Below are 117,137 nucleotides of genomic sequence, written 5' to 3' on the forward strand. Positions count from 1 at the left end.
AATTACTTTTTTTTTTAAATGTAACTTTACAGTTAAATAGCTTAGATATCCTAAAAAAATCAAGGCTGTAATTTATTACGGAATTCAGGGTTGCTACTATACGATCGAGGCGGAACACTGACCAGTTGCATTGCGGTTGTCACTTGACAAATCCTATATAGTTACATAATGTCTGTTTTTTTTTATAACACTGTTATAAAAAAACAGACATCTCACTGATTATTTCACTCTGGACCAAATTCAGTTACACCTCGGGCGAAGTCGCTAGCGAAAACTAGTATATTCATATTCGATGTTAACAACTTAAAATTTTGTTATATACTCAATTAAATTATACATTTATTTTCGTATAAAACCCTCTCACGTTATGAGTAATTTTTTTTTAATTTCTCACTTGTACACAAATGTCATCAGGTGAGTTTCGTTCAGGAAAGTTAACAGGTGAAGCAATCATTTAAATACTTTAGATATATGGATTAAATAATGAACTATAAAAAATGAATAAGTCTTAAACATTCATAATCTATAAATGTATAATATAATCTATATATATTATATAGATTATAAAATCTATTGGAACAAAAATTAAATAAATTGCTACTTAAATTAATTGACTGTAATAAATAAATCTTATTATATTGCTGTAGGTCGCGTTTATCATAAGAAGATCATTTACATTCAGTCATTCAATTGTGTTTTGAGCAACATTTGTGTTATGTACAGTGAAAAAAAGAGTAAATTTGGTAATATTTTTTGTTATTCAATAAAGAAAAAGATGATTTTATATCATATGCATGCTCACCAATAGTTTACATTGACAAACTGTACAGGAATATCCACGTTTTTCATCCACAGGGCTACGTTAATTGTGCTTATGAATGGAAACATAAACACTCTCCGTGTTTAGTATAAACCTACTCGTTACGAACTCTTACTAAGGTTACTGATAGTTCTTGTCATATAAAATTATTAAAGTTCACTCAGAACACTTACTCATTATACTAAAAAATAATCAAAGGGAGATAAATAGTCAAAGAAAAATCTTACGAGATTAAGGTCTCTGCAATGTCTAGTCCACCGGAGTGTAACTTCGTAATAGCTTAATAACCATCAGTATTTTATTAAAATTCTTATTCTACTGTAACAGATATTTGATAAAAAAACTATATTTGACCTAATTAATAATATTTTTCTTAAAAAACTCAAGGTTCTTGAGATGACGACATTCTCTATCCGTCTTAGCGCCTAAAAGGAAATTTCCATCTCAATAATTTGCGATTTAATTTACACATAGACAAGAATCGTCATTACCAAGCCGTTTAACTGGGACGCCATTCTTATTTAAATACAAATAATCATTATAGAATTTATATTTTTAAATTGAAACCTTAATTTGTTTGTTTCATTGAGATCAATTATAAATTTTCACAGCGGTGGCTAAACAATAATTTAATTATGCAACATTGTACTATATATATATTTAAAAGTAATCTTTCCCAGTTACACGTACTAATACTATGTAGTTATGTTTTATAACAACGTTCTTAACGTTCAGACTCCAATCAAATGTCACTAACTAACTGATTGTTGACATCCTCATTATTAAAAATTATCATTTTCCCCCACAATTATTCTATTACCGAATCAATTTCAGCTCACTTGTTCTTTTCGAGGGGCGTTGTTTAAGAGCGGTTGTTAATGGACCTGTCATTTTTCAATATAGAATAATAATTAATTTGTGGTTACAATACCTACAACGGAAAATATCTCGCTTCACGCCTCTGTCTCTTAACCGTTGCCCCTGTTGTCGCATTTTTTATTTTATTTTAGATCTGTATATACTATAAGTAATTTTAATAGACGTAAATGATAATTTTTTTTTATTTCAAAATTATCACGATAAAATAAAAATTATTTCCGGGTTAGGATTACATCTCCATGTTGCCATATAAAAATCGCTGAAACGAAAGTCGTTACAAACAAAATGATTGCAATCTGTTATAGGGATTTCAATTCAATTCCAATTATTATTATAATATTAATGAATGAGAGACGGGAAACTCTTCGTATGCAGTGTGACGACGGAAACTTGTGTTAAGCATACAGATACAATAATATGATCAAAAAAGTATGAATAAAATAAATATAAAAATACTTGTTTGATTGACGTATTGTTTCCGTGGCAAACTTCACAGCAACGGCTTGTCAGAACCGTAACCATAGCGACCACATAATATAGTGAATCGTTTAATTTTTCGAGTGTTATTTTTCTGATTATATTCTATTATACTAAGTGATCAAACATGGATGACGAGGAGGAATTCGGGGCAGCCATCACCATCGGCTCCGAGACCACGGAGGCTGAAAAGGAGTTCGAGAAAGTATGATGGATCATCATATATATATTATAAAGATAATAATGTGACCAAGTTTCACGGATACGGATACTACGCGTCTATTATTATTCTATATCAATATGTTCCCGACGTTTCTGTTAATTTAAATAACGGGCGGACGAGATTGAAAGTGTCAGCCAATACACAGGATCCTGTGATCCTGTCTATTGCGTACATTTAAATGCGTACACGCGGAAATCTTAGATAGCATTACACAAGTTTTTTATAATAGGAATTAATTTAACATGAACATTATATTTAACATTCAATTTAAATCTCCGGGGACGAATAAATGTTACATTTAAATAACAATGTTAACTTAATTAATTGTTATTGAAATTCCTTTATAGTTGTTCATTTGCTTCAGCCTGAAATATGCATCGAAATGTATTCTTTGAACAACTAGCTACATAGAAATAACATTAACTCGTACAAATATTTAATATATCATAAATAACATAAAATTCTAACAAATATATTTATAAAATTATATTGATAATTAATATTAATTAAAAAAATATATTCTTAAAAAATATAAGCCAAAATTTTATGAGATCTGAAAGCATTAAACACATACTGTTTTGAAAAAATATATGTTTTCATGGAAATATATTATGTACTATATATATTTCATATTTTTGCTGAGGTGTTTTTTTTTCTTATTCCGTTTAAAACACAACTAGCTGTTGCCCGCAGCCTCGCCATCATATAGACTCCCTTCGAGATTCGCGTCATCATTCTTTGAGATTGTATTTGATTTTCCTAGTACCCCTCATCAGAGATCCTAGCCTGACATGAGACTATTTAAATGAAACTAGTATTATTCGGATTTACTGCGCGGATTTTATTATTTAAAAACTACATAATCCCGACGTTCGGTTACTTTGCAACAACCGTGATCACGGGCAGACGAGGTTTTTAAATAATAAAATCCACGTAGTAAATCCGAATAATACTAGTTTTATTTAAATGAATACTCGCGAAAATCTTAGATCTCATTATGACATGAGACTATCTCAGGACAAAAACATATGTAAATCGGACGTTCATTGAAAGAGTCATAACGTAACAAACATAATTGAGTAGCGTATGTCTTCCCGTTGGAAGTCGGCTAAAAAGTAACTTTAGTTTTCGTTATAACATTACCTAGCTGCGAGTGAAAGTCTCGTCGAAATCGGTCCAGCCGGTTTAGGATGTAGAAGATCAAACAGACAAAAATTTTAATGTAAACATTGTCTAAGTTAAAAGCTGTTAATTTGAAATTACACAGACATTTTAATTCATCTGTGAATATATTGACTTCGGCGCAGGGCAAAGGGTTGAAGAGTTGAAGAGTTGAAGTACATACACAAATTTAACTGTTTTAATCTAAGAGAACCTTTTTCACTCTCAACAAAAACCTTTTTTTTCTAATATGCCAGGTGATAGTCTCAACTTCGTCTGTTTTGATAAATATTAACAAACAATTGCTACTTGCAAAAAATACTGAATATTTATTTTTTAGATAATTCATTGTTTCTTAAAAAGACGATTGAGTTGGGACAAATTTTTCCAAATATGAACCAGGACTGTGTAAGAAAATACTTCAGTCTTTTTTTGCTATATCCAGTGATGAAGCCGGAATTCTAACGGTTTATTCAAATAAATATAGAAAACAAACAAACCCGTGTGGAATATTCAATGGAATTAGGTTATTTTGAATATAATTCAATAATAGTTTTGATATATATAATATTATATTAATATAGTAGATTTTACGGTAACATTGCTTCTACTTACAATTTGGATCATCACAAGTTTTAATGTTGGTCATCCTTACGTTTCAAGGTCCTGGAGCAGATGCGGGAATCTGAGGGCTTAAAATTATATACAGATGTGTACACCAAGCTCTACGACTCGTATTACAAGATGAAAGAAGAAAACTTTAAGCACCAGGAAAGAATCTCCTATCTTCAGGTTGAGTTTCTAAGCTCTGTGACTTTCATACAATAAATCAAATCGGGATATAGTTTAAAATATGTACTTAAAAAAATTAAAAGACCTTGCCCGCGTGTTGGACCATTATTCGCATTTCTTTGTCTACGAATCTCTCAAGAAGTATCGCTCAGATTGAAATGAGTTTTTTCTTATTTTATAAAGTAAAGATAGATATTGAATTTTGAGTATGAAGCAACTAGTATTTACAATCATTGAAATGTGACAACGTAGTCATGTTACGTTTCTGTTCCTGAATACGCTGTTTTTACATGTAAATATATATATATATTGTTTCATTTATATGTTAATATTCTGCTTTATATTGGCAAATAAATTTTTGAATGACCAGGGGAAATTAGGACGTTATGACACTGTGGTCTCGGAGTACTTGACTGAGATATCAGATTCAGCTAAAACTATAGAACAACTGAGAGCTGAAATAGGTAAGGAACTAATGTATTATGAAATATGATTATTTTCTTTCTACCTTTAAACTAATGTTAGTAATGAAATATTAGTCTCAATATAATCAAAATATTGTTACAATAGTTAAAAGAATAGGAAATCTCTAAAGAAAATACTAGATACTTATACCGGTGCCAAATAATTAATATATTTACATCAAGAGTAAAGAATTTCATCAGTGACAGATTGGTAAGGTTCTTAACAATGTATAAACCATCTCCAGATGAGGCTAGATCATTGGCAGACGCGATGCACTCCAGAGAACTGGCCGGTGTGGAGAGTCTTGAAACTATGAAGAAAACTGTGGCAAGGCTTGAGAAGGAGCTGGACGCCAGGAAGAAGGCTGGCGACGACGACGCGTGAGTACACCATCAGGGTTCAGAAATATTACTACAAACACATACAGCATACATATGTTACAAACTCTACTATTTCCGTCGCATCCACGATTTAAATTTTAAAAGATACTGACAGTAAGAAAAATTAGAGTAATTAACTTAAGTAACATTGAAGGACTAAATGTGATTTGATTCATTTGGATAAAACAAGGTCTTATTGTAATAAGATTTTGTGTATTGCTATTTTAATGCCAGTGGTGCGACGTCAGCTGTGAAGGAAAAGGAGAAGTTTGAAAAGGAGAAAGCTCGCCTGCAAGGGGAGTTAGACGGAGCGACTCATAGACTGACGAACGCGCTCAGCTACATAGAGGAGTTGGAACAGAGGAACACTCACGCTGAAGAGAGTATAGCCAAGTTGGAGGAACAGCTGGAGGTGAGGGTGGAACAAGTTATATCGACAACAATAAGTATTTTATACTTTTCGTCCGTATCAAAACAAAAAAATATTCACTCAATACCAAAGATAAGACTATACAGATATGACAAATGCTTTATTCAATTCTCGTATCGTCAACTCCTTTCTTACTGTTGTAACAGTACATATCGATGTTTGGGTTCGTTATGTGTGTGTACATTACGGATATAGTAATATATATATCATATTTTGTCAGCGACTTCACCTAATGAACCTCGGAATTGTAATCAGAGGAATGTATAGAGTGACAACAATACGTTTCTCAATCATCCGGCAGCGACATCTACAGTGTGTCATGTGACTTCAGATGCAATACAACGGTTAAGCCTTTATCCCGAGAGAAGGAATGAAGTATAGTCTGCGTCTTATTCGTGTATCTAAGCAACATTACTGTAAGGTTTTAAGTAAAAGGCCAACGAACGTTCATAAATCTTCACAAACTTTCTTATTTATAATATTAGTTGGACTTCCATTTATGCTTATACATATGCGTGTAATTTTTGGGCTATGGTGATCCTATGACAAGCAATAGCATAGGTAAAATAGGTTATAAAAATTAAAAAGGCGAGAGCGCAAGCGCAAGCCCTATAACCTTTTTTTGCTACTCATCAGCTCACTTGAAAGTTCAGGTTCATTCCAGGAAGCGGACAATAACTCCGTCCGTCAGAACAGGCTCGTGGAGCACCTGAAGAGTGAAAATAACCTGATGAAGAGCGAAGTGGAACGTCGAGGAGCTACGATAGGAAGTCTTAACGATAAGGTCCTTATAACAATGACTTAGAAAAAAGTTCGTAAAGATATCGATTAATGAGTAAGTTAAATTATAAAAAAGTTTTATAGACATTTTGTTTAATATATAAATGAGAACAAAGTCAAAGAAGCTAAGAAAATGTGAGTATATTTATCAATTTAATTACCTCGTACGTACTGCTTAGCTTAAAATCATTACAACTGTAGCTCAGTAGAACGGAGAAGTTTCTGGAAAGGCGCGACAAACAGCTCAAAGACATGGGGATGAAGTTGGAACAGGCGCAACTTGAACAGGAAGCGGCCTCCACCAAGGCAGCGCAGCTCAGAGACCAGCTCGACAACACCAACGCCGAGTTCGATAAGACAAAACAGACGCTGATCAACACAAGCAAGGAATTAAAGGTGTTCTAATGTTGAAGGCTGCTTAAATTAATATTACATTAGCGTTACTTTAACTCCGAGCACTGAAATGTGACTTCCAATACAGTTATATATATATATCTCAATATACATTTGAGTGTCGGATACATCGTACATGTTGGTGTTAATGCTAAGCATCTCGCCTGGATTCATTCCCTTTTTGTCCCAAATTGGTCGTGAATAATAGATCTGGCTTAAATAAAATTAAAGACTTCCGTAGTAATTAGTGATGCTGTTCAGTTATAATGAATCCCTATGAAACAAGTCACAGACAAACTTTTTAAATAGTTTCCGCCAACGGCATGGACGATGTTCCTCATAATCAATTCTTCCAGAACACAATAGATGATGGCAACAGACTTCGTAACGAGGTGTCCAAGTTAACGAAGACGGGGCTCCAGCACATGAAGAAGTTCCAGCTATTGGAACAGGCTAAAGCTGGCGTGGAGACTGACAGGTGGAAACACATTGAATATTTTATATAGTGTAGAAATAATTCACCAAGTAACAACATTGTCATGCCATCAGCATTAATCGAAGTAAGTTAAGATGTATTAAAAATCAATATAAAACAAACTATTTCTATTACTAAAAACTTACAAATTCATATTAATATTTGTTACATCTTCCGTAAAACTTAATCTCACTAATTTTTTAAGACTCCGTTTTGATGTTTCTAAGACAGAGTAACAAAATTGAACCAACCTATACACTTAGGAACCTCTCATTAATTTCCGCGAATTCCAATATATGCTCTCGAATAATGTCGAAAATTATATATAGGTTCACTGCTCACTCATAAAATAAGTTACAACAAAAACCTAGCGAAGACTTACTAAAAATATATAACAGAGAGAACCTGCGTCAACAAGTGACTGTCATGGAGCGGGAGATCATGCTGAGCAACAAACAGTCGGAAGCAGACAAGAGAGAGATAGAGAATCTGAACAGAGAAAAGGACATCATGAACAAGAACATGCAGAAAATACAGAGTAAGAAGACCCTTGAAAAAGATATTGAAGTTAGTAGAGCCGTGCTGTGGTCAGTTACTACTGCTGAAACTTGGGCTGACGGACCTCACGGAAGATCGGCGTGAAGTAGTCTTTGATGGCTGCGTTTCGTCTGATGAGTGAGAGAGCTGGTTGCCCTTTCCCTGTTCCCACCCTTTCCTGCCATTTCCTTATTCCCACCCCTCCTCTTCCTCAACAACCAAGGTTGGCACCGCATCCGTAACATATCTTATGTTGCGTATGTCCATGCGTGACGGTGACTACTGCCCGTCAAGTAGGCCGTCTGCTCGTTTGCCACCTTTCGCATATAAAAATTAATGTTTTCGGATTTAACAGTGATTTTCATAATCCTCATCATACTGGACGTTTCGGTTAGTTTGCAGCAACCGTTACAGTCAATGACAACCGCCGAAAGTCTTAGATCTCATTATAGGAACCTCCTTATATACGACAGGTAGAGAATTAAGACAGTACTAGAGAGCAAGAGTTTCAATTCAAACCCACACATTTAAGAGGCGCTATTACTCTGCTATGAATTTATGACAATCAGTTTATGGTTTATACTCTATATTTATTTATAAACTTCGTTTGTGCTTCGGAGTTTGGTGAAAAGAGTCGTTAATAGTATTTGATTGAGTAAAATAGACGTGGTAACCAATTGGCAGCGCCATCTGTAGTCTTTCAGGTCAACTATACGCTGCACAGAACTTTTGAACAAATTCTAACCTCAATGTCTAAGCTGTATCATTGGATAATTTCATCAACATGCATTTAGTAGTTTTTTCGTATGAACCAACAGACACACTAACGTCCTCTCAAACTTTCCCGTGTATATTAACAGGATTTATCATTATGAGATCTAAGACTTTCGCGAGTATTCATTTAAATGAAACTAATATTTTTCGGATTACTACGCGTATTTTTTTTTTTAATTAGATACTCCCGACATTTCGATTACTATGCAGCAACCGTGATCACGAGATCACATCTCGTCTGCCGTTTCGCAAAACATTAGTTTCATTTAGGATGTACCATTGTTATTGTAACAGATGAGGCGATGGAGAACCTTCAAATAATAAACCGTCTGGAACAGCGTCGCAAACAGCTGGAAACAGAGCTGGATGTGAGCGCGGTGCAGCTCAACAAACAGAGGCTGGTCGTCAGACAGCTGGAGAAAGATAAAGACAGGTGGTATAACCTGGAATATCATGATAACACCTGGATATCACTTTGTCATGCTGGTCGCTTTTCTTTGAAGTTTACTCATTAATGGACACCGGTTTAATATAACTAATGTACAATAAAGCGTTAACCAAATGTTCAAAGAACGGCATTTATGTAAGTTTATTCTTACAATAAACTTCGAAATGAAAAAGAACAAAATAAATCGAAGTATATTAGAATCGATTTTGAAAACCGGTAATGATCATTGTGTCACTATCAATACACTTTCATAATACTAATTAATCGATTTTCAAACTGATCGTAACTCGTTTGAATTCATCCGAAACTGTAGTAGACTTAGACGGAACGAGAGAAAAGTCTAAAGCGTTCTTAATGACGTGAAGCAATATTTTTCAATGAGTTGACTTCCGTCCGCTTGCTCTCAATGGAGTCGGAAATGTTATTCGTAGTTTGTTTAAATATTCACATCGCACAATTTTCATTCAGCCCGTGTTACGATGAAGTTCCGTTTTACACACAGTCGTTTTTGTTTTCAGAATGCTGGAAGAAACTATAGCTTTGAACGAAAAAATAGACGAAGTCTCTGGTAAATAAAATTAAAATGATGTTTTAATATCACTATGCCAAAAAAATTATAGGTATTGTTATGAAGTACGACCTAACAAAAGATAAACAGAACTAATTCTTAAATCACACCCCATTTTTGGATTTGAATTAATATATAATAATTTTATAACTAGGTCATGTATAATCTGTGGTAATACTCAAAATTTTAATAGAGGAGGTGCGTTTGCGCACCGCGGACATCCTGGACCTTAAGAAGGCTCTGCGCGAGGAGTTGATCAAGAGTCGCAAGCTATCAGTGGCCTTGGACACCACACGCGCCGAAAGAAATATGCTGCATAAAAACTATACCGAAGCGCTGGACGAGATACAGGACTTGAAACAGAAGTTGAAGGTATGTCGATATTTATGCAAAATATCCCTTATCGAGTACAAAACAAATAATGTGGTAAGCTTGTAACGAGTCGCAGGATTCCGGATACAGGTGAATGAAACGAATTGTATAGCGAATACTTTCATACTTTCTATATGGTTATTTCCATATAATGTCCGCGGAGGTCGAAAGTATAAGTTTTTTCAATAGGATATACTTAATTCCTTATCTTACTTTTTCTTATTTTCCGTTTAGAAATGCTCTATAAATTACTAAACTATAAAGCAGACTAATTAATTACAATATTTACAAAGCCTCAGGGACACATGAGATACGTAGGTAATAAATAAAATAAAAAAGTTGTCTAGCTTCACGCAACGATAAGGCTTTATTACTCATACCGTTCTAGTTTCCGTATTTTTATTTCTCCCGGCTCTTATTAAGATCAAATACAAATTTGACATTTAGTAATACTTTCAAATTCGTGCTTTTTTTAACCGACGGTCAGAGATAAAAAATTCACAAAAATCTATGAAGCGATTACATTGTATTATTGTTGTATTGTATAAGGAAAATTATTATTGTGAACTATATTTATTGATCAAAGTGTAGCGAGCTTGTCGCTCACGAATATATAAAAACATAATATTATAACAACCAAATACTATATATTTTTTGCTTAACAAAATACGATTAAATATTTTCATATCTTTATTCATTTATATCATTTAAATTTTAGATGCTGGCCTATCAGATAGAACAGCTTAAGGAGGATATAAGCGGGAAGGAGACCGGCCTCAAGTCCTGTGAGGGTGCTCTCCTGAAGTGCAACAAGAAGACGGAACAGCTCAAGTCCGAAGTGCAGGCTGGACTGACCAAGCTGTCGGAGGCGAAGGCCGACATCACAGCTCTAAGACAGGAAGAGGCCAGGCTCAATAGGATCGTCCAGGTGAAGTGACGGCCAGCACACATACGATGAGGAATACGAAACTCACCTTACGATGCAGTTTGTGTGAGGAGGCGGAGATGTCAGGAGTAGTGTGGGAGTATCAGCACATGCTGAGGTTATACAGTATAGAGATATGAGAGATATGAGATTATGTACTATATTATATTATGTATACGTATTGTATAGACGGAAGTCTTTGTGCTGAGGAAAGAAAAATACCAGCGTGAGCGTTTTAGTTCAGACTTTTCTAATGATTATTTTTTTGTATCCGATGCTTCATTAATTATTACCCGAAGCTCCGTGACATCCACACAATCAGCTTGTTGAGGGATGTCACTGGTTCAACTCTGACTGCCCTTTGAAAGTATTGGAATTTTTATAATCACGTTCAAACGATCCTTTCCTATCACGAGTACAGCGACTTGTTAGTTTGTATTTATGCGTCCTGTCATCAAACACAGAATGATAATTGCCGTTTAATAACCATTCACTCTTGAAATCTTTTCCTGTGACGTTTCCTTGAAATTATTTATTTTTTCTTCATGTGACGTCTTTTAAGTCGATTAGATTTGTCCGATAAGGAAAACACAATAAATATGATTTTCTTATAAGGTGATCATATGTAGATTAAAAGTTATTTATGTCACGATGTCGAAAGGAAATGTTATACTTATGGGCTGATAGAAAGTTTTTGTACCTTTTTTATTAGTTGCCTGGCAAATGAGTGCGCTAGAGGAAAATGTAGGCTTATTTTAAGTTCTCAACGTCACTCTACACACGAAGCGTCTCTCGTATCTCATCCAATAACTTACGTTAATGCTATAATGGTGAAGTAAATGGTGAAGGAAAATATCGTGAGGAAACCTGGTCTTATAATTTCTAATTATAAGATTGAAATCACCAACCCGTCTTCAGCAAGCGTGGCGATTAATGCTCTAGTCTTCTCCATGTGAGAAGAGGCCTTTGCTCAGCAGTGGCCTTCGATAGGCTGATGATGATGATGATGAATGCTATAATGTGTTAAGATTGATGAGTGAAATACTTTAAACGCTCCGTATGTAGTGTGACGCCGACTCGGACTAAGCACAGTGATCGGAACGATCAGCACAGACACATTTCTGTTAAGACCTGACTAACTATTGAAGTATTGAAATCTTAATATGTATTCAGCGCCGCTCACGATACACTGTGCGTTACACGGCTACCGTCCAGAGGAAATTATCGAGACGACTTAAGTGGATTACATACAACACCTAGACCACAGCTTTACTTGAATTCGATGTAGTTCGTGCTCTAAAATAATAGTATGAGATATCAAGATGTAATTATGTACATACAGACACTGTCACCCTCACCTTATGTAGTGATTAAAATACATTACATAATAAGCAAATATATCTGGTCTTAAGTTAGACGGTGTCTGTACATAAACTAGTTGTGGCAATAGCTATAAAACAAATTTTGTATGAAGAAATAAAATCACTTCTGTTCTATTGAAAACGTCTTGCCCTGATGTTAGGTATATAATAATAACAAGAAAACAATTTGCACTCGTAAATATTTACTTGAAAAGTTAGCGACTTAACATGAAGTAGACTATCAGCTTGTTTTTGATGAAAAACTTGCAATATTATAAATATGTACATATTAATTCCCAAGGAAGGAGATTCAGCAAGAGCGAAGCTTATGAAAGAATTGGAGGGTTTGATTAATGAAAGAGACGTAGTGGGGGCCCAGCTCGTCAGGAGGAATGACGAGATATCACTCCTGTACGAGAAGATAAGAATATTGGAAGTCACGCTGCATAGAGGTTGGTCTAGAACTATATTTTAAGACAATTTTAAAACTTTAGCTTGCTAGTGAATCTAAAGAAGACTATACTTTAATATCAAATAACCTGTTCCATTTATTTATGAATAAAGAAAATCTTGGAGTAGAAGTCATAACCAACGACATCTCTTGACCCTTAACTTAACCAAGCATTATATTTTATTAGTCATACTTACATTAAATTTTATACTTTTCCTTTAAGAATCTGCATTAAGACTGTATGAATTGTTATCAAAACAGGTGAAAGACAGTATGAACAGCGAGTTGAAGATATAAGACTGCTCCGTCTAGAAATCATAAGATTGAGAAAAGAAAAGAATTTGCTGTCAAAGGGCATCGAAAACATGACGGATCTGCGGTTGGAGGTAAAGTTATTGTTTATGGATTTATGAATTACGACAAAGGTGACATTGCTTACATAAAAATGGTTTTACAAAGTGTATAGAATAGTCCTCCTTAAAAATAATAATTGAATTAACGTTTTAATTCCATCCGACGAACTCCTTCGCGTTTCCTCCACACAGAACTCAAGATTACAATTCATCCAACAAATAAAAACGTTGACATTGGCAGAATATTACACGATTCCTGTGCGAATGGACACATAGTTTAAAAAAAATATATATAAAATTGTACACTTATTCAAAATTTTCATAATAATTAATAAATTTATTAATTGAAATTACAATACTAACAATTAATAATGACTATGAAACAATATTGTGTGATAGCATTTTGTCGATTGGTTTCGGTGTGTTTAAAAATTGTAGAACATTCTATTGTTTATAAATTGCACGCAATGACCGGTGATACAATGTAAGGTGGTGATTGTTAGCAACAATTACAACCCAACATTGACTGCATCAAATTTGTATTTTATTATACTGCTGTAACACACAACGATACCCAAAAATAAAACTATATTTATTTAGAGATTTATTAAAACTACTTCCTAGCTATGAATACGGGGATATCCTAGTATCCCCTAGCAATATATATAATGATAATTAAAGGAACCAGAATTTTGTATCTTTACTTCACATACGGAGCATATTGTACTACTGATTTCGATTATTGAATGAGGAACGATTTGTGAGTAGTGTGATGACAAGTGCTTGTTATCGGCCTAGGATGAAACTATTATTGTCTTCGGAATCTGTAGGTCTTCAATTTGGAACGTGAGCTGGGTCGTGAACGGCTCAGGGTGCGGGCCTTGGAGGAGGCCTTGGAGACGCCGCTGAACGTTCATCGATGGAGAAAGCTGCAGGGAACAGATCCTGAGAGTGTACATCTAACACAAAAATTGAGACTCACACAGAAGTAAGTGGATAAACTCAAATTAAGACATAACACTAGTTTACAAAATTTAAGTTTTTGTTTGTTGCCGCGAATTTTATGGTTAATAATGTTAAGTGATGATTTGTTTATGTCAAATCTACCCTCAAAATTTCTTCAGCAGCTATAGTTAGGTTTTTTTTGGTTTTGTCATTTAAGCTTATAAATTAATTGGTAACGGTCGTATTTTTGTGTTTTGAGATAAATATCTAAAGTTTTTTCAACATGAGCAGTTCAAGGAAATGTTGTTTGAATAATCCAGATCATTTTTGTTACATTTGCGGAGAATATGCCTTTAACTATTGTAGAAAAGTTATATCACAGTTGGTGAAAAATACCTATTTTGAGTATTTTGGGATGCCTTTGGATAAAAATGAGAAGTCTTTGGCGCCTAATTGTGTTTGTAAATCGTGTGTTGAATATTTAAGATTATTGAAAAGTGATAAAAGAAGTACCTTTAAATTTGCAACACCGACTATTTGGCGAGAACCACAAAATCATCTCGAAGACTCTTATTTTTGTAGCGTGAATGTAAACGGTTTAAACACTAAAAATCGGGCTAAATGGGTGTACCCCAGTACTAGTTGTGTTCAACGTCCAGTGCCGTAGCGATCGCCTAGGTCTTCAGTGCCTACAAAGTTATCAGAACCCTTAGAACAAGACATTGAACGACATCACAAAATGATGCTGATTTTGAAGGTATGTTCAAAGAGTCATAATGCGTTACTCAAAATGAGTTAGATGATCTTGTTAGAGATTTAAATCTTTCTAAACAAGCTTTAGAATGGCTAGCATCAAGGATCAAAGAAAAAAAAATTGCTTTCCTCGGGTACTAAAATAAGTTTTTATCGTGAAATAGAGAAAGAATTACGATGTTATTTTTCCGAAGAAGACGGTATTACCTTTTGTTCAGACATCAAAAACTTGTTAATAAAAATTGAGGGAAACGATGGAGCCTGGAAAGCAAAATATAGTCCACAATTCATTAGTAGCTGGTGACTAAATCATCCTACCACCATTACATATAAAACTGGGCATCATGAAACAATTTATTAAATCACTACCCAAAGACGGCAAGTGCTTTTCTTACATTTGCCAAATATTTCCTCAAGTCACAATGGGAAAAATTAAAGCCAGTATTTTTGATGGCCCCCAAATTAGAAAACTTATAAAAGACACTGAATTTAAAAAGTATATGACAGATTTACAACTCAAGGCTTTGACAGCATTCGTCTGTGTGATGCAGAATTTCCTCGGAAATAAAAAATTACATTGACCTTGTAGAAGACCTTCTCTTACAATTAAAAAATATGGGATGCAATATGAGTATAAAACTCAACTTCCTACATAGTCACTTGGATCAGTTTCCGGAAAATTTAGGGGATATGAGTGAAGAGCAGGGGGAGCGTATGCATCAAGACTTACGCATCATGGAAGAGCGCTATCATGGTTTCTGGGATACGAATATGGTGTCTGACTATTGCTGGTCCTTGATACGTCATTTTCCAAAGTCTACACATCAGAGAAGATCTTTAAAACGTAATTTTCTAGAAGTTAACGATTAAATATGTTTTTTTTTGTAGTTTTTCTTAGTAAATACGTTTTTTTTCTATTTATTCTTATATAGCTGAAACTGAAAAACTAGAGCTGATAAAAATATTCTAATTATATTTTTGGAAATGGCATAGCATATCTAATCAACAACAATTAAAATTTCTTTGGCAACAGATGTACTGTAAACTAGTGTAATCATTTTACACAGGAAGAGTTTAGCGCGATCATATTTTTTTTAGATTTACCCTTTAAACATATAGCAGTTTAGTTTATAAGACTTGTTACATATAACTAAATAAAGGATCGCATTCAAAATAATCTTATCTGTGGTGTCAACAGAACAGCTTATTAATTTTTATACAAGTTTTATTACAAATAAATTTTAATCTAACAGCTGTCAACACATAAATTGCTTCGATGATGGTCGCCTGTTCTTAACATATATTATATTTCGAGACATGTTTCAGTCTCATTTAAGATATTTCTTTTTTCAAGATCAACCTTTTAACCAATACAAACAAGGAAATATTTCTGGCTCTTATTATTAATAAGTTATAATCTAAATACGATAGAAATCTGTAAGGTGTGGACAAATCAAGGTCGTATCTAAGGAAATGCTCATTGTTAATAAGGAACAACAGATTATTATCTTTTTTATATAATTAACTTTAATGACAGGCTGGCGAGGGTTCCCTCGCCTGACATTTAACATCTCTAATTACGGTAAGCGGTGACTGAATCATGTTATTTACTTTATTACCGATGATGACAAGCGAGAAGGTTTGCTAAAATTTTTAATAGCAATACAGATACTTACGAACAAGTTTGTGACTATGGTAATGGTGTTACAATTAAGTTGTTAATTGTACTCCGTTGATGGTGTGCTCTAAGCTTTACTAATGGTAATATTTGAAAAACCAAAAATTTTAAAGGGTTTTTAAAATGTTGAATCTTTTATAATAATTGTCATATCGGAGTTAAATAAAAACGAATTTAAAAGCATATACGATCAACGGACGTTTATAAAACAAGGGGTTCATCATGTACTTTACTTTGAATATACAACTTAATATTTTTGTCCTGCAGAAAAGTCCTTGCCCAAAGCGAGATGCTCGTACTCAGAGACCGTGAGCTGAAGGAGACTAGGAATTTGTACAGCGCCGTCAAGGATATGCTGGCCTTACAACCCAGTCCAGAAATACAGGTAAATGATAATCACATAGAAACGTTATTATACAGTATATATATGTATTATGTAATATGAAATATGAATATATTAAGTGTATTTACGTCCCTCGTGTGTATAAATATAGCAAACGTTGAACCGAACGCAGCGTGCCCTAGTCCAGAGAACCAGCAAAATGAAATGTCTCATCGCAGGTAAGACTCCTTATTCAATACTACTTCATGCCTGCGACTTCATCTTCACGGGTTTCATATACATATATGTATTTTATTGTAAATAATTGATTTGCAGCGCCATCTATGCTATATAGTCTGTGACACACGATTTCATGCAATTCACAACTATCATGCGGTTGTTTTAGTAAACCAAGTTTTTTTAAATGTTAATCTATATTATTCTGATGTTTAAGCTTAATAACTGAAAAGTTCCAACAAATTCCTTTCGATTGGTTTTACGTGACAGAGCAAGTGTTACAAGTGGCGCCATCTGTGCCGTACTCATAACAACATACTATAATCCTTAGAATTACTTTTATGACTGATCATAATTAATTATAACACTGAGCCATTAACTTATTTGTAATTTTGTAATGGCGACATTTAAGTATCGACTTGTGTTTGGAAACTATAAGTAAGTACTGCCTTCAGCCACCTTGTAGGACATTAGTGGAAGTAACGCTGAACATTGAAAAGCAAGATTGAAACTGTAGCTCGAACAACAGCGACCAACGTAGATTATCCTCACACCTTTTATTGATAATTTAATGTAATATAATGTGACTTTTATAATGTCAAGAGCTGAGCATGCGTGAGAGACAAGTGACGGACTTCAGACTGGAGCTGACGAAAGTCAGCGACGAGCTTCACTCCTACAAACAGAAGTACTTCGAAATGAAGCGCGCCCTGGACGCTGATGAGGCGAGGAGGCTCAGGGTCCCGTCCCCCGGCAGCGCGGATAACAAAATATAACCGGCAATAGATGTACTCATCAATTTGGATGAGCTTTAAATCGATTAATCGGACGTTTGAACGAACTTCATTATTTGTTAAATCGATTTGTGTTGGTCGAATCGGTTTTTTTTTTTAATTTAGTTGTAGTTTTGAAATTTCCTTTTATTTGTCATTAAATTTTTAAGATTTATGAATTAAAATCTCGAAGCCTTTTGCGTCCACGATGTAAAGCCACAGATTAGTTGTAGTTGTGGCTACATTCAAATAGTTTGTTTCTATAAAGATGGCAACACCGTATTGTACAGACCAACTGTATTATAGCAAGTATTGTACAGTTTCTCCTCTGTTGTGCCAATTTCACATCAAAATGTATCGGGATATATAACAATAAATAAAACATCCGAGTCATTAATCCGAAAACAATTGTTTTATTTAAGAACTTTTCACTTTCTCATAAAATATACACATTGTTTTTGTCATTAAACTAAACTGTAAGTAAATACTAATTTTAAATACCAATCGTCACGACGTGGCCGTGTCAGCTGTAGCGTTATAATTGGTGTCTCATGTACAAATCCATCACTTAATTCTATTTAGAAAAGAACAAAAAAAAAATTATAAACCAAAGCATGATTTTGTACATTTCAAATAATAAAAAGAAATATATATATATATAGAACACAGGTCCGTCTGTAGTAGTTAATTTAAATGTGATGATAGAATTCTACAGTCCATTCGTTTCTTAAAATGATAAATTTGGGTACGAGCGCGGTTACAAATGCTAACAAATGCTGAATCTAGCGACGGGCGGCGAACGGACAATGTGTTTGGCGACCAGCCTTATGTTACCGAGGTAGAAGCCGATGACATCCATACACTAGAACGATTTACATTTAACATTAATTTGGACAGTTAACTATATCGAAACGAGCGCGATAAAAACTTTCTCAATATCATCTATATAATAATCGTATTTATATTATATTGAAATGTTACTCTAAGTACAAAACTGTCGACCGCGGACCGCCCCGCCACGCCGCCGCCAACATGCACACACCCGCGATACATAACAGTATACATTATATATTCATATACACATCCGTGCCACGGACCGCTCACTGCGTACACTTACACCTACCACTTGTCCGCATACACAAACTACACACGCAGCGTTACCGGTCTTTACTTCGCGTCTGTCCGCCGTCACCACACCGTGAGTGTAGGTCTAGTACCGCTCCGTGCCGGGCCTGTCGATGCGAACTCGTGTCGGTGTGCAGCCGATGGAATCTCCACTACTATGTTTTTGTTTGTTTGTCTGTTTGTTTTGTCTGTTCGTCTGTCAGCGCGGCGACGGTACTGTAACGTATCGTGCGTCCTTCCTTAGTGAACGTCCGAGCTCTCCTGCTTCAGCTGATGATTGGCCGGGTCCGACGTGTTTATCGGCTGGGGATTCAAATGTACACACATTTTAATACCATTACAACACGCGGACAACAAAACGACTCATCGACACACACTGACGAATAATTTATATGTATGTTACAAGTTGTGTCTTTTAAGTATATGCTGTAAGTGTGTATACTAACGAGCGTGATGGGCGGTTGAGGCGGAGGTTGCGGCGCCGTCTGGGGCGGCAGCGCGGGCGCCTCGTGGACCGCCGTCGTGGAGTGAGCGGCCTGAGCGCCCCCGCCGCCGTAGTAGCCGCCGTTCATACCCGCTGGAATAATAAACAATCCAAACATCAATCATACATCTTAAGGCTTGCAAGAAAAATATATTGGATCAACTTTGTTTCATATGTTCTGTGTTTTTAGATACTCTCTATATTATTGCGAGCAGTAATATGGAGAGCAAATGTTATAACGCGTTAAAATTAGATGATCATCATTACCACCAGGGAAGTGATTAATAACCTCAGAACCATCCTCCTAATAATAACGTATATTACCTGAAGCAAGACAGACCCATTTAAAAAAATAATTTAATCATCTTTATGTTACCTTTTAGAAAATACACTCAATACATAAAACATTTCATATTTCAGAATGATGGAGTAAATATTGTGATAATGGCTTGAATATGATAATATGGTTCTGGTATCTGACTTTACGATATTATAAAAAATATAAATATAAATAATTTACTAAGCTCGTGTTATATGTGTGGTGTACCAACCTTCAGTGTAGGCGGGCGCTGGGGGTTGAGGCGCTGCGATGGGCGGAGGCGGCGCCAGCACCGGCGCGGCGCCCGCTAGGAAGTAGTCCTGGACACACACAGACACACGCTATCATATATACACACACCTTACACATAATCTTCATCTTTATACAACACTAACTATCGTTTATACTCCACATACATGATTATATCCAAGCTCTGATACAACTTTTTCACTTTAAAACCTTGGGTGTGTGTGTGTATGTATATTCCCAGTTCACACGCACCTTATTGACACAGTTCCTGAGACAGTCAGGTATACGTCCGACGATAGCTCGTCGTATCTCGGAGGCGGCCATTTCTCTCAGTTCCTGGGCGGAGGCGTCCGAGTAGAAGGCGGCGTGAGGCGTGCACAGGACGTTGGGAGCCTCCTTCAGCGGACCCTGGAATATCAAGAGTATAAATGAAGTTACGACGGAATCAAACATATTAAGAAGTAAAAAACAAAGTGATCAAGTAAGATTTTTTTTAATACCAAAATTAAGATAAAACCGCATTATTACTTATTAACATCAGAGGGAAATGTGAGCGTTAAAACAATATATATATATATATATATATATATATATATATATATGTAATATCTCGCCCGTGTCACGTGTCTTCATCCACAATATACTTGTTGTATGTGTTCCGTACATAGAGGTACACTAGATTCCGATATGAATTGGCTATATAACATTGCTTAGACGTCTAACCTACATCTCTAACTGCCATCAAAGTCTATTCATCCTCACAAACCTCGTATTAATAATGTAAGTAGGATTAATCATTCAATATAAACACAACTAGACTAATGTTTGAGACTTGCGATGGATATGATTGTTCAACGACAAAATTATTTAAATGTATATACAGGGTGATCTATTTCGTATTGCTGTTAATGAATCGAGTCTTTTGATATCTATTTTTCGAAGCTAACATCCTATTAGAGACTATTGTTAAGAAACCCCAGCCTGTACAATATACTTCCATTATATTTGACTCGTTCATTATTCTTTAGGTTTCTTATCATTCTGACCAAACTTCAACATCAAATATCTTCACTGTGTCACTCACTTTTCACCGAGTTACATTTCTCTATCCCAATAAACTAATATTTTTTTTTTAAATCTAAGCATGCGATCGTCCGAGGACTTCTATTGTCAAGGAATTGCGTACGCAGCACAGTAACACCACACGGGGCCTGACAGTAACCGAATTGATATTTTGACTAAGAATAGACACTAACAGCAGAAGAAATGATGATGAGCTATCGAGACTAGACTGAAGAAGACTCAGCAGAATTCTCTGGAGCGTGGAATTCAAATTTGATACATTTGATTGTAAGCGGTCTTGTTTAACGTGAGTGTGGGGAGTGGTAAATTCGATGATATACAGAACACTGCACCCATTTTTGTCTGTAATCTATATCATTACCTGGAAGACGTTGAAGGGTTCGTTCTCGTGCACGTCTAGCGCCGCCGCCCGGATCCGTCCCTGTTTGAGAGCCGCCGCTAGACCCTCGTCGTCGACCAGCCCGCCGCGGGCCGTGTTCACCAGGAACGCCCCTGATGGATTTCATATATCATGGTTAACACTATCAGTAATGAGTTCGGGTAAATATTGGATAATAATATGTGTAATCGAGTTCATAACATATCACTGTATGTAAAAACATTTCTATTTTGATTTCAGGACAATTTCTTATTGTCAAACCTTCATATAAGTTCTTTTGTGTTGTATAGTCACGTTCTGTGTTGTGAACTAACCTGGACGCATTTGTTTGATAGTAAATTCATTAATAAGATGGTGATTGTGTTCGTTTAAGCTGCAGTGCAATGACACACAGTCACTCTGGAATAGTAGATCCTGCAACAGAACAATACGATAACTATTATAGCATGTGGTTACAAACATATATTAATAATGATCTAAGAGATTTATTGATCGATGGCTCGATATATATATAATTCTAAGTCCAACCTGCAGCGTGTAGACCCTGGTGAGCCCCAGCGACTTCTCGATGCCGTCGGGCAGGTAGGGGTCGTAGAAGATGACGTTGAAGCCGAAGGCCTTCGCCCGGAGCGCCACGGCCGAGCCGATCCGGCCCAGACCCACGATACCCAGCGTGTCGCCGCGGATACGGGCACAGCCGGCCGCCGCCTCGCGGACCTGCTCCGGACCTGGGCAAAAGAAATACACGCTGGATGTAGGTCACACAGATTATATATAAACATGTATGACATATACTATTGTTTACTCTGCTTTGCATTGTGTGTATGTGTGTGCGTGTATGTGCGTGTGCGAGTGTGCGTATTTTTGCTTGTGTGGGCGTGTGTACGTGCGTGTGCGCGTGTACCTGTGAACTTCTTCCCCTCGCGCACCATGTTGGCCAGCCAGTACGTCCGTCTGTAGAGGTTCAGTATGAGACACATGGTGGTGTCGGCCACCTCCTCAACGCCGTAACCCGGCACGTTACAAACCGCTATGCCTGGAAACGAACAGCACACATCATTAGTGACCATCTCTACGTATATTTAATATTATGTAAAAAATATTACATGACGACGTTACGTGTGAAGATTAAATCCAAATCCGGAATAATTGTTACGATGACGCTAAGTTAAAGTTATTTCAATAATTCATAAACATATAGCACTGAAGCCATGTTTTGCCCTCGTAGCTAACGAACCAGACATAGGAATGTTACCCATAACATATATAAGACAACGATATATTGGACATCACAACAATTGAGATATATATATATATAAGAAGAGTATAAAAGTGTGGGAGAAATTACAAGCCATAAAAAATTACCGTACTTAAATAATAATATCATTGGATTTATTATAAAATTTGATATTGAGATTTCAGTTTCAATGTTTTCCATACAAAACTTGTAATAAACATAACCTAATTTTTTCAAAGTCGGTTATAGAAACGACGAACACCGGGCCAATTGTCCGAGAACGTCATTAATGGATTGTTAGTGACCGGACAAAAGACAAATCGTTGGACACCCATCAAGAGATCTCAGTTGGGGAATATTTGAAAAAAATGTCATATACTTGTAAAATACTAACAATGTTAAGTGAAACAAACAAGTGCAACTAATAGTTTTATAATTTCCATATGCCGTGCGAGTTTGAATCAGAGAAAGGAAATCAAAAAGCAATCAAACAGAATTATTAATGATACATCAGCTTTATAACAAACACTTTACAGATAAATATTTGAGAGCGGGTTTTATTTCCTTTTCAAATTAATATGAATGACAAAAATAACATTTTGTTAGCCTGGACGACAACAAATATTAGGTAATAATATATAACAGTTGAGAATGTTAAGAATAGTTTTAATGAATACCTTATTGTTTATATTCATTAATACGTCTTATATAAGGAGCACGTGGTCGACACTACAGTCGACGAGAGTAGTTATAGTGTATGTGTATGTATGCGTGTGTGCGTGCGTTTGTGTATGTACTGACCCAACTCGCCGGCGGCCTTGACGTCGATGTTGTCTACGCCGGAGCCGATGCGCACAATGATCCTGAGCGCCTTGAACTTCTCCAGGTCCTCCTTGGTGAGTATGATGGTGTGCCACATGAGAGCGCCGACTGCCTCGTTCAGCACCTTCTCGTGTATTTCGGATGTGGACTGTGCGTCGCAGAAGGCGACGGTAGCCACGTCCTTCAGTATGGGCATCTCGACGGTGCAGTCTCTACCGTCGAGCAACGCCACCAGGGGCCTGGAAACACGGGCACAAACAACTCTCAACTGGGCTCATTCATAACTCTGATAGTGAAATAAACATGTGAGGGATGGATAGAGTAACACGATTGTGACCTTACTTTTGTGGTGGAATAATAAAATTTTCGAATCAACACAAGAAGGACAAAATACATATTAAACTTGTTTTATATAAGAGAGAGTGGCATGTTTACGCGCCTCAGCATATTTCAAACTATCCACCTATTCTTAATTATTATAGTGGCGTAAATATAGAATCCGGACATGCCTCCACCCTTCCCAGAGCCTAATCAGCACGTCCCGATGCTGATGGAGAGGGTATGTGTTGCTGAAGTTTTATTCGTCACTCCTTGTAAAATTCCGTACAAATTTTGTAGAAGGTAAATGATATTGTGTCATTATAATACTTGGATATCATCAATGTTGTCTGGTTGTATATTGTATAAATAATGTAAAAATACTTTTTAACAAGCTATAAATGTGTCTGCTTTTTTTTTGGAGGTTAAAATTTTAATTGAGTAAGTTCGACAATTCTGCTTCCGGGGCGCGATTATATATAATATATATATATATATATATATATATATGGATTATCTCTGAGGTCTCACTAGTAGATATTTAATTTATCAATTTCATAATAGTTCTTGTATTAAGAAAATGAGGTCTCATTTAAAAAAATAATACATACAAGTTGTTGTTATAACATACATCTTTATACTTTATATATATATATAGTGATTTCATAATTATAATATGATCATGGTCTCCTGAAGTTCTCGTTAACACAATCATTGTGGACCCGATTCAATCAAACCTAGACATTGTACTATCAGATCAGTTTGACGATACCACGTATTTGACGTTTGTTTGTAATTTTACAACAGTTACTTTCTTTTTTAATTTTGCATTATTTGTTATACTCTATATGTGTCTGAATAAATGACCTACTAATAACGGCATTTCTTCTTTAAATACCAAAATTTTTCCAAAATATATGTTCGGTATTATCCGACTCTCCCCTATTGTGTAGTAATTGGCGTAACAAATACTCTTAACCCATCTATGAGTTGATAATACGTAGGATTGTCATTATATACATAACAGGTAAGATGCCTACTAATTAAAGTTTTTCACGTAACGGGTCCCGAAGCTGCGGTATTCCACGTGAGAGGCATCAGGGACGTTCTAATTAAAAATATCCAACATGATACCTTGGAGAATTAAAATATTTCTAGTTTCATACAAACTTATACTTCAAGATAAGGCTCCAATCATTGTCATTCAGTGTATATAATATTTTATTTTATGTTAATAGATTTTTTTTCCCACTCCGGTTATGAATAGAATTTTTTGAATATTTTTCTCATAAATGACACTATCATTTACTACAAAAATCATAAAAAAATATGCTGATCTAAGAAAAAAATCTCAGGTCCGAAAGGGCTAGGCACATTACTAAAATTTTCTAAAAAAGTACATAGAAATCTATTCAACAGCGTGTAGGCTGCAGACAAGGACATATATAATATACATATGTATAGCTAAAGTGAAAAAGTTTATTATAACGGACTACATATATGTAAGTCTTATTCTGTCACTAGTCATTGTGTTATAATTTATTACAATTTTACAACAAATAAAAAACATAAAACGTATTCAATTAAAAATTGTCCCAGAACATTATTCTGTCTTAGATAAATCAGGCAAAAAAATTATAATAAATATAATAAAATTTTGACAAATTTCAACGAAACTATTAACTGAACAGTCTGTTGTGATGTGTTTCCGACTAGAACTGAATACATTAAACAATCTAATATATATCGTATCTTCGCTTGCCATAACAGACTCATCTGCTTGTTAAGTACGTACATAATAAACTGTGGTTACGCCGGTGTCGCTAATGTTCTTTAAGTGTCTATAGAGCACACATGGCTTAATTATGAGCATTACGTAATTTCAAAATTATCATTTTTTTTTTAATTTTATTTATGATTAAAGTTTTTACAAACTTTATGATAAAAAAAAATCGGGGCAGTTACTGTTTGAAATTTCTATTAAGACAGAAAACTTAAGACGGAAAATTTTCAAAAGAAACTATTTGGTCGCCGTCAAGATTTACAAATTGATTCCGAGTCAGTTTATTTTATAAAACTGTTAAATAAACCGCACGGTGTAATCTCAACAGCTTGTCACATGTTCGTCTGATACGCTCCCTTGAACCAATATGCTGGCTGGGTCACTGGGACCGTCTGCTGCGACACCTCCATCAGGCAATTCATCAATCAACAATTCCTATAGCGTAAACTATACAGAAACAATACACATTTTATTATATTTTTGAAAGCTTGCGACGTATATGACTCTGCTCGTTGCTCTTTCGCGCCAAAACTACTTTATCGATTTTGATGAAATTTTACAATAATGTAGCTCAGACATCGGAATAAGACATATGCTGTAATTAATCCTGAAATGTCCCGTGACACAGAATATAGTTGTCGCCCCGGGTCACCCTATCTATCTACCTATTCTATCCAAACGGAATTCCGAAGGCCGCGTGTATGAAGTCGCGGTTAAAAACTAGAATAGAATTAAATCTGAATGTGTCGTTTTGATTTTGATATTGTATTCACAAACTTATTAACAATATTTACATAAAGAACGAGTCCGATGTTCGTGACAGTTGTTGTTTTAATGAACCGTAACATATATTACAGTTATCATTTAACATACAAACGTATTACATTCAATAAAAATAATATACGTGCAGGCGGCTAATGAAACAAAGTCTCCCATTTCAAAATCGATATCAGAAGAATCGGTCAAATTGTATTTCAAATATCGGCTACGTTGAATGGGGTATAGAGGAATCGGTACGGAATCAAAATTATCGAGGGGAAGGGGTGATCTCTACTCGGGACGGTATAATTAAAGCAGTTTCAGTCCGATTAAACGAATAAATTTAACTTACGTTTTAGCGAAGCAAAATTATTATTATAGCTTTGGAATAAAGTTTTGGTCGGAAGCGTGAAAGTAATTCCACGGGGGTGGTTTGAGACGAAGGGGGAGGAGGGAGGTGTGCTGAATGTTTTAGCGGAACATCTGAGAACTTTTCTCCGACAGACGAAAACAATGGTCGGAGAGGATAGTCGACCCCCTTAGAACAAATAATATTAGAGTTCAAAAGAATGAGTTGGAGGGAACCAGTATGAGAATTTCTAGCCTTCCTTACTGAAGCCAAAAAAAAATTAACTATAATAAACATCCAGATTTATAAAATTAAAACTGTCGTTTGAGATTTAGCCGAGCCCGTCACAGTAACAGTCGCCGGCGCTAACCGGCTCGTTAATTCGTTGTATAGAAATAATTTCCCTCTATATTTGAAAGCAAATCTGCATTGCAGACTGTCATAGAAACGTTAGATGGGTCAAGGCGGAGACTGAAATGGAAACGCGGCAGTCTTAATTATATTATATATGAAAAAATAACATATTTAATTTACTCTTGATAAACGTTAAAAAGGAGATATTTCACGTAGATTATTTTTCGACCTTTTTAATTTGGAGAAAAAATATTTCTGTTATAATACCACAAATATAAGCCATCAAGTCCCGATATTGGTGCTGTTATTTACAAACCTACACGCATACACATCAATATATACATTTATATATATGTATTTGTATGTATATGAAATAAAACAAGCCACACCTTAATTCACATTTTTCTTCAGTCTAACGGACTTAGTTATGACATCCATGTAATTAATCAATTATGTCCAAATAAAGGTCATTCACCTTATAAGTTTACTAGTTTATATTTTTTCTGGTTAATAATTAATGTATACATAATGGGGAATTCGAACCCGGGACTACACTACAGCGTCTTACCGCCAAATCCAACATTTTTCTCGACACATTAAACATAGGTACCATGAATATTACATATGCTAGGCAATTCAACTTTTCACATTAAGAACCTTTATTGATAAATATTATAATTTTATTAAAACTAACTTTAAGACATCAACTCGAGCGTTATATGATGTACAACTAACTAACTATTCGGTAACAAAACTTTAACACATAAACCGAGTTATAGTAATATTGTACCGATTAAAGGGTCGTCCCTAATTGGATTTCTGCTACATTTGATTAAACTGTCAATTAAGTAATCTCAACCGTGAGCTGAAGTTTCTCGGTCGGTCGGAAAGGTTAGCTCACATATACCGACATATATAAGCCTGACATAAAAATGTATATAGCACTTCAAAGGAAATTATTTCCATGTTAAGTATGAACAACAGAAAGCAATAAATATTTAGTGTATAGTGCGTTAAACTACTGTTATCGCATTCGATGACGATTCATGTTTAACACAACAGACGGTTCTTCCAATATACGGCGATATATATTTTCCTTTATATTATTATATAATACGCAAGAGTTTTCATTATCTTATACTAGCTACAGCCATGGATGTTGGTCGCGTGGAACGTGTTCACTACATTTGCAATATAATTAATAATTTGAGGCAACAAGATGGAGTACTTACTCCAGGTCTATCGTTGTGAGCTGTGTACAGTTATATAAGTGATTTGTGTGTGGTGTTGCGTGTCCTGTGCATCTATGTATATATTTACCTCGACTGCAGTGGTCCGTTAGCGATGGGACCCCGCATGCTATCCATGCGCGCTCTCTTTGGCAGCATCTTGCGTTTGTCCATTTAAAGCGGCAAAGCCGCTTTAATCACCGCTCCGCAGCGCGTCACCTGCAAACAACAACGAGGCGTATTAAATAAAATATTCAAGGGCGACTTCATATTTATTAAATAAATTTTACATCTACATATATATAGCAAATGTGTTGCTTCTAAATGTACGTGAAGTCTAGCGGAGTAAATAAATTGCTGTTTAATAATAAAAAAAAATGCCTGAATAGTATCATTCCATAGTCACGATGCGATGATTTCAATATTATAATTTAGTTAACCATTACATGAAAAGCGCATGTGATAGTTTCTCATGTATATAGCACAAAGTTCATAAAATTTTAAAATCTAATAGTATTCTTTGAGCGTAACATTCACACTGCAGTATCCACGTTATGTTATAATGGCGCGGCAGTTCGTGAACCCCGCGGGGGGTCGCTAAACACTTCTCAAAGGATCTTGGACGGGATCCAATGCGGCCAAAAGTTCCAAGTAAGGGGTGATATGAGACAAAAAAATATATATATTTCAATCGCACAGGTCCTTCTCATGATTTGTTGAAGATACATACATTTTTAATGTTGATATCGAGCCTTTAAAAAGTTTCTGTATCTATTCATATGAACTACATGCTGACAATGTCGTTATGATGGTATCAGTAATATGAGGCACACACTAACACACACGTGTGATACAAGTATAGAGAACATATATCAGAACCGTCCAACAATATTATATATATAGCGGCGGTTGTATCGAGTAGCCTGGCCAGCCAGCTGATTGAAGCTGAGTAAAGGCCGGTAAGTTAAGTTGCATGTGAACTGTTTATTGTACTTTCAACAGGACTACTCACAATTTCAATTTCATTAGGGTTGTGTTTCACAAATCGTTGTTGCTCTGGCAGCTCTCATTTCACCTAGAGCAGAAACATAATTTTAAGTATCTGATATAATTTTATAAGTCATTTATATATGACGTCTAACGAACAGCTGGGTTTGCACTGATTAGATTACCGTCCGCCTTGTAGACTTTAGATTTGAATTTTTTATTTAACGAATTCTTGTTTCGGATGATGATAATTTTTTTTTTATTGTCGATACAATATTGTTAAGGTTTTACGTTATAAGGTGACCTATCTGTACAGTATAATAACTTCTATTGTACATATTATTTAAATTTACACATACAATATCAAATAAAAACAGTCTCATGTTAATATAAGTCTGCAAATATTGATTACATCTGTATATTTTAATAAAAAAATTCCTTTCAAACTATGAAAAACATTAAATTATATTAAAACATTAGCCAAATCCTCTTAAGATTCTTTCATGTAACGTCTATATATTTCGTAGTATAGTCAGTATTGTACCAAATGTATTCATTATATATAAGCTCTAATAAGTGCACCAAGTTCAGTACAGACGATCGGTTTTTATTTCCATATCGACAAAGCCTTTTCTCCGTTTATAAGTACATTGTGTGAAGGTCGACCTACTTCAGATCTAATGCGGACTATATATTACTTTATTCAGTGTCAAGGTCACAGTCTAGCAAAAACTATTACCCGACAGTTTATTTATTATATTTTTTGAATACATTAATAGAAATTTATCTGTATGTAGGTATGTCGTATACTATAAAAAAAACTCTTAAACTCAACTGAAAAATTTGCAAACATGACTGACTTGTAATGATAAAAATATATAAAAACAACGTATTGATAGACGTTAGTACACTCCAAGACATGATCACTTGGAGCTTTAAAATGAACAAAATTAAGATTACTATGATATGGTTGTTATCTAATGGTGACAATACTTTTATAAGAGGATGCTATAAAACATAGACGTTAGGTAGCAATAACAATTATAATAACAGTAGAACGTGTATCTGTCCATTCAATTAATTAATTAATTAATTAATTATATATATATATAATTTCCTCTGGGATAAACAGAAAAATCTAAATCTTGTTAATAGTTATTGAATTTTTAATCGACTTCAAAAAGGAGGTTTCTCAATTTGACAGTATGATTTTCATTCTAAAATCTACATATTTATTTTTAAGCAATTGAAGTTTTTTACATACAAAGAAAAAACTATGATTGCTATTATTTGAAAGCTTGTTTTTTTTATTCAAAGCCAATGCATTAAAAAAGTTTCCTAAGAACACAACAAATAGTCTCTCGTTAGTTTTAAAATTAAGTTTGATTAATTGCCGATATACAAAATTTATAAGACATTTGTATTATATAGTGTTTATATATAATAAATTGCCTCATAATTAAACTTGGACAATTTTTTTATTCATAAATCAAATATTTTTTTAATGTGCATATGTTTATATATACAAGCAAAAGTATAATAAGTAATAATTTTATTTCAATCAATTAGTTAAAAATTTACTCTACTAACCTCAACGGTTCAATAACTTCGTTCGGATCTGTCATATTAATACGTCACGATTTAATAATAATTACTGTGTATGTAATATTTTTCTATTAAATTTATTAAAACAATAACATAGTTATAATATGTTAGCAACCTCCTGATAATAATTATGTATGGAAAATAAAAAGAGTAATTTCATTAAGAAAACATATATGAGTAATACACATTTCTATTATGTATTAACCTATGGCAAATTAAGTCAAATAAATGTAGATAAAAAAGTTAAAATCTCCTCAAAGCCTCTAAATAACTATAAGCCATCATGTAGCACAATATCGATTATAGCTAGGCCGTAACTTAACCCGAACGTGGTCGCCCTGCACGGCCTTCACAGACGGACACAGAGCACAGGCGACTAAGACCTTGAGAAGGTATTAATAATATTCACCCTCCTGGCGTTACTGTCACCTGCGTTGTATATTACATATATACATATATAATTAATATTAAACGTACGTATCTGTTCATTTTAAGACAGATCTTAATAAAAGCCGTGATATTCGAGTGTTGATTAATACATGACAAAGTTTCGTCAATATAAGATAACATCAATAGTTATCTTAAAATTGTAGTTCTTTATAATTAATCAAGTCATGAATAACACGCCAGCTGGCTATGAACTGTAGACTGTATGAGATTTGACTAAACGAAACAAAACAAAACAAAAATTCCATGATAATAATATCATGTGATCATTATTATGAGTTTTCTTACGGAATAGAACATTTTCCTTAATTCTACTCTTCTCTATATTACTTTCATTAATTTTAAACTTATTGTTAATTTCTTCAAACTAAACATCAGTTTATCAGGGACTTTCAACTTAAATTATATACCTACGTTTTGGTAAGAAATTATGATTGCAACATTATATATACAAACTCTACAGTTAGTTAAGATAAAGAGTACATGTCTGAGATAAATTTAACAGTCATTTGTAAAGAATATTAAGGTATGGTAAAAGAATTCGTGGAGCCAATTGTGAGTCAGCGATCTCTCTAATTAGAGGTGGGCGGAAGGTACACAGAAATTCTATCTAAAATGACAAATTCGTTTTGAAATTAACGTTGCTTTTGTATGAAACTACGCGAAAAATATATACTTAATGTTTTATCTGTTTCCTATAACTTTAACTGTATAGCTGTGGGGGCTATTGTATTATATTACAAAAGTATCGTTTTAATTTGTCATAGATGGCACTTACGTTGACGATCTCATTGAAAATTTTTATAAATATGTTTCCATATTACAACATCGTGAAGTACTGCAATACTTGTAGTATGAAAATTCAAATACAAAAAGAGCATAATTCAAAGTTGAGAGTTTCTTGTTGACGAGAAATTAAATTTATAATAATCACACTATATTGTTACCGTTGAACTGTGAGTGGTCATGCTATATATATAGATGTAGTATTGTAACCGTATGCGTATATCGACTCACCAGCGCTGCTCTTGTGACGTAGTCAGGCTGTGATCACCGATCCATCGGCACACCGGCATTGAGTTGACGCTTGCGTCGGCGCCACTTCGGACGCGCGTTTTACACGCACACACACTGCCACAGTCACTGTACACACACGGGTACACCGACACACACACGCACACGCACACACACTGACACACAGACGCACACACACAGGCGCAGGCTCCTTGTACACTTTAGGGTGTACGACGTCCGACTGTCACTGGTCACCTGGAACAGACATACATACATTTAGATAATAACACACAACATGCCAACTATCAGTAACACACGGAATGTACTGTTCTGTATAATGTTACTAGTGAACATCTAAATGTACTGTATCAGAATAATTTTTGTTCACTATGCAAGACACTGTCCGTGACCGCGCGGTCACATTAACATACTACAAGCGAATGTTATCAGTGTTCGCTCGCTGGTGAGTGACACGCAGGCATCATCATCAGCAGCGGCGTGCACACCACATATGCAAATAAGAACAGCTGGCCCTACCCATACAACAACTAAACCTACATTCTTTAATTCTTAATTTTAATCATACATGACGCAATACGAAGGTTTACATACATTTAATATGTGAATTGATTCATGATTTGGTAGAATTGTTAAAAGTGCCGGCTATCAACGTAAAGAGAAACATTTTCCGCCGCTCCAGAGCCTGAGTGACCATAAGCACTACTGCATAAGCATATTCTCCATACAAATATTGTCAAGGACGATCTACAAAGCTCGTGTTGTATGCAAAAAAAATAATTTTCCACGTGTCTGTGAAAACTGTGTATGTTTTAGTGTTTGAGAGGCACTGCTTCCTTAACCCTGGTTCGTACAAAACATTATCGAAACTGAGGTGATTGTCACATGAAATGGGACTGTTTAATTTGTCGGTACATCATACAAATATTTTTTCGACTTTTTGCTGTAATGTTGCTGTACTTTATAAGTGCAAGTGAATAAGTATTTAGGAATTATGAAAAATTATAGCTGTGAGCTCTGTGCTGGTGATGTGTGTTTAAGCGACATTAATTACGAGTACATTTTCAACGTTGTCGTTTAACGATAAAATTAAAATAATTACAAAAGGAAGGTGTGTGTCATCAAGTTTAGATTTAACTTTAAAATAAAGGTAATGTTACTCGTTGCTTTAATCGAAATTAATATGATACTTATAACTGGCTGGCAGGTTGTTTACAAAACATAAGCTATTTTGTTTTAGTTGTTTGTTGTTTTCAAATAATAATATTAAGTTTTGAGCCGCACTGGATATTCCAATTTAAATAATTTTCATAAAGCTGCAGCCAAGCATGAACTATCAGAAAACCACATAGATTCTTGTTTAAAGTTCCAAACTTTAGGAGAGAAGAGCGTTCAGTTCAAATAAACAGTTAGACATTGAAAGGCACAACGTGAAAGAATAAAAATATTTTCAAACGTTTGATCGATAGAGTCTGTGTTGTAGTTAAACAAGTATAAGCTTCCCGCGGTCACGACGGATCCGCTTCATTAAATAGAGGCAATTTTACTTGAGCTTGTTGATTTGTTATCAAAATATAATGGCCATATGGCGTCCCATTTACAGTCAACGTCGAGCAGCTCATTCACGGGGTTATCGAATGGAATTCAAAATGATTTAATTTCTAGTGTCGCGTCTGTAATGTACGTGGAGATAAAAAAACGAAAGAAGTAAAACTTTTTTGTCGCTATTTTGATCGATGAAACTCTTGATGTTAATGGACACGACCGGCTCGTAATCTTTTTAAGGTACCTTCGTGGCTCAGAGGTAATTGATAGATTTATAAAATATATATATATGTTATTTCTTATCGGATTTATGAACTTTATGAGCGAATATTATCAATGTTTTAGAGGAATTTAATTGTCTAAATAAATGACTTGCTCAAACTTATGATGGGGCAACGGTTTTATCTTCCGCGATTAATTTAATTCAGAGCTTATTCAAACTTAAAATGCCTATTCGCGTCGTGTTTGGTGTTCTGCCCGTGTACTTACTCTTATTCTTTCAAAATCTTTTGGACGAGTTTCTGAGACCAAACGTTTTCTAGTATAGTTCGGGCAGTAGCAAACAAACATCAAATGATCATCATCCTAGTCAGCGGTTGAACTCATTAGAAAGTACTGGAATTACTGAAAATTTAATTTTTTTTTTCCATCATATATTCTGTTTACCCTACTTCAAGTCTCTGTGCACGCCCCTGATCACCGACGCATCTAACAGCCGGGTATGTGTTTTATAAACGACCAAGTCGTGATAACTGTACATAGTAAGAGGACATAAAGTCCGCATATCGCTCCGGGAACACTCCAAAAGATTATTTTTATAGCATTAAGGAGACAATATTTTACGATCCATAAAACGCTGTACAGACAATGTAAACTTTACGATTCTGGCGTTACAAGTATTGTGTCGACTCTACACACACACATATATACACATCTCCCTTTATCAGCAATGTATATATGTGTGCCAGGTGCATATCGTAAATGAATATTCAAATATAAACAAACATCTAGCAAATACGACTTCATTATATTTGATATTAAATTATCAACGAACAAAAATATGGTCAAACACATTGACCTATATATAACAGTGATTTATATAAAATGTATTATAAATTTCTTTAAACTCTCTGTGTATGAACGTAACATAATGAGAATAATATGGAAAATGTCAGAAAGATAAAAATTAAGCCGTGAAGAAATCAATATTAAAAAGACCAAAACCAAATAAATATAGAGCATATACGAAACCAATTCAAGAGTAAGTCTTATTGAACTAAAAAGGTATTTTTATTTTTTATGTTATGTTATCACCTTACAAAACATGCAAAAAAAAATTCGTTAAATTAAAAACCCCAAGCGGTTATGTATAACATTAACTAGATATATCCAGTTTCGGCATTTTTATCGGATGTTTATAAAAACTTTGCGTTAGATATATTTTATCTGAACTACAAAAATATATAGAGTTTTTAAGTAAATGACTTACAGTTCAAACGACACGGCACCGTTCACCGCTTGTTCTATGCAAAGTTAGGAGTTGTTACAACTAAAGTCCAAACTAAAACAATGTATAAAAAACGCTAACAGTGTATAAATATAATATTAATAACCATAAAGAGAAACTATCCCGGCACAACACTGTAAGTGATGCCAGCCGCGGTCCGGGGAAAGTTTTAATTGAAACACTACCGATCACAGTCCGTCCGTTCAGAGAAGCATCTTAACAAACAGACAGACAAAAAAATAACATTCATTTCGTAATAAACATTTCTTCTTTCATTTGAGGTATTTAAGACGTTATATATAAAGTTGTGTTCAGCAAATCTTCCCTTAGATTACAATTAACAAGCGATAAAAGGAATTCTATACGTCTGCTTTAAATTAAAAAGTATATAGTTTTATGATAAATTAAATTAAAAATTAAACATAGATACAAATATAAAATTAAAAATAAAACATAGATACGTGAAACTTTTTTACCAAAAGTCAATAAATATTAAATAGTTTTTGATCAATGAGTATAAAGTAACTAGTGTTTAAATCATATTATTACTTAATTGTATGAATACCTTTAATCATTTCTAGAGAATAAATTTTTTGGACGAGACAAAACTTAATGTAATCTGAACTAAGGAATTTCACAAACGGAGCAAAATCAAAAAATTCTCATTATATTACATCAAATATCGTGTTTCGTTAAGAGCTATATTGTTTCTTTTTTTGCCAAAGTTATTTTCATTCGCAGTATCAAAGAGAATCCAAGGCACATTCTTCTCTCATAATATCAAAGAGCAGCAGGTACGAGTCGGCTAGATGTAAGTTTCATCACGAACGGAACCAACCTTGTTACACGATTATTATTCCGAGCGCATACTACGACACCTATTCGAGGAAGAACCTCGCTACTTTCAAATTGCCGAATGGATTGGTTTATAATATTTTATACCATACTAAAAATTGTGAGCGGGTGAATGCATTACATTAACGATAGGTAAAAACAGCTAACCCATTCTTGATGCCACGTTTTACACCCACGTGGCCGATAGTTGTTTGTGCTGATAAATGCTATCAGTAATGCTTTATTTTAACATTCCTCTATTCAAACAGCTATCCCTGGCTGGTCACTTTCCGTACACTTCTAATACGTATGACAAATAAACAGTAGTCACTGTATCCGTCGTCCTCTAACAAGTCGTTCGCTGTGGTCGGTGCGGTAAGGGTGTGGGGTGGTGGGGGGAGCGGTTCTTTGAACTATCGATTGCGAACAAGGGCAAAGCAGAGCCACTAACTATATATATGTATATATATGAAGCTCCCGTCCGCGTCCGTACGTTTGTTGGCCACCATTTATCTCGGTGAATTGAGAACGTGATGTCGCCTTCGTTTTCTTTATACTTCCCTCTTTTTTTTTCCGCTACGGCCGGTTGCTTTTCTGTGGCGTCATGTTACTAAATACAAATACTTTATAGATTACTTTCTACAAATTCCCGTTGATAGGCAACAGTTTTATTGCTTTACAAAAGTATTTTTTTTTATTAGGACGATTTAACAATGTATAAATAAATGTTAGACTCGATAACGAGGAACAAAATTTAAGTTTTTATTTAGCATTTCATGTATATAAATAATATTTAGGAATGATTATAGTCTATGTAAAACAAAAAATATGTGTAGTTTTATAGTCATCAATAAAAGCATGGAAATTAATTATGTATATTTAATTTATAATCCTATCAATAAACAATCGTCACAATTACATATTTTCGGTTTATTATAACATATCAACAGTGTATACAAACCTAATTTCGTAATCATAATTTCCTAGTAATATGACATTCCTGTCTAAATGAAAACACAATATAGTATCTATATACAATAAAACAGAATCTATTTTTTATATATATCAAATATTCATATTGTTAATTATCAAAATGTTATAATAATTCGTACAAATTAGATAACAAACCACATTTAAAGACGTTATAAAGTGGAGCGGAGAACAAACTTATAATGAAATTCACGACCAATAAAACTTTCTTCCACTCTAACCCCTAGATATATATTTACGTTTAGGGTTGGCGATGGCGAAACGAATGTATAGTCTCGCGGATCGAAGCTCAATACGATTTAATACAACTGATTTTTTAACACTGAATTTAATTTTTTGAAAGTTTAATACTTTACCTAACTCTCACTACTATACTGCGACCACGTATATTATTTTCATTTCAAATCAATGTAAGACCGTGCCTCGTATTCTTGATTAATTATAAAATTCACAAATGAAATCATTAAATGTTATAATTATTCGTCTGACAACATCAAAACAATGTGAGACAACCCTGTTGGTGGGGCGAGTTATGAACGGAGCGGCGCGGCGAGTTCAAAACTTAGACAAAGGCGGACTAACTTCCATTAAATCTTTTGCAACAAAGTTCCGCCGCGTCCCAGTTGACTCCTGTCTGTTTGTTACTTTCCTATATCGGCTCAGTATGGACACAGATTACACACACGGATACACACATAGACGGGACAGGTGACACAGTTGCATACGATTGTTTCAAGGTTGTCTTAAAACTAAATGGACCCCTCGGGTCGCCTACTGAAGCTGTTGGAACGTCTTGTTATAGTACTGTCTACCACTCAATAACAACAGACCAACAACATATTCACATAACCATAAAGTAAGTAAGAATAATAGATTTATACTAGTATCATTTATAAACATTCATCCATTATATGTAGTTTGTATAGAAAATAAAATCGACAAGTTGTATTTAATGCAAAATAAAAGCACATCATAACACACCGATGTGTTATGATCTCGTTCATAAAAATACATATAAAAGTCATAATCATATGACGAGTTGTTTTACTTCACGGGAAACTCTAACGAGCAAAATTTCCAACGAAACTTGGTTAAAACTAAAGATATATGTGTGTGTGTGTGTGTGCGTGTCTCTATGTGTGTGTGCGTGTTGTATGTGTGTGTGTAGTATGTAGCGTGTTTTTGACGGATTAGTTTGAACGCTCAAGTTAGTTCAGCAACTAGAGAACTTAGCGAGAGACGGCGACTACACATACATATGCGCTCCAATTTGTACTATCTTACACACACACACACACATACACACATACACAAGACAACTATAGTATAGCTATTAACGACACTTCAATTGTACTCATTGAACGTGATAAACGGTCAACTATATACATTGTTATATAATAAATTTAAGGCTATAAGACTAATGTTCCAAGTTCGTATTAAATGTATATACTACACCTCTCTCGCAAGTTATTTATTTTATGATACACACGTACACATTGCAGTAATATATAATTTAAAAAGTAGAATTATTTGTTCATCCTGCATATAAAGTTATTCCCATATATGTATTACTATTATGTACGATTTATTATTAAATTAAAAAACTATTTCTAAGTTTGACGTAATAATGAAGACATTTTGTGTAGTTAGTTGGTTCTTTTTAAGTTAACGGCCACCTTACATTATAATAATGTCTCAAGAAATAGTATATCATATTCAAAGTTATAAGGTCGCTGTGTTAATTCTGAGCAGTCAGTCAGTCAGTCAGTCAGTGTGTGAGTGAGTGAGTGAGTGAGTAAGTACGTCAATTGTGTTATAACCGTGTGTATCAAGTATCAAGTGGACCAGCTTGTAGCTTGTAGCGTGCAGCGTGTACAGAGGACGGTCGTTCAATAGAGGGGACGCTCAGGGTTCGTTCAACCCGAGCCTCTCTCTCACTCTCTCCCTCCTCCTCGCCGGACCGTGCCATGTGACAATACTACAGATATCGTTAACTCCACTAATACTATTGATACTACACACAATTATAACCACATCTTATATATAACAATAATAACGATCACATATATAATATTTGCAAATGTTTATAAAACCATAAACTGTGTGTATATCGAAGACATTATATTACATCAGTTGCGAAGTGAAAGCGGCGAGTCTTTAACTAACTAATCCGTTACTTGGCGGAGTGAGGTGTTCAAAAGATGGCCGCTGGTATTGTTTAACAGATCAATAAATTGTGCTCAAACTTAATGGACGTTCAGAGGAAGTCGGAAACAATTATATAGCAATCTAAGAAAGTTTAAATTTATTTTATATTGAGTTAATGAGATAGCAATAACGATGTATTTATTTATATGATGAGTTTGTTATAATTTATTTATTAAGTAACCGAATCCATCGATACACAGTATCAAAGTCTGTGTGAGTCGGACTGACGCCATTGGCAACAAAACTACGCCGTCAGCGTTTCCACAGAAGCGCTCTCGAACAATGAACGAATTGCAAAGACAAACCTATTCACTGAATTTCTGGCCACTGTACCAAAAATTTTTGCGACGATATTAACTTTTGTATTGTTTTGACGGTTTGGAAGAAGAATTTATTTTTAAAATTTCCGGATTGTATTTTTTTTGTTTTGTTTTTTTTTTCGCGGAGAACTATAGGTTATACAATAACACTGTCTTCTACTGCTGTTCACAATATTATTAAGTGTGTTGTAGACATTTCGTTAATTATACCGTCTCATCAAAGTTATATGGTGGAGTTGCAACTTCGGATGCCGAGACGGCCGGAGAGCGTAAAACCTTCAACATGAATATTACTATTGAAGTAGCAACAAAGTTTCTACCGACTTTCGAAGCAGCGCCGTTGTCTATGTTATATGTGTCCGTTCAATAACGACCGACATACATTTTTAATGCCTGTTGTTACTTGTTTACTACTGGTGATAGTATCGAGGCTAATTACAAAAATGTTATATAAAATTTATTATAATTTTCCTTTACATATTATATCGCTGATGGACACATAAAATACGTTTATCATTATGTTGTTAAGTGCATATATATTAAATAATAACATTGAAGAATTTGTATATAAATACCGTCGTATAATGGAACATGTTCCTTCACCCTCGGGCCAGTTTCCAAAACAGCCACCCCATAAGCTTAGTCAGCTCGTAAAGGAGCAAATTGTCTCCCATGGTTTGTAACGTTAACAAAAATAAAAGAACAATTATTAAAACAAACGGGTTCGCGTATATCACGGAGAGCGGCGTTTATTGTTTGTTGTACACAGTATCATTTACCTGAGTTTAAGATTATTATTTACCTCAATTTTTGTTTTGTTATCAATTTTTTTTAAAACTCGACTGAATATTATTTTAAAGATAACGTGTGACGTATTAGACGTTTGGGTCGGTTATTTCATTCGTATTTCATGTTAATTCAAAAGGCGAAATGTTTCGTACAAAGTTTAATAATAAATTCTCTTACAAAACCTTACCAGGTTTAAAAATGCGTAGAGTTTGTCTAATATTTGTTCGTATAGATATATATATATATTCGTCGTTTTTGAGGAGGAAACATAATTATTTCTTTATACGTATTATAAAAACATACTCCAGCAGGTCCGAGTACCTACCTAGTCTAACATTAGAAGCACTCAAGGAGTACAAACAAATGTAAACATATATCCTGTCATATAAATGGATATATATCAGTATACACAAGTCGCTAATTGATGGCTAGTTACCGACGCGGACTGTAATATTCGCCATTCATTGCATTCACTCGTCTCCGTTGAGAAGGTTCAAAGTCCGGTTTCACGACACACACACACACACACATATATACATGCCTACTAAACTAACACCTTAACACATTCAACGTACGTAATAATTAACACACACAATGTGTAAGGGTTGTTTAACACTGAATGTAGGCATGCTGATAAAAAACAAACACGAGTTAGCAGGCCGAGTATTACCTTTAGTAGTACTTAGTACTTACCACTCTAAGACTATGTAGTGTTCATATATATTGTTACATATACATTTATATACTTATACAGTGTTAAAAACGTCTTCAACTATTTGAAACGAGGTCACGAACGTGCAGAGTTCAACACTATACAGCTGCATACAAATTGAATGTTAACTTATAATAAACTCATTCGCACTTCAATTTAGTTCTTTTATTTTCATTCGGTTATTTTGTTATCAATGGTGACGTCGTTTTATACATATATATAATATACTAAATCATTATATATAATTCACGATTTCATCTTTTAAATTCTCGTTTATATATAAATAGTAGTTACAAAAATTTAGGTTGATCAAAAATAATATGATAAACTAAAAACCTATACTTGATACAGACCAATCGCAGTAACACATCCCGTGATGAAAGCCCGGATGCTGCGGGTTCAATCTCAGTACATATTCAGTGTTGTATGCGGTAACTTTACGTCTTGCGTGGGACGACTTGCAGCAAACAAGCAATTTTATTAAACTTGTTTTAACTTACAAATAATCATTTCTTAAATTTACTTTTACAAAAATTATAATTTGAATCTCTAACATATCCCTGTATACATTTAAAATATGTAAAAAAAAAATATTGGTATTTTATAATTTGCTATGTTACCATTGAGTGTATATTATTAAAATTATAAAAACGCTTCTTAATATGTGAATATTCATATTATATAACACCTTTTTGTACCACCAAGGAGTTCGAGAAGTCGATAAGATTAATAAAACATTTCAACACTCCTATATCCAGACATATCCTATATTCGATTGCCACTTCATAGACTGCTTCTTGAATATTTTATATATTGTTAAGGAAAACCCCACTTGCCGATATTATTATAAATATATTATAAACACGGTATTTTATCCGATCTACAGGGTCGTGGGTATTGTTTTATGTATGTGTGCATGTGAATTTAACATTTGGCTTAAACTGTACTTATATTGTATTTAATCTCTGAGACGTCATTAAATACTTTTAATAGAGGGTATGTCTATGTATGTATTTCTGTATTATTTATGTATGTATTTCTATCATATAATAAATGTTCAGAATGCTGGTGATGTTAGAGTCTTTATAATAATATTTAATTCTACGAGTGAAGTCCTGAGGATAATACTAGATAGAGTGTAACTAAATCTAGTCTATCTAGATAGGTTAAGTGAACCACGTAGCCATTTATCAGCTGATTTATAGCTGTAACGTGAATTTAAATTAGCTTAAAATGCTCCGAGCTGCAGCCGCTTCCAACTTCCTTATGACGGCTCTAGAAGTCTGCGCGGGATAGTTCTTCAGATTTCTTGTGACATTTATGATCAGGTATTATTAAGGAGACAAGTTGGGAAACACTTTATACATAAATTATATAAAATGTTTTATAAAATAACGTATATTAATATAATATACCCAGCTTAGTCTTTGTATAAAACATACGATATATTTAAAAATATAAATATAATTCATATTTTTATTATTATTATTATTATTATTATTATAGGCCTGATAACTACCTTATAGATAAATTTACTAAACTAACTATAAAACTATTTAATCTATACATAACACGTATACGTCACTCACTAAAATGTATAAGGTATATTAAGAATCAATAAAACCTCAGAGCAATGGCTCCGATAAACATTATACTGTTTCCCTTATCGCGATTAATAAAATTAATGACTTGGCAACAATCACGTGTTCATGGACAAGTCAAAGTTATATTCGATTATAAGTGATAAAATAATTATTGTATATGTATATATAAAATGAGTTGCAGGACAATCGTCCATACTCCATACATCTCCACGGTATGAATCATCCCTAACGAGACTGTAGTGTGATATATTGTAATGGGTTTGTGTCGTAAGCTGGCATATCTGTGCACATTCTCAGAGGTCCGTATATAAAGTAACAATAATAATTAAACTTAGACCGGCCCTGCGCGGAGAGCTCGGGACGGGCCACCCGTAGTGACGGCAAGTTTATAAGGTACACGAACCTACATACATACAGACACACATACACACACGTCCGTATTATCGCCCGACTCTCTTTACATCGTAACAGTTAGTTTACGTTAATAAATTTTATCTTCAACCAGTAGTCACTTAAAGTCCTAAGTCTTAAGCTTTTCAGTTCTTAAAATTACATATTAACTAATTTAAAAAGTTGTCCCATTAAATTTATATTTTATATTATTTCAATATTCGATTCTCAACAAATCGATTATGACTGTTAATTATAATCTAATTAATTATATGTAACAAAATAACTAGTTTATATAACTTATAGGTATATAATATACTGAGAGGGGAGAAATATTCTGCCAATTTAAGTAAAACCAACTGGATTTGGTGACAAGCGATAGACAAATTAATTAACGATTTGACAAACGAAAATGATGAAGAAAAAATATACGAAAATTATAACGTCATAGCCATAGTAAGGATAAAACTTTAAAAATCAATATAATTGTCTAATAGTATGTTAATAGACATAATATATATATATTAAGTGTATGAAGCATTTAATTATACATTATATACCACACGTTGTATACAATTCCAACATATCTTAACACATATCTGCGTCTGTGATGTCATGTGTATCACCTGTCAGTGATGATGGAACACAAACTGACTGACTGTTTCGGTACAAACTATTCAAGTGTTTATTTCCAGTACATTTATTGTCTACATTCCCTTGATGATAGTATTCACCTTGACGTCTTTAACGGCTGGTTTATTTTGTCGTCTGCTAGTACTGAATAGGTAATTAATTGGTATAATTGATCAGCTGGTTGTGTAAGAGGATATAATGGGATTGTCACAGTCTGTGGCGTGTTCATTTGAATTTCATACAATTATAAGTCGAGGCTAGCTGTAATTATATATGTAGGGATGGATATCTAGAGGCAGATAGAGGGAGAGAGAAAAATCAATTACTTCGAGCAACAATATATAAATACGTTTCAATAAGCTGGTATGTGTATGTTCTGAACATTAAGCAATGTTAAGATACTTAAATAACACGAACTGGCTTAGAACCTGCAATTTCCAGGATATTTTAACAAATAATTGAAGCTTCACCAAGCGCTTTTTAGTGTTCACTTTCAAGAATACCCACTTTATATAGACCTTATGCTTTTAATACTGAATGTTGTTAAAACTCACTCATGATAAGCGGAACAATATACGGCTGAGGAGAAGCCGGTGAAGCCTCCAGCGGTTTGCCGTTTACCTCAACGATAATAATATGTATTGAGTGGGACTGACGAATTTATTACACTAACAATATATAAACCTTATTTTATTACCGTTACATTAAATTGGTTAACATTGAATTATAGTGTCATTGTAAATACAATGAATATTTTAACAGGACGTTTCCTACGATTTTGTCTGTACAAAAATTCCTTTAACTAAGTCAAACATACTACTAGCAACGTCTACATATATTTACATTATATCACAAATACTTTGCGTACTACTAAACTACTTGTTGGGTTACATTAAAAAATTACCAGTTTTATAAATTTCTTACATTGAAAATCAAAACACCGCTTGTCACCGGTCATTACAACATACTTACTAGGTATGGAACCATCACACTACACACGGAGCGTTATCAGGTTTTCGTTCTTAAATCTTCTAAGTGTTTGTTAAAATTTTATAAATATAAACTGTTCACATATTATAGTATTTCGAGAGATTCGTGTGTAGTGTGACTATACAAACCTTTGCTAAGTCAAACTCCTTCAAAATTCATATTATTAGTGAAACATAACAAATATAAATCTGAAGGAGGTCGCATTAAGGTTAATTATATTTATTATACATTAAATAAAAAAAAATCATATAAGTGTCTTTTAGAACAAAGAAGTCTTAATTATTTTACATTGTACATATACACAATGTAAAGACTAAAAATATTACTTTTATTTGTATGAAGTTTTTTTTTTTCATACGTCAATTACAAAAATAGAACCAGAAAAACTATTTATAATTTAAAATAATCTTAAGCAATATTCGATACTAAAACATAACATATTTTGTAATGAAAGGAGAAGAGCACAAACAAAAATGACATAAAATTAAAACGATTTAATACAATTGACATACCATCAAATATACCATGAATATTTGCAGAAACAAAAATACATTTTTCATCCAAAAAAAAATATTTCTCACGGGTATGGTGTACAAATTAATATGAATTTCCGACAAGGGATTACTTCATAAAAACACACAGACATTTCAATAAATAATTTATAACATTTCCCATCAAACAACAGCCCTGCCACCCGGTTGGTAACAGCGACCGTCGGCGAGCCGTGAACCAGCGACACATCTCGCTACACGCGCTTAGCTAAACAATTGCGTTGTGTGAACAGTTTAAAATAAACACTACACGTTTATATGGAAAAACTGATTGTTTGATATTTACATACATGGAATAAGGATTTAAAAATTACCATTAGTGTATATAAATTCGTTTCATGAATCAATATACTGATGAAGGACAATCTAAAATAAACTTAAACATCATATAAATAACAGAGAAATTAATTTTATCTCGGATAATTTGTAAAATAAATAAAATCTATTTGTCACAGACCATACCTAACGCTTGTAGCGTGTCATAGTCGAGAACAATGTAAATCACTCAATGCACAACTATTATTGTACGTAACATCTGCACGAGTATAACCCATACCAGTTTATATTTATAAAAATTTAATAAACACTTACAACTATGAACGTTATAATATAATGTAGAATATAATGTATTAAAACATAAATATTTATTATTATAACATGCCGATTGATTACACATTATTATTATTATATTCAAATAATAATCAGAAGTTCTTTCAAAACAGTCACCAAATTATAATATTTATAGAAGACAAAACAACAAATAAAATAAAAAACTCTTATATATAAAAATTAAATACTAATGGCGTATATACATACATACACTTTTCTAATATATGTTACAAGAAACGTATTTGTAAAAATGTAAAATGACGTATACTCTGTCGTTGTGGCGACGTGCTCCATTAAAAATATCACATGTATAATATAATCGAAAATATCCTACAATGGGTTAGGGCGTTAGGTTATACATCGGTATCACACACACACACACACACAATAGTATTTATTCCGTTATCCTCTCTCGCATACCACCGACTCCTGTTTCATAGTGAAGACGGAACGAGAGCCCTCATACTACCTTAACACTTAATTTAATTATAATATTATGCTGGACATGACGTAAGTGTATATTATATTGAAGTTACCGTCATTACTCATCAAAACATCTAGCTATTCATTATACTATATGTTCTACTTTATACTTATCGGCTGTTATTTATTGAATACTTAAGGGGATTAAAACACCTTAGTATTTATGACTATCAGAGACCAGTTCCAAGTGTTCACGTAAACTTTGATAATATTTTTTTTTTACATTCCCAGTATGAGCGCAGGGATACCCATAGCTGTAAACACGTCCGACCTTGTATTAATAAATTGGATCATTCACGATTGATACAAGATGGCGATAATGGAGCTTGGTCACGATACTTGATGTCGCTCATATCAAACAGTTGTACTGCATTGTAAACACACAATACAATACAATACGAATAGTTCCATTTAAACAATCATTTCGGAACTATCACTAGAATAGTGATATATATTCCCTACATATGTCATGGTCTGAATTAAATCGAGTGTAAACAAAATAAAAAAATATATATATCTCGCTGGAGTTATTAGGACGAACGTAGTGTTTTTATTTTTAAATATAGTATTTGAGATAGCTCTAACTCGCCGGACTAGTGAACTACTATAAATTTTAACTAATGTAGTCCCTTTTTTTAAAGTCAGTCATCAAATGGATCCCAAACGCGTGTGAGTCGACATAATATATATAAATCTGCAGGCGTTCAAGCTGCAGAACATGAAAACCGCGTTAGAGGTCCGTCCGCGGGGGAGGTGAGCACGCCGGGATAGGGGTGGGGTGTGAGGGGCCGAGGGGGGTTCCAACCCATTAGCGAGTCGGATGGCATTCCCGGAGATCACGTATGGAACTGGTTGCCCAGTGTTAAATTACCGCCCGCGCCAGCCGGGGACGGGATCCTAAAAATGTGCAAACCTAACGGAAAACGTTACACCGAGTTGTTTTATCTATAGTTACAGCAGTGCCATGCATGAGTTATTGTTCCATGACTTATATTGTGGGGGATAAAGTTTGGAGACATATCTGCTCTAGTTGCTGAATCTTAGTTTTTGTAAATGTATGCGTGTAATAATTTCTTTGCAGTGAAAAATACCTCGATAATTAGATAACACTGAATGTAATTCAGAAGTAAGTAAATTTAAATATTACTTTAACCTTGATAGTACACAAGTTAAGGACATTAAAAATTCAAATTTTTTTTTGTATCTCTTATTACAGAATACGACTCTGGCTATTAATTACGACAGACTTTTAGAGTCATTGTGGGATACATTCTCCGTTAGAAAACACACAGATATACATACACGTTGTACACCAAACAATCATTTTAATGAAGGAATAAGTGATAAAAATTTGCATTTACAATTTAAATGATTGCTAGAAACATTAGAATAGTGTAAGCAATAATGATATGCGAATAATAATAGTTATTCCTAAAGATGACTAAAAAAATTTTTGATTTAAAATATATCCCCAAGTTGATCTTTGCTTCAAGGCGATACTTAACTACTATTAACGGGTAAGATAAATTATATAGTATACTATATAACAAGCTGGAGACGTCCCCAAGCAGCAACTATGAAGATTTATTTGTTAGGATATATCAAATGGTGTGCGTGTGTGTGTATGGGGGGTTTGTAAGACGAAGGGTTGCATTGCGTCCCGGTATGGGTGGTCGCTTTCAAAGTTGTTCTAGTGATGATTTGTGGTGGGGATATATCCTACATGTATAGTATGCTGTAAGGTACAGGTCGCTCTATGAGCGAGGTATTATCATTTGGTGATCACGGTCTATTGTGAACAAAAATGTATATGTATTAATATATCGGATCCGTTTATAATAATTTAAGATACTTACTGTTTTTTAATATATACACCGCTGCGGCTCCTTTTGTAAACTGCAACAAAGTAGAAAAATGTTTCAATGTTTTAATTCTTCATAATATAAATATTTATGTAATATACAATATCAATGATTATCAATCAATTATACAATCTGACTTTTATACAATTTAAAGAGATATATATATATATATATATAAATTATACTTTAAAGTTTAAAAATAACAAAAATATCTGGGATACAGTTTCAACCAGAATAAACTTAAATCGGACCCAGCAACAATCTACTCGGAACCAGTGCTGACAATGTATGTATGGCAAAAAAAACGTCGCAAAGATAACCTGCCTTAAGTGCATTCTCTCGTGCGCCACTAAGTTTCTGTCTACTCATTTAGCGAAGACAATTAAGAGATGACGCTGTTTGCCTTCTAAAAAGCCATATTCATATATTTTTTTCTGATTATATAAGTCAAAATAAATATAATTAAAAACATTTACTTATATATTAAGATCCACAGTTGTCACTTAATTGTTAATTGCTTAGTGATTTACAAGACAAATTCATGAAATTATATTTGTCACACCTATATAACTCTAAGATTGATAGTTAAATATTATTTGATAAGTTCTCCATTGTCATACCAATAAATAACTTACGATTAATTAGGTTATATTATATAAATTACCCTCAGTGTAATTAAGGAAGTGGAAGACGGAAACACTCGTTGAAATCTTACTAATTACTTAACTTAAGATTTCTGTTGTTTTGTTTGTTTAATATTAAGTTATAAGTATGTACTATTCTTTTTATCCTGTAAAATAAATCCAATCACAGTAGATTTACTAATTAATTGTAATTCTTCCGTTTTGAGGTCCACGTTTTTATAATAAACTGTAACGTTACAAACAAATATACGTCAACACTAATAGTAGATTACATTTGGGTACGAGTCACGAGACGAAGCACAAGGTGAGTGTTAATAGTCGCTCGACTCGCGTCTTGTCTCGCGCCTCGCAGCGTTCGCGTCCGGCGGTGCGAGCGAGGGAGGTTGCTAGCTGTGATACGAGACGAGGTACGAGGCGAGAGTGTAAATGTAGTATGACAGTTCGTAAAAACTATAATATGTATATGTAGTAGTATACGTGTATATTGCAGAGGTTAATGACCCATACATTTGGTAGACTTGTCTAATGACAGGATTTTTTTGTCGAAATAATATTTTTTATATTGATACTTCTTAATTCAGTATCAATTGTAAATAAAAACATAATAATTATGATTTTCCAATGTTATTATTAGTTGAATTTAACTACAATTTAATTTTAAAATTTTAGATCAATATGATACAAAAGATTTGGATAATATGATATTTCGTAGATTCTCTCAGCGAGCACTTGTAAAACAGCCTTATTAAATAACTTCAATATTCATTAAGAGGCTTGTATTACCAACAGGGGAATGTTTCAGACGAGCCTCGGCCGACCACATCTCATGGGTTACTAACACCGATAGGCATCAACAAACTAACAAGTTACAAAACAATTTGTACGTAAACAGTATTATGATACGAGACTAACATACTTTATAACTTATAGTAATACATATATATATCGGAGATCCAGCTTTAGTCCAAGTCATCCTAACTACCTAAATAGTGTAGGTATCGAGTATCGATAACAAAAACTAATACAACGATCGAGTTAGCAACAGAGCCAGGGGGCGGGATAGGTACGGTATGGACAATGCGCATAAAAAAAATCAATAAAAGCCGGGCACGGCCTTCACGGAGGTCGACTGACGGTTACATGAGAACATCACACCGGCTGACGGCAGACGAACGATCTGAACGAACGCTCCTTGATAACTTATTATATAAAATAAACTTTTACATCATACAACACTCCCACATAAATCCCTTCCAGTTAAAACATTTTTTATTACCTGTTTAAAATTATCTATTAGTATATATGTATATGTATATATATATAATAAATGAATTGTTGGCTATATATCAACCAGTTAACACTATATTATGTACTGCCAAGAGTTTAGAGTGATATTTTTAGTTGGACACTGACAGCATCGTATTGTGATGCGCGCAATAATTTATTTATACATCGTATTTTTAATATACTATCGTAAGCAGCAAGCGTCACATGTACATAATACAATTATAAGTATTATATAACGTAATGAGACACAAAACGTGAGCGTGATTTACAAACAAAGCATTAAATTTTGCTAACAAACGGATACATTTTTAATTGATTACAAAGCAATATTTTTATAATGTAGTCTTCATGTTACATGTTTACATATAGTAACATTATTCAATACTGATCAACATTATATAATTTATTTTACTAGTATTATCAAGACACTGTACTATAGAGTAAGTATCATAGTTATTCAACGTGATTAAATTTATAGGAATTGATCCACTGTATTCATAAACAAACTGAAAGGTAACTTTCACAGGCGGTTGACCACCTCCACTGATGTAGTGAATTGGTGTACTGTTGTTTATAAACATGTATATACATTGTAATACTATTTAATAATACCGCCAGTTTTATGAATACGGAAATTCAATGTATGTCTATCTGCTTGTTACGCCGTATAAGCTGCAAAAATTTTAATTTGTGTGAAAAAATATAGGAGAAAAATTAAAGACAATGCAGTAGCTAAAGCTTCTATAGTTCAAGCTAACATCTATAAAACCAACTGTAAGTTACAGGAGACTAAGCAACGACAAGTTATTTACTATGTGTGAGAGCGAGCTCGGCACAGTCTGAATACATTCTAACCGGTCTACAGTCCACACACACAGGACGGGGATCAAAGAAAGTTGTGGTGGCCTAGGTCGAGCAGCGTCAGGTTAGAAAGTAGAGGGAGGGGGGAGGGATACACATAACGTATAACATACTCTTAAGATTTTGCTATACACACATAACCTCTCTAATGCATTGTATATCTTAACTATCTTTTAATATGTACACATATACATATATCATATACTTGGAGTTTCAGCCATGTTTCTTTTTTTTTAGTAGTTACTTCCGTTCTTCTCCAGATTCATCAATGAAATCCCGCACCTTAGTTTTCATATAATATCTTTATAAGTATTTATTTAATGTTGTGTTCGTTGTAACCCAGGACTGAGTTCAAAAAACTCGTAATGAGATATATTAAAGTTTATATGTCAAAATATGAAACACAAGACCCGAATGCTTGAAAAATTAAAATCTGATTAATTATTAGTCTTAAATATTCTTGAGTGACACGGTTTTAACCAGAAAGTACCACAAAATCTTTGTACTATAAAAGTAATTAACGTCGCATGAGAAATAAGCTTATGTACAAATACTACAGATAAGTGAGAAAACTAGAATAAATATGAGAATCTCGTTATAGTACGACGTCTGCGTGTGTGTGTGTGTGTATACTCGCGAGAATCGCAAATAAAGTTTATCAGTGTGACATCATTAGGTGAACATTTCCACTTGTTTACATTACAGACACGTTCTGTATGTATTGTGTGAGGAGGGCTCACGTTTTAAGCTACATTTTTATATAGCCGAGAATATATAATCTGAACCTTAATAGTATTTATAATATCATCGGTCGTCTGCTGAGGTGTTTCGTCAATTTTTTCTGTGGCCTGTTAAAAACTATGCATAATTAATTTTTATCTCGCCTATAGTCGAATAGTAGTTATATTTAAAGAATTGGACTACTTAGTTATTAAATAAGATGAACATTATTGCTTTAAAATTTAAATGTCTCTCGACTCTTGAATTATATTGTGTTAAAAATTTATGATTTCTGAGTATAGAACAAAACAGAATTCCACTATATATAGCTAACTCTCGGTACTATTAAATATTGAGGATCTCTAAAGTTGTTTCTTTTTAGCCGTAAAAACGTTATTCATAAAGTAATAACGAAAGATGTTTTAATATTTTTAATAACACATATATTTATATTTGTGTCTCAGAAGAAATGATTTTTTGTGCGTTTTATATTTTTATATTTGTATGTATATTGAAGGAAGGGAATACTTCACAGAAAAAAAAAATAAAACATGGGCATATTTTACACGTACGAGTTAATTTTTATTTCTCGCATGTCGTAACATATTAAGAACAAAAAGTCTCTGAATTAAAACTGAAAAAGAAAAAAAAACATATGTATTTAGAAAGTTAATAGAACTTAATCTTTTTAATGTAAGCTTAGTCCTTTTTTTCGTATTACATTTATAATACGTGTACGGTTTGTGAACATGTTACAAAATACTATTTATATGTAATAAAATAACAATCATAAGCCTGTATGAAATCACTACGCATATATAATTAATGGATTCCATTTATACAAATCAAACTCCTCAACTAGTTCTCATAAGCGGATCTGAGACGCCATGAAATTTCTGTCTGTAAATCGTAAACCCAATTAATGTTTTCAACACATCTCATGAGTTATGAAATATCTAAGACGGCAAACAACATGCAAAATTAACATCAAACTCCTCAAAGTAAACCTCATGAATAAACACTACCTGAATATTACTGGATAGCCATGTTCGAGTCGAGTATTAAACTTCATAGTTTGATAACAAACACTTTACATATCGTAGCAAGGTTTAATGCAACGATAAAAATAAATACAATCAAACAATTCGATACAGACAATAATAATACACATGTATATTATATATATTTATATATAGGTTAGTCGTAAATCGTCAGCGGTTCAACAGCGCTGACGCGTCGCAAGGTCACTGAACGACTTCACGTAAGCATAATCAACGAGTGCTCGGTACATTTATATTATGTATGTGTATAAAGTCGACTGTGAGAGGCATGGTCTGTACTATAAAACCCTCCCCGCTGGAGGACACCTCCTGTATGATCCCCATGTCCGCTACACGTGTCAGCGTACGAATGTATCGTGCAACGTATTCTGTATGTTATTCATCTTTTATCATGTCGCTGCTCCGATTCATAAACCTCTTAAGTGTAACGAGCCCGTTAATAATAATAATTACATTAATAGCGTATTAAGCTCGGTCCTAGCCGGTCAGGTATAAGTGTTGTGATGATTATGTGTGTGTAATATAATGAGACATACACAATCAAATGTCCGTTTGTATGTGCCACGTGTGGTGACGTCACCGCCGGCAGGTAGGAGCGTATCGATCAAGATATAAATTGGACACGCGGCGAGCGGTTAACGTACGATCTGCCGACGGCTCACACGATTACAGTTGCTGTACGGAGAGTGTAGTAAGGAGTGTGCTGTGTGAGATGGACGGTCGGACGAATGTTCTAGAATGAATGTGATAACACGTGTTTGTTTTATTGAAGGCGACCGCTGTCGCGTTACTTAACGTCGTTCACACAATACGAACTGTAATGGAAGGTCACGAGAGATCGCGAACTACTATATGCTATATAACAATATTTAAGCATTTCGAACTATCGTATGATAAATGTGTATTGTGTATATAGGGCATGTAGAACGTATGTGAGTATCAGTAGATGGACACAATCAATAAGAGGAACACAATGAGTAAGTCTCCATGTAGTGAGTGTACAAAGCAATAAACATATAACGGATACGTCTCGGCGGTTCTATTGAGAGCGGCTGTGGTCGAGTTTATTGAATTGGTCCAGCTCTCAGGACCGTCAGTACTTCTCTTATTTAAAACAATCATATTCACGTTCACAACTTACATTTTATTATATTATATATTATTCGATACGAAACATTGACGAGATTTGTGAATAATATAAAAAGAATATATATAATATTTTTTAACTTTATACATTGAAAGCCATAAACAAAGGCAGCTAATGAAGCGGGAGCCCTTCGTAATGGTTTTCGGAATACACTTTTTTTTGTGATTCACTACGGCCATTTCGAGTGCGGAAATCGAAATGCTCGTTCGAATATGACAACGGTCGTATCGAGTGGAGCGGAGAGCGGAACAGAAAAAAATAAACACCCAAACTACAAACCGAATTGAACGCTGTCCGACGAAGGCAAAAAGTGAATAATGACGGTCGCCGGTCGCACAATTGGTATGACTATTTTAAGACACGTTTTCCTGCTAGCAATAATACCTATTAATAATAACAGACGCCTGTCCTGTCCTATACAAACTCAGAGTCTCCGACTGCATAAATGACGTCAGTACGTATATATTGAGGCGCCCCCCGCCCCGCACCCGCCTCCAAACACACCTTGTTGCTAAGAGCCATGAAAGTCACCACGTGGCGCGACGAGAAGCGAGACAAGGCTGTTTAACGCGAAATTATTGTCAATACATAATATTATAATATAAAGACAACAAAACTTATACTTGTTTATGATTTATATGAGAACGACATCATCATTTTTGTGATATAATTATTTATTTATATGTTTTATTAACATTATTACATATTCATTGTGTTATACAAACGTGTATATAAGTCTTATGCAAATGTCTTGACAATACAGACAATATCCAAAACCGTCCGACTGTGTGAGAACTCTCCGTCGTATAAATACTTGACATATTTCAAATTGTGTAACATCAGAACAAAGGAAAATCTTTTTGCTACTGACGTCGTCACATTCTAAGTTTCTTGGCTCGTGCGTTTTATATTTTAACCGATGTTTTACTTTCATTTAATAAATTTATAAGGCCCTGTTAAATTCGAAAATTGAGTCGAACTAAGATAAAACTGTTTGAAATTATCTTAACAAAGAAATATAGGAATTAAATACTATATAGGTTTTATATGGAACATACATATTAATACATATAGTCCTCTACATGACCAAATATGAAGCTTTGCAAACTAATTACTTTGACGGATGTTTGTTTACAAGCAAGGGGAGTACAAGGTAACAGACACAAGTAATTCAAAACAAATATTTGTATTAAATATAATAATAATAATATAACCAGATACAACTAACTTGTATATTAACATAAAATATTTATCAAGCGCTTCAAAAACACACGACAAAGAGAAACCTTCCGAATAGGAAAAACCCATACGTTTAATTGTATGGTACAGAATTAACACATGGCTATAAATACATCATAATTATGTTCAGTATATGGAAACCCAGCTGTTTTAACGACATTTTTTCCATGAAAAACATTAGAGGGGGGTGGACGGTGGAGACGCCAGCCATTAATGTGACACCAGACATTGAATCAACACCACACCACAGCTCGTCATATTATACACTTATACGAAAATACAACGAGCTGTTAAAATGTTCAATAAACCTAAATTAAACAATTCAATTTAAATAACCAAACATATTTTTGACATACTTCACAATTACAAACAGACACGCCGACTCAAGCGATTCTAATAATAATACATTTTAAGTAAGAGCATTATAATATATAATTATTAATTTATTCGTAAACATTTTTAATATACATAAATAACATATTTATAAAAATGGTATGTTTCTAAGCGATCACAGAACAAAAAAATATACATATATTAAATATATGCACATTGTATATAAAAACCTCATATAAATAATTATATGAAGTCATTCAAGTTAATTATAAAGTTCTCATCGAGTTCATTATGGCTAGTCCTGCTATTATTCGAACACTTATATAACATGTATGTATGTTAGTAGTTTGTTAATCGCTCGACCCGGCGACAGTTAGATCGCGTTAGGTATTGGGGCGGTGACCTTGGGCGCTGAGCGACCCTCAACCCCCACACACACCCACTCACCCTCCGGGACAGCAGTTCGAACATTCTTTTCACAACGTCGCCTTTATTTAGCAGTGTTCTGAATTTTGTAAATTTATATATATACTATGTACATATATCATTTATATGGCGATATTTATAATATATTTTAACCATCATAATTATACCATTATGTACAATATTATTGATTTTATAAACACAAAAAGGTTTTTTACGAATAGCGTTTATCTGTAATAAAGACCATGAGAAGTTTTCGCATTTCATACAAAATTAAAATTACATATAACCAATAATTCCGATTTCATGTGCAAAATTTTACATTGTTAAATAAATATTAGACAAACAATGTAGATAATTGACATATTACGTGGAGAGACCTTCAAACTGACGTGACGGTTTCTGAATTATTATATTTTCTAGATGCGTACACTCAAACTCAACTTAAGAGTAGTAATAATATTATTATAAATGTGAATATATTTTTATTTTTTATATATATCTACATACCATGTTACAAATGAACTATATATAGTAATGGATTGTTAAATATCCCACAGAAAATGGAGTTTAGCGATGCTGCAATTAATTCTCATTATAAATGGTACATAAAATGTAAACATTACTACTTACTTAATATTATAAAAAAGATACTTTGTGAAGACGTATTGATGTACGGTTATTTGTTGTTCTTCCATGAAAAAACCAACATACGGGGTTGGTTTCTCTGACGCTTTACAGTTAGTTCTGTAACTTAGACAACAGACTTAGAACAAATATAAAAAACCTGTTTAAAAAGGCATTACTGTCTTATATTGTAGTAAACATATATAGAGTGAGCACGTTTAACCCCATTTATGTCAGATTGTATTCGTAAACATGTAACAAATATAAATTCATTACGTACAAGACAATGTGATTGCGTCACGATTCCTTATCAAAGTGGAAAAATTATATATATATATAATAAAATATATATATATATAATAAAATATATATATATATAATAAAATATATAGGTAATCCTACGATAAATTTCCCACAGTTTTCATATAAGGTTAAACTTTAATGAACAGTCAATCATCTCGTGTATGACTTGATCTATAACAGTTATTGTTGCAAGAAATCGACCATTAATACATTCAAAGTATAAACAATAAACGTTATCTGCGACCGGCTAAAACCGGTGTGTGATAACTCTTCGATAACATTAAAATATAACTAAGCTCTTATCGGACATATCCTAAAATTTAAAACATTCCTTTCATACTGGAGACGGAATAATTAAACATTCATATAAAAACAATATGATTTTTTTTAATTTTAAACTAATTTATATACACTAGTGACGTCGTTAATGATCAACACACAACTAATTACTCGACCGAACATAATTCTTTTTTTTTTCTTTCCTCAACATTTTAATGGTCTTGGGACAATCCGGTCCGAGCTACACCTGGCGTAAGAACCTGTTCTAAATTGCATAGCTGTAAGGAGTAGGTATTTCGAGATTCCGCGTATAGTCTTATCGATAAAAATATTTATTGCTATTTTATTAACATTTAGAAAGCATTAACTTAGTTGGACGTTTATTGGCTTTTGTATCAAACCCATATATAATAAAAATATTTATACAAACTGCGTATATAACGTATTGTTTGTAGTAGTATTTGTACTGGTATATATTTTATATATAAAGTATAAACGCTAGTTACAATATATATGTATTTACATATATGGGATGGCAACAGTAAACCCATCGATCAATCACTATGACACTCCGTATCAAATAATATAACGGTTCTAGTATTGGATAGCGTTAGCACAATTTCTAAAACGATCTCGTCTCAAACCATTAACAGTACTTGAGTGGTTTGTATTAAAACAGAAAATTTTCCTTATGGTAAACATTATAGTACTTAACGGAATCGTATTTAAATTTTACTTATTTTCTACTGTTAAGGAATCTTACAAGTAACATATTATTCTATATTTCTAAGTGCGATAGGGTACATTAATTAGTTTTATCTCTAGCCTCGTCTGTCATTCCCATACTTAAAGCTCTCTGTGAAGCCGGTAGCTGAAGGCCGTCACATAGACTTTTTGCCAACTTTGCGCAAAATCCCCACAAAGGGTAAGCCGACTGTACCTTTCCTTGACTTTTTGCAATGTTCGCTCTATTCCTAAGACGCTCCCTTATTACGAGTATTTATCACGTCTCGTGACTATTTAATATTCAATCGATTTTAAATTACTTAAACGGTAATAAAACAGCTGGAACTATGATATTTATTCATTATAATTTCTCAAGACTGCGGTTTACATTCAATAAAAACCTTGCATTAATTTCCTTGACAATTCATATAAGAAAACAATCTCCCACGTTACCGGATACCAGCCGAGCGATAGTCGATGTTTGCGTCACACGCCCAGGAAAATGTGTCGCCAGCCGCTATTGTCATAGACATTTTAATGTTCAACACTAGAATTACTTTAAAATTTATTAACTTCCGATGATTTTATATAACATTTAAATTAACTTCTTGGAATATAATTATTGATTCATTATAACAATCACACAGTAGGGAACGTATTGTCGTACGATCATTTTAAAAAAATTTAATCGAAGAAATGCATAAAATAGCAGACACATCGTTACATGTTACACGTGTATGTATGTTATCATTATTATAAATACAACATTCTCCGTAACCAATTCTTTTTGTAATATCCGTGATAAGACGGGCATTTATTTACTATTAAAAATTAAAACTAAAAATACGTAACAAGAATAATAAATGACTTTAAAAACACAAGGTTGGGGTTCCACATACATAAAATATTATGGAATTATAACTATATATAAAAAGATTAAACAAATTTTGTTCAATCGAGAATAAGTTTACATAAAAAAGACTAGGAGATATTTGTAATATAAAAATAACCTTTTTGTAAAGTAAATATTAAGGTATACATATTTAGATTATATAATTGTAATTCATTAAGCGTTTGTATATAAATAATGTTTACGTCGAATCCCGACACCGACAAAGCATTAACGGTTTTTCACTTATCCGACAGTTTCTTATTCAACATTCGAAGACTACCTCGTCATTTCAATACATGTAATTCTGTCCGTTTAATGAGGTAGTGTGAAATAACATTTTTTGTTATAAAGATACTTCTCTGTACAATAATTTAGGTAACTTTTTCTTATACATTTGTTTTCTGTATAAGCTTCTTACCTTATCTTTCTTATGTACAGTATATTAATCTATTACACACGATAGTCTAGAACAAAGTTAACTCTCTACTGAATCACTGTTATTCTATATATGGTATAATATATTTATCAAAAGTTATATAAATTATATATTAACTTAGTTTAGGCTTACCCAAACCTAAATTTTGTTTATTCTAGATATTATTTTATATCAACTCAATATCAATCTTGAGAGATATATATATGTATACATATTTTTATACAAGCTTTTTCACGTGATTTATCTGCGTGAAAATCAAAGTTGTTCTCCGCCACTAGCGGCCACTGAACCCAAACTGCACTTCATGGTTCCACTCATGTATTTTTGGGGGCGAGATCAAGGTTCGGCATCGGGATAAAAAGGAGCCTGTGTCCTTCTCCAGGGTTCTATCTATCTCTCTACCAAAATTCATTATAATCGGTTTAGTGTTTTAAGTATAAAAACGTAACAGACAGACAGACAGAAGCGAGTTACTTCGGCATTTATAATATTAGTAGGGACATAAAAGGTATAGTAATCGTAGATCTATAAATAATAATAAAAAGTTAAATTGCAAGTGAAAAACGACAATGTCACTATTACACTATATAATTATATCTATATTTATTAAACGCTATCATCTGCTAGTACGTTCGGTGCAAAGATAAGATAAAACTTCCCCGTTCACAAAACTATGGGCGGCGTCTTTTGATATAAGTATTATTTAAATTATTACGGCCCTTGTTAATAATATGAATATTTATTATAATAGTTACATATGAAGTATAAACTAGAGTATAGTAATCAGACGTAATATATAATAAAACTAAGGTGAGCTGCAAGTTATTCAAGTAACATTACAAACTACATAACATTATCCAACTATGGTTAATGGTTCGTGTTTTAAATAAAATTTTCAAACAGTTCCAATGGCTCCCAGACGTATCGTGGCCAACTTTGAGTAGAATAAGTAATTGCCTTTTACAGTTTTGTCGCCCGCTTCGCTTCCAGCTGAGTCATCCGACTACGTACTAATAGCTTAGGAACTATTATAGTTCTTATAGAGAAAACTATTTGTTTTCGACGTTCAAAAGTTTTTGTAACGATTCCCTTGGAACCCAATTATTAAGAGACTATATACTTACAATTATATTTATAAAAGAAATTAATATACATAGGAACATCTAACAGCTCATGATATTTAAAAATCCATGAATCGTTACATACTCACATATTTGTCAAACTAATCAAATAAAACAGGATACAGCGTGGAAGTTGTCGACATACTAATTTAATAAAAAAACTTGATGTGTACGAATTTTCTTTTGAGAAATTGTATAAAAACTTAGTTTCCTAGTAAGCGGGGCATAAATCTTTCTTTATAATATAACATAGTAAGTAAGGTAACGTTATAAAAACCTACATATCAGCGAGCGTCGCATCACGGCCTCACGTTCTAGTGTGTCGCTGACACACCATTCTCCGCAAAAACAACGTGCCTCCACAATACTACAATAGCTGGCTGAGCGGACCGGTAACCCGCCTCCCTCCTCCCCCTCCCCACGAACCTACTCAGCTCCCCACGGCCGCCACTTACGTGACTCAGCACCGAGCTTTATATCAAATTCGACGTCGTTCGACTTCAGCGACTTGTTTTTCTATGTAACGTACGTACATATTTTTTGTCAATAAAACGATGAAGGTGGCCGACTTAGAATACATTTCAGTTGACGGGGAGAGTTTCAGACTTGTAGTTTTTAACAACTCGGTGGAGAGAGTAAACTTTGAACGGGAAAGTTCACCGTGGTACCGTACCGTTAGGCAAGGTTAAAGTTGAATTGTAATACTTCCGAAGACAAAACCATCCACAAAAGTTTTTTAACAAAATCAAATAAGTTTACTTACTGTTAGTAAAGAAGTATGATTTTAAAACTTTCCTGTACCGAAATATTATAATATATTGACGATGAAGTTTAATAGCATGAACATTTATCGATAATAAGTTTTAAAGGCTTCTAAGAAAATTTAGGACAAACCGAAGACAAGGATTTATAATTGCAAGGGAAGAATAAATCGTCACAACAATTACGGTCACCTTCCTGACCCCAAACGAAATCCAATCGACCACACCACAGCTCTGAGCCTTCATTAACTGTCTACATGGACAGAATCCACAAATACCTAAGACGAAGACAACGCCCAAACGATTGCCAAATGTATAAATTTGCTTTTTATTACTTAAACTGGCTCAAGTAATTAAAATGTACACCTGGCGTTTTTATTATACAACCATTAGATACATAAAATTAGCAATATAAACGAATTTATTATATTTTTTACAAGTATATTAATTAGTACTAATAACGTCCATTGCACTGTTCTGTTTGAATATTATTATCATGTATTCGATTACTCATATTATCTTTAATAGGTCTGTGTTTGTTAGCTCATAACAGTCGATACAATTAAATCATTATGTAAAAGCCCATCACCACCACGCTAAAATATTATAATATACGATTGTGAAATTGGCCAATAAAATTTTTATCTCCATGCGGACGTTTGCCAGTCGACAATGGTAAGATCGTGCTCGTACGTATACAGACTGGAGATATATATGTTGTTTTCACAAAAATGCATCTGTTAGTTCACACGTCTACGTGCCTTTTTGAAAATTTAAACAAAACATAAATTGCTGGACAGTTTGCGCTAATCGTTGTGCGACGCGAAGCATAATATGACAATGACTACGAATTTATATTAATTTAAATCAAATTTAATCTATACCATTGAAAACTGCAAATGTTATTTTTTTTAGGTAATTTCATTGTAAACTCTATACGAATACATACAATAACGTCCTAAGCAGATGCATTCTTAGCATCTGCTAAATCGCTCTTCCTGAAAGTCGCCTTATGGCAGACATCTTGCAAAAAAAAATCTCTTACGTACATAAAGCCAACGCAACGTATTATTTTTAGATAACCTTAAATATTGCAGCACACACACACACACAGATACACACATACATACAGACACACACGCCCCCGCGACACTCACATAGAGACAGACACGCTCAATATAAAGCTGTGGTATTTCGATAATCCGGTAGCAATTCACGTTTGACATTCCATGCTACTTATTTCATACGTGCAAGTTTGTATGATCGACCCGCAATTAAGGAAATACTACCAAAAACAATTAAGACTTAATTTTTGTTTGGAATCTGAACTAAGCTTCTTTATACTAAAATCACATAGGATTCGAAGATTTCACAGTAAAAAAGAAATTTATTTTAAGTTGTACGTCGTTACATATTGTGTGGTTTACCTTTAGATCTAATCTAATAATTGGCATTAATATTATAATAATAATAAAAAAAAAGTAAAAGCATAACATGTAATTTAGCAGATCAAATATAATATAGACAAGAAGAATTATCTTTGATTAAACTATGATTAGTTTTATTTTCATAATATGTAAAGCTAACTACGTGTACATTTACAGAACAATACGTTAATTACTAATACATAAGTAATAAATAATCTGCCATGTGAAGGAAGGCATCCCAATGGGTTAGAACCCAAGTACTCAAGGGACACCAAACTTCCTTTGTGTTATATTCATATTAATAAAATTGCTTTCCCACCGACTATACAACTTGCAAGTGTAATATCAACACTAATGTGCAAAAGCAATAAATAGATTATAAATTGGCTTAAATGTTAATGGTTCTAAAATTTTGTGTTGGAATTTAATTTCGCGTATTTCAGACATTCGAATTGTTTAACAATAACAGTTGTATTTTAAAGGACAATTTGGTCCATATCATAGCCTTTTATGGACATATACGTTGGTTTAAACTGAATTGACTTAATTTCCTGAGATACATTTTGTTAAAAGTGTTCGAATTTGGTAAATGGAATGACATGTTTAATAAAATTTAATTGATTGAGAAGAAAATTGTAAACACATATACATATTTAAATGTATGTCTTGAGAGAGAAAGTCATTAAGAGATTAAGTAACATATAAAATAATTTAAAACATTTTGAAAATCTATTTTCATTGATGTAATTAGTTTATAGTATATATATGACGAACCGTAATACAAAAGATTTTAATATATTTATATGATGCCGTGGATATAACTCCGACTTTTATCTTATATACTTATATATAACGGATGTTTATATACTAAAACAACGATAACTGATAATAAATAATAGTAATCAGTGAAATGTTTACTTCAATAGTAAAGTGAAGATAAATACATCAAAAGTTCTCAGCATTAGTATCACAACAAATTAATGTTATATATTTAAAATTAATATCACAGACTGTTCTTAGAACATTCCTATAGTCTGATACTAAAATAAAAACGAGATAAATCTCTTAAACATAGATCGTTTTATTTTTAACGTACCGCTAAAATTCTATAACACTGTTACGTCTGGACATTAGATCTTGATGATATCAGATGATTTATACAACGCAAAGACATAGATATGTAAATTATTTAATTTGATAATAATAAACATCCAATTAATATTTATATATAAAATAAGTTAAATTCGGGTGAAAATAAATATGACAACATTTCGGCAATAATACATAAAGCCGTTTGGTAATTACAATTTTAATGGCTCGGTAAGTGGGGGTTCCGCCCGGGGCGAGGGGCTGTACGGAGCAGGGTTGGGTGAGGGGCTCCTGTAATAAAGTTTTACGTCACTTGAATTATGGCGCGTCTTAATAATATTGAACGATGTCTTTATCTGACCGTCAAGTAGATTTAAAAAATATATATGCATTTTGGTTATTATCTGGGGCTTGTAATCTTCTGAAGCGTGACGTCATCATGTACTGGCATAGTAACGAAATTCATAGATAACAAAATTTATTTGTCACTGTCCTGAGACGATATATTTCTAGAACGAAAAGTAACAAAAAATTTAAAACAATCTTTTAATGTTATCTGTACAAATGTTTTATCTTTACAAAGGACAACATAGGCAGAAAAAATATGTATCAACGGGGGAATACCCTCGTTTGATGGACGAAACCGATTTGCTTTAATAGTCCATTGTCGAAAAAATATATATTATGAACACATCCCTAATTCTGAGCGCGTAATTTATGCGCATACTTTTAAAACTGTTGAAGATAAATGAGTAACGAAGACGTAAACTTAATTTTAAACATATGTAGGAATTGAATACCTAAATGTTAATTACAAATTAATATTATTTAAAATTCAAACTGAAAGGTTTGTATGAGAAGTTCCTATGTAAATATTATAATATACGTGGAAAACTACTGAAAACTGTCGGTAATTCCAACGTTTAAGTGTAAACTTCCTGTGTCTGTGCTAAATGAGAATGCAATTTATCTTATAATGGCCAGCCGGCAGACGATCTGAATGACTTCTTAGATAGTTTGTCATAGTGTCTATTATTGTAAAGACGAAAAACTTAAAATAATAATATCTTTTTTCATTGAACATACACACACACACCTTTATTAAATAATATCACATCAAATACATCTTCCAATTAGAATATGATAATTAAATAATATAATAAATATTCATATTTCGTAATGCAATTTTCTGTCATGATTTTTATTTATAACAAGGTTGGTATTACTAACATTTATCAAAGTATACATTTTTACGTCTAACTTAGTTCTCAACTCGTCACGAGTCTGATATGATTAAAAACTTCGAAACCCTCAGTTTTCAGTACGGAAACGTCTGGTCAATACTAAAACAAAAAGATCGCTTAAAATACAATTAGCTGCTTATAAAGGTTTCCATATAAAACGACGCTCTGAAAGATTGCTTTAATTAATTGATTTTTCAATTGGACTTGGAGTTTTATAACGTCAATATGAAATAAAAACGAGTAACTATTACTAAAACATATTTAACATTTTTAAATTAATCTAAAGATTATAATTAAGTAAAGTGATCTGTAACATGAGTCGCTAGAGAGTTTTATATATTAAAATGGCCACAATATGTGTAGGAATTAAAGGCGAATACTAAAAGCCGGCACAATCGATTGCCGATCTAGAGACTGAACCGGTTGTATACGTGTATGTGTGTGTGTGAACGGATGCGGTCTGTGAGTCGTATTTACAGAGAAGTATCGGGCTAACTATGGTCGTGCCGCTTGAGATGTTTTTGTTAAGATAGAACCATAAATTAATTGCTATTCAGTATGTAGAGTCGATGATATTTTTTACAATAGAAATGTCAGCTTTGATCATCATTTACATTGCACGATGCTTGGAAATTCAATGATATTAATATTATTACTGTTCCAAGAATACATCCTTCTAACATAACAAGTAATACTTTTTTAAATATTTTTTTTCAAACGGTAAACCTCTGCAGGATATGCTAAATAAAAAAAAAACACATTTATTCTAGTAACACAGGTCTTAGTTCATAATATTTGAATTTAATTTTATATTACATACATATCATATATATATTTTAGAGACTTATAAATTATTATTTATCATCTGCCGGCGGAACGTATAGCGTGGTGCTGCGGTCATAGTTCATGGCCGTTTAAAAGATTTTTATATTAAATTTTGCTACCTATCAGGTTGATGGTATTAATTGTATCGACTAATTTAAAATTAAAATTATATTGTTATAGATTGAATCAATACTAGAATAAGATTAAATATGGTAAACGTATTTTATTAGAATGGCAAATACCTACGCGAGTGTAATTGGGATCGAAACACCGCAGACAAACTTTTATATATACTTTTATAAAGAGTTTATTGAATTTGTAACGAATATGAACGCTTGTAAACATGAGATACATGTATGAGTTTTTGTAACAATTTCACACCTGAACCAACCAATGGAATTTTTCATGACATTCAGATAAATCACACACATATATATATAAAACCAAATAAAGAAATCGTTTATTAATATTTAAGCCATTACAACAGATTAAGTAATAAATTACGTTACACCTATTGATGGAATAATTTAAGCAACAAATGTGTTTTGACAATATTATAATACGTATTTTTTTTGTATACATATTTTACATAATTATTATGGAATAATGAGTTATACTAACATGTAACATAGTATAGTGAATGTGATTTTCTAAATATAAATAATTCTACATACCTTTAACAACATAGCTACTGTAATACAATGTAAACTATACGACGCATTGCGACTTGTATCCATCACGTGATATATATATATATATATGTAAATATTTATATATATATATATATACTCTCTTTGTTCATGACAAGTCTCAACTTCAATGAGAGCTTATTGTATGATTTAATATATGTTATTTTCAACAAATATATAGTAATTAAAGATACATATTTATTATAATGATATAAATAAATTTATTATCATAACTTATTAATGATTATCAGATAAGACAACTAATATAGCAGGTCCTGGTTATATCAAGGTTGATGTGTCAAATATATATGAATTAATAAAAGATATAAAGATATTGAGTACCTACATAGAGTAATGTGCTCACTTGTACTCATAGCAGGAAATTATGTTAAAGGACATGAATAATGTCTTGCAATGATTCTTTTAATACAAAAAAATATATATTTAAAATTATATAGCTGCATCACATGTTCATTAAAATAACAAACACAGGCATTATTCATTAAAATCTACATAAAGCAAATGTACCGTACATTAATACAATAAGAAAGAAAAAAAACATTTTTGTTTCATTAAAAAGAAAAATTAAATTTGATACAATAAAATCCCGTTTCAAATCTTCTAAAGGCAAAACTTTCATTTGTTGTATGAACATAATAGCATTGTTTCAGAGCCAAGCCCAACTTCAATAAAGATATTATTGAGAGTCAACTTTTTTCTTTTCAACAAAACTTAAAAAGAAAAGCCAAGACAAAATCCAAATAGGTAAATAATGAAAGGCACAAGTTTGAAATTAAATCCATTCAAAGTTAGCGGGGAGTGAGTCACTAATTTAACTTTTCCATACAACATGTGAAACAATGTTTGGTGTGGAATAACAGGGAACTAATTAAATATGCATTTCATGAACACACGCTTTTTAGTTAACATAATAAGGTGAAAAAAATGTTTTTCTTATCAGTTAAGAAGTAAATTATTTGTTTAACTTAAGACTTTTAAGGAGAGGCATCAGTTTATCTTTTTATTTATATTAATAATTGGTGTCATTTTACTTGAATTATCGATTTAATTATTTTAACAATATCATTCAGCACTGATAAGAATTTTGTTTCAGTTAATCATGGTATAAAGTCTTACTGGTCACATCCCAATTATTTATATAATTTAACTTATGTAACAATACAAAACATGTACATGCATGTTGTTGGTTGATGTGAATTAATTTACATATAAAACGTAACTCAATCACCTGTGACTCAAGCAGGTTTCCTTGGAACACAATAAAAATGCAGAGATAGGGATTTCACATATATAATTTATGCCTTGTTATGAGCAGATAACTTTAATGTGTGCATTAAATTGAAATTTTTCATTTGAATGCTCGAGACGTTAAACACTTGGTAATACTTTAACGCTCGAAAATTATGCGAATATAAATTATATTTTGATATTATGCAGATCGTAAATGACTTTTTGGAATGTCAAGTAACACGCTAACTATTCATTCTTATTAAATACATGAGAATATAACACTCAAATTTAAAGTTTAATTTAACGATAAATAATATTTTCTAAAGTCAAAGTGGGCCGCGAGAGAACATATAAAACGAATCCAACTATAATATATAAGATAATAAGCGCAATAGTTTTACGAACATTTGAAATGCACAAACTTTCTAATATAAGTAGGTCAACGTCCCAACATCAATCAGGAAAACCGCGTGGACATGAGTATGCACTTTGCAACAACTCGGTAGTTTCTAGAAATGGTTCTCGCGACTTAGCGACCGCGAATTCGTGACGCGGCTAAGCGTCGGCCAACGTACCGAAGCCGGGGACCTCAAGTCTACTCGATGCGACATCAACTACAGCCACCGCGATCACGCTAGCGAAATCTGGCAAGCTACGATAGCTCTATGTTGATGTTGTATCTCAATTGCGTTATAAACAGAACTCTTTCACATATAATATTTAGCTTAACAAATGTATAAAAACTTACCTATTTTATGCCGAATCCAACAACAAAGAATAACCAGCCACGCGCTCCAATTACAGGGCACTCACAAATCACGAAAGCACTTGATACAGGAGCTAAATTATGTCACTTATACGTCTATCTAATTAATAATTGGGTTTGAAAGTCTTTTTAACGAAGTTTTCCAGTTTTTTCACGCAATAAACACTTAGCCGGGAAAGCGAACCCTGAATCACCGCCAGCTACGTACAAAATGGCGGATTCGCGTAATGAAAGTGACGCGGTGACGCGCCGACAAAGTCATAGACAGCTTTACTTTCATTGCTCTATGGACAGACAAAAGATGAAACTTGTGAAACTAAAAATATGTATCTTTAACAATTCTTTTTTATTTTAATAGTTTAATAACGCTATTAAATCTTTAAACTAAATTAATAAACTTGAATAAAATTACAACTATATATTATTTTTGCGTAATATTCTATACTCTTTCATATGCCATTATAATTTACACAGACTATTTATTTCACAGATTACCGAAGTGAATTTCAATCACACGTATTCATTTAGACAATTATCACATAATATTTATGAGGAATTCGAGTTTATCTTTTTATAAATATTATTAATTATTAAATAAGGCTTGGAAAAATAAACTCATTTTAATATCCAGCAAGTCCTAACAAAGTTTCATAATATCGTTAATGTTGGATATGTGATCTAGTAGTCAACAATCAAATCAGCTGAGTTTTGTTTTCGTTGTTTGGTGTCCATAATTAGAGGCGTATACCCACATTAAAAAGAAGTCTTTGCGGTCATTATGAACGAAATAAAGTCGTTAGAACACGCTACATTGAAGGTAACATTTTTTTTATAAAATCCGTTAATATATTAATTTAAGAGGTGCTTATTAATAAATATATTCATGACGTAGAATTTAGCTATGTTAGTTAAGATATTATTAGTAATATTAATTAAAGTAAAAATACCCAACAGTATGATAACACATTATTCTACATTCGGTAATCGTTTTTTGAGATCTTTTTAATTTAATAATCCATATGGTTTAATACTGTGTTCAAAGACTACTGAAAACTGTGATGCATCAAAATTTATTAAGGCCGTCAATAGACCGTATTTTATTTTATTAGGCCTCAAAAACCTTTATGCAGGAACCTTGCTATATTTATTTGATTCTATAGCAATAAGCAACTGATTTTAACACAATATCTTTGCAGTACTTTTAAGTGTCACTCTTATATTATACAACTTAATATATGCACTTAATTTGTATAATGTTACAGATATTTTTTTTTGCTTTAATAAAAATTCTCAACATTATAATTAAAATGGTGTCTTTTAAGTGGTATAGATATATGAAAACAATTCAAATACAATTGTTTTAGTGACAGGGTTAATTTTATTGAATATTGTTATGATATAATTAATTTCAGGTGCCCTATGAGATATTCAACAAACGGTATCGTAATGCTCAGCGTGTATTGGATGTAGAGGCTCGTCAGGTTGCTACATCGGTTAGTGACTTGGACGCAACAACTAAGAAGGGGGCGACAGTCGGTGAAATTGATTCACTATTAGGTGGAATGGTAAAACATATTGCTATTACAACAAACAAAACTCACTGATGAGAAGTAAAATGGTTATTTAACTTTTTGGAAATTAATGGCTATTATTAGTTAGTTGAGAAACATACAATATGGAAACTTGCAAACAAAATACTTCTCAAATATATGAACTTCATAATGAGATTAAGATAATTGAAGTTACCACTTATTAAATTCACCCAAAAATCTCTTAGTGTTTTTCATATGTTGTTGTTGATATTTAATTATTTACAAATGGCAACACTATTTGCACAATTTTCAAGTTATATGTGTATAAGCAAGTTGATGTAGTAAATAATAATTTCAGGTAGAAAAATTAACAACAATGAAACGTAAAGCATCCGAGGCTATAACTGAGGAGGTGCAGGCTGCGTTTGTATGTAAGAAGAGGTTGGAACATCTCAAAGAACAGGCCGAATCACTTTCAGACACAAGTGCCCCACAGGCTAAGGTGTACTGCATTTTGAAGCTTTTTCACATTGTATTACAGTTATTTTTCAATTGTACATATGTTTAGATTATTTCTAATATAAATCAAACTCTCATTTGAGAGTTTAGACTTGATTTGAATATAACTGTTTTGTTTTTTTTTTCTATTCCGCTATTGAAAATAATTTTGCAACGGAATTTATTTGTCATTTTCTTAATTTTTATTGAAGCTCTTTTCAGTTTTGCTATCCATTAACAAAATTACAATTAACACCGATTTTGAGTACAAATTTGTAACTAATATTGCCATATAAAATTAGAACAAGCTTTTGGACTAAATATACAATAATTTATAACTTAATATTGTCTGTGGCATATTTTATTAATTAATAATATTAATGTGTTTATTTGTCATTATATATTTTTTCAGACTCAGATCAATCAATGGCGTAAGGTCCGTTTGGACAGAATGTTGGTTGATTATTTCCTCCGTAATGGCTACTATGAGTCTGCCAACAAGCTGGCTGATGCTCGCGAGCTTAGAGATCTCACTAACGTTGGTAAGCAAATATTTATACTCTGTGTCTTCATGCTAGAATAAATTTTGGACTTGTTATTATTAATTATACTCTGTGTCTCCAATACAGAATATATATGTTTTATTAATGTATTTCTTTCTAGTAAGACATTGTCTGTATGTTTGCCAGATATCTACGCGGCAGCATCCGAAGTAGAGTACGAGTTGTCCCTCCGGCGAACCGCTCGCTGTCTCCAGTGGTGTGCCGACAACAGGTCCAAGCTGAGGAAACTCAACTCCACCATGGAGTTCAAGATACGGATACAGGTGATGACGTCATATACAGCTAAACCTCCCTACAGCCTACTAAAACACTTGGGCCTGTCCCGGACTAACGTCAGTTCATTCCTGACACGTGCGTTGAAGCAGGCCTAGAAGGTTCGTTTCAGATTTGGTTAGATAGAGAGAGGAGCTGGGATGGTGATAATTCATATAGACAATTATATTATGTTTTCCTCATAATTGTATAGTAATTTTTGTTATTTGCTCTTTAATAACTACACTTGCTGTTCAATGTTGCCGCTCAATATAAACACAGTAGGCAGATTGTAGAGGCTTCTATAGAAATAGTTTTGTTGAACTACTGGGTCACATTGTCTTGTCTTAATGTTGTATGTAATCTTAGAAAAAGAAATATTTTTTTGTTGGTTTTGTCTTTTTTATACCTATTTAATAGAAAACATATATAAATATATTTATTAGATTTTTAGAATCTTCTCATTTGAAATTAATTAAGATTTTTTAATTTTTTATATATGAAGAGTGTTCGCTTCATGTAATATTTATGATAGTATGTATCGGTTACATTAAGTATTATCCTGCCATGTTTCCAGGAGTTCATAGAGCTGGTCCGCGAGGACAGGCGCCTGGAGGCCGTCAGGTACGCCAAGAAACACTTCTCGACCTTCGAGGAAGGTCAGCTTGAGGATATACAGCACTGTATGGGGATGCTGGCCTTCCCCAAGGACACAGGTGATAACTCATCAATAGACAGACATTAATTTATTTCATCTATTAATATTACTTAATAAAAAAATAATATACAAACACTATGGTAAGATATTAATTGATTTCAAACAACTTACTTATGACTTTCTAGTTTTTTTGTCGAAACACATAAAAGTAATTTAAAATTTAAATTTATTTGACTCGTTCCTTGTTTTAGTCTAGGAATGTTAGGTTTTTAATGTAAATGAAGATAATATTTTGTATCAAATAATGGAAGTAACAAAGAAATTAAAAATATCACATCATATCTGCCGTTAGATAAATAATCATTTGTTATTATTGTAATCTATTTAGTACAGAAACATTATAGAAACTCTGCACCGTAGACCAACCAGCAGTCTGGCCACCTCAATACATATAGGTATTATGAAATTGATGACTCTGCAGAGAGGTCAACTATAGTGTGGTCGAAATACCAGGCTTAGGATTGAGGCATAAAATAAAAGATCAGTAATGACTACCTCTGTCACATTGACGTAGAGGTGGAGCCCTATCAGTCCCTGCTGGGTTCCTGGCGCTGGGACGCCCTGGTGGCTCAGTTCCGCTGGGAACACGCCCGTCTGCTGCACCCCGCGCGCCTGCCCGCCCTGCCCGTGGCGCTGCAGCTCGGCCTGGCCGCTCTCAATACGCCATATCCTTTGAATGAAATTACACACGCACACACACACACACATCCATATATACACATGTGTATTGTCCTGCTCATTAAACCACAAGATATTAAAATTTTTTAATGGTATCATGGTCATGTTATCATAATACTTAATATGTAACCTGTAGTCACGTGTCACAGACGACAGATGGCGCTGACGGCCGGTGAGCATGGCTATTAAGTAGCTACAAATATTATTGTGATCCCAATATCGGAAACAACGCGAACTAGGTGGTTGTCAGACACTAGCACACACGCACACAGGCTCGCGAGCAACTATGAACCAATATTGAATGATACGAGTGTATTTCGATAACACGTCAAGTGTCTCCTTAACCGCCCCCACTCAGTGTTACAAGGACAGCACTAAGGTGTCGACGTGCCCGGCGTGCGCGGCGCCGCTGAACGCGCTGGCCCGCACGCTGCCGCACGCGCACGTGTCCCACTCCCGGCTGGTGTGCCGCCTGTCCCGCCTGCCGCTCAACGAACACAACCAGCCCATGGTGCTGCCTAACGGACAGGTCTATGGAGAGAAGGTGACTCGAACAATTAACTTGTTGTTTGTCAGTTATCAGTTTAGTCAAGTTCCTAGTTACAGTAGTCACAATCATTTTATCTGGCCAAGTTCCTAGTTACAGTAGTCGTAATCATTTGGCCAAGTTTTTAGTTACAGTTGTCGTAATCTTTTTACTGAGCCAAATTACTAGTTATCGTAGTCGTATATTTCATAATTACCCTTTGTGACTCCTATCACAGGAATCTTGAAAAACTTCATTATAATTATTTTAAATGTAAACAATGTAATGTATTTCATTAAATGACAAATTAATTAATTTTTCAGGCCTTGAAGGAAATGATGAAGGAGCACGGATCCATTATCTGTCCGAAAACAAAGGAAGTGTTCTGTATGAAGCGCGTCGAGAAAGTATACGTCATGTAGACCCACCCTAACTTTGTATTATAACGTGTGTATTCTCCCTTATTATTTGTATCATTCGATCGTTTTAAATTTAAGGCTGTGGAAAATGGAAGTAATACTTTATAAGGTTAATTAAATTAATCCGTTTGCTACGTCTCCCGCCCGCGGAGGTCACCTCTCTTGTGTTTTCATAGTGAATCTCGCGTGCAGCATTACACTAGTTTTTTTAATGTACCCTCAGATTTTTTATCCCGATGAGTCCATCTTAAACATCGGAAAGATAAGTTTTGCTTGTAAACGTTTATATAAGTTTTTCATCTACGAATTAAACATTATTAATTACATTGTGTTTTATTCGTATATATATATATATATATATATATATATATATATAACAATTTTAAATATTCATGTGTTAGAATCAAAAATCTATTTTACAATACAAATAAGCTTTCATATATTGCCTTAGATCGGTTGCTCGTCCGCTTGTAAACTATTATCGCCTGAATCAAGTGAAACGATATATTTTTTATGTACATTTTATTATTTTTAACATTTCTCATAAAATATTATTACAGAATAAAATACTTTTATATGGCCGTTAGTATCACACATCTCAGGATTATCAAAGTAACATCCGCGCACGACATCACTTGTACGGTATAAATGCTTCACCAACTGCCACTTGTGCCTTCGGACTTCGTACCATATATTTACAGAGCTCGCCACAGCTGACAGACGGTATCACAAACCAGCGGCTTCGGACTATTTACAAATGTTTGTATTCTCATTTAAAACTAAAATAAACATTTTAACTTAATCTCTCGCGTTATCTGACTACTGGATTGACTAAACGAAGGTAAATTATAATAATTACAATAATTATCGTACATTTAACTTATAACTTTCTGTTTTAAACTAACGCAGTGGTTGTACAAAGCATTCGGATGTGCTCTGAAACGAAATGAACCGAGGAGCTAGTGAGGTGCTCATACACTTGTTATTCTGGATACGTTTAAGGCAACGTAACCAGCGTGCTGTGCTGCGTGCTGTGTGCTGAGCAGCGACAGTTGCCTGAGTATTGTTTACATGAACTTAACCTAAGCTTGGACATATAATACTTGGTCCTCGGACACGAGGCGCTTTATATTCATTGTAGGAATGAATGAATGAACGACACTAAGATTACTATGAAGGTGATTGTATATCTGAATGATCGAATGCATCTCGACCTGACGTTTGATTCAATGAATGTCTGTGTATGTATGAGTGAGTGAGTGAGTGAGTGAGTGTCGTTCATCCGCAGTAATGGTTGAGTGCGGCCATGAGCGCCAGGCCCGCCAGTAAGGCGGCCAGGTGCTTGGCGGACTCGAGGCGGTCGTGCTCCCGCAGCAGCTCGGGCAGCACCGTCACCAACGCGATGTGCAGGAACCCGCCCGCCGTGAACGGAGCGATCCATGACGTGCGGGCCTCTGGGAGACACGAGAACGTTCGTTAAGAAAACTACGGAATCCATTCTGGTTCTCATTAAATTGTACTGTAACGTGGATTGGATCACTTCCTAGTGTCAATTCCGGCGGGAAAATGACAACAGATGTACTCATTCAAATGTAACAGACTATAAAAGTTTCCGATTTAATTAACCGTTCATACACCTCTTGTATACACTATATAGGACACATTGTGGTCGTGGTCACCTTACAGAATAAAATAACGAGAGAAATAATCTTGGAGAATATATATATGTATATATATATATATATATTACCGATAGCGTTGCTAGCTCCGCTGAACACGACCGCCGTCATAGCCCCCAAAAGCCCGGCCGCAGCCGTCGCCTTAAAAATAAAAAAAATCACTCGTATATTAAAAAGTATAAAATAATAATAAAAAATTATTTGTATTATTTTTCATTATATATAAACTAGATTTTACCCGCGACTTCGTCCACATTGGATAGTTTTTTTTTGTATAGTAGTATGAAAAAACCTAAGCTGTACTTTTTTGAATTGTGCCGAGATGGGATGAGGCCATACTAAGTGTGACTGTCATAGGTTAGGTTAGGTTAATACATTTTAAGAAGAAGATAGGTTACTGCAATACATTTTTATATACGATTTTTTTTTGTTTTTCCTTCCTTGGCCAGAAAGTAATTCTTCCCATGGGAATGCGTTGTTTTCTCACGGTCAAAAGTAACTCATGTCCTTTCTTGAGTCTCAAAGTATCTCGTTACCAAATTTCATTTAAATCTGTTCAGCAGTTTAGGCGTAAAAGTGATCGGCCCGCCTGAATGTTCCCATGGGATGCATCATTTTCCCGGGCTAAAAAGTAGCGTATGTCCTTTCTTAGGTATAAAAAATATCTCCATACCAAATTTCGTGCAAATTGTTTCAGTAGTTTAGGCGTCATTGAGTCACAAATAGACAGACAGAGTTACTTTCGCATTTATAATATTAGTATGGTTATTTTCATTTTAAAAGCGAGCAAACGCCTGGTCGGTCCAGCGCGCTGTCTCCGGGACCGCGTGTATACATCAGCTGTACTAACGATCTGAGCTTTCGCCGCCTCCCACCTGGAGAAGCCGCTCTTGAGGAGGATCGCGAAGTCACCGACCTCGTGAGGGATTTCATGGACTGAAACGTATAGGAATCATATATATATATATTATAAGTAACTTTGCATGTTTTTTATATTATACATAGCATAGAAAAATATTTTATTTAAAATTGTTATATTTTTTTGTTATGTTGATATTAAATCAGCTATGAATAGTTGAATTAAAATACAAGACATAATGACAGCTGGACTCGGAGCGCTGCCTGCACCACACCATAGCCACACCACAGCAGCTGGTATCTAACTATAAATTGTTAGTATTATAAATATTTTCTTCTATACTAGTTATTGGTCGCGACTTCGCCCGCGGGCCCTGAACTCGCTCATAGATACACATGCAGGAAGGAAATAGGAGGTGGAGTAACAACTGTCACACAGAAGGACCTGCCGTGGAGTACTGCTGTAAAAACTACACGGAGTTCCCGTGATGAATGCTACCCCGTGTCCTATTCTGATGTCTTAGCTACGTTACTGCAAAGTTAAATCAAGATCTGTTGGATAGTTTCAGAGGAGGTCAGCTAACCGAGTATAGCGAATGTAGTGAGCAGCCCCACTCTGAAGCCCACGAGGAAGGAACCGCCCACCGCCAGGCCGTGGGTGAAGTTGTCTATGGAGTTGGCCATCAGGTTCAGGTAACCCGCCACCTGGAGGCAAACAACACACGTACCATACAGCTATATAGTAAGGAACTTCTCAAATATATATACAAAGCTCAAGAACTGCAAGTGTTCATACTGTGATAGCAAAGTTTTAAGAATATTTTAATGACATCTCTCTGTAAGCAGCTTCTGTCCTGGTGCTGGCGGTCACAGCTCATTATTTTGTCCCTTAATTTACCCTTTATATTTGTTCATTTTAATTAAAACCTCGTGGTCACAGCTTTAAATGTCATAATGTTATTATCTTATTGAAGAAAAATGAACGGAAATCTGACATTTATATACTTAATAAACCCACATACAAAGTTTTAAATCGATCTATTAAGAAATTTAAAAAAACACTTTTCCCCCTCTTTTCTCAATTGGCTAGTAGGGAGGGGGGAATTGCAAAAATCTTTTCTTAGTGGTAATCTATGATCAAGACCAACACACATACAAAATCTGTCTACGATCAGTAGTTTCGGCTGCACGTCATCAGTCACTAATGGATATATATATATATATATGTGTATGTGTGTGTGTGTTATACATTACATCTTTTTTGTCGTTCTTCTGTTTGTTCATCAAACTCTTCTCCCGAGCCTCCCTGAGCAGACACCTGCCCATCCACCTGGAGCCCTTGTACCCGCAGGTGGATACAGCGCTGCAGCACACTGCATCACCTGCAAATATATAACAGAGGATATATATATATTGAAATGATAAAGATTCCAACATTATTAAGACAATAATATTTTTTTTGCTCTAATAGTATGAAATTGCATTGAAATATTTTTTGAAATCTAAGAGCTGATACACATATCGTGTTGATATTGTCCCTCTTCCAATATATTCCAGTGTGTGTGCAGCCTTATCCTCTGTATTGGGCCCCTTATAACCAACCTTTTGTATTATTATTGAAGACACAGGTCTCCATCATCTGTTTGTCGGTCAACGACCCGTTTTCCGTGTGTCTCTTCTGCGCTCGTAACAGGATCTCGATGTCTTCTATCTCCACGGCCTCGACCTTGGGATCCTCCTCCTCCGAGCTGGCAAACAGCTTCTCGACTATCACGAACACCAGCATTCCCACCAGAACCCATATCCCACACTTCATTGACACCTCACCCCCTGGAATTAGAATTACTGACGTAATAACCCACCGAGCGATTGTAATGGTGTAGCGGGTTTTGATGAAACAAAAAAAAATTTCTCTATAAATAAATTCAACTTTCTTAGGATATATAGTATAAGGTTTTTTTTTTTTGATGACGCAGAGAATAGTATAAGGTCCTTCAGCAAAGATCAATGTTTTGGTTACTTTATATTTACATGTAAATTAATAAATATAAATACATGTAAATTAATAAATTAATATATATATATATATATAATTAGCTTAATATAATTAAAGCAATCACACGATAATATTTGCCTGCGATCTATTACTATCAGTCATAAATTTTAATGAGCCATTCTTATGAGAAAAAAGTATTAGTAGTAAGTAGACTTCAATAGGAATTTCTGCAATAAAAACTCTTTAGAGAATAAACCAATAGATTTTATGAAAAAAAAAAAAGTTCCAAAACCATTTTTTTCTAACTTCGCAATTACATTTCCTCATACTAAACAGTGATCTCTAACATGTAAACACGCGTAGTTTATAATCGCTCGGAACACATAACCTCCACACAAAACAATCAAATATCAACTCTATTATCATAAGTTAATGATTAATTTCCTCTGTATTTAACACATCGTTTGGAACACAAAACCTCAACGTGCCAAAAACGTGTCGATAAAAATTATAGAAGTCACAGACTTTTATAATTATCGAGAATAAAATTTTTCTTTATGCATCATAATATAATGGAATATGGATCATGTTATTGTAATAAATAACGTTTATTATCTCAGCCGGTACGTGATTAGTGAGGCGATGTCCTCTCTGTTATATTTATAGGTCTGTGTACTATTTATTATGTCAAAGCGTTAGTGAAGTTATTGGTGCTGTTAATGACATTGACGAACGCTGAATTAATTTTTAAGGACATTTACAAATATACAGAAGAATATGTAATTTTTTTTTAATTTATACTAATTTATTTATATAGATTCGGTATAATATATTTGTATTACGTCACACTTAAATAGAATTCACATATGTATAGAAACGTGTCCGATTAAGGTTTTATATATGTTTGTATATATTTATCTCTGAAACAAATGATTCGATTATAAAAATCATATGATATTTCCCGGTTTAGTGTAAGTTAAGGACTTGTATGAACTTGAACCTCGACACAAATATGTATAACAAATTTTAATAAATTTAGTTGCAGCGATGAACGGGAATAGACAAACAGACGTACACAAGACACATAATTAAAATGACTTTACATTAATATATAATAAAAGCGATTTTTATGTAGCAAACCAGTACCTTTACTGCTCATCATGTCGTGATGCCATGCCTCCGGTAGCAGGTGAAGGAACACGTCTCCCAGCAGACCGCCCACAGCAAAGCTCAATAGGATACGGAGAGTCGCAGCGCCAGCTGTAAGAATAACAACTTGAAACGACCACCGCCAGCATGGGGGCGTTAGAGAGATCGCAACCAAACAATTTAATCAAATCAAACTAATATTTTCGGACTAACCACGCGTTATTTTATTGTTTTTTTTTTAATTAAGTGTATTTGAGACTAATATTGGAACGTTTTCACTGTACGTATCAAGTTAAATACGCACTCGTATTAAGAGAAAGATTTGTTTGTTAATGGATATATAAGTAAATATTCGCTGTGTTTCAAACAAGTATTATATATAGAGATTGCATTACGCCTCATTTATCAATAGATGTTGTATTTGTATTACTATACATGTATATGTATACATTATACTCTAGAGTATTCACTGATAAATATATAGCCCAGTGTAAATAAATAACTTATTATCTTCTTATTTATAAAAATTTATTACATTGAACAATAACAGTATCAAGTATGTCTGTTTTCTTTCTCAATTCCTAAATAAAGTGCGTCTTACGTCTTGTGTTTGTAGTGTTAAAACTCATAACCTCTCTTTAACCAACATCTGTGTGAGTTTGTTATATTTATGATGATTAAATAATTATTTAATGTAAAAAACCTTAAGACTTTTTTTTATTGTCAAAGGGGGCAAACGAGCAGACGGCCTACCTAATGGAGGTAGTAATAAAGATTTCGCGGATGCGTTGCCACCCTTATTTAGGGCAGACGGAGAGGATAGGTGGGAAAAGGGAAAGGGCAAGCGGCTCTCCCACTCATTGAACGAAACGCAGCTGTATAAGACTACTTCACGCCGATCTTCTGTGAGAGAGTGGTACTTCCCCGGTAGAGCCAGCCCATGTGCGAGCCGCAGTAACTAGACCACAGCTAGGCTCTACCACCATCAAACGTGTTCACATTACTCGTCTACAATCCATACGTTTATGTGATGGGAAATAATTTTAAAATATACAAGTATTAAGAATTGAATAAAAATATATACATACAGGTATTGATTGTATCGATTTCTTGTTCATTGTTATCGAGATATTGATTGTCGATTAATCGATAATTTATAGATTATTATGTATATTGGTTCGAGGTACGTACATAGCATCGTGTATATAATAATATTATGAGGCTGCAGTTTGTTTGAAAGCTGAATAAAATGGACAATCAAATTAATCTATTATCTTGCAAATGAATTAGAAAAGTCGGACATTCGACATTCAATTTTCACAAACAAAAATTACACATTTCTAACATTATTATTATTTTTTTTATATATTACATCCATGCATTATATTATATTTATTAAGTGAAATTTTTATTTTGTTTAACAGTGCATGAAATCTTTTAAATTAGGTACATACGTATATATATAAAATAGTTTATAATAGCTCTGCGTAACGTCGAGATAGTACCCTTCGTTGTCATTGTGAGCGGACCCCCCTGTATATACATTAGTTAATTTATTATACATCAATATTATAATAGATAGATTGGAAACATCGCTACTGCTATCTAATATTGCTTTTATCGTGTCACTAACATAAATATATTGATTGTATAATTGCTTTATCGATTATTTGATTTTTTTTATCGCTATAGTGTTATCACGGGACACATATTGACCGACTTTAACGAGCGGAGGTTGTGATTTTCAGCTGACTTTGAAAGAGGATGTTTATAAGTCTATATTCTATTGTATGACAGTCGTATATGAACGAACGAAATAAAGCGGAACTTAATTTTTAATATTAATAGTATTATTTTAGTTGAAATACATATATATATAATAAATATAAATTATAAAATAATAATAAACGCGTATTATCCGAAAAGCTTAGTTTTATTAAATTGATAGTTTATATAGTTATCAATTAATTTAACCTGTAACCTAAGGTCACGTCAACCTCATAGCGTCTTCAAGCCCAGTCTTACCAAATTAAGATAACCTGGTAATATTCCGCAACCTGACACACTTGCTTACATAAGACCAATGACGACATATCAACTAGCGTTACCTTTCGTATGTTTTAACTTATTAAGAGTAAGTCATGAGTAAGTGAAGAGTAAGTGAGAACGTGAGTTTCGACTAGCAGTTTTTATCGGTCATGAGTCAGGTGTCCAAGGTCGCGGGGTTACTTCTTATCACGGTGTGTTCCCTCTCACGTATTGATAACATATGATAAGGTATTTAGACGCGATGTCCTCTTGTATCTGTTATTTGACATGATGATCGTAGCTGTATCTCGTTTGGGCATGTTCCGTAACAGCGGAAGGACATACTCGGAGTATGTGATCATTGACTATTGAGCTCATTGATAAGAAACTGCATTAAGTTTGTTTATTAACAGCAAAAATGCACAAATCTATGAGTATGAAAATACTTGGGAATAAATTGATTATTATGAACAAAAATATATGGGATTTAAGATGTTCCTAGAACACTATTGGTGGGGATCTGACTGGACGCGAAATGTGAAGCCTCTCAACATGACACGATAACTATACGAGGGTTGCAAGAGATCGAGCGAACAAATAATATATAAAGAAAAATTAAATTAACTTATTAAAAAAATAGAGCTATTGATATTCTTCTGATAATTGTGATTCCGACGATCGGCGAGCGCGATGCAACCAGAATTTAAATAAATTAATTTAATTGTTGAACTATTTACTATTAATTGGTTCGAGTGTATTGTAAGCAGGGCTAACAAATATTGACATGACATTAAAGACATATCACACTTAAAAACTCTGTTCACTGTTCACACGGAACTGCTGAAGCAGGCCTATTGAGAATGAATAGTTTTACTTAGAAGTTACAGCGCGACCGCGATTACACCGTCATTCTCTTATTATTTAATTAACTACCACTATGACACCGTCGCGTAACACGATCTTAAATGTTTGTATCAAAACAAAATAATTATCACAAAAGCAAGGGATATCAATTATAAAATAGAATTATACGCTGAAGAGGTCATGTCTTTAAAATGTTAAAAAGTACTGTGCTAAAAAAATGAACACTTGTGTGTTTTTTCTAAGGCTTACATGATAACAATGACGTCACCAGGTAAACCGATCTTTTACACTGTGTAGGACTTTAGAAATGCTCGCAAATATGTACTACATGTGACGTCATCAGTCATTGGTGACGTCACATGGTTATATGTCTGAAGTTTTTTGCATACTAGTGAATTTTAATTCCGAATAACGTAAATAACGACTATTAGATTAGAGTTATTACCACAACTTGTCGAATTATATACAAAAAAACTCAGTCCGAGCTGTTAGTCTGTCAAGTAATAAAATAAAAGTAACCAACAAGGCTGTGTGATGTACAAAAAAGATTTCCTTTGTGTCTAACCTCTGATTTATACAACGTCCGTGATTCTTAGAACAGACAATCTTAAAAGATAAAATCTCATTCGAGATAAATGTTGTGGAATATGGAAATTTAAATTTAGGAAGAGATCGATATACGTCCGATAAAGAGAAAAATACTATCTAGGTATGTATATAGAATTTACGACAATGGTCTCCTACGGAGCATATTACGTGATTTATTATACATATAACATTCTAATATTTTTCTGACGTTTCGGTTACTTTGCAGCAACAGTGATCACGGGCAGACGAGATGAAAATGCCTGTCAGTTAGTCTTGTTGCTTGTCGTCTACCGGCAACGATATCTTTCTAGCAGTAAGGTCACGGACATGAGGTGATCCCAGGTGTTAGATTATTGAGAGGTATCATCTCATTTGAAGTTAGGATGCTGGACGCTGCAGACGGAACGAGTCACTACGGTTCGACACACCACAGAACCGCACTCGTGAAGACAATATTATACCGAGATTAATTCACGAAGCTATTAAAAATTAATTTCACACCCTTATTATTTCTGTATTCAAGCATAGTATTTAAGATAAGTCTGTAATCGTAATCATTTGAAACGGAATGACAGAGGCGATCTCACGTTAAACTAGTTTTTGGGTGTTATATAAAAATATAAACAATATATATATATATATATATAGGTTTTTAATGTTAATAAAGAATTTTTCTAGCCCTTGTATAACATGAATAATATATTATTTGTTGTTAAAATCTTATAAAGTTAAAAGTAACAAACCAGTTTCGGAGCTCGAACTGACATCTTTAAACAGTAACAATAAAATTAAATGGAATTTCTAATGCTGCGTTCATGATGAGATGAGATGAGATGAGATGAGTTTCATAGTTTTATATTAAATTTTTAAAATATTATAAACATTTGAATATTCATTGTAACATCATGAATCTATACTGAATGTTTTTTTGTATAGAATAACAGTCACTAACCGGCGACTCGTTCGAGAACACGACTCGTAATAATGAAAAGCCAATAATTTAGTAAAATAAAAACTATATCACTGTAAATTTCCATGAAAATAAGTTCAGTGGCGTTGCGGAGAGACGTAACAGAACGATAGAAGACTTATTGGATTTAAATAGATATATGATATTGGATATTTAAAAGGCGTATAATAGAAGCGTTACTATGTGTTCGCATCGAAAACTAAAAACACACAGTTTGAAGTTTTAAATTCATGCAACTAGTACTAGGTTTACTATAATTTCGATCGTCACACTACATACGGAGCGTTAGCAGTTTGTCAGTCATAAATCTTCTAACAGTATAGTATTAATTCAGTCCATTGAACGGGAAACGAGAGACACTTCGTATGTAGTATCACGGAGCAGACTTGTACTAAGCATACTATTCACGTTTCGTTAGTTACAGATTGCGGCTTGTGTAATATATTTCAACATTCAATTTATCTTAAATAGATAGCAATTGATAAATACTTTACAGCTTTAGAAATAAAATAATACATTTTAAACATTATATTGATAACTCGAGAGAATTGAAAATAAAAGTTTATGACGTAACATGAAGCTTTTTCGATTCTCAAAATTACTTTAAAAATTTAAAGAAAAATCCAATTATATCTGGCCTTCATAATTGTTGTTATTGTGATATTGTATCACTCAGTGGGAAATCAACGGTAGAAAGAAAAGCCAATTAGATATTTAAATCCACGTATTAAATTACGGAATACGTAACAAATACTATAACTCAGATATAAATGAGTGTTAAAACTATGCAATATTTAATTAACTAAAGTTACGAGCATATAAATGTCGCTGTATACTTAAAGAAGCTAGTGAGTATAATCCTACAAAATAATCTAAATCAAGACGAATCTAACTCCACCTCACACCACCTATTTACCCCTACTCTGAAACCAGCTGTAATGCAACATGCGATAGTTAGCCGAAAATACCAGCATTTAATAAAAATATTACTTTAATAAATAAAATAATTGATAATTCGGACCAAAATTTGACGTAGACAAAAGAGTCCATTTTTTTTATAAAATCTTAAAAATAAAGTTTTAAACTTTAAAGCACAGACAATGATCTGTTTTTTTAAATTCTATTTTCATATAACATTTTCTCGAGAATATATTAAAAATTATGTTTTTATGGTGTTAATGAAAATATAAACATATAGACAATGAAAGATGTCTTTAGATTATTTATACATAACACAATAAAACAAGCAATTTTAAAGCAATCCATACAAACGGAATGTTTTTCATACTTATGATAGAAATGACTTTCAAACTCTATACTGAAGTATTATCCAATTATTAATTTTATGTTCTGTTTTATTTATTATATATGTGTGAATTTTATTTCCCCCTTTTTGTATAACCCTTATTTAACTGGTTATATTATTTAAAATATGGTAAAATTACACCTTCAGATATTTTTATATTACTAGAGCCGCAGCCAGTATGTAGTGTTAGATAAATCATTCACTTTTCCCAGTTGAGGAATCGAGTCTTATTTCTTTTTTTTTTATATAAAAAAGTATATTTTTTTGACATATATACTGAAAGTTCAAAATAGTTTTTATATACATATACTGAAAGTCCAAAATTAGAAAACAAATATACTGAGTATACCACTTAATGATAATTAAGGTAAGTTCACACTTGCACATATAAATATTTTACTGTAATAATGAAAAGAAAAATATCAAATCAAATCTAATATACACAATAAATAAGTTATGTTCAGTAAAACATAACTAGTAGTTACCAAAGCTTCCAAAATTTTATTTTATCTTATATCAACTATACCTTAACTTAACTTGAACCGCCTGTAAGATATCTTTATCATGTTTACAAATAAAAAACACATGATGTATAGTGTTCCGTTCACAGAGGAAGTAGCCTGCTTATAGACAAAACAGTGAACATTCAGTTATCATACAAAAAAAAATATTGTTATAAAATAACATATATTAAGATTCCAATTGTGGGCTAATTATATTATAAACCAAAGTAATAAATATACTGATAATAGAATTATATATATATATATATATTGACTAGTATAGTTATATAAACTTAATTAATAAATGTATTATGTAAAAACATTTCATATATTTAAGATGTAAAATATATATATATCTTGATATAGTCTAACGTTTAAATTTCTACGAATTATTGCTTTTTCATTTATAGTGAAACTATTTTTGATTCCATAGCTTTCGTCCTACTTATGTCGTACATCAATTATCACAGTTTATTTATATCAAGAGGAAACAAAGACGTCGTTGTCACTTATCGTCTTTGTCCGTACACACGACGAATTTTAACACAACAAAATCTATGAATTATTTATATAGTGCATAAAAAAATATATTTAATAAACTTACCGCCGTCTTTAAAGTTGGCAGTTTCATCGATGGGTATGATTAGCAAAGGCAAGATTCCACTCAAACCGACCAGAACTGATGCGAGAGCCGAAAATAACCAGGGATGTTCGTCTAATTCCTCCACAAAAGTATAAAAATATTCAGGTAAAAATCCCGCCATTAAATTCTCCGCACTCGCCATTTTAATAAATATTTAATTTAATATTATACACCAGAAATTTTTTGGCGCTAAATATGTCTCGACTGCAGCACACTATATTTCTTTATAAAGTTTTTCCATTATAAGTGAAGATTCCGGCAGACGTACTAATCTACACTGAAATCGAGTGCGTCCGTTATCTCCACAGATAGACCATTAAAACATCTCCGCTAGTGACGAAATTATTTTAACATTTAATACTCAGTTATTTTTTTAAGCAGTACATTAACTATCAAAATCAACGACAACACAATATACATTAATACAGTGTCAGTTCAAATAATCGAATAGCATTAGCAAATGCCAAGTTATTACGTTAATTCCGTCATTGTTTATTTTGTTTCAAAGCGAATGTCAATTGTCATGGGACATCCGAGAAATCGATTATCATTCGAATATTTAGACATGAACGATATGCTTTAAATAAAGCGATTATATGAAATCGATTGTCTATGGTGAGACTACATATTGTAAATATTTCTCTATATATTTAATTATATTTATAAAATCATTTGTCAATATAATATTTTTATAATATTAATAATTTACTCTTAAAATATATACTTTACTTCCATACAATTTCAACTCACTCGAGTAATATATCGGTGGAATAGTTCGAATAGATATTGCCATGCTTATCAAATGGTATATTTTTTGTGGGGGAGTGAATGAGAAGGTTGAATGAATATTGCTCTTAGGTCCAATCAAATATTGATTGGAATTACCGATTAATTAATGAAAACAAAAAGTCAATATTTATTTAAGTAATATATAACAACGATATCCTGTTATATTTAACTACATTTTAAAAAACTTCTAAATAAAAGAATAAATTTTTGTTTTGACATAAGCGCTCTTAAAGAAAACTAAGAAAATTTTGTAACCATTTATTCAATAATTCTACAAAGAAGAGATTGAAGAAATTTATGTTTTAAGCTATTTTCTGTACCTTTCACAAAAATGGTCATATCAGAATGTAATCAAAAGTAACTTTTTAAATTTTTGAACCTTAATAAAAAATCTAATTTATAAGGCAACAAAATAAAAATGACCCATTGCCATTCAAAGTGCGATAACCCACTCAGTGCCGGCGTAAGGGCCACTGATACCCCGGACGAAAATATTGTGACGCCCACTTGAGGGAAACAAATTCAAGTGTTAGTTTTTTGCTGATCCCAAGTAAAATTATATTAACAATTTCATCAAAAAAAAATGTCAATAAAAAATATGCATATGCACAGAGCGTAGAGGACAGTTCTGAGGGTTTGCACCAGGAGAGGCAAGAGACTCCAACTTCAGACCTTGGCGCCCCCCCGAATTTGTCGCCCTGGGCCATCGCCCCATCACGCCTCCCCCTAACGCCGGCACTGAACCCACTAAGTAATAGTTGTATTGAAACCATCATAAAAATTGCATTGAAGCTTAATAAGTAAAATATCTAATCCACAGACTTGTTAATTTACTTTTCTTTAAATGTGTGGACAAGGAATAAGATGTAATTTTTTTTAAATACTTAAATTGAGCAGCAAAAATTCAAATACTTAATATTTAACCCCGCGATACAACAATATTTATAAAAATATATTTGAAAAATCGCTAAAAAATAGTGATTTTTTTGTTTCTTAATTATTAATAAATATACATTTTGGACTTTCTTGACGTCTTCGAAGATTTTTTCTTTTTCTCTTCAATTACTTCATCATTAATTCAATTGCCTTCGCCTCTCATCTTCTGATAATATGTTTTTTTTAACTTTTGTGTATATAAAATATAAAAATAAAATACATTGGATATTCAACGATTTCATCTAAAAATCTGGATTACCATTATTACATATACATATGTTTTGTGACACTATAATGATGTTGAAGATATAAAGGGACTTTTTAATTTTAAGAGTTTTTATCTCTCAAGTACTAATTGAATTCCTTGTATTGGACCTATATAAAAGATTAATAATTTAATCCCATGTTTGATCTTTCTTTTTTTTTTGGGAAATAAAACATACTGTTGGCAACATTAATCTCACAATCAAATGTCAATTCTGCTACTTTATGGTCAGATCAGAGTGACAAATGACAATTAATATTTACACAGATGGCGTTTTGTATTTTATTTTAATACACTGTTTTATTTATCGTTTTAACATTTAAATAATTAAAAACAACCTTGAAATAACCTATCGTTTAATATAAATGTCGTTCTTCGTTTAGTAGTAGAAAGAGATATATATATAAAGAACTATTGTTTATTTAAAAACAGTTAATATGACATGGATATTTCGGACCTTTTTTAGTCAATACATGACCGGTTATAATATATAACTTTCATATATTTTCTATAAAATACAGTCTATAAATATAAAAACACGTTTTTAATATTTTCAATAACTCATCCTCATATTTTAATACGAAGTCCGACTATATAATATCCTTAGATTATTTTAATTTTTTTTCAGAATATTTTCATATGAAAGATGACCAAGAAGAAAATTTTACTCTAAATAATTATAAAGGTTAAATGAAACTAGTACTATTCGGATTTACTACGCGGATTTTATTATTTAAAAACTACATAATCCCGACGTTTCGGTTACTTTGCAGCAACCGTGATCACACACCTCGTCTGCCCGTGATCACGGTTGCTGCAAAGTAACCGAAACGTCGGGATTATGTAGTTTTTAAATAATAAAATCCGCGTAGTAAATCCGAATAATATTAGTTTCATTTAAATGAATACTCGCGAAAATCTTAGATCTCATTATTATAAAGGTTACTAAATCTAAGACATTCGCTTGCATTAAGTTTTTCGGATGTATTTTTAATAATATTTTTATTATTTGAAAAAATCCGAAAATCTTAGTTGTATTTATGTAAAAGTTAATTACATGTAATATTTTATATGTAAATGGTGTATATATAAATGGTCACAGAATTAACAATCAATGCATAGCAAGAGATTATTTTAGGATCAAAATAAAACAATATTATAGTTCTTTAAATTTTTTATTTGTCATATTATTACAATTTTCTGGATATATATATAAAAAGGACTTTTTACACGGTTTTTGTGAAGACCTTATTTCCTTATCTAGAAAAAAATATATATATTAAGTAGAGTTCATATACAAGACTGATTTAAATATTACCTCTGGTTCAAAACGGAATATATATCTTGTACTTAGTGGTAATCAAGATAAAGTTAACTAAATTAATAACCGAGTGTATTCAAAGACGGCCTTATCTACCATTACAAATATTTCTATTATAAGTTACTAAATCAAATGTAAGGAACTTCAAATATATTAATATATTTATTAACAATAAAATGAAGCGGTCAATGATGCCATAAACGTTGAATATAACACTTATAGTTAAATATATGCATAAATAACACACTCGGTCGCTGCCGTGACACGAAATGCAATACGAATCGTCTTGGCATCAGTACGGTACAGCCCAGTTGAAGCAAAATGCCGTACTTATTTTGGACTGCCAATTTAAATCTGACGACATATAAATATATACATGAACGGAGCTTGTAGACTACATAATATTTAACAACGTGAGCACAGAACGTGATGACACTTTGAACACTGTTTCGCGCCAAAGCGACGCGAACGACGCGTCGGACGTCCAGTGCAATAACTGAATTGTGTTGTGGTCGTTAAATAATTTAAATAAAATGGATTCCTGGGGTATATTGAACGTTGACACCGCGGCCGCGGCCATATCTAGAGATGATATGACTTCTAGTTTTCGACGTAAACAGACTATGGTATGTTGTTTGGTGACAGATTATTATTTGTATAAAAAAAAAATAGGCGATTATAATATATTTTTATATATTTTATTGTGTTTCGAGTTTCTATATTTTATTTCAGCGATTGGTAAGGTATTTTAATATCCTTATAATTTATTTACCTTTAGATCTAAAAAATAGTTGTTGGTGATCGTTTAACTAAATACATATAGTTATACAAAATTGCAGAAGGCCAAATGACCATAGGTGATAATAATATTATGTATTTTAAGGCGAGGGTTCTGTTAGATACATCTTATTTATCATCCCACAAGTCACATACTAGTTTCTATAATCACTGAAATTATGAAAATGCAAGGTAATTTAAATACTGTTCTCCATAAAAGAAAGTAATACAAATATATTTTGATGAGAAAATTATAATATTATTAAATTGTATGTGACAATACAAACTACAGTTCAATTGCTTTTACAATACGAAGACGATCATTTAAATATATGAATAATTACAATTTGCGAATCACAATCTATATAAAGATGATATTTTTTATAACGTTACTAATGAATACGAACTTTTTTCCGTTCAAAATATTAAAAATTCCACGGATGGCTACCGAAATAAACATTAGTTCATCGTTCCATTAAAAATTTCTTATATATAATTATGACGTTAAATATTATCACAAAGTTTCAACATATTATAAACGTGGTTTGGATACACACACGATCTGTCTTTTAAAATTAAGTATTAGAACATTGATACCCCGATATAAACTGATTAACGATGAACAATGAATATAACTCCGTTCTAATGGCTGTTTATTGTATATATCAATGTTACATGGTATGTTCTTCGAATGTAATATGAAGATGATTTCGTAGAACAAGTCCTACCAGTTTTCGCCATAATGGTAACTTATGAATTATAAATAATTCCTTATTTGGTTGGAAATTTAAAAAACCATAAATATCATTTTGAATACCGCAAAATGATGACTAAATTTAGAAGTAAACAAAATTGTTTAAAATATTGTACTCAATTTTTTTTCTATGAACTGTAAAATTGTTTATAATATTTGATTAAAGTTTAAATTGTGGTAACATTAAAGTAAAGTCTCTGTATATGTGGAATAATTGTATCCTAAAAATATTTTTTGTTAGAAAAAAAGAATTACAACACGAAGACGTGAAACACGTCGCAAATTTTATAATCTAAATGACTACCCACGTTTGATATAAACATGGATCTTTTGAAAATATTAATATATCCTCACTTCATGACTGCGGAATACTACAAACGAAAAGTGTCTTCGAAAGCCATTAATCCTTATAGTAGAAAACTGAAAACTCCTCCTTCATATGACGACGTAAACTTGTTCTAAAGGTACAAAAATAACGAGGTATATGAATGATTTTCAGTTATTTATTAATATAACTTTAGCCGTTTCATAATTAACGAAAACTACTAAGTTTTTGTGTACCTAAATGTTTCTATGACTGTCTTGCATCAACTTAGACGCGGGACATTCACACTGTATTTGTTAAATGTTCACAGATAATGCTGTCAGTAGAAATATAGACAAGACTTAATTTATTTTTTCAAATACTTTTTTATTATGAAAACTATGACCTTTATTATTACTGCGTCTTCTGATAATTTAACAATATGCTTCGTTAAGTTGTCAACGTCACTATACACGAAGCGCTAACAGATTTCCATTCAAAAATCTTATCATATTATAGTATTCACGTAGGTTAAATAGAGAAACAAGGAACGCTTCGTGTGTAATAGAACTTAGAATAAGCATACTGATACGAAAATAGTTCAAACGATTTAAAGCAGGTAGCTGTGTAAAGTGTATTATTACATAAATTAACTTACATATTTCTATTTTATCGAGCACAGTAAGTATAAAAGAAAGATTCAAGTGTATTACAATATATTATAACGTTTCAATTATCAGCGAAAGAAGTGCGGCTTACAATATTTAGTAATGAATATCTTTTATTAAATATTATCGTCACCAATAGCGTCGGGATTAAGAGTGTCAGTGACAAATTATAATTGTACGATTTTATTTTTTTTTGTAAATGTTTTTACGGCTCTGGATACGAGTAAAAAGTTTTATAAGTTTTATAATTGTACGAGGTCGTTCAATGTTACCATATTAAAAGCTATTATTGTCATTGTTGATTGTGAAATTTACATCTTTAGATGAATCTTAAATTTTTGCAACTGTTAAAATTAGGTTAGACAAAAATTTTAACAAGACACATTATTATTTACGCAATAAACTCTTTGTTGGAATTCAAAAATTTTTGTATTTCCAAAAATAAATCACACTTTTAGTTTTTCTTTTCATTAATTTTATTACTATATAAAACTATATTTTTGCATTTAAATCTAAAATTATTAGGTGCACATTATATTTTTAGGTCATTATTGAAAAGTATTAGTTGATTAATACAATGCGAGTCGTCAAATTTATGGACATACCTAAACCACTGCTTGTTATAACTAATAATAAGATACGTGGGGCAGATGTTTAAAATTAGGTTTGTAATTTATAATGATCAATTTCTAAATCTGAATATTATAATCTTCTGAATATAACGCTGTTTCCTCATGAATAAATAAAAAAATATTATTCATATAAAAGTCTCCTCTTATATACCAAAGGTATTGTTGTTGTTGTTTGTTTAAAATATGGCCTTCATCCGTGCAAAGTCGTGCACAGTATATTCTGCCAGTGTCATGTTGAATGGAGGAGACGCGATCCGGGATTAACTTTTGAATGTAATAAAATTTAACAGACTCGACTGAAGTCACAATTAGGAACTTTGTTGGTAGATCTAAAACAACACAAATTCAATTATATACAAAACATAGGAGATATATACTGTATATATAATATAAAACTAAGACTTATACAAATGAAATTAAAATATTTTATACATTTTGACAGCTGTCATCATAGTTGACGTTGAGAGACACGTGTCACGAATCAAATTGAATTAAAACGAATTGGTTTCAAGGAATGTTATACGAGAATATAATTGTTGACGTCATTACAAAGAATATGGTGATATGAACACAAATTTATACTAAAACTATATAATTGAACTAGTTTTTAGTTTTTTTTTTACTTCTATAGACAAAAAAAAAGTTAAACGCATTACGATGTTGATAAACAACTTATAACAAACGTTGCGTCAGTCCTGTGAGAATCATTAAAGATAAAAGTTTATTAAGAAAATTTAAGAATCCATAAAGAAAATAATAAATTAATTGCTATAACATAAGTAAATAATTCATATTTTAAATAATATATTAGCATCGAATTTGTTACAATGTATAAAAATATTTATTCGCGAAAGTGTTCGTTAATGAGTCATCAATCCAGGAAATACCTAATGTCTTGCCAATACGAATTCAAGACATCAGACGGGTCAAGAAAATACCAGACAGCTTTACGACTTTAGCTCCTAACAACCACAGAATTAGACTTATAATTGCATATATTAGTGTCAAAATAATTCACATGCCATTTGCTTAAGCTGCGATATCTGTAATCACTCAGTGCTTCCAAAACGCTTAATGGATTTCAATTTATTTTATCGAATATATCGAGATCCGCTTAATGTTTGTCTGAACTAATAACGTTATGGTCTACATATTTGCGAACGTACATTATTGTATTCTGTATTTAAATATATTATTATATAAGATATAGAATATTTAAAGAACAATAAGGTTTATTGCAAGAGTAAAAAATTTTTATATTCCAAATTTAAATGCAATATAGTACATTCAGAATTATGCAAAACTTTTTTTTTTTAATGAAAACCATATAAAACCTCTAAACAAATCGTAAATCTAATCTAATTCACTATTATGTTATACGCCTAAATAGCGCCAAACATCGCGTCTCAAAATAAATATGATAAATTACATTATAAAAGATCATTTATCTATTTTTAAATGTGATCGTTTGTATACAGGATATAACAATGCCGTTTCATCCGGAAAAAGACTTCCACTTGCAGATGCTAATGCTTCTTATTAACTCAGACGTTGAACCCCAAATTGACGAGCCCTCCGATGAGGAACCGACCCCTCCTCCCAGGAATAAAAGAAAAAAACATGTCAGTTAGCAACACGGGCTGTGGATTGTGGAAAGAAATGAAAATGCTTAAAATTCATTCACCCGAAAACGCACAATTCAAATTCGCCGCCATGTTGTTTCTTGAAAAATATATTAACGTCATTTACAGTCTAAACTAATATAACAAATAGACATAAAATGTATGTTTAAATAAATATATATATATAATATTATATCATATAAAAATCATTTGTGATTAAAAAAAAAAGTATCGAAACGACAGATTCCTGTTTTGTTTGGGACAACTCCCAGCTGGTTCCAAAATTAAACATAGCTTTTCATATTATTAGACCGTGTTGGAGACCGCGCATGGAGTCATCAGTGTAGTTTGAGGCATTTCATGTGCATTTAAGTGTTTATCTGTAAGTTATGGATATACCGACGGATGTATGGGGACAGCTGGCTCTCGAGGCGAGTCAGGTTTACCTGACCGAGGGCGGACAGTTGAGAAGTCCATTCGCGAATACGGTAAAGTAGATAAGTCCCGGACTGTCTGATTATTGGTTGATAGATATAAGATATCTTGTTTTATAACTTATAACATATTAAATACTGGCGATGCATTATTATTGATGAGAAAGAAGGTTTAAACCGAACATTCTTGTTTCAGACTATAGAGAAGTTACCAGACAAGGTATTGCTTAATATCTTCTCGTACTTGTCCCACCGTGAGATATGTCGTATGGCCACCGTGTGTAAGAGATGGCGAATGGTGGCATACGACACAAAACTATGGACGCACGTTAGTTTGAGACCCGAAATATCTGGACTCCATGTTGGTTAGTATTAACTCAAAATTAAATTATAAATTACAAAGTCGCAATACTGTTCAGTTGCATATATGTGGCTAAGTAGTGAATACACGATACATTTGTAATAAGAAACTCTAAGGATATAAAAAAAGCTCCAAATTCAATTTAGTCATTACATAAACAAACACTTTAGAGTTTAGAATGATGTCAATTTGTTTTTTTGTAAATGTTTTTACGGCTCTGGATACGAGTCTTTTTGAGCCTAAGTTTGCCAGTTAAAATGCTTCTGTTCAATTATTTCGAATTTACATCTCACAAATATTTTTTTTTATCCATTAACCATCTTATCTATTAATAATACTGAAATATTTCTGATATTACATCTGCTTATTATATTTAGAAATACATACATAATTTATAAACTGTACAAAATGTAATGCAGAAACATAGTATTACATATTTGCTATTATTTTCTCACAGGCTCACTGGAGTCTCTCCTTGCGTTAATATCAATAAGGTTCGGACCGTCTCTACGATACATAGAGCTGCCAATAGAGTTGATAACTCACACAGTATTACACGAACTGGCCGCTAAATGTCCTAATTTAACTCACATGTTATTAGACTTCAGTACAGGTATGTTTTTATATTAAATATTATTTACATGATTAAAATATAAAAATCTTCTTGCCATTTTTTGTTTATTCACATTATGTCTTTTTATAACTACGTATATATTTCAGCCATGCAGCTTCACGACTTCTCCGAGATGCAGGCGTTTCCTACTAAGTTGCGTTATTTGTGTATTTGTCTGTCCGAAGTTATCTTCATGGAAGGTTTCATGAGGAAGATTTACAATTTCATAAATGGACTGGAAATATTACATTTAATAGGTGAGTTAAAGACGATGAGATGAGATGAGATGAGAGGAGATGAGATGAGTTGATGGTCTATTTGAACTACAACTATTTTATATTAATAACATACATAATTATAATATACACAGTGACCGTGTGTGACGGAGTAGCTAGCTTAGGACTATTTTGTGATCAATTTCTTGCGATTTGCGCAAGAATAATAACAGAGACTCCACATTAAAAGATTTATATTCAAACTTAAAAAAAAAAATCATTTCACAATGTTCTCGCACTTAAAACACTGATAGAATGAAACCCCGCTCACGATTATGCATTTTTAAAGACATTGGCAGGAGTTTTTAAAAATTTAAACCTAATTTATACCTAAATGCGTTTGAAGTTAAATCATAACAATATGATGATTTCTGAATCCACAAACGCCCATATACCTTAACATCAATAATATAACGAAGGTACGTACGAGAAGGTCGAAGAGGAGGAGGAGGAGATATACGAGGTCATAAACGTTCACAAATTAAAATCAGCGACGCCCAACTTGAGGGTCATTAACTTGTACGGGATCAACTTCGTGGACGACTCACACATAGACGCGTTCAGCTCCAACTGTATACAGGTGAGAACGAATCATCGAACAATAAACTTACTACGAACGAAGATCCGTCATTCATTCGTTTCATATCAATTTATTTTGACGTGCGATGTGACGTCACTAATGATGTGACACTTTCATATGATGAGGTCTGTGCTTCTTTTACACGCGGGACTCGCTATAGCCTGTCGCTAGTTTATATGAACGTGCAACAGATTATATATAACAAATATGTTTCCTAACTATAAACAATATACTGTTTATGAACAGACACTTCCGATGTGTGAAACTTCGAACTTCCACTTTTGGTAGTTGGTGAATATGTCTCGCTGTATTATTCATTTTATGACATTCCTAATGAAAAATTATGTAAGAAAGTTCGTGTCGTTAAAAACTATCAAATAGATCGATATTTTATACATCAAACTATGTTATACTGATTCAAACAAAAACTTAAATGTATACGACATTGAGTTATAAATACACTCATATTATTAATAAAACGAATAGTAAGTACCTTAGTGATGGAATTCTTATTAGAAATAGATTTATATATATATATCCAGTCGCCATGGATTAAATAACCTTAGTTTGGAGACGAGAAGCTAATATCTCTAAATGTCACTGTCACTGTCACTTGTAAAGTATAAATCGTTGAGATCATGTGATATGAATTGTTGGCAACATTATTTGTAACTTGTATGATTGATTAAAAGAATCAATGAGAACTACAAACATTTCGAAGTATGAACACTTTTAAAAATGTTTTTTTTTTCTTTAATTTATAAGGTATTTTTGTTTTTTGAAAAGAGCAATTTTTTTTTCAAGCGTTCATTTTAAAAACGCAAACTTTGTGTCCTTAATACCAATTTTCCCTACCATTTTCATCAAGGACCTTTCTATATCTGTACTATATTTAAACAAAAACGGTGATACGTTGATTTTTTTTGTTGCCATCGTACTACGGCGACGCATTCTAAGGGACAATTGTTCTTCAGCTGGAATGTCTGGCCGTGAACTTCTGTAACAAGGTGACCGGTTCCACTATGAAGACGTTGTTCCAGCGCTCCAGAAGACTCACCTGTCTCTTGATGCACGGATGTAGTATGTATATTACAGTGACAGTACACTAACCACGAGTTTTCAACGCCGTACTGGACACGGAGATTTATGAACGAACAATCGAATACCGTTGGTTTATAGTTAGAATTCCACAAACAATTTTTAACGATCTTACTTACGACATCTTCTTTATTAGCTGATATTTAGTTATTTGTTCTCTATCTTTTTTGTTTTTACTAAAACATTATCCACAACGTATAGTCAAGTTACGCGCCATGTTTAACTGTTAGACCATTTTGCTGTGATAGTTTTCCAGCTGTATGCTCCTTCCAGGTCTCCAGTCAGAGAACGTGATGCAGGTGGAGTGGGAGAAGTCTTCCATCCAGGAGTTGGACGTGACCGCCACGGACCTGTCGACGGAGTGCCTCATAGACATGCTCACCAGGATACCGAGCCTCAGGTTCCTCTCCGCCGGACAGATCAATGGATTCAACGACACCGTGCTGAAAGCTTGGATGGAAGCCGGCACTGCCAGGTCAGTGAGAAGAACGGGTTAGGTTAGGTTAGGCATGTACCTACTGACTTGAGCAATCTTTACATTCATTTATATTATTTTCTAGGTAATGATAAGAGTTTCACAGCATCCTACGAGGATGTATCACAGGTCGAGCTTATACTTGTTGTTGAACTGAAAATACTACAAATTTTATCGTTAGCAGGAGCGCTGGAGTAAAATTATTTGATGGAATATTTTCGTTAAGTAAATTTCCGCAGGGACGACTTAGGTCAATGTTTTGGCAAAGAAATTTCTATTTACCTTCCTTGTAATTTTTTATACAATAACAAAGACTTTTCATATGTTTAGGAAATTGCGAAAATAAAAGCGACTTTAGAAAGTAACCAATCACACCACGAAGCTATCTGTAAACAATTTTTTATTGAGTTCTCGATATTTTTTTATTGCCGCTCCGGAACTGAAAATGACAAAAGAGTACTATAACCGCGTGACAACCATCTCAGCTACATTCAGTACAACGCATTAATGTAACTCTTTGTCTCCGATCCAGTATTGACTGAGTATCCTGACTGACATTACATTTAAAACATTACGAACTCCCGAAGCGATAGAGAGGCGGAGATTACTCTTAAAGACCTTAGATAAGTATGTATAAAACCAGCCGTGGCATCGTAGGAACCTCGTAGCGCTGGATGTGGACGCGTCAGACAACCTGTCGGACGAGGCGCTGCACCGGTTCCTGTCGCGCCACGGCGGAGCGCTGCACGCGCTGGCGCTGGCCGGCATGCCGCACATCACCGACCAGCTGTGGCAGAGCGTGCTGTCGCTCCTCACTAACGCCAAGTGAGTTTGGACTAGTGTTCATAGCGGATGAGAGTTACCCAGCACATAACCAGACTTACATATATTACATAGTGTTCCAGGTACAGTTTCAGATTTGCTTTTCAATGTTCAGCGTTACTTCCACTTATGTTCTACAAGATGGCTGAAGGCAGTACTTACTTATAGTTTTCAAATACAAGTCGATATTTAAATGTCGCCATTACAAAATGACAATGGCTCAGTGTTATAATTAATTATAATCACTCATAAAAATAATTCTAAGGATTATAGTGTGTTGTTATGAGTACGGCACAGATGGCGCCACTTGTAACACTTGCTCTTTATTGATCACCAGCTGGGAGCAGGACATCATTTACACGTTTAAATTTAAAAGAATTTCAAATATCAACACAAGTATAATTTTATAAAATTAATAAGACATGTTTTCCAGTCTCTTTGTCACACGTAGCTCTCGATTAGTACTTTGTAAGCTCAAGTCTCCCGCCCGAGACCGGACGCGAGTAATTTGTTTATAATTTAAATGACACCAGGATCTTAATCATGGGAACACAGGAGCGACTCGGCGTCAACATCCACGTCGACCAGGTATGAGGCAACATGTATATACTGTATTGATTTTTTTACTAACTACGTCCTACAATAATTACGTTTCGCAGCTGATGGACGGTATAGCCAACAGCTGCCCCAACCTCGAGAGGCTGGAGCTGAGGTGGGACCCCGAGAACCTCCGATTCAGCGACAAGAGCCAGAAAGCTATAGACATTCTGCGCGTCAAATGCTTGAAACTCAAGTGTCTCGTCCTGAGGTAAATCATTTGTCCACAACTTCCGCCGCCGCAGCTCTGTCTGTCTGGCGCTCCCCTGACCGCTCCTTGACCGCGCCTTGTTTCCGCCCCCAGCGACGGCCGCTACTACGAGATAGTGAAGGCCAACTTCGAGCGCGCGGACCGCACCACGGTGGTGCGCACGTCCACCAACTGCCGAGTGTCCAACTACTACCTGCTCTCCAACTACAAGGACCTCATATTTAATTGATGTTCCTGTCGGAGCTGACCGAATTCCTATATGTTTTATGTGTTACTAATTATTTATTGTTTACTATAATAAACAACCAGTGATTTTATAACATTTCACAATTGTAGGTTAAATAGATATTTATTAAAATCTGCTGTTATATATATAGTTCAAATAAAGTTCAACTAGTCAAAGAAAAAATACCTTAAAGTGTACAAAGAATTTAAGTAATTACTATTGTATAATTTAATAGGACGAATACTTTATATGGATAAGGTAACCTATCACATGGCGTGAAGAGTAAGTGAATATATACTTACTTACTTAGATTTAACAAGTTGTATAGAAGAAACGAAAAGCTAGACGTAACGAAACAAGCGGCCCCTGGCGGAGCGCCGGTCAAATATTTATTGTTGCTCGTTGTAAAATACTTATAAAAATAAATTCCTATAAACTGTCTCGTCTTCTCCTTCCGCTTTGACTCCTCGCACGATTGAAACCAAAAGCTATACACTAAAATAACTTTATTTACACTTTACTGAGAGAAATTACTATTTTTATATTTTTTTTTCCAAAAAAAAAAAAAAATTATTTTACAATATATTAAAAGCTATTTCTAAACGACTATTTACAAATAGCTTTCCGTCGTCGTTCACAACAATTTTTTATATATGTATATGTATATATTTTTTTTTATTCGTTTAAATTATCGATATATTTAGAATAGAAACTAGCGATTTAAAGTAACATTAATAGGACTGTGACGGCGCCACGATCTAAGCACGGACTGTAACAAACATAACTTACACGCGACCGTCCGTCTGTGAGCGGAGCCACGGACGCGGGACTTTATTTTTGATCACAACGACCCACCGGTTCCTATATAGTATAAATAACTCACTACACATTACATAAACACTGTTAAATCGAGGCTTAGTCTTGATTCAAAGGCGCGTGTCCGTTGTCCAGTCACCTCACGTCGTTCAACAGGAGGTCGGGTTCGTCTTCGAGCAGCAGGTTCTGGTTGTTGCTGTTCTCCTCGTTGGCTGCCTCCGAGCCGTTGTCCTTGTTCGGGTCGTTGTCTATCTTGTACAGGATGTCGTGGCACAGCGGACACCTGTCCTGGACGTATAGCCACTTCCTGAGACAGACGCCGTGGAAGAAGTGGTTGCACCTCGTTATCTTGGCCGAGTGCATCTCCTGGTAGCAGATCGCGCAGACGTCGTCCAGTCGGTGGAGCTGGTCCGCGGAGGCCTCCTTCAGCGAGTTTATCTTGTTGACGGCCGTGCGCCGCTTCATGAACACCGACCAGCCGGCCCTCGCCTCGCACCAGATGTTGAAGTACGCGTGTATGCACATCATGACCGCGCGGATGGCGCCGCCCGACTCGAACAGCAATATCCAGGCGCCGTTGAAGAACAGGAAGATACCGAAACAGAACTCTATGGTGTTGCCGAACGCTCGTATGTAGTACACGTAGTCGTCCAGCTTCTCCCAGAACGTGCTCCTGTAGGCGTCGAACAGGAAGAGCGAGTATATCATCAGGCTGACGATGACTTTGACGATGACCTCTATGCTGAACACGCTGACCGCGAGCAGCCAGGTGGAGATGGAGTGCTGGGACCAGAGGTACACCAGTAGCGATATCGGGAAGATTATGAGAAAAGCGCACACGCCCAGCGCTCGCACGTGCCTGTGTGTGCTCGGATTGTGGGCCGCACTCAATGACATCAGCATCGGATTCACTATGTTATGCAGGAAATGCAGCAGAGCCGTGAATAGTAAGCAGAAATTTCGGCACAAACGGATGAATCTCTTCTCCGGATTCAAAGAGGTCAGTCCCGTCTGGAGGGCGAGTATGTAAAACAGTATAGCTGACACTGTGCCTATACTCTTATCCTCCTCCTCCTCCGTCAGCAGTATCCATTGGAAGAAGTTACCGATGTAGTGGCAGAAGAACGATATCACGGAAGTCATGCCCAAGACGGCCGTTATGGTTTCGCAACCCGTCACTAACAAGGACTTGGCCATGGAGGCGAGCGACTGTACGGCCAGCAGCGTTGACACCTTCAGGCCTTCGTCACCCTCGTCATCGTAGGTCTCCATGAGCAGCAGTATCGCGTGCTCAGCGACACGCATCACCCAGAACACTCTCAACACACAGGGCACGTTCAGCCTCATCCATTCCGTCTCCACCAGCGCGGACAAGCCGTTGTGACTGACGAACAGTCTTCCGTGCTGGTAGCCGGCGTAGATTACTTGTATGACGTCATAGCTGGACGCCCATATCGCGTACTGCACCAGCACCAACGGCAACAGCGACGAGAACACGGGGGAGTGATGCAATACATTCTGCGACACCGGCAGCATCGCCAGGAAAGACGGAGCCATGAAGCTTAACGGCAACAGCTTCTGGATAGTCGGATGTCGAGGCCCGAGATGTACATTTCTAAACAGGACCGACAGTATGAACTGTATGGCGAAGTTCTGGATAACCAGTATACCGGGACCTTCGAGATCGAGCAGTCTTTTTAGATTCAAGTCCAGGATGTCCTCCAGTATACTGGCCGAGTGCGGAGTGGTCGCCGTCTGTATCAGAGTCTGGATCTGTTTGATGGCGGACACGTTTGTCCAATACGACACGAACACTATCCCTAGCGACATTAGATACAAGTAGACTATGATGAGGTGTTTTGTATAGAGCACGAATATGCACAGCGCTGTCATACATCCTGCAAACAAATAATGACAACGTTAGAGACAGTATCGAGATAACACATTATATAGAGTGTTTAAGAAAATATATTATAATTACTATTCATTTTCATTGATTAATATTTACAATCTAATTGGTACATCATTGATAGCATAAGATATTAGATAATTGGGAATCAATCTATAAACAAGTTATCGCATTTAACTAATCTTCGTGTAATATTTATTATATATATATATATATATATTATAATTAATAATGTTGTTGTAGAAAGCCAAAGGTTCTCAATAATGGTGCAAATGACCTTGGTTATTCATAAAGACCTACATTTTACGAAAAAAAAAACAACTACATTAAAGGAATTCGTTAATAAAGATCAATATTGTGTGACCGCGAAGGTTGCAGTAGACAATGTTTATTTCGTAAAGCCTCGCCGCGAGGCTGCGCTGTTAACAAACACAACAAAAGGTTACAGGCGAGTTGACAAGTTTAAATATCATTATCGTATTTACTGCCAGCTACCGCACCGTTGAACTGTTTGCGGCTATCGGCCATGAAAAGCGCTAACAAATTTCCCTACGTATATATTGAAAAAAATACAACCATGACCTTAATTTTACTCTAAGATTTGTATTAGGACAAAAAACATCGGAACAAAAAAAACAAAAACACTCTCCAAAGTTTAATGACTTAGATGTTAAAAATACGGCAAAAAATATTAGAGTAACGGCTTTTTTGCTCAGCTCAGAATATTTAACTCTGAAATAATAAAACGTAATGATTGCAGATATATATATATGTGTGTGTGTGTGTGTGTGTGTGTGTGAATTTGGATAAATTTTTATTTTTATTGCCATATAATTCGGATATACACTATCTTTAACTGGGACAAGTGAAAGTCTTATTTGGACCTCGATCTTAATAATGCGTGAAAAGTTGTTACTGTTACAAATAATATTAGACGTAGAACAAATTAATACTAGGATGGAAACTGGAAGGGCAACCTAAGAAAATTAGAGACAATCGAGGACTAGAGAGAAGTAAGTTGCCAAAAGCTATGTTGTGTACTGTACAGTATACCAAAGTATAATCTTATTAAATCACACAAAGGGAAGACACTTCATTGATTTATATAAAAAATTTAGAATTATTACTTCTTGGTCATAAGTCTATACAAAATTAAATAATAAAATCAGTTGGTCCGTCTGTAATATTAAAACGTTTTTTTTTTTACTCAATTAATATCGATAAAAACATAAAAACAATCTATTGTCTGAAACAACTGCAACACTTTTGACAGGAGAGTAACTGTCAGATAGCTCGAGGTGCAATTCAGTTTACTTTTAAACATAACGCGCGAACGAATTTGTGGTCATGCGGTAGTTTTAATTTGACATGGGGTGTGGGGCAGGAGTGGGGATATGAGGTATTATTCAATGTAAATATTTCGCTCTTCTGACAGACGTCTATAATAAAATTATATCAAATTAGATAAGCTATATAATAGATATTTATTTACCGTCCGAGGGGATGATACTGCTCGGATAATCATACCTATCTTATGTCACCTCTAGTCTACATTAGCTGACTTGTTAAAATTTCTCCTTTAATAAGTTATTTAAATTATAAACACTGGTTTGATACTGAGATGATGTTTTTTTAGAATGTTTTATAATAACGGATGGACGCGAAGGCTAAAGTAGAAAACATCAAGTTACCACATTACTAAGTTTCGTTCAAATTAAAATGATTATTTTTTAATTTCACATCGTGAGATTTACAAGTATATCTAGCTGTTATCCTTCACATATATTGTACATATATAACAATGTCCTCCTAAACGTTTGCTATATACATATATATTTTATGTCCAATAAATAGTATAATTTCTATCTTGTATATGTTTTAATATTATAAAGACAATAGAAAACGAATAAAACGTGCATGCATATGATTAGCACAGAGATTTTAGAATGACAGAAACTTAAAAAAAAAACTTATAGCATTTTATTTAGAAGAATTTAATAACGATGGATTTAGTTAGTCTAGAAAATGAATCGTATAGAGTCATAGTATCGCAGTCAACATTATATTTTCAATGTTTGGTGTCAGTCTAGCCTTGTAATAACACGTAGCAGTATGTTTGTCCAATCATAAATAACATATGAAGTTTTTGTTTTGGTATATCATCAAAAATAATAGTTACATATAACGGTCAGCAAATTATATATACATGTCTTGCCAACGATTACGATACCCTTTTATTTATATTAGGAAAGTTTAAGTAAGGAAAGATGTTTATGTATAATGCGATATAATGAGTGAAAAACGAACTTTACGAACGAGAACGTAAGAGTGTGTTTGGTTTAAAAATTGATAATTTAATATAATTCCGTGATGTACGCTTTTCTCGAAACTTTAATCACAAAGAGAGCTCATAAAAAGATTACTCTCCTTCGTTTTTGTAATATTTTTCTCGCATACTTCGCTGTCATTGGTCATAGTGTATTTTCATATAAGCTATGGTTCCTTAAAAAGTTGTACACAACATTACTAGAATAAAAATAACTACACCAATAGTTCCTGATCTTCAACATTCAACATAACAGACAAACAAAGTTATATGTTAGTCAATGAAGTGCTCGATACATGTTAGTCACCAAGTCAAGAATTAAAAAACAAAATCAAACAATAGAATTGTAATTTTTTTCAAACACATCGAATATATCTTCGTAAATTAACAAACGGTCATGACCTTAAGCAAATGTCAATGAACTGTGTTACTTGAATGAATAACATACAAAATAAATTAATACCACTACCACTACAACAGTAATATACAATTGTATTATTTGAAATTAGAATGATATTTAAACTGCTCTTCTTCTATACTATCTCACTCTAACTCATATCACTATCTCTTTCTAACTAACCTAACAACCTAACCTAACTCTGTAATTTCAGCCATCTTCTGCTGTGACATCACAAACAATTAAACTTATAATTGTACATGGTCCTAAATACTTGAAATAATACATTTTTTATTTTAAAATTCTTCCCAATTTTTTTTTTTTTGGAAACAATAGCATGATAGTATTTTTAGGCAGGATTGAATAATTAAAAAAAAAAATATTTTAATCTATGAAAATGTTTGTAAATAAAAAGAATTGAAATAAAATAAGTAACAGATTATAAAATTCTGAATGGAATTGTCATAGTTATTGAAGTACATTCTGCAGACTTATTTGTGTAATTCAAATAAAAAACTTTTTCAGTGTCTAATGAGATCTAAGACTTTCGCGAGTTTTACTCATTTAAACTAAACTAACATTATTCGGATATACATACTAAGCGTGTTTTATTTTTGTTAAAACTACATACTCCCGACGTTTTAAAGTGTCTGTCAATCGAAACACACAGATGTGAATATGTACTGATATAAATATATATGCATATATACATAATTTCCTATATATAATATATCATCTTCATTATAAATGCACAAACATGATCTATAGTATCTATGTATCTATAGTCAAGGTCAACATCTATAGTTAAAGTCCTAGGGGAAAGTGCTGTACAGGAAGATGGCTAATGAAATAGGCAGATGACATCATAAAACGGCTAGTTTGAGCTGGATGGATTCAGCTCAAAATAGATAGTGTAGATGTTTACCCGTGAAGGGGCCTTTGTGTAATGAATTAATACATACATAGTTATACTAATATTATAAAGTTTTCATTTTTATTTTATCTGTTGTAGTTCATATACCGACAACAATATTATGTTTTATCTAAGCCTATCATTTTCAAATCTTTTTTTTTTATTTATTATTGTCAAAACAGCTTTTGCCACTTGAATTTGACTTTCGATTATTTGTCAATATTTTTTTTGTTTCCGAAGACAAAATTTAGTAAAACCGAAGTATTTTATCAGTGTGAGTAGTTAAAAATTATATATAAGACAATGGTTTTCTGTTCGTGATATTATTAGAATTTTTTTTTTAACAAATTTAGCTCTAAATGAATTAATTAATTTATGACTAAAACATGATATTGATTGTCATAGAATATTTATCTTTTCTCATTATACATACATATTATAATTTAAGCTGTAAATATACTATAATAGTCTCAGATAATGTCTGAATACCTACAATGTTACTATTTGAAAGATATAGGAATAAAATTTTTGTGCAATAGTACAAGATAAGGGGACATCAAAAATGACAACCGTTATATTCTAGTGTGAGTGGGGATTTTATAAGACTATATATATTCTCGTGTGATGGTAAGCAAAAAAAAATCCTCAAAATATATAATTTATACTAGACTTCATTGACAATTCTATTGTTCTACTGTTACCAATCTTGATGAATTACCAAGACATTCGAAAATTCTTATATATATATTTATATATATATATATAATATATTATATATATATGCTCCCATAATTCTTAAGATATCAAATATAACTGTAAATCAAAAACTATATACAAGAAAGATACCCATATATTATGGCATGGTGTATAATCTAACTAATGTTATAAATCTATAACACTGTAAGGATGTGTGTATGTTTGTTGTTCTAACACATATAGCACTAAACAGATTTTGATAAAACCTTACAATAATGTATTTCGGATATTAAAATAAGACATAGGCTATAATTAAACTCATAATTCTGTATACAGGATCAATTCCTTCATGAGATTACATACAGATGAACATAGCGTTAGTTACCATACCCATTGTTTTAACACACTAATCATTTTTCTAAGCCTTAATAATGAACCCCAAGTGGACGGAGTCAGAGGCAAAATCTAGTATGCTGTATAGCGATAACAAATCATTTAAATTGATGTTGAAGTATTATCTTAAGTAATAGCAATAAGAATTTGATAAGATGTGAATCCATAGCCATATGTTATATTTCTTAGCTATATTATTGTTAGGCATGAGTGAAATTTTTTGTAAGTTATTTTTCTGTATTTCAAATTAAATTAATATATATGGCTCAAAGAGACACAGGTTACAATTACCAAATTATGTTAGTGGATAAGGCCTTCCGTGCCTTGTGCTAGTTAAAAAATTATTACAGCGAATATTGGGTTTAGACTCTGTTTATAAATAAATATTCCATAATTTCTTCAACGGTCATGGCTTAAACATTTTGCATGAGAGTAATGAAATGATCAGCTAAACCAGAGTACATTCAAGGAAATGAATGACATTTTCATGAACACATCAGGTGTTGCTTGCGTGGTAAATGAAAATAAGATAAATTTTTGTATGCTTGTGAATATTATAACTACATTTCTTGATATCAATGTTTATTTCTTGCAAAATATGAACCGTAATAAAAATCTAACCGGATCATGTCACAATGACAGCAGCCGAATGTTTCGCAATGACTATTGAGAAATATTACAAAATAAATAAACTGACATACCCAGACAACATACGAAGAATTTAACGAGTGTGAAGACGAAAGTGTTGTAGAAGTTGGAGTCATAGTAATTGCCGTCTGCGTCTGTTATATCTACGTGGTCAATAGTCACGTTGGACAACAGCGACACTTCCTCGCCAGTGGACACCGGCAGCCCCAGGCTTATCTTCAGGAACTCATCCACCACAAACAATGGGGGCACCCGCAATAATACCTCCACCAGCGCAAGGGCTTTCGACCTCAAAGACATCATTCATTTATGCAACTTTACGCCAACAGCTTGGCACTTAGTGGTTGATACGGATCGAGTTTTCTGTATTTTTATAATATGTTTTTAGATCAAACAATATTTTAAGAAAATAAGACTAAAATTTTTGCGACAATAAAATCTGACGTTTGAAAATTCCGAATTGCCAAAATGAAAAAAAATGTTGAATGTTGCAACTTGTCATGACCATTTTGATTTTATTGAATACAGAGTAACAAGAAAAGTAGGATGTACAATACAGATTATAAATTTTGTTTTGAATATAAACTATACTGATTAAAAAGAGTGAATATGTATTTAGAAATATGTAGTGAATGTTCATTAAGTATTATTGTAAAGACATTGAAGTTTTAGAAATCTTTCAGAAAGGAAAAGTTATTTCGATAATTACAGTATTTTAAGTCGTTATGAAAACGAAAAAATTATTTTTTTAAAAGAATTTTTTTCAGTAATCTTCCTACTAACTTCTTTCGTTAACAGTAAACTTATAATTAACAAATTTCGGTAATATTAAAACTTAAAAAAACAATGGTGTTTTTTTTATCAAGTGGATTCCATCCCCATTCTGACAGACATAAATCAAAAGGAAAAATTACTAATTATCTTTTTTAATTTCTTGTTTGAGATCAACGCGTTTTCATAATCTATCTCTATTTTCTTTTGCATAATAGAGGGGCTTCAACTTGTATCTGTTAAAAAAGCAAAATAAAGAAATTTTTTTTTGAAATGTAAGATAATAATGTGTCCCATATCAAGCAAATCATCGTTAAAAGAGATTTATATAAATCCATATTTCTATGTGCAAACTAATGCGATTAAAATTCAATTTAATTATTAAATTGTTTGCCTACTTACTACTTTTAAAATGCTTCATGACAACCATCTATGAACTGAAGACAATTTTAATATTACATTTCAAATTTCGAAAAAAATATATATTTGAATTAAGATTACAAAAAACTCTCCACTGTTTTGATAATTTAGTGTCTTAATATTTTAAGTAACTATGTGCCATAAACGTACCACGTTCATACCTTGCATAAAAATAGTTATGCGTTTTCCCATTAGCAAGGAATATTTAAAGGTATACATTTAAATGCAGTGAACAAAATTGTCGATACAACACGAATTGATGCTATTCGCGCTAAAATGGTACAACTTTCCACCCCTAGTTAGTGATATGATCGCGTCGTATTACTTATAATTAAAGTTTTCTATAACAACTAAAGAAGGCGTTTCAAAAACTTTGAGTTACAATGTAGGACTATTTCAAGGTTGTTGTTTATCTCCAAATATGTTTAATATTGTAATTAATATCTTAGTATATAAAATTATTAAGAAGAACGCGTAACCCCAAAAACTGTCAAGTACTATTGGCTGAAGTGGATAAATTCTGTGAGTGGACCGATGGATTGAGAACAAAACCAAGTAAATGACACTGTCTGTGTCTCGGTAGGCGGAATACAAGATACACCTCATACGGTCCGGGATTATCGTTAGGCGGTCAATGCGTTTCTACGGTTACGGAAAATGCACCATTTAAATTTCACGGTAGGAAGATTGATAATATAGGTTGTACTCCATCTTTAGAAGGAATAGTAGATAGCTTTTGTCAAAGTTAGATGCAGGCGTCATAAAGATGTTGAAGTTGTGGCTCGGGCTCGCGCTAACGGCTGATTCACCGGCTTTATTTAGGAATTGCAACAGTTTTGGGATGAGTCTAAAAAGGCCATCGGAGCTCTATAAACACCGGAGAGTTACAAGAGATATATCATGGGGAAATCCCACGATGACGTCGTTACATCACTCCCAAAAGACAGAGATGCCCAAGAGCTAGAGTCAAGACTTCATTTCCACCAGCAGTTTATGATAGGAGCGCAAAGTAACAAGGTAGGGTTATGATCAAGTAAGAAAGTCCAAGATACGATATATATAAAATTGGTATATTTAATTCCTTAAATTAGTATTGTATAAAATTTCAAGAGTTATTGGCCAATCACTCTGTTATCTTGGTAACATTGCTGTAAATCATGAAAGCTTTTTCTTCATCACTTAGGTTGGTAACATCAAATGTCAGTTGGCTCAGGATTCTGATATACAGTTCCTGTGGAAGACCGTTTTACGTTTTATCAGTCCGAACATCATGACTTTATATTTAATTAAACAATATCAGCAAACATGAGAATGTACCGGCTAATAAATGTATTTTATGAGTTTGAGTTTACATTCCTTTTGTCTGGTTTATGGGCACATTCGTTAAATTTAATTACTATCTTTGGGTAGTTTTCAGCAACCGTGATCACGGACAGACGAGATACGAATATTCACATCTCGTCTAAAAAGTAACCGAAACGTCGGGAGTATATAGTTTTTTAAAATAATAAAATACGCGTAGTACAATCCGGATAATATTAGATTCATTTAAAAGCCTTTTATCATCGTAACTAATATTATTATTCAGTTCCTCTTTGTCCCACGTAGTTTTGTCAGATGACACGTAGGAACAAAAATTTTTTTACTAAACTTTACCCTTACCAAAAGTTATCACGGTCACACTTCATATGGAGCGTTTTCAATTCAAAGTATTACCAGACCTTTATAATTTGTATGAAGTGTCATCAATATAAAGAAGTATTACTTATTAGTAATTGTTTCAATATTTATGATCACTAACGAACTCACTAGGAAACTAGGAATAGATTCATCATAAACTTGTACGCGATAGAGGTGGGAGCGAGAGGAATAACAGCTAAATCTCTCTACAAGCTACTAGAAGAATTGGGCCTGACCACAAATAATGTCAATTCATTATTAGAAAGTACTTAGTACTCAGATCCTTCGATGGACCCGGCACCAGCACGGCGATCCATGGAATGCTGAGAGGTTTAGTCTCTCGTAAAGTCCAAGTTAGATATTAAAGGATTGTTACTTATTTATGACGTCAGCTAAAGAGAATACGTATATTTATATAGTTTAAAATCATAGATGAAGTTTTAAATTTTATTTATAAGAATAGATCTGAAACCAATTATGTTGTTTATAAGAATGTTCACATTATTTTTGTTAAAACCAAATGAGACGAGAATCCATTTCGATTTTCTATATTTTTTTAAATCTACTCTATTGTTAGTAATTCTCTGTTTTCTCATTTGGTAATAATATTAAATTATTAATAGATACTTTTATATAATATCAATACATAATTCATATATGATGATAAATATATATAAAGACAGAATTGATACATTAGAAATAGCTTTTAGTAAAAACAATATACAAAAAATACGTTCTGAAAATCGTGAGTATGGCTGAATAACCAAAAAAGGGGCGGCCATTTTGAATCGATTTGAAATCGTGTGGCTTCCTGTAAGGCTTCAACAGTTCAGAGTTGAATTATAAACACCCCAGCCAATGTAAGCTCGTAGAAACTTCGCTTTCGAAGCTCCGTCACACCGGTTCAAGTATAATTAATAAAGTTGAGAACTCGTTCGCTCTTATTATTAATTTTTTTTTTTTTTTTTTATTTAGAGACACCAACGTATTTAATTCAAATACAAAATTCACTTAAGCACACATTTATAATAACTAAGGATTTTGAAATGTAATGCTTTATTAATAAAATATGATTTTTTTATTTCTTAAAAAACAATTTATATGTAACAGTATAAAGAAGTGTACAAGACCTTATTAGTTCAAAATATAATTAGATACTCTTTGGAAACTTTTATAAGAGAATATAATTAAAATTTTCGGGTGTAGGTACTCCGCGTTTTTTATTATTTTAACCACATAGTCATAACGTTTCAGTTACTTTGCAGCAACCGTGATCACGGGCAGACGAGACTTTCACGTAATATTAGTTTTATTTAAATGAATACTTGCGAAAGTCTTAGATATCAATTAAGTATCATATTTAAATAAGTTTACATATATATATATATATATATATATATATATATATATACACTTATAAATACGCAAAATAACATAAAAGTTCATAACTTTTTTAACACCACAGTTAAGCAAATAATACTTAAGTCCTTATTAAGGTATAAAAAATATTTATCTACATATTTGTATATTAATTTATTGATTCTTAATTCAAAATGATATAAAAAAAATCTTTCCAGCATGGGAAAAATCAGAGAGATATAATTTTCTATCAATAATAAAAACATCGTTAGTACTAAGGCGACAAAATCACACTTCAACTAGCAATTTAGTACTTAACAGACTCACTACTCTCCCAAATTATAATCATTAAAGGATAAACCGCAGCGTTTAAAAAATATGTACGTTTAATACAAAATGGCTGACGGCACGCGACCGGCGCGCGCTCTTTGCAGATTAAATGTAAATCAATCGTAAGAACTGAGATAAGTGAATTCAAAATATTAGGTTTCAAACATTATCTTGTATTTACATTTCCGATTGAGTCGTATCGTTTTACCTTCCATGTTATTGTTTTCTATGGGAATCGAGAATGGTATAATTTGAAATTGTTTGCACAGATGCTATCTAGTTTTGGCAAATTTGTGTTAATTATCCGATGAAATAATAGATTTAGGACTTTTCTGGTTAATTCTTTTGCCCCTTTATATTTATTTGAAAAAAAAATCGATTGTAGATAGACTATTGAAGCTATTTACTTCTATAACTTTTATTTATGTTTCCTTAACTAAGAAGTCAGACAGTAAAGTTCTATTAAACAAACGAAGTCAAAGGCAATACTAATTTTAACATCCTAAGCACAGGTGCACTTTTAAGATAAATTATTATAGATATTATAAAAACTTACCAAATTAATATTATGTTTTCAAAATTAAACTACTTAAATAATAAAGCGTCATATAACAAAATGAGAGAGTTCACCCCAAATATATTAATAATACGGTTTAAAAGCCGCATACATTACACCGCGTACGTATGTATGTATGCGAAATAAAAAAAGTCTACCTGTCAGATTTAAGCCCTCAATAGTTCGCTGGTTTAATTTAGCCCGTGGGCAAACACAGGTGTAAAACCGATTGTTACAAGATTTGGTAGCTTGTTTGTGAAGAGATTGTGTTCATTTGTTTATTTGCTTGTAACATTTTATTGTGTTTTTTCTCTCCGTACGGTTATTTTAATAATAAGCGTCGTAATTATAATTTATTTTATGGCAACATTTTATTAAATCTCCTTAATATGTAGTGTTTTTAGGCTCGCTAAGTTTAAGTAAATATATTGTATAGTACCTACATTTTTTTTATTTTTAGCTCTCTAGCCAGCTATTAAGAATAGTCGTAACAAAGTGAGAGACATATTTCGTTACGAATTTCTGATATACAGTTAACGTAGTGGTCTTTAATTTAAGATGTTAATATTTTATTGGAATATTCCAATAAAAGTTGTTGTATGTCTTTATTATCGTTATATGTCGTTACATTTATATATACAATATTATTAATTATATACAAAATATAAATTTAAGGATAATTATATTGGTAGTATACCGAACTTGGTATAGTTCTATCGATTCTCACCTGTCGGGAAGTCGATCGTTCGGAAACGGAAGTGTCGGATGACTGAAACCGGATACAAGATGGATGTCACGTCAACAACTATCCGAGTACATGTGACATTGAGCCTTTGATGAGATACCTACTTATTTTAATGGAAATTCATTCTTAAATGAAGTAATTTGTCGATAAACAGCGTAGCCTAGGCACAAGTAGGTTTTATTCGCGTTTTTATTTGTTTTTAAAGTCATTCTTGTGTGTTAACTTGAAATGAACTTTAGTTTTAATTCTATTGCATTTTGTCATAATTTTGACGAAGCAAACCATGAAGCTGCTTGTTTACAAAGATTGTTTTATTATTGTTTAGCTTTTTCCGCGACTTATGTGACATAATCTGTGTTATGTGATATATACAACTATTATGGTATGATCCCGCTTGCATTACACGAGATTTTTTCCTTTTTGTTGCTACAGTAGTGTATCAAGTACCATATAATAGATTTTTCCTGGAAGAGCAAGGAACATCTGTACATCATGCTTATAATATGTACCTTTTCCATTTATAATATGTACCTATCAATGAGATATAATTCTCTGAGACCAATGCATGAACTTTTAAGGAGTTTAATATAAGTAAACTCATATCTTAATACGTTACATACTTTAATAAAATAGTTTTAATTTAAAGCAACGACATGTAACAGTTAAAAAGAAAAACAAATACTATCACATACATGTCTTAATAAAATCAGAACAGAAATTTTAAAGCAATATTGCCATGTGAAATATTCCGTCTCTTTGGACTTTAGATTTGTATATAAGAATTTTATTTTATTTATTGCAGAAAGAAGGAGTTACTCAAGAGATTATATCTTTTTAATCTTTGCTAAACATCCAACAGTCGTTACTCTACCACATTTTAATAATTATTTCAAGTTAAATTAACCCTATGAACTTTTTTAATGCTTCATTCGCACTTGAATCGTTAAATATTTTGCCAATGTCGATGTTGGACGAAAACTTCATGTAATTAAATAGAAGTGTCATTATGCTTGACATTAAGTGACAGTTCACACATTGAGGAATCTTCACGGATTGACTTATTGTATATGTGTGTGTGAGTTGTGGTTGTGTGTGTGATGTTTGTCTCAAACATACTTTCATATTTCTAGTACATTCCATAGACTATATATAAAGAAAGTCGGGTACTCCTTCTCTTTATAACTTTGTCTGTATTTAAACCCTACGTTCATTTGTTTTAAAAAATTCTACAAAGTTTGCGCTTTACGTGTATTAAGTTTTACTTATGAAACCTTAGTGATGAATGAATGATTTTTTATTTGAGACATACGTCTATCTAAATATTAGGCTTATTAAAGTCCTACAGCTATCCTAAGAAATCGTTTAATAATCCTTTACTAGATATATTATATTCAGTCTTCGTGTGTGGTATCCAACACGAGGTAGTGCTGTTCATTGAGCCGCGTGGATCCGAGGCACGCCGGGCGAAATTCATAACCAAATTCACACGCTTTCTTGGATTTTTTTTTTGCTTTAATTTTTATCGTCTTATTCTTAACGAAAAACCAACCTTATAAAATATAAACACAGTTCCTTTTCCTTTGACATTATATGACGCGTAATGTTAAACAATTATTAGTAAAAAATATTTTCGCGCGCAATAGTTTTTGTTTGTGATGTTTACTGGTTTCTCCGACATATTGGCATTATAATAAAAATGTACTCTGGGCGTACAGATTATATATATACATGTATAAATAAAGAATCACGATTCTTTACTGGTATTTTTTTTTATACAAATAGAAATAAGTCATTGGCAAGTCAAACATAACAGTAAGTCATAATAAATGGTGTGGTAATAATTATAAAATATTTCCTTTACAATATATGACTGAAATATTTAATTATATTATCTGTGTAATAGCGTTACTTGGTAACTTAGTTAGTTACTTGGTAACAAATGTCATTACAGTTTTATAAAGACTAGCTGAACTTCGAGATGCTTCGATTTTTCTTAATAGACTTTAGTCTTTGTACTTTGAACGTCCTAAGTTGTTTAAGGATGTGTTTGATACGTGAATCCTAGTTTTTCCATGAAGCTGATCTCATGGGAACCGCGTCATCTGTCTCTCACGGGTGGTCCGAGGCCCGACATTGATATTATCCTTCCAAAACGATTCGTAGTATCAGGTGTTTCCATTAAAACATAGAACCGTTTAAAAGTTAATAGCGAAAATATTTATGTAAAAATTGAAATATATTAAATGAAACTAATGTTTTCGGATTACGAAGCATATTTTATTATCACAAAGCAACCGTGATCACAAAGACGAGATCAATTAATAATGAATATATTATTTTCATTCAAATGAATGCTCGCGAAAGTCTTAGATCTCATTATTCAAATATATTAAGTTATGTATAAAAAAAAATATTTTTTATGTATACCTAAGGGATAAAATATAGCTCAAATGAGATCTCTCCTAGATTTTTTTTTTACAAAGTTCCTAAACGTACAGAAATTGTACGTTTATATGTACAAATAATTATTTAGTCGTACACATATTAATATGACGAGGAGATATGTATGTAGGGACATATATGGATATAACAGTGAGAAAAGATATCTTTTTATTTGACATGCAATTGAAAGTACATTAAGTAGAATAATGAATCGAATAGTTTGCAGAACCTTTCGGTAATATTACGTGTGTATATTTTAAACTTATTTCCTTCATTAAAATACTTTATGACTACATGAATTATTAGGATTTAACTTGTTTTATCATTTAAGATTTCACGGACACTCATCCTTCCTAGATAGTGGTAATGAAAAGTCATATAATTTGATTGTCAGTTAAATAAAATAAAAAACGCGAGTGTTATCTCGACTACCTATGTATATAGTTTTATTAAAATCGTAACGCAATTTAACGGACACGTCAGATGTGTTGTCGAGTTTTGATTTTTACATGTATAAATAAGTTAATTTCAAATATTGAGTTGTGTTTTTGTATTTGAGTACTTTTAAATACCGTTACTTAAAGATGCCCTAGTATTAGCAATGAAAAAACATTGATAGTCCGCCTCTATGTTAGTGGCGTTATGTAACCTTTATTTATTATACAATATACTCTTTCTGGATAATAAAGTATGTA

At 33.1% G+C, this 117,137-nt stretch overlaps 6 protein-coding genes across 9 annotated transcripts; 3 read left to right on the forward strand and 3 right to left on the reverse strand.

Annotated features, from left to right (window-relative positions):
* Positions 1–2,228: 2,228 nt before the first annotated feature.
* Positions 2,229–18,174, forward strand: LOC116774996 (cilia- and flagella-associated protein 58-like). Its single transcript, XM_061524035.1, has 19 exons — positions 2,229–2,381; positions 4,224–4,352; positions 4,723–4,816; positions 5,062–5,197; positions 5,432–5,609; positions 6,292–6,411; positions 6,609–6,803; positions 7,157–7,278; positions 7,674–7,813; positions 8,881–9,019; positions 9,553–9,602; positions 9,796–9,974; positions 10,693–10,902; positions 12,562–12,712; positions 12,973–13,097; positions 13,895–14,052; positions 16,708–16,825; positions 16,935–17,001; positions 17,603–18,174. Exons 1-19 carry the CDS (start codon positions 2,304–2,306, stop codon positions 17,773–17,775), a joined length of 2,562 nt encoding a protein of 853 aa, XP_061380019.1. The 5' UTR covers positions 2,229–2,303; the 3' UTR covers positions 17,776–18,174.
* Positions 18,163–68,753, reverse strand: LOC116774935 (C-terminal-binding protein). Of its 2 annotated transcripts, XM_032667722.2 has the most exons (14): positions 68,494–68,753; positions 48,355–48,394; positions 32,319–32,570; positions 29,275–29,337; positions 28,354–28,481; positions 23,450–23,709; positions 22,316–22,447; positions 21,940–22,139; positions 21,726–21,825; positions 21,394–21,524; positions 20,202–20,357; positions 19,933–20,020; positions 19,344–19,474; positions 18,163–19,200 (listed from the first exon to the last, which is right to left on the reverse strand). In XM_032667722.2, the coding sequence occupies exons 5-14, from the start codon at positions 28,434–28,436 to the stop codon at positions 19,138–19,140; spliced, it is 1,344 nt and encodes a 447-aa protein (XP_032523613.1). In that variant the 5' UTR covers positions 28,437–28,481; positions 29,275–29,337; positions 32,319–32,570; positions 48,355–48,394; positions 68,494–68,753; the 3' UTR covers positions 18,163–19,137. The 2 variants fall into 2 exon arrangements, with proteins under 2 accessions (XP_032523613.1, XP_032523614.1); XM_032667723.2 differs by lacking the exon at positions 29,275–29,337.
* Positions 68,754–69,013: 260 nt separating this feature from the next.
* LOC116774773 (E3 ubiquitin-protein transferase MAEA) lies at positions 69,014–74,021 on the forward strand. Its single transcript, XM_061524045.1, has 9 exons — positions 69,014–69,328; positions 69,924–70,076; positions 70,402–70,545; positions 70,954–71,083; positions 71,231–71,367; positions 71,934–72,072; positions 72,589–72,738; positions 73,106–73,296; positions 73,602–74,021. The coding sequence occupies exons 1-9, from the start codon at positions 69,290–69,292 to the stop codon at positions 73,698–73,700; spliced, it is 1,182 nt and encodes a 393-aa protein (XP_061380029.1). The 5' UTR covers positions 69,014–69,289; the 3' UTR covers positions 73,701–74,021.
* Positions 74,022–74,127: 106 nt separating this feature from the next.
* LOC116774735 (zinc transporter ZIP13 homolog) lies at positions 74,128–86,764 on the reverse strand. Its single transcript, XM_032667475.2, has 8 exons — positions 86,243–86,764; positions 79,377–79,490; positions 77,837–78,064; positions 77,489–77,616; positions 76,819–76,939; positions 76,227–76,312; positions 75,448–75,517; positions 74,128–75,151 (listed from the first exon to the last, which is right to left on the reverse strand). Exons 1-8 carry the CDS (start codon positions 86,421–86,423, stop codon positions 74,976–74,978), a joined length of 1,104 nt encoding a protein of 367 aa, XP_032523366.1. The 5' UTR covers positions 86,424–86,764; the 3' UTR covers positions 74,128–74,975.
* Positions 86,765–89,952: 3,188 nt separating this feature from the next.
* LOC116774802 (F-box/LRR-repeat protein 2) lies at positions 89,953–100,480 on the forward strand. Of its 3 annotated transcripts, XM_032667562.2 has the most exons (12): positions 89,953–90,218; positions 94,206–94,349; positions 94,980–95,148; positions 95,602–95,757; positions 95,865–96,014; positions 96,452–96,612; positions 97,587–97,692; positions 97,984–98,185; positions 98,843–99,010; positions 99,541–99,595; positions 99,667–99,815; positions 99,909–100,480. In XM_032667562.2, the coding sequence occupies exons 1-12, from the start codon at positions 90,126–90,128 to the stop codon at positions 100,042–100,044; spliced, it is 1,689 nt and encodes a 562-aa protein (XP_032523453.1). In that variant the 5' UTR covers positions 89,953–90,125; the 3' UTR covers positions 100,045–100,480. The 3 variants fall into 3 exon arrangements, with proteins under 3 accessions (XP_032523453.1, XP_061379976.1, XP_032523455.1); XM_061523992.1 differs by lacking the exon at positions 94,206–94,349 and having other exon boundaries at positions 89,970–90,218; XM_032667564.2 differs by lacking the exons at positions 89,953–90,218; positions 94,206–94,349 and adding an exon at positions 94,616–94,837.
* Positions 100,481–100,532: 52 nt separating this feature from the next.
* On the reverse strand, positions 100,533–108,620 carry LOC116774691 (protein TRC8 homolog). The gene is made up of 2 exons (XM_032667412.2): positions 108,193–108,620; positions 100,533–102,755 (listed from the first exon to the last, which is right to left on the reverse strand). Exons 1-2 carry the CDS (start codon positions 108,440–108,442, stop codon positions 100,993–100,995), a joined length of 2,013 nt encoding a protein of 670 aa, XP_032523303.1. The 5' UTR covers positions 108,443–108,620; the 3' UTR covers positions 100,533–100,992.
* Positions 108,621–117,137: the final 8,517 nt, after the last annotated feature.

Source organism: Danaus plexippus, chromosome 23 (assembly GCF_018135715.1).
Source record: "Danaus plexippus chromosome 23, MEX_DaPlex, whole genome shotgun sequence".
NCBI lineage: Eukaryota > Metazoa > Arthropoda > Insecta > Lepidoptera > Nymphalidae > Danaus > Danaus plexippus.

What these genes read in the sequence shown, in the direction of transcription:
- LOC116774691 (XM_032667412.2), bottom strand. Translation starts at nt 108,442, where the DNA reads ATGATGTCTTTGAGGTCGAAAGCCCTTGCGCTGGTGGAGGTATTATTG. An exon ending in ATTCTTCGTATGTTGTCTGG is followed by an intron (nt 102,756 to 108,192) that starts GTATGTCAGTTT and finishes ATTTGTTTGCAG; the next exon opens with GATGTATGACAGCGCTGTGC.
- LOC116774935 (XM_032667723.2), bottom strand. Translation starts at nt 28,436, where the DNA reads ATGGACAAACGCAAGATGCTGCCAAAGAGAGCGCGCATGGATAGCATG. An exon ending in CAAGGCCGCCGGCGAGTTGG is followed by an intron (nt 22,448 to 23,449) that starts GTCAGTACATAC and finishes GTTCGTTTCCAG; the next exon opens with GCATAGCGGTTTGTAACGTG. An exon ending in CGAGGGGAAGAAGTTCACAG is followed by an intron (nt 22,140 to 22,315) that starts GTACACGCGCAC and finishes TCTTTTGCCCAG; the next exon opens with GTCCGGAGCAGGTCCGCGAG.
- LOC116774996 (XM_061524035.1), top strand. Translation starts at nt 2,304, where the DNA reads ATGGATGACGAGGAGGAATTCGGGGCAGCCATCACCATCGGCTCCGAG. An exon ending in AAAGAATCTCCTATCTTCAG is followed by an intron (nt 4,353 to 4,722) that starts GTTGAGTTTCTA and finishes TTGAATGACCAG; the next exon opens with GGGAAATTAGGACGTTATGA. An exon ending in TAGGAAGTCTTAACGATAAG is followed by an intron (nt 6,412 to 6,608) that starts GTCCTTATAACA and finishes TTACAACTGTAG; the next exon opens with CTCAGTAGAACGGAGAAGTT.
- LOC116774802 (XM_032667562.2), top strand. Translation starts at nt 90,126, where the DNA reads ATGGATTCCTGGGGTATATTGAACGTTGACACCGCGGCCGCGGCCATA. An exon ending in TTCGACGTAAACAGACTATG is followed by an intron (nt 90,219 to 94,205) that starts GTATGTTGTTTG and finishes GTTTGTATACAG; the next exon opens with GATATAACAATGCCGTTTCA. An exon ending in TCTCTTGATGCACGGATGTA is followed by an intron (nt 97,693 to 97,983) that starts GTATGTATATTA and finishes TGCTCCTTCCAG; the next exon opens with GTCTCCAGTCAGAGAACGTG.
- LOC116774773 (XM_061524045.1), top strand. Translation starts at nt 69,290, where the DNA reads ATGAACGAAATAAAGTCGTTAGAACACGCTACATTGAAG. An exon ending in ATTCACTATTAGGTGGAATG is followed by an intron (nt 70,077 to 70,401) that starts GTAAAACATATT and finishes TAATAATTTCAG; the next exon opens with GTAGAAAAATTAACAACAAT. An exon ending in CAAGTGCCCCACAGGCTAAG is followed by an intron (nt 70,546 to 70,953) that starts GTGTACTGCATT and finishes ATATTTTTTCAG; the next exon opens with ACTCAGATCAATCAATGGCG.
- LOC116774735 (XM_032667475.2), bottom strand. Translation starts at nt 86,423, where the DNA reads ATGGCGAGTGCGGAGAATTTAATGGCGGGATTTTTACCTGAATATTTT. An exon ending in CGACATGATGAGCAGTAAAG is followed by an intron (nt 78,065 to 79,376) that starts GTACTGGTTTGC and finishes TTCTAATTCCAG; the next exon opens with GGGGTGAGGTGTCAATGAAG. An exon ending in AGGCGGCGAAAGCTCAGATC is followed by an intron (nt 75,518 to 76,226) that starts GTTAGTACAGCT and finishes TTTATTTTTAAG; the next exon opens with GCGACGGCTGCGGCCGGGCT.